This window comes from Parasteatoda tepidariorum, chromosome 2 (assembly GCF_982258835.1).
Source record: "Parasteatoda tepidariorum strain Cologne lab strain chromosome 2, Ptep-v5.0, whole genome shotgun sequence".
Taxonomy (NCBI): domain Eukaryota; kingdom Metazoa; phylum Arthropoda; class Arachnida; order Araneae; family Theridiidae; genus Parasteatoda; species Parasteatoda tepidariorum.
In genome coordinates, this window is record NC_141756.1 from 110212174 (window position 1) to 110356352 (window position 144179).

The window sequence follows — 144179 nt, forward strand, 5'->3', positions numbered from 1 at the left end:
GACACTATCCTATCCTGCCAATCAGGATTTCCAAGACACTATCCTATCCTGCCAATCAGGATTTCCAAGACACTATCCTATCCTGCCACCTGGGTTTACAAAACTCATACTACAAGAAATCATCCTGTCTTGTTTTCGTCTGCAAGAAACAAGATCAAATATTACAAACCAATATAAAGAATATATAAAGAATAATAAGACTAATAGCAATAAATGAAACAAGCATCTCCAATAAAAAAAACAACTGTACGACTTTGAATCGCTGAATCTAAGCTAAGTAGATAAAAAAAACCGGATTTTTTTTAGAAATTTTTACTTTTACTTTAAATCGGTTTTTTCTTTGCTTTATTTAAAGATAAAGGTTCCAAATTTGAAATAACTAAACCTTTAAGAAACAATTCAGAGAATCTTTTTATAACTATTAATATTTTCAATACACAAAAAACTTGCGTTATAAATACTGCATTATAAAAAATGAACATCAACTCATTTTTATAAATATATGCTTATACATTACAATGTTACTCAATACGCAAATTAAAATCTAATAATGCTGGTAAAAGTGCGACTCCTTGACCCTATGCTATTAGTTAAGATAAAAAAAGTCCAACTTCAGCTTAATTAACATTAATTAACATGATTAACATAACATCATTTTATGTATACATAAAATGAACATTTTTTAAATCCTATGACTCCATACACATTTTAATGTAAAAATGTATAAATTATTTTAAGTAATATACTGTACCGAGTACAGGATTTTTTTAATATTATAACCGTCATTGAACAGCCACCCCAATTTTAGGGTTTGACTACTTATGTTCAACTCCGTAGCCTTGTAATTATGAACCCAATCCAGAAGACAAGATAACTCCTAATCAAGTATCGGTTGCTATTTTGCCTTGTAAAGGGCTTTTTGATGGAACTAAGCCCGCATTTGCCTTACATGGAGAGGAAGACCGCGAGAACCTCCCACGGTTAGCCTGACGGCAAGGGGACTCTAACCCATGATCCGTCTAACACTGAGAATATTTCAGGTCAGCACTGTTGTCGGTGCCAGCCGGATGTGAAATTCGTATCGACCAGCCATGACTGGGACACGAACCCGGTTCACCTCATTGGGAGGCAAACGCTAGATCCCTGAGCCATCGTGGCTCGAGTACAGGAGCTTGTTTGGATTGGAGAATAAAAAGACCTTAGAGGAGTAATTGGGGTAGAGAGCGAACAACCCTATTCAACCCGCACCAAAGTAAAATCACGTGACTTACGGCAAGCGAGTTTTCTTCGCGGTCGCATTCTAATGTTATTTAAATGGACGTCTAGTTCTTGCATCAGCTATCTCGTTGAATGATTTGAATTAAAGATGGTTTTATCTTGTTGTGCTTATGGATGTAATGAGAGGCAAGTCACCGGAGGTCCTATAACATTTCGCAGGTAAGATTTCGCATTATTATTCATTATTTTTACAATGATGTTTAAATAACTGTCCATCGTACACGTGTTGTTCACTTATTTTACTTAGAAATGTTAATTTTTTAAGCATTTAAGCACTATTTAAAAATCTAGAATGCATTATTATAATATGCTAATACTATCTGGCTCAATTTTTTTGTCCTTTTAACTATTTTTATTCCCTTTAGGGCATTTCAATTATAAGTTCTTCTTTTTTCACTTGGCGAATTTTTTTTCTCGCCAAATGACATGTAAACAAACTTTTTAAATAGAATGCGTACACTTATTTTGTTCATAATTATGTACAGAGATAATTAATTCTTTATTATTTTATGGTGGTATAAATTTATTTATTCTTTGTTTTAAATTTTGATAAGTTTATGATTTTATTTTTGAAAGGAAATTTCAAGCTGTTTTGTTTTGCATGTTAGTGAAATGAATAAATTACGTTATTAATGGAATTCGTTTTATACAAATTGATTGAATTTTCGCTGTATTATATACGATGAACTGATATTTTCACATTGATAATTAATTTACATCTCATTTAGTCCCATTATGTATTACAAACACTGATAATTCTTGCTTGGTACTTTTCTAATTTTTAACTGGAATAGTATTTATTCTATTGCAAAGATTTTTAATTATTAGGCATACATTTTTAAAATCTATGATATTATGCCATTAAAAGCTAATTTCTGTGTCCAAAATAACATCATTGAATTATTATAAAATAATTTAAAAATCTTTTTTAATGTCTATACGTGAAATATAAAACTATGTCATGCATCAAACAATTTTATGTTCATTTTTAAATAATGATAAAATTAATGTTAAATTAATTTTTTTCTGCGTATGTAAATCTACAAGTTAATTATTACAGTTACATATTATCTTACATTTTAGCAAATACATTTATAGTACAAAAATGTCATAGTGAATTGTTATTTTCATAGTTACTTTTTCTAATGTAAACTATTTCAAGATGAACTCTCTTTATGCTATGTAATTTTTTATTCAAATTTTCTTTTATATTTTATTATTTTATTATTCTTTTCTTTGCTCATATTTTTATATAGTTAGTTTTATTTTATTTTTTTACTTATTTTTTTGATAAAAAAATATTTATCCACTGAAACTGAATTGTTTGGTTTCCAGTTTTCCAACGGATGCTGAAAGAAAAAAACTGTGGTTGACTAAAATTCGAAGAGATGACTGTACTCCTTCTAAATGCTCAAAAGTTTACTCAAAACATTTTACTGAGGATTGTTTCGACCGTCAAAAATTTGGAGGCACTTGGTTGACAAAAGATGCAGTTCCTACATTATAAAAAAGTAATTTGTATTGAAAAATTGGCTTTGATAGTTATCTTTTAACTATTTTATGTTGCATTAAAAAAACATGTTTCATTACAGTTCTAAGTGGTGTGAAATTATTGCTCCAAACATACCCAAAATGGCTAAATTGATACTCCAAATCCAATGAAATTTGCTACTCCATACTAATAACCTCACTTGTGCACTAGAATTAACCAACTCTAGTGTTTGATACTCAAAATTATTGGTATATATTTCTGAAAGATGCACATTTATATTAACATAATTATCAAAGTTTCTTTTCGTAAACCAATATAATCTTTTCAAACTTTGGAATACATTTTAAAAATGAATAAATCTCAATGACCCAAATGACTGCAAACTTTAATTATATAGTTTTTTTTCTTCTTTTAAATATTGCATTAAAAACGACTTAAGTAGATATATAATTGATATTTTAAGAAAATTTGGATAGAAAATTAGAATCACTCAATTATGGATAGCATAAAAGTATTCTTTCTTCTGATAGCATAAAGTATCTCTTCATTTGAGGAAGATCTCTTTTGTAAAAATGTGCATATTTACTACAATTCACATTCTATTCAGTAAAACTAGTTGAAAAAAATTTTTCATGTGACGTCTAAAATATTGATTAAAAAAATTTTTTATGCATTATTTTTATGATAATCGATTTTTAAAAAATATAATTTATTGAATTCATTTACATTGGGCAACTTCATTAAGTTGAACTTTTTTAAACATTACGATGATAAGATAATAAAAATATTCGGTTGACAATTGATATTTTGAGGAAATTTACAATTACTTTTTAAGATTAAATTGAATTCTTTCTTCTTAGAGCCTAAAGAATTGTTAAAGTGTGTATGTGTATCAATGCATTATTTCATTATAAATTTTTAAAAAGTACAATTTTTCTATAATAAATATTTTGAGCAACTTTATGAATTAACAATCATACGGCAAATAAACTCAGACAATCAATCGCCGGTTAAGCTCTCCCGAAAATTTCATCATCTTCAGATTCCAAAGGAACAAATCCAAATTGGAAACCACCTGAGGTGATCGATTATCTTGCGCCAAAGTAGCGATTGCTTTCCACTTATGAAAACTCGTTTGGCGAGATTGGGTAAAGTCAGCTGATTTACTTTGGAGCGGCTTTGCAAGTGGCAGTTGAATGGGCTTGCGCTCTCTACCCCTATTCCTACTCTAAGAAAAAGACTATCTTAAAACTTCAAAATTTTTAATTCTTAAAGCCTTCAGAAACTCTAGCCATATACAGCACTTAACAGTAAAACACAGGCTTTCTAGCCCCCGACGGTTCAATTATGAACTACTTTACTGGAGTCCCGCAGATCAGAACACTATTGCAGTCACAAACAGTTCATAGTAGTTTGGCCTGCCTACCTTAAGTCATTGTGAACCTATTCATCACGTAATTAAGGTACTTGTGGTGTTGAGTCCTTAGGAAATTAATAAGTGGGCATAATACCCAATAAAAATAATCAAGGATTATTTTGTTTATTTTAATTTTATAACCGTCGTTAAACAGTCTCCCCAATTTTTGGGTTTACGACTGCTAATGGTCAAATCCGTAGCCTTGTCATTTTGACCTAATTCCGAAGACAAGGAAACTCCTGTATCATTACCCCCAGAGGTATGATTTGTTATGGGAGCATGGAGAACTTTGTGACTCGACAGATTTAACGAGCATCAGTCACCATTTACTACACGGGGAGTCTTCAGCTGAAGGGGATCGAACCCACTAAGTCTTGGCAATGGGCCCAGTGCCCTACTAACCAGGCTATCCCGTACTCAACAACGTAACCTTGTAATTTTGAACCCAATACAAAAGACAAGAGAATCCCTGGATCAAGTATAGGGAGAAATTTGCAATCGTATATTTTGATGGCATTCCCCGCATTTGCGTTACGTGGAGAGGAAAACCACGAGTACCTCCTCCGGACGTATAATGGGTTAAAGTCCCCTTGCCGTCAAGCCTGGTTCTAGTGGTCTTCCTCTCCGAGTTAATGCTGGCTTGTTCCCTCATAAGTCCTCCACGAAAGCAAATTTCTCCTAATACTTGATCCAGGAGTTCCCTTGTCTTCTGGATTGGGTTCAAAATACAAGGCTACGCAGTTGAACATTATAAGTCGTAAGGCTGTTGTTCATCGGCGGATATAAAATAAAATCTATGACTTAACTCGCGTTTCTAGAACAAAAGTTTTTGACGTCAAAATGGTCGCTAAAAATACTTCCGAGACGTCGATATTGAGGACAAACTGAGACATAAGGTTTTATTTTCTCTCAAAATTACGTTAGAATCAGACGACATTCTCGCAAATTTCCTAATTAAACTATTTATTTAGGATCCGTCTGAAACATTTAGCCTCATAACAAAAAAATATTTACAAAATGATATAATAGATTTACAAATTTGTAACAATATTTTTTCGTTTAAGAATTATTTCAAAATATAATGATGAAAATTATTAAAAATGACAGGTAAGCTGCAATAATTATACAGTCCTGAAGTAGGTATGCTTAAGTACTAATTATTTAGTAATAAAATCAAGGGAGAATAAAAATTAATAAAATGCTTTTATGCCAATTATTTCAAGATGATAGTGCTTTGAATATAACATGTTTTTTTTAACAGAATGTAGCATTAAATAAAATATTATACATTGAAAAATATCCTTAAAAAATTTTTAAGAAAAAAGCACGTTAGAATTTCAAAAAAAATGTTTTTTTAAACCCGGTCAACGCCTTTTACAAAACTAGTTTTTTTTAAACCTCACAACACTGATTATAAGCAGCATTAATGTCTTACATTTGAATTGAGAATATAGTTTAATGATAGTAGAGGTCAGACAAGAATATGCTACAACCAAACGAAAGGTTAAATAAAAATCCAACAATGTTAACAATGTTTTCGCAAGTCTTTAAAAAGTATGGATCCTTCCTAGGATTTCAAAATACCCTTTCTCACCGAAAAAAGCAGGTCTATAATAAAATCAATATATCCATACTTTTAGGACATACTGTTTTATAGATAGAAAAGAAATTGTTATTAGAAATCGATTTAATAATACCCAAGAATTATTTCTAAACCAAATAATTATTGCGCTTTTTTTTTATTTTTTATTGGTAACTAAAATTATTATGACATCAGTTGTCCTTATAAACTCAAAATCAGATAATCTTTTAAAAGCTAAGAGAATCTTTTTCATTTTTGTCCATTCATAATGTTCATTAGATAATTTTTAAAAAAAATTGCTACAAATAGTTTAAAGCAAGTATCAATAACTGAATAGTGTGGTTACTATTTATTTGAAAAAGAATTGAATATAAAAAAATGAATAACACTAAGCACAGGGATGAGATTGACTAAAAGGCCAAAAAGCTGAATTTCCACGCGAGTAAATCTTACGAGGGGGAATCGTTTAATAATGAATTCCGGACAATTTAAGATAATAAATAACTATGTGTTGATATAAAATTGTGTACTAATTTATTAATATAAGAATGATTACATTGATACTTAACATTTAGAAAAAAGTAAAATTACCAATTGCAGGGATGAAATTAGCCAAAACGCAAAAAAGCTGAACTTCCACGCGAGTAAATTTTACGCAAGAGCAACCCTTTAATAACAAATTCCAGACAGTTTAAGGTAATAAATAATGTGTTGACATACAATTGTGTACTAATCTATTATTATAAAAACGATTACATTGATACTTAACATTTAGTGAAAAAAAATTACCAATTGAAAAAATAAAGCTGGAAATTATATTTTTCCTCAGTTCACATAAGAGACAATTATTACTTGAAAAACTACCTGGTTTAGTAAATTAAAACTACTGAGAATATACATTAATATTTCATTTCTTTTAATAAATACTGTTATGTGATTTATAGCAAATTTATCAGTAATATTACTTTTCAAATTATATTGGAAAGAAAAACTTTAACAATGGACCGAATCATTATGTTCATATTATAGTCTAATCTAACTACAGCCCTCTGAAACATATCAATAACAGTGAAGTAGAAATATATAGTAACTCCTTAACATACAAAAATTGCTATTTTAGTTTGAAAAATTATATGACAATCAGAAACTGTTTAGATAATTGTTTTTTATTTGATAAGAATTTTGCATTTTATAGCATAAATAACAGCAATTATAAATAAAATTTTGATGATGAGTTAATTAACTCTTTTTCCCCCCAAATTTTTTTTTAATAAAATCCCTTTTTAAGTGATTGCTTTTGTTTGCTGTATCTTTTATGTTTGTTATATTTAGTTGTTAGTCCATCTTCAAACATCTTGTGACAAATCCTTTTTTTTTCTTCTTTGCAAGCACAGAATGTAAGTTTTGAATATATTCCCTTCCAGTTTCTTTGATGTTGTAACACTTACAATTACGAATAATCGTCGTTACGAATAATCGTCGTCGTCATCTTTATAGTAACTAATTAAAAAAAAAATTTACTTCTTACAAGAATCGCGATAGTTGATCTTAAAATTGCGTGAATATAAATAACAATTATGGATTTTGAAATCACATGAATATGAAACTAGATATACGATTTTGAAAATGAGAAAATACAAACTGGGATATAGAATTTTTAAAACGCGTAAATACAAATCACGATTCATAATTTTTAGATCGCGTAAATACGAATCATGATGCGTAATTTTTAGATTGCATAAATAAGAATTATGATACATAACTTTTAGAATGCGTGAATGCGAATCCCAATGCCTTATTTTAAAATCACGTATAAATACGAAAATCAATGTTTGATATTATAAACCGCATGATCAAATCAACTCATTGAATTTTAAACTTGCGTGAATACGAATCGCTACATAGGTTTTTAAAAAGACGTAAATACGAATCACAATATCGGATTTTTAAATCTCGTAAATAAGAATCGCAACACGCAAATATGAAAAGCTATGTTTGATATTAAAATCGTGTGAATAAGAATCGAGATATTAGCAGATTCCAGGCTTGGGACCTCTAAAAGGCTTGTCAGAAGCAGCGTCGTTTGAACTACGAAAATCGGATCTATCTGGAGGGTGGGGAAAAAATTCGGAAAATCTTATCTGCTGCGTGTAAAGGGGAGAAAATAGGTAAAATAAATAAAAATGAGAAAGGATTGGTAGCTATGTAGTTTGAATTTTCTGTTCCTCTTTGAAAATCGGTGAATTTTCTGAAAAAGCGGAATACTTATTTAATAAAATCTGAATTTTTGATAAAAAAGCTGAAATTTAAGAGATAAAAGTGAAAAAAAGCTGAAATCCGCTAAAAAGCGGAAAAATCTCATCCCTGTAAGCAGCTTTAGCATTATTAAAAATTAAAGAACAATAAACATGAAATGATCGCGTCTTAATATAAAAAAATGGGGTTGAATTAAAATAAATTAATACAAAAGTTTTAATTTTATCAAAATAGGTAAAAATCATTAATAAATGAAAATGTGGGAACATTTAAGTTCTGGGAACATTAAGCCTTAATTATGATTTATTTTAAATGAAAATACTGTTATATTCGAAACAAATCTAATTTTTAAGTATGATGAAGGCTATGGCAGATTGTTTTCATCATTTTTCTAATGAATTTACCAAATAACATTGCTAAATTTGATGACATTTTAAAATGATACTTTTACTAAATAATTGAAAAATAAAAATAAATAATCATTACTGATATTAACACGTTGAATGCCATGGGGGTCACTGGTGACCGGCACTGAATTTGTTCGTAGCGCCACGGAAGTCACCGGTGATCGGTGAAGCCAAGATTATTAGAAACACATAATTCGAGTCAATTTTTAATGCTTTTAATTTTTTCATATTATTAAAGTTACTAAAATGGTTTGAAGTAATTAATGCAATACATACTGAGAAAATCATTTTGGCCAAACGGGCAAGCCATGTAAAATCAACGCGTTAATAGCGATACAATAAAAACTGCAATTTTTTTACATTTTGCATATAAATGAAAAAAGTATATTACTGTGCAACAGAAAAATCAACAAATTTGAGACAATAATTCGAAATTGAAATTTTTAAGTATTCGACATTTTTGTATATTAAGCCTCATAATTGCCAAAAACTTTAATTTCAAAAATCAATTTTCTTTATTATTTTCCATATATTTTATTTGAACAATATAGTAAGTGCAGGGGTCTGCGCAGACATTTTGTGAAAGGTCCTGTTTTTGCAAAATAGCGAAAAAACTATTCATAATTTTTGAATATAAAATAAGCGTTATGTCACATTCTTTCTACCAGGGTCCTGCTTTTATGAATTTGTGCAAATGGTGTCCTGTTATTGCAAAAATTGCTGAAAACCTTTTCAAGTTTTTAAATTGTAAATAGATACAAGATTCTGCTCAATAATTGCTTCTACTAAATTAGAGATGCAACATACAAATATTTGGTATTTAGCCTATACAGCTTAGCAAAGAATATTAATTTAGGACGAATAATTGGAAACAAAATTGCTCACATTTTTTATAATTTCAATTGACATATTTTAAATAACACAACTTAGTAATGTATAATTTTTAATGTGTTACGCATTAAGTAAACTTAAACAATTCCTAACTTTATAATATTTTATTTAAAACAAGTGCCAGAAATTAATTTTTATTTACATAATATTCTATTAATTAATTTCATGAATAAATATAAATTGATCAATTATTTATTTACAAAAAAAATATGATTTAATATTAATAAGAATACGCACACGATGTTTATAAAAGTAGAAATATTTTCTTAGAATACTACATTTGGGATACTAAAATTTAAACTTAGGGAAACTTAGTTAGTCTGGAACCGACTTTCACCCCCCCCCTCCTTCCGGGAAGAGTTTGCTCCATTAAAAGATAAATTATTTTGTGAAGGGTCCGTTAACAGACCCTAATTTCTTCTAAACAGACCCCTGAAGTAGTATAATAAGTATAGTAGAATAGTGAAGACAAGGTAAAGAAAATAGTTGTCAAGGCACTCATCGATATCTATCGTTTATCAATTGCATGATTGCACATTATAAATTGCTCTCAATTGTTCAATTATGTATATTAAATAGATACTTATATTTTAAACTTCTTTCAATTGCATGATATAAATGACCATCCTTTACTCAAACGTGCAACACCAATGCATAAAAATATAATTAAAATCATTTTGTTTATCATTTGCTACAAGACATTGGCAAAAGAATAAAAAGTTTAAAAATTTAAGTACGAAAAAATAATTCTGAATTATTTCAGAAAGAGGCCTTTCTTTAAAATAAAATTTTCCGCGGTTTTCGAATATCTAAGCTCTGTTGTAAGTTATGAATAAAATAATTAGCCCTATTCTAACCAAATGAATACCAAACTCCCTCCTCGAACAAATATCATCGCCAACTCTTGAAACGAAGTTGCATGGTCTTCTTTTTGTTTGCTTTTTTTAAATCGTGTGAAATTAAGGAAAAAGAGCTTCGCGAATAATCAATTAACAAGTAATAAGAATTAATAAAAATGGTATCTAAAAATCGTAACAAGTCTACGCCATTCTGATCGCATTTAAAGAAACTCATAAAAAAATAACAAATATTGTTTATTGCAGACGAAATTCTTTAACAGCGAAACAAAAGTAAAAATTCTTTATCTCGCATTTCATTTGTTAAGGGTAATTTGATTTGTCAGCATAAGATGCGCCATTTTTAGTGGTCCAATCAAATTCAATGCTCTTGAAACGTCATATGGTTGTTTCTTTTCCAAGTAAGAATGTTCCCCTTATTTATAAAAATATGTTACCAAGTCTAGGATTCCAGTAAGACAATCAAATGGTAACCTTTTTTAATAATTCTGGGATATATATCGTAAAAGATAGCAAGAATTACATTTCTGTCGGACGTGTTTAACTTTTAAAAGCTTTTATTTTGTTTTGAAAGCATAACTTGTATAATTTGATAGCTAACAAAAAAAAACTATACACAGTCGCGGATGATTACTTAAATCCTATACAGCAATGGTCTTTCCTTAACTAGCAATGGAGTATAAACATCTTTAATACAGACAAAAATTGAAGTGCGATAGGCAAATAAATAAAGCAGAAATATGGAGTTAAGTGTTGCAACAAAAAATGTCCGCAACAAATACATGCTAATAAGCAAGCTGTTTTTCTTTCTTATTTCCGATAGCGCACAACACCAGCTTCTTATTTCCACGAATTTTTTTTTTAAATAATATAAATTTAAGGAATTTTACGAGTTCTTCTTGACTAAATTTTTCATAATTACTACCATTCTAATCAAAAGAAACTTATCTCGGCATTTGACATGCTATTATGCGAACTAAATGGAACATTACACATCGTACAGACGTAAAATATCCTCAGTGGTAGATGGATCATGGGAATAGAATAACCACCCATGCTGTCGGGCTAACCTTAGGAGGTTTTCATTGCTTTTTCTCTCCATGTAACCCAAATGCACTTCATGTAACTTCTGCATGTGCATTCTGCACTTCTGCATGCTCTCCGTGTAACGCAAAAGCATGATTTCAATCAAAAAGTCCTAAACGAAGGCTAGTTTGCTCTAATGCTTGATTCAGGAGATTCCTTATTTTCTGTGTTGTGATCAAAATTGCAAGTGAAAATTGATAGTCGCAAACTTACAATTGGGTCGGGTGTTCAAAGTTATAATATAAAATCTTGTTTTACAAGTTCAATCGGGGGGGGGGAGATTTTTACTTTGATTAATTTTATTTAGCTGACTTTACAATCTTCTGTATCACTATGAACGAACCAATGTGTTATTAATGTTTAAAAAATGACTATCTTTTCTGTTCCTCGCCTTTTTCTTTCGCTTATATATTTTTTCCATTCTAAAAAAAGTAGTATAAACCTCTGTTTTGATCCACCATGAGAAAAGAAAACTCCAAAAACAAAATGAAACAGAAACTAAAATTCAACTTAAAGTTTGTTTAAAATTAAACTCAGGTCTAAATTATTTATGAATTGGAAAATTCCTTTAAGTAAAAGAATAAATTAAGAAATGAAAAGTGTTCTTTATCTCAATTTTCAGCTCTTCAAAATGAACATTTAAAAAAAACTTTTGAAAAATCAAATACATACTAGTCAAGTTAAAACAGGGTGCTTAGCCAGATTTTTCAACAAAAATTGAGCACATTTTAAGTACTTTTTAAGCACTCAAAAAATATTCTTAAGCACTTTCCAAAAACAAATCATAATTAGGATCTGTGCAGAAATAACAATTATTTTTTCCATAGTTTAAAGTTCTTAATTTGTAAACATAAAATCAATAAATTTCAATAATATTTTCAAAACCTTTACATATTCATGATAAAATAACTAGTTTCTGATAAATATTGCAAAGAAAATTGTGAAAATCATGCATTTTTTAATAATTTAGAACGACATTCGAGAAGGCGAAGAAAAATTCTCGATTTTCAAGATAGAAAATTAAGCACTTTTTACAAACACCGAATAAAAATGAACATTTAAGGGCTTTTAAATAATCTTAAATTAAAAATAAGCACCTTTAAGCACTTTTTAAAAACGCTACGCACCCTGTAAAACAATTTTGGAACACTAAAACAGTTATAAATAGAAATTATAAAATTCTATTTAAAATAAATTTCCACTTTAAACCATGCTTTAAAAATTTAATTCTCCAGGAAGAAAAAGGCGAAATAAAAATACGTGATATTGAACAGACCATTAGTTCCCAATTTCTTTCTACTATGAAAACCCGATTTTATACCCAAATTTTATACTTTCTGATGCAACTAACCCGCAATCGCATTATATGGAGAGGAAACCTCCCATGGTTAGTCCAACGGTAAGGCGATTCTATCCCATGATCCATCTGTCTAAAACTAATGACATTTTACGTCAGTACTGTAGTCGGTGCGACAGAATTTATATCAATCAGCCACCTTAGGATTCGAACCATATGGTACCTCCATTGGGAGGAAAACAGTCCATACCCTCAGCAACTCAAACTCTGCTGTAATCACTCGCGACTTAATTTTGAGTTTCCGACTATCGATGTTCAACTGTTTTTAATTTCGAACTTAATCCAGAAGATCGGGAAACACCTGGATCAAGTATTGAGAGAATTTTGCCTTTTTAGAGGACTTTTTTGATAGAACTAACGGCAATTGCATAACATGGGGAGAAAAATCACGATAACCTCCCACGGTCAGCCTGAGAGCAAAGGCAAACGGAGCAAATGATCCGTTTACCACTGAGGATATTTTACGTCAGCACTGTGGTCGGTGCGAGCTGGGAGCAGAATTCGTATCAAACAAACTCGTATTCTGTTGCACAATTGTAGTGCTAATCGTGCTCCATTTTTTTCAGCAATAAAACACTTAGCATGCCAGGAGATGTAATTTTCTATAGCAATTTTTATAGATTTTTAATTTTTTTTCGATCTGTCTATTGTGTGTGATAAAAGAGCATAAGTGAAATCGCGGGTTAGTTATCAAACCTGATCTTTTTTTCAAAACAACCAATAAGTAAAAAAGAAAAAGTAATTAGATTACATAGAACAAAAAATAAATAAATGAAGGAAAAACCTCAGTAAAAAATAGAATTTATATCAGTATATGTTTAACAAGATTAATAATGATAAATTACGAATTTTGAAATCTGTGTAAACGAATTTAATAAGTTCTAAAGTTTTTCTGCTTGCGTAAGTTTTATAGAGATATGGCGAAAAATGACAAAAATATCATTAAAGATGGCAAATTTTTAAATTCTTCGTTGAATTTTATTAAATGTTAAGCTTTAAATAAACATAAAAGCTTGAAGTAGCGATACTGCGCGGAATCCAAACGATACTGTGTACTTCAGACAGTAAAACCGCACTTGCTGACCTTGACATAAACTAATTCTGGTGAAAAAAAAATTAAAAACGAGGAAATAAGTTAATAAAAATATTACCAGAACAACAATTAACTGTGGAAATTTTTTTTTATCCAGAAAATACACAGTCGTTATCTAAAACTTTCAAAAATCTAACAACTATAAATCAAAGCATTTAATGATGTAGTGATCACGAAAAACTCAAAACGTATTTCTTTATAAAGAAAAAAAAAATAAGCTCAAAGCTTTAAAAACTTTAAAAACAGGCTTAAGTTATTACAAATATAAAAACGGAACATTAATAAAATTATCGTAAAAACAGCATTTATTAAATATTAGTTAAAATAATATTAGTTATAAATAAGTTAATAAAGAAAATAAAAGATTACTTACATTGACATGAAAGATTAGAAAAGCAATCTACGCTTTAATTACTCGAAGCCAACTAAAAACAACTGAAATAGAAAAAGGTTTTCAGAATACTGAACATCGAAAAAGAAATCAGAAAATAACATAAAAAAAGTGACGCAACATAGCAATCGCCTAAAACAATTAAATCACAATTCTAAACATAATTATTAAATAAACGAAAATAAAAACAAATAGAAATGCAAATGTAGAAACGAAAATTGAAACTTGCCAGATAAATCCAAAACATTACCTTTAATCTTCTCTTAATTTTCAAAAAACTAATATTTGACGCTCTTTCAGATAATACAAGCACAAATAATAAAATTTCAAAACTAGAATTTGAATTAACCATACTTCACTACAAGAGAGACAATACTACTTTGGTTTTCTAGGGTTGTTATAATCTTGAACTGTTTCCCCCTTATTTGCGATTTGGAATGCTCCGAACTAAAGTCGCCAATTTAATATTCGATGATTAAAAAAAGTTAAAAGTAAATGAATGTTACATCGAATTTTAAAATCCAGACTTCTTTTTAAGTATATTTAAATAGTTGCGAAGTGATATACAGTTTCAAAAATACTGACAAAAATCAGAACTAGATACGAGAAATAAATAATTTATTAGGCATTTAAATCGTTTAGTCAAAAACAGAATGATGTATTTTATTAAAACAGATGATTTTATATTGGTTATGATTTTCAAAATAGTTTCATTAATTTGATTATTAATTGATTATTTAATTATTAATTATTTGATTATTTAATTATTAATTTGATTAAAACATTAAATATCCAAATTTCTTACGAAGTTTTTTTTTAAACCATCATTTTGTCACTACGTTTTAGTTTACTTGCTTTCGTGCCTATGAAGACGTGTCTTACAAAGTTCGTCTCATTTCCGGCTGACTAGACAGATCAAATCTCATTTGTAGCCCCAAACCTTATACTAGTTTAAATCGTTCTGCTATTTGAACACATAAAATTTCTCGTCTGTAAGAATGTCAACCTGTTTCCGATCAACTAATGTACTCAAATGTTATCTTGAGCTCTATAACTAATGACAATGCATGCTCCAATTATTTCAAAATATAGTTTGATCCTAAAAGCAGGAGAAGGGTCGAAAGTTATATTCCTTCATATTAATTTTACATATTTCTCGGCATCTCGAGATTTTTTAAGCAAATTGAAAAGTGTTGGAATACAAATAGTAAATTGTTTTAATCTAAGATAATTAGGATTAAAAAATATGCGAAAAAATTATTCTTTTTCAACTTTTTTTATTTTATTTAATAATAGTCACAAAAAAAGGGACACAAATTTTTATGAATGTAATTTTTGATGTAAAAATACAAAAGGTGAATAAAATCGGTCGTGCAGTTTTTGAGTAATGGAATAATCAGATTACTTTAATATATTCTCAGGATATGGCAAAATAATTAATATTAACGTAAAGATATTCAAATTTTTGACCGCTCTCTGGTTCAAACTATTGAGACATTCTTTTTTTCAGATTGCTTCTATCCCCATACTTTTAGGATCAAAATTCTCAGAATGCATCCACAAAAAAAAGGTTCGTTTATACAAGAAAAGAGCTAACTTAACTTAAAATATCGTCTGCACTCATTAATTTGCAAATTTATGGTTAAACTTGCATATAAGGCTACGTTGCCTATAGTATAGGACGCATATATTGAACCGAATATTGCATAGAGCCACATTTAATAATTGCCTGCACAGTGGGGGGAATTGTTATTAACTATAAAGGGTCACATATTATATGGGCCATAATATAGGGCAACATATTATATATTATATAGATACATATTATATACTACATATTATATAGAGTTCCATATTATAATAGTTAATAATGTCGCAACAACTACGATGCTGTGGTATAATAACTTCAAAGGTATACAGTTTAAGGTTAAAATCACTTTGGCATCGGGCTAACCGTAAGAGGTTTTCATAGTTTGAGCTTCAATATCATGCAATAAACAGCAGTGTCTCATTGTTCACGATGTTGACGTAAAGTATCATCAGAGGTAAATGACACTTTTCGTGGTTTTCTTCCGGTTGTAAAGCAATTCCTGGTTAGTTCCATCAAAATGGCCTCTTAGAAGGTTACTTTGTTCCAATGCGTAATCCGAAAATTCCCTTATATTCAGGGTTGTGTTTTTCTTTCACAGCTGCGGGGAGTTGAACATTAATAGTTGTAAACCCGTAAATGGATCTAGATTTTAATTTATTATGTTTTTAACTATTTTAAAATATATTGACTAATATTGAAATGAGCTGTTTTAAAAACTATGAAATTTTGAGACAATAACTTAAAATTGGGAAGTTAGAATTAAAGCTATTAAAATCTCAATAAATATTACATTTTGAGTTCATATAATAATAGTGATAGCTGCATATACACTATTTGCACTTATGTAACTAATTGATGGTAATTATGTATTTATCACTAATTCATAAAATTTTTAAAGAACATAATTCCTTGTTCTGTAATTACCTCGTTCTGAAATTACGAGTAATTTTTTTAAGTCATACAAATTTAAACATTTTAATAAATTATCCTTCCTAAAATAGCCTAATAAAGATTGAATAACTTTACATCAGTTAATACGTGATAATTATTCAATAATAAATATTCAATAACCAATAAGCGATAACCATTAAACTTCTTTCAAATTTTGTTGTGGATTAAAAAAAATCATTGTTAAAAAAAACACCAATAAGAAAAAAAAACAATTATAAATTAATGCAAACTTATAAAATAAATGAAAAGAAAAAAACAAATAAGAAACAAAAAATGCAATATTACATACAGTAAAGAAAATTTAAACTTACTTGTTAAATCCTAACCATTACTTTTAATTTTATAAAAATATCAAGCTCTTGCAAACAGCTTAAAAAAACTAAAAGTAATAAACGCAGATTTAACATTTTCATACTAGCATTTATCGAAGTGAATGAGATTTACCCATACTCCACTGGGAGAGAAAATACTTCTCATCTATTTATTTTCTAAAAAAAAAATATTTCAATTCCGTTTTAGTTTTCCAGGGTTGCTATAATCTTATTAATGTAATTTCACATTTGCAATGTTCTCATCTAAAGTCGCCAATTTAAAATCCCCGGTTAATAAAACTTGAATTTGATGATGCTTACAATTTTTACATTTTGATTTTCTTAAAGAGTATTAAAATGTGTCGAAAATGCTTCGTTATTTTAAAAAATGCTGACAAAGAACAGATCTAGAAACGAAACATTTTATTTCCAATTTTAATTATATAGTCGAAAACATAATAATATATTTTATTAAAACAATTGATTTTGTATAGGTTTACGATTTTCGAAAGAGTTATTTTTTATCTCGAATTTTTAAACTGGTGTTTCTAGCAAAATAATATCAAAATTTCTTTTCAAATCTACTATCTCTGTCCAAATTATTCGAAGCACCATAAGTTTCGATGTAAAATCTTAATTATCAGGTGATACTGTACAGCTTTATTAGTTTTACGCGAATGAAACCGGTTTACACTTGTTTAAGTTAGTGTATCAATGGGTTAAATTAGACTATTTATAATAATATATTCGATGATTGAATAAGTTAGACGATAAAATATATAAATATAGAGTATTTATATCTGGTATTATATCAGTATATTATAATAATCAGACCCAATTATTAGGCCCACTGTAGTGTTTGATTAATTGCATGTTTTGCACGAGTTTATAGGCAATACTTTTATATTTACCTATACATAAAATGGGTTTTAATTCAGGAGATTTTTTATATACTTCCTATTTGTATTTATTTTTTTGCATTACAAAGTTACCAATTAATACATGAACGTAAACAAATGCAAACCGGTTTTAGTCACGTAAAAACAATAAAGCTGTATAGTATCATATGATAATTAAGATTTTACATAGAATTTTTAAGTGCGTCTGATAATTTGGACAGGGACTGTAGGTAAATTTCTTTTTGATCTAAAATTCTAAATTTCTTTGAAGTTTTCTTTCATAATCACTTTTTTACTACTTTTTAGTTAAATAAGATAACCTTACAGGCACGAAAACAAGTTAACTTGTTTCCGTGCCTGTAAGGTTAGAATATTAAGATCAAAAGTTCGTATACTTTCCGATTGACTAGAGAGCTTAAATGTCATTCAGAGCACCTTACTTCATCCTAATTTGATTCGTTTCCTGTCTATATTTCATGACTAAAATGAGTTTATTGTCAATAAAATTTCCTCCATTTTCCGACTAACTAAGATGCTCGGATGTTCTCTAAAACTTTATGCAGAATGAGGGAGAATACAAGACGTTTCACAAAATAATCTGGTTTTCAAAATATAGTTTGGTCTGGAGAACGGGCGAGAAAGTTTAAACTCTTTAATGTTAATTTAACTTTTTGAGTATTTTGTCATATCTCACGAACTATTTAAACGAACGGTCATTTTTTTCACACAATACTAAAATTCTTTTAACCAATTACAGTTAAAAACTACACATAATTATTCACCAGTATTTCGCATTAATTATTATTTTATTTAATAATAGTAAAAAAAAACTTCACATTGTAAAGTTAAAAACTTTTACATAATTTCTGAAATATGTCATTTTAAATGGCAAAATTCAAAAATATTGAACAAAATCGGTCGAAAACATTTTGAGCTGAGCTACTGAAATTACACAGAAGTTCCGTGAGTTGGGACATTTTTTTAACCTTTAATGGTTTTTGAAACCTTTTATAGATTTGTATCCAACCAATAATACCTTATTTGTTTAATATTAATGTTTTTTATGGAATTTGTCAAAAATTGTAATAAAAAAGAAATAACAAATTAAAAAATATATATTTTTCTAATAACAATACATTTAACAAATTTCTAAGAAAATTATAAAATTACAAATGTTTGCATCAGTATTTCTCGTTGAAGTTTGAGATTCAGTTGTTGTAATAAATAATATCGGATTTTAAAAGCTATGCGCGCAAATCAATAGTAATAACTGCATAAAAAATAGAACAAAAATTTCTTCAGAAAATAAAACCAAATTTTTTACATTATTATTCTTTATTTTTCATTACTCGCAAATGAGGAAAAAAACCACAAGCTTCTTTTTACCACTACGATGTGCGAGAAAGGCATTTTCTGAATCTGGAGAAAAGATAAAATCTTTCAAAAATTTCTGCAGAAAATAAAACCAAATTTTTTACATTATTATTCTTTATTTTTCATTACTCGCAAATGAGAAAAGAAAAAAAAACAAGCTTTTTTTTACCACTACGATGAGCGAGAAAGGCATTTTCTGAATCTTGAGAAAAGATAAAATCTTTCAAAAATTTCTGCAGAAAAGAAAACCAATTTTCTTTATTTATCAAAGGAAAAATCCATCTATAAGAACTTTGTAACGTTCTGCGACAATGTCGTCCTGTCGCTACGGGGGCAAGAATTATTATAAAACACAAAATGAGAAAGTATTTTTTCATGTTTTAACTCAAAAGCTGACATCAAATGAATTATCAAATGTGCTGGAAGAATTTCTGTGAAAGAAAAGCATTGTTTTTCGTTTAGACTGTTTACGAATTTTTATGAGTCATTGAAATAGATACCGTCTCGTAACTTAAAACAGAAAAAAGAGGGGGGTGTACAAAGAAAAGAAAATACTGAATTTAATAATACTTAAAAAAATTTCCAATTTCATAATGAATGTATTTTTTAACACATTATTCACAATATTTGTGTATTAATCATAACTCCTTAATTTTAAATATTTATTTTTATTATTATATGCTCAAAGATTATCTTTTTAGTAGTCAGCATTTAAAGATTTTGTTACTTAGTGATAATGAAGTATAAAAAAGTGTAATTTAAGTAATGTAATTTAAATGATAGCTCAATTAATAAACTATTGCTATTAAACAATATGTAACTATGAAAGTGCCTTTATATGCTTTGTTTTATTTGACAGCAAAAGTTAAAAGTTGAAATTAAAAAACGATAGTGAAACGATGACCACTATTGAGAAATGTTTTCGAACTTTAAAATGCTATTTTTTAATACTGTAAGAAAATGTATGAATACTATATTTTTGAACAGAAATAATTTGTTAGCAGAGTAAAGTTTGATAGCTATTATCAGTCGAACATTCGGCTTATTTTTTACAGAAAATATAAACAACAAAGTTTTCATATCCTTTAGTTGTGATTTTCGAGAACTAATTGCGGCGTGACGTCATGAGGTGGGGAATCTTAGCTTCAGCTTTGAGTAAAGAATGGACCTTATTTTCTCTTTAGCCCTACTAAAATCCTGTCTTGCAGTTTATTACAGTTCTTTTTTAAAACCATAATTGAGCTTATTTTATTCAATCTCATCTTATACGACGAAAACTACTAAACCTAACATACACAGCAAAAACGCAATCGCTGCAAATTCAACTACTTGCATAAATCTTAATTTTAAAGACTTATTGATGAAACAATGAAAAAATTTTATTCACGTGAAATATTTCTGAATTAATTTATAATTTTTGTAGCATATTTACACATGTTTATGAACGTTTTTTATAAGTCGTGGTTCCGCCAAAAGAAATTAGAAACCACTGCTGTATATTTCGTTTTTTCTTTGTGGCATGTTTTAATAGTTTTTGTTACTTTTCAATTGGACAAGGTCCTTTTAAGTCGCCGTATTGTTGTATAATAATACAAAGTATTATTGTCCTTACGCCAAACGCTCGGAAGCTATTTGGTATAAGAAGTTCGATTCCCCCCTTGAAGGTGGCCTGTAATACAACTCTATAATTTATGCTGTTTGATTTATTTGGTTGTTAATCTCGAACTAAAGCTGCACTAATAACTTTTTATTACCGACGTTGAACAGCCGACCCAATTTTAGGTTTACGACTACTTATGCTCACCTCCGCAGCCTAGTAAATTTGAATCAATTCAAAAGACAAGGAAACTCTTGGATCAGTACTCCCAGACGTATGATTTGTTACGGGAACATGGAGGACTTTAGGACTCGACAGATTTAACGTGCACCTGTCACCATTTACTACACGGAGAGTCTTCGGCATGCGGGGCAACCATGCTATCCAGGCTCTACACTAATGACTTAATGATCTGGTGCAAATGCTTGAACACACTATACTATCACTCTATTTAGATGGGACAACAGATGGTGATAGAAATTATCCCCGATCACTTCACAATGCTCCCAGACCGTGGGTGAATTTTTTCTGACTTTGAAATTGCTGCGATTTTCATAAACATTACATAAGATTCCGTTATATACCCGTTACATTAGACTCGATTTCAAACAATTAAACCAGACAGCTGTTCTGTACTATGTATCGAACCGCGCTCCTGGGTGTTGTGAATGAAGCCTCTACTCTCCACATCAACAGGGAAGTATCTATTCCTTAATTTGACCAAGAATTATAAGTCAATCGAATAATAAGTCAATCGAATAATAAGTCAATCAAAGAATGAGGAAAATTATGTAAAAGATTATTAAAGTATGGGTGTACTGAGTCCTAAAATTTTGATATGTAAGAGTACTGTATACCATTTCATAGTACTAGTACTTTCATTCATTTCGTACTAGAGCTGCACGATGAGCTATAAGCGATGGACTGGGAAACATCCCTGAGGGTGATCCGAAGACAACATGCATACGTCACATCCCGTTTTACAGGACGAACATATTTACACAATATCTATAGATCGTAATTTTGACCTGAACAACAGCACGATCGAACTCTGTTCTAGTTACCACACAGGTATTTATTTGTTATGGCAACTTGGACGACTTTGTGACCCAAATAGATTTAGAGAGCACCAGTCACTCTTTTGTACGCGGAGAGTCTTCAGCAGGTGGAGATCGGACTCACCACTTCTCGGACATGGGCCTAACGCCTCACCAACCAGGCTATCCTGGCCCCGTTGAAAATTACATCTTTTTCCAGGTCGGTTCCTGGTACCCGGCAAAAAATTTATTTTTTGTTAAAACTCGGATTTATGACCCGATAGGGTATTAAAATAATATAAAATCTTATAATTTTCTATAGAAAAAATATTTTGCAAGGTATAGTTCGAAAGAAATTTACAACTCACCTACATAAATATGAACGTCTATTTAGTTTTAGTTTTATTTTAAAACTAAATTTTAAAAAATGAATCTAAGAAAAATTATGATGAATGTTTGGATTTATAATGATTGACGCGAAACTTAGTTGAAGTTGTGACATCTGCTAATTGGGAACTTTATACTTAATTCATTTTTCATGTTACTTAACTTTTCCATAGCATTCAATAACGTAGCGTCTGTTAAATGAAGGATATTTTTAAAAGAGTTCAATAAAAAGACAGTATATTGAATGAAAAGTATTTTAAATATCAGGATTTAACTTTTAATCACCCGATGACTATAAATGTAATTATCGTGTCATGAGATATACTTTAGTACAATCAAGGGCGGATTCAGAAATTTTTCCTAGGGGGGGGGGGGTCAAAGACTCAGATTCCCCCCCCACACACACAATTAATTTGTTTCATAAAAAGGAGAAAAAAATTATATTTTTTTTGAAAAAAAAAAGCTGGGTGTATTAATGCTAGTCTTCTCATTTATTTTTTTAATAATGAACAATAGAACAATACATAAATAATTCAACTATTCAAAATCTTTTAATAATAAGTGTAATGCGTTTTTTAGAAGCTTTGGCACATCTGTCAATGATTTTTTTTTAACATCCAAATCAATTTCTCGATGAATGTTTAATATTGCGAGTCCATTTATAATTAATATTTTTTGTAATTTTTAAAATATTTTATTTCTTTTGTAAAATATTAAAAAAAATTATTATTTTTATTTTATTTTTCTCCAATTTTTTTTTAGGGGGAGGGGGTCATGACCACTATGACCCCCCCCCCCCGCTGGATTCGCCACTGAGTACAATTTCTTAAATTTTTATGTACTTTGTGAGCTTATCATATTACCGATGCTGAACAGAAGATTCATATATCGGTTTTGTTCTCCCTAATGTTATGATTCTGCCTCAGAATCCAATTAATTTTGAAAATTCAAAAGATATTTTATGTGCTAGTTCACGCAACGAGGTGCAAATTTTCTTTCTTGAAATGACATTAACGTGTATTTGTGATATACGGAGACGAAAACTATGAAACATTCTCATGGTTAGCCCTGCAATTGGAGAACTTTAACCAGATTTGTTGGAAATTTAATTTATTGAGCTAATGGTTAAAAGAGATATGTTTTAATAAAAATACAGATTTAACTTACTGATGACTAATTATAAAACACAACATGCTATTCAGAATACTTAGTGCAAAGTAGTAGTCAGTCACCATTTTTGTTATTCAGTAACATTAAAATTTTTAATTACAGTAAGATAAGATGCACATAAGAGTCTCTAAAGTTATATTTACAATACAATATAAGGTTTAAATCATTAATTTAAAATACATTTATACACTAATTCTTAAAAAAAATTTTAATGTAAATCGAACATCCGCGTAGCATAGAACACTGAGAGAATTTTAGTTACTAAACTAGGCTTAACAGAAAGAAGTTTACATTATGAAATCAGTTAATACAGAACTCAGATATTTTAAAATTAAAGATAATTATCCTTATTATGCAATTAAAAACATACATACATATTTAGAATCGACTTTCTGCTTCAATTGCAGCGTTGTAAATTAAATTGATTTCTTGAAATCTTATTCCAAACTATAAATAAACTGCTAGCGCTATTCTACTTGGCGTTTCTTGATATTTAAAGCTCGCCAAGCGCCGATTTAGGTGTTTTCGAAAGAGAAATTCGTTCTCGTACGTAGTGAAAGTTTGCTCTAAGATTTTTAAATTTAAATTGCATATTTTATATCGTACATGAATGCTTGATTTGATGTTAACCCGGAATAAAGTGTTCCTTTGCACATTTTTTTGGGTTGTGCAACATTTTATTTGGAGAGATATTACACCGCAGTTTTCACAAAGTACTCTGTCAAAAAGTTGGTGTTTATTTGTCCCCAGTTTTAGTGCTGAGGTATTCTAAAAATTGTAACATTTAGTCACATTTTTTATTCCCTTTTTCATTGATACATTTTTATTTATTTATTTATTCAATATGTGAGTGTTTCTTTACAGACAATACATATCTTCTTTTCATGTGAAATTAGAATAAATTTATGGTTTCATTGAAAAAACATTTGGTTTAAAAACAAGAAAGTTTTTGGTAATATATTCGCTCTAAATTCTTTCAAACCATTTTTATTTCGTCAAAGTTATGTAATAGTTTGCACGATAACTACAATTTTCTTACTTAAAAATATATTTAATTTACCTCAGCACAAAAAATAGTGGCAACTGAAAATCACAATATTTTACAATGTACAAGCACAAATAATAATAACATATTGTATTTATTCGTATGGTGAAAGCAAATTACTGGGAGACTAACACAAATATATCGGGTTTTTTTCAGTTAGCTTTAAATTTTATTCATAATAATTATATTAACTTCAAACAAGCATTTATAATTTTGTATTTATTTAATTATCATATTAATAAAGTTCAAATCGTTTTCAGCATTAAATTTGTGAATTTAAATATCCTTCTCATAAGCAGATTCCTTTCTTAAGCTTGTATCTCTGTCTCAACAAGCATCTCTGATCGAGCGGTATCACTCACCAAATGATCGGTAGCATAGAAGTAGCAGGTTCGAATCCCACCGTAACCCTGGCTGTATCTTCTTGCTGATCTTTCCTGAATTGTACCATCTGTTTTTCTACTTGACAAAGGTTTATAAACTGTTTTTATACACTTGAGAACACAAGCTTGTATGTATGTGTGTCAATAAATAAATAAAATAAATCTCTGTCCCAAAGGTTTCCACGTTATCATGGTTTACCTGATTTAAATTTCTGCTCAAGAGTAAAGTATGTCCTGCATAAAGCAGTTACTTCAGCTAGATTATTAAGAAACTGATGGAATACTTGACTTTTCAAAACTACAGTTCATTTTATCAATCGTTTTAAGGTAATAGTAATTCGGAATATGGTTGTGTCAAATAAATACGAGCGTTACAAGGCACTGCATATCCGATAAAATTGGCTGTGTTCGGGTACACAGTCTTGACACTTCCTGGGTCTTCAGACTAAAAAGCAAGGTCCGGGTACCTGGTACCGGGTAAAAAATTCCCTTTGCTAGGTTCGGGTAATAAATAATGGATACTAAAAATCTGGCTGATTACCGAGTAGGTAGGTAGGTACTTTATTTACGTCGCGCTACATCTGCACAATGGGCTATTTGCGACGGTCTGGAAAACATCCCTGAGGATGTTTCGAAGTCATGCCATCGCACTTATGTACCGAGTAATTAACATTATAAGATATATACGGAATTTTGCCTAAAATCTGATTGGAAAAAATTATTTCGTCAACGCAAGCGTGCTTCCTAAAATTAAAGGGACAAAATTCATTTTTTAATTTTTGCATGGAAAATACTAAAGCATTTTTACCAATGCGTGAATAGTAAATTGATTTTAAAAAATTTAATGTATAATATAAGTGAGAAATGAATTGTAAATATCATTTTCCCAAGTATTAATATTTAATTTCTGAATCATGTTAATATGGATACAGAGCCGGATTATACCTTTCGTAGACCCTAGGCACAGAGCCGGATTATACCTTTAGTGGGCCCTAGGCATAGCCATTTTAGGGCCCTCCCCTCCTTCCCCCACTCCTCTCCTCTTTTCAAAATATATGCTAAAATTTTCCTGCATATTTTTTTTTACATTTTTATTAATATGGATTTTAATTTACAAATTTGCTTATCGAACTTTATCTGCAATACCGACATACTACCGATATTGCAGTTGATATCGATAATACCATTATGATTAGTTCGATCGATAACAATGTTGAAGATAAACTTGTGAATACTTTTCCTAACGTTCACATTGCATTAAGTATATATTTGTCGATTCTCGGATCAAATGCAGAAGGAGAAAGATCTTTCTCCAGATTAAAATTGATAAAAAATTATTTGCGTTCAACAATGATCGTTTGGCATCGCTCGCACTTATGTCTATTAAATACGACATTTTGCGTAGTTTTGGAATTCGACAGCTAATACGAGATTTCGTTGAATCCCAAAATCGCGAAAAAGTAATATATTAGATCATAAGATTCTGCAAAATAATTTATTACCGAAAAATATTATATTTTTATATGTATCTTCATAATTTTGTGCGAAATACACTTGTTGTTTTTAAAGCTAAATTATTTTTGTCAAAAAATTTTTTTCTCCCAAGTTTTTCGTAGGCCCCTGAATTTCGTAGGCCCTAGGCACGTGCCTAGTGTGCCTATAGGTTAATCCGGCCCTGTATGGATACTTTGCTACTAAATTGAAGAAAGAAAAACAGATGATAGAATATTTTAATTGCACTCAGTGTTTACACTTAATATCTCAGTGTTTCAAGAAAACTTATTACCTTAGTTAGTTTTTATTCCGCTTCTATTTAAAAGCATTCTCCCAAAACAAAACGAAAATACTCTTTCCTATGCTTTGAGTATTTTAATCGCAATGTAATATGATCAAATGTAATATGAGGTAGTTTGTTAAAGTCTGAGTTGACCTACATTTAAAGGGTTCTACTCTATATTTCCCTATCACGCATTTCCTTGTTTAGTTAACAGTAATAATATTAATAGCTGCATTTAAGGATTGGACAAACAACCTATTAATTTTTTTTAAATTTTTGGTATGAGATAGACCTTAGATTTTAATTTCAAGTTAAAGAATGAACTTCAAAAATTCCAAAAACTCCAAAATAAGCAACAAATTATTTATAGAACACTTGGAAAAAAAATTGTCCTAAGTCACTCGAGATGGTAGGTGGCGCTAAAATCACCAATAATGCAAATATTATATGAGGCAGTTTTTTAAGTCTGCGTAGTCCTATACTTACAGGGATTTACTCTCAATTTTACTATCACGCATTTCCTTGTTTAGTTAACAATTTTAATTATAGTAATAATATTAATTGGCTTAGTAAACTTTTTGAACAAGTAAAAAAAATTAATACTAATAAATTTCGAGTTTTAACTGAATGAAACTTGTTTGTCGATAAAACCCATGTAAAATCTACGAGGAATTTTCATTTAATCTCTTTCCTATAAATTTTTTATCTTAGCGGATCACAGACTGCTAACCACATGTCTTAACCCTCCAAACACAGCGGTCAGTCACGGGTATTATTATTCAAGTATTAATCCGTTATTTAGCTTTATAACAGAATAATGTGGGGAAGGGGGAGAAAAATAGAGTTGCATATCTACTTACACATTTTAGTATCTAGTTTACAGAAAAAATAATAATGTGTATCCAAAATCGCTGTATTTGAGTATTTACACGCTTTCATACAAGAGACAGACGGAATATTTCTGAATGTGGACGATTTTTATGGTGGATTAGTAACTAATTAATTATGTTACCGGCAACTGAAACGACAGCGAGCAATGCAGATTATCTGTAGATTTTTTTTCTCCCAAATAATAATACTAAACTAATAGCAAGGCAGAGTTGATTTTTTTAAAGCATATAACATTGCCGAATGAAATAGAAGTCAAGTAAAAAATAATTTTCTTTTAATCTCATTTATAAACAATAAAGAATCATCTCTCTAGTTTTTGAAATCTGACCCCCAGAACAATTTCTCAGACAGTTTCAGTCTGCTTGCACTGCCACGATAACGAAGTTGCAAAAACTGAAGTATGAGGGGGAAAAAATTTAAGAACTCTGATACAATTTTATTCTATAAAATATATACATGAGAGCTGAAATACATTTCAAAAAATGGGAGAAAAAATATTTTTTTTAAATATTTAAATTTTTTTGAAAATTTTAAAATGCTATTCCTCTTTCAGTTTTGAATCTCAGATAATCTGGTTTGATAATTTTATTAGATTATATATTTAAAATAAGCTGATTTGAAATTTAATTGCCCTAACTAAGGACTTCTTTATATTTTTTTTTTTTTTGTATTGCTAAGTAAGTTTCAAATAGATTTGAAATAAGCATAAATTACGTAGATTTTCTTTTATCTACACTATATTTTCTAGGGCAACTTTCGTTATATGTGTGTTTGGAAGAGACAACAGAGACATCTTTGAAACATTTATTGAATAAATCTTTAACATTTTATATCAATTTCTTTTCCATTTAGTTATTTAGATGTTTTAAATATGGTTAAATTTTGTCTTTCTTTTACGCATTATGTAGGTTTCCTTTATATTAAAGAACCCCGTATATAAAAGAGAATTTTTTTTTTCGGGAAATTTCAAATAATGCTTAAAAACTGGAAAAATTTCGGAAAATTAGTTTATTTATATTATATTATTTTTTTCAACTCCTTTTACAATATTTTCACGATAGTTTAACAGGCGAAATAAGTTGTTCTAAGTATAAAATCAAGGGTGTCTCTTTGTGAACGAAAGCATAATGGAATAAAAAATAAAATAAAATAAAATGGCGGGAAATAGGATCAAATTTCAAGCCCACCTACTTCCCTTTAATATTAAGCTATAATTCGGACCGAAATTAGTCCTCTATGAGCCGAACCCCTCAACCAAAGCAACTTTTTATAGACCAGTAAGGGGGGCCGCTATGACCCCTTAAGTCTTTTGTTTTGCAAACCGGGAGAGGGTACTTAACGCTATGTTGTAGCGCGATCGTCGTATAAGCGTGGTACAACGGCTGAGACCATGTGCTAGTGACTTACGCATGGAAGGAGGGGGCGTGGGTTCGAACCCCAGCTGTGGTCAATTTTTAAATTTTTTTATTTTTTTCTTCTTTTGTTTATTTTACATTATATTACTTAATTATTGTGTTTTTCGATATATTAAAGAATCCCATATATAAAAGAGAATTTTTTTTATTCGGGAAATTTCGAATAATGCTTAAAAACTGGAAAAGTTCCGGAAAACTGGTTTCTTTATTTTATATTATTTTTTTAAACTCCTCTTACAATATTTTCACGATAGTTTAAGAGGCGAAATATGTTGTTCTAAGTATAAAATCAAGGGTGTCTCTTTGTGAAAGAAAGCATAATGGAATAAAAAATAAAATAAAATAAAAAAGCGGTAAAAAGGATCAAATTTCAGGCCCGCCTATTTCCCATCAATATTAAGCTATAATTTTAAAACTAGGACTGAAATTAGTCCTCTATCAGCCAACCCCTCTACCAAAGCAACTTTTTATAGACCAGTAAGGGGGGCCGCTATGACCCCTTAAGTCTTTTGTTGAGAAAGCCGTGAGAGATTTCTTGAAGCTATATTGTAGTGCTATCCTCATATAAGCTTGGTCCAACGTCAGAGACCATGTGCTAGTGACTTACGCATAGAGAGAGGGGGCGTGGGTTCAAACTCCAGCAGTGGTCAATTTTTATTTATTTTTTTTTTTTTCTTCTTTTGTTTCTTTTACATTATATTATTTACTTAATGTGTTTTTCGATATATTAAAGAATCCCATATATAAAGGAGAATTTTTTCATTCGGAAAATTTCAAATAATGCTTAAAAACTGGAAAAATTCCGGAAAACTAGTTTATTTATATTATATCATTTCTTTAAATTCCTCTTGCAATATTTTCACGATAGTTTAAGAGGCGAAATATGTTGTTCTAAGTATAAAATCAAAGGTGTCTCTTTGAGAAAGAAAGCAATAATGGAATAAAAAATAAAATAAAATAAAATGGCGATGAAAAAGGATCAAATTTCAAGCCGGCCAACTTCCCTTTAATATTAAGCTATAATTTTCAAACTCAGAACGAAATTAGTCCTCCATGAGCCCAGCCTCTCAGCCAAAGCAAATTTTTATGGACCACCTAGGAGAGCCGCAATGACCCGTTAAGTCTTTTGTTTAGAAAGGGAAATTTCAAATAATGCTTAAAAACTGGAAAATTCCGGAAAATGTGTTTATTTATATTATATTATTTTTTTAAACTCCTTTTACAATATTTTCACGACAGTTTAAACAAAACCTATAGAAAACAATGAATGCATTGAAATACGTTTTTAAAAAATGCTAGTTTCATTCGAAGCAATTTATTTTTAAAGCGAGATGCTGCGCGCCGTGACGTCACTGATTGAAATCAGAAGCTCGGAGCGGCACGAGTCTCTTCAAAGGAGTGACCTAGCCTTTCTATTGTCTCTTTAGCCCTGCTTGCACTAGGCAAATCTGCCATCACATGGTTTTTACTTTTAGAAACTACCTTAAGACATTTAGAAAAAAAAAATTTATTATTCTGATCGTCCGTTACAACAACTGATCGTCCGTTAATTACACAAAAACTGACTCGAATATTGTCTAAAGCAGCCTCAAATACCTGTATGCAAATAAAGAACATGATAAAGATTAACAGTTGATTCCGAAATTTGATGATTGTTTGGAATTAGGATAATATTTTTGTTCTGAAGTTAAGTTCGAGTGTTTAAGTCTGCCACCAACACGAAGTATATGCATTTCATCTATAAACGGAGATTAATTTAACAAATTGTAAGAAGATGGTAAATCGCTGTCCTTTTTCAAAACACTTAATTTCTTTCGTAAAATACAGTGACAGAACATTATTCACTAAATAAATTCAAGTGCAGTGAAATTGTCATTTTTATGATATGGGGTTCTTGCCTTTCCCTTGAAAAGCAAACACCATGCAATGATTCTTTGCAATTGCGAAAACGAACACTTATCAATGATAGGGAGTATCTTAGTATTTTGTACTACAAAAAACGCAACATCATTTTGGTGATCTTTCAGCTCTTTTTTTTTGTATAATTCACTGTTCGACATGATGTTGAATTCACTAGGTATATATGTTCTCGCTAATACAACTATTAGTGTTTACAACTTTTAGTGTTCAACGTAGTAACCTCGTAATTTTGAGCTACACTCAGAAGACGAGGAAACTCCTGGATTAAACATTGGGAACGACTAACCATCGCGGTAGACTTTTTGATAGAATTTACCAGCCTTTGCGTAAATAAAGAATAAAAGCACGAAAACCTCTCAAATCAATTTAATCTGATTTCTTTCACTTCTTTTCATCACTTTTTAATACTCTTTACTGATATAGTAACAAAATCTTTTGTATGTATTTTACTTGAGCCATTTTACCGTAGTTAACAAGATGCACACATTTAGTCTATTCACTTTACTGATTATAAAATATGAAGTAAATAACATTATGTATGAAATGAGTCCAGCTACATGTTTTTATAGTAAATGTACACATTTAGTCTATTCACTTTACAAAGAAGTTCGGATTATAAAATATGAAATAAATAACATTATGTATGAAATGCATAAATGTCGACTCCGGAGGTACGCACACGACTCACTCCGTAACTCCCTTTAATATTAACTTAAAAATTTCAAACTCTGCAAGAAAATAGAGTTTTATATACCGAACAATTGAATCCAAGGGAATTTTTATACACTAATTAGGGGACACATAAAGGGCAAAAATAGATTTTGTTAATTAACCTGAAGGAAGTTCTTTAAGCTGTATATTCGTGCAAGCAACGTGTGAGTCGTGGTTTGGTTGTTAACGCTAAGGGTAAAGAAATTTGTTGACTCGGAGGTCAGGGGTTCGGACCTGGTCACGGATTAATGTTTAATTTTTTTTTCTATTTACTTTATTTTATATTTTAAAATTTATTTTTCGATATTTCAACGTGATTCAAGTGTTATATATATATAAAAATAATTATTTTTCTTTGGGAAAGAGGGAATAATAGCTGAAAAACAGATAAATTTCAATTCCGGAGCTAGGCACACGACTCACTCCGTAACTCCCTGTAATATTAACTTATAATTTTCAAACTCTGCCAGAAATTAGAGTTTTATACGGAAAACAATCGTACAAAAGGGAATTTTTATAAACTAGTTAGGGGGCACATAAAGGGCCAAAATAGATTTTGTTAATTTACCGGAAGGAAGTTCTTTAAGCTATATATTCGTCCAAGCAACATGTGAGTCGTGGTGTGGTTGTTAACGCTAAGGGTAAAGAAGTTTGTTGACTCGGTGGTCAGGGGTTCGGTCCTGGTCACGGTTTAATTTTTAAATTTTTTTTCTATTCACTTTATTTTATTTTTTAAAATTTATTTCTTTGATATTTCAACGTGATTAAAGTGCTATATTTAAAAAATAATTATTTTTCTTTAGGAAAGAGGGAATAATAGCTGAAAAACAGATAAATTTCAACCCCGGAGCTAGGCACACGACTCACTCCGTAACTCCCTTCAATATTAACTTATAATTTTCAAACTCTGACAGAAATTAGAGTTTTGTACCCCAAACAATCGTACTAAAGGGAATTTTTATACCATAATTAGGGGGCACATAAAGGGCCAAAATAGATTTTGTTAATTTACCGGAAGGAAGTTCTTTAAGCTATATATTCGTCCAAGCAACGTGTGAGTCGTGTAGTGGTTGTTAAAGCTAAGGGAAAAGAAGTTTGTTGACTCGGTGGTCAGGGGTTCGGTCCTGGTCACGGTTTAATTTTTAAATTTTTTTTCTATTCACTTTATTTTATTTTTTAAAATTTATTTCTTTGATATTTCAACGTGATTAAAGTGTTATATTTAAAAAATAATTATTTTTCTTTAGGAAAGAGGGAATAATAGCCGAAAAACAGATAAATTTCAACTCCGGAGCTAGGCACACAACTCACTCCGTAACTCCCTTTAATATTAACTTATAATTTTCAAACTCTGCCAGAAATTAGAGTTTTGTACCCCAAACAATCGTACTAGAGGGAATTTTTATAAACTAATTAGGGGGCACATAAAGGGCCAAAATAGATTTTGTTAATTTACCGGAAGAAAGTTCTTTAAGCTATATATTCGGTCAAGCAACATGTGAGTCGTGGTGTGGTTGTTAACGCTAAGGGTAAAGAAGTTTGTTGACTCGGTGGTCAGGGGTTCGGTCCTGGTCACGGTTTAATTTTTAAATTTTTTTTCTATTAACTTTATTTTATTTTTTAAAATTTATTTCTTTGATATTTCAACGTGATTAAAGTGTTATATTTAAAAAATAATTATTTTTTTGGGAAAGAGGGAATAATAGCTGAAAAACAGATAAATTTCAACTCCGGAGCGAGGCACACGACTCACTCCGTAACTTCCTTTAATATTAACTTATAATTTTCAAACTCTGCCAGAAATTAGAGTTTTATACCCAAAACAATCGTACAAAAGGGAATTTTTATAAACTAATTAGCGGGCACATAAAGGGCCAAACTAGATTTTGTTAATTAACCGGAAGAAAGTTCTTTAAGCTATATATTCGGCCAAGCAACGTGTGAGTCGTGGTGTGGTTGTTAACGGTAAGGGTAAAGAAGTTTGTTGACTCGGTGGTCAGGGGTTCGGTCCTGGTCACGGTTTAATTTTTAAATTTTTTTTCTATTCACTTTATTTTATTTTTTAAAATTTATTTCTTTGATATTTCAACGTGATTAAAGTGTTATATTTAAAAAATAATTATTTTTCTTTAGGAAAGAGGGAATAATAGCTGAAAAACAGATAAATTTCAACTCCGGAGCGAGGCACACGACTCACTCCATAACTTCCTTTAATATTAACTTATAATTTTCAAACTCTGCCAGAAATTAGAGTTTTATACGCAAAACAATCGTACAAAAGGGAATTTTTATAAACTAGTTAGGGGGCACATAAAGGGCCAAAATAGATTTTGTTAATTTACCGGAAGGAAGTTCTTTTAGCTATATATTCGTCCAAGCAACATGTGAGTCGTGGTGTGGTTGTTAACGCTAAGGGTAAAGAAGTTTGTTGACTCGGTGGTCAGGGGTTCGGTCCTGGTCACGGATTAAATTTAAAAAATTTTTTCTATTTACTTTAACTTATTTTTGAAAATTTATTTTTTTGATATTTCAGCGTGCTTAAAGTGTTATACTTATAAAAATAATTATTTTTCATTGGGAAAGAGGGAATAATAGCTGAAAAACAGATAAATTTCAACTCCGGCACTAGGCACACGACTCACTCCGTAACTCCCTTTAATATTAACTTATAATTTTCAAACTCTGCCAGAAATTAGAGTTTTGTACCCCAAACAATCGTACTAAAGGGAATTTTTATAAACTAATTAGGGGGCACATAAAGGGCCAAAATAGATTTTGTTAATTTACCGGAAGGAAGTTCTTTTAGCTATATATTCGTCCAAGCAACATGTGAGTCGTGGTGTGGTTGTTAACGCTAAGGGTAAAGAAGTTTGTTGACTCGGTGGTCAGGGGTTCGGTCCTGGTCACGGTTTAATTTTTAAATTTTTTTTCTATTAACTTTATTTTATTTTTTAAAATTTATTTCTTTGATATTTCAACGTGATTAAAGTGTTATATTTAAAAAATAATTATTTTTCTTTAGGAAAGAGGGAATAATAGCCGAAAAACAGATAAATTTCAACTCCGGAGCTAGGCACACAACTCACTCCGTAACTCCCTTTAATATTAACTTATAATTTTCAAACTCTGCCAGAAATTAGAGTTTTGTACCCCAAACAATCGTACTAAAGGGAATTTTTATAAACTAATTAGGGGGCACATAAAGGGCCAAAATAGATTTTGTTAATTTACCGGAAGGAAGTTCTTTTAGCTATATATTCGTCCAAGCAACATGTGAGTCGTGGTGTGGTTGTTAACGCTAAGGGTAAAGAAGTTTGTTGACTCGGTGGTCAGGGGTTCGGTCCTGGTCACGGATTAAATTTAAAAAATTTTTTCTATTACCTTTATTTTATTTTTTAAAATTTATTTCTTTGATATTTCAACGTGATTAAAGTGTTATATTTAAAAAATAATTATTTTTCTTTAGGAAAGAGGGAATAATAGCCGAAAAACAGATAAATTTCAACTCCGGAGCTAGGCACACAACTCACTCCGTAACTCCCTTTAATATTAACTTATAATTTTCAAACTCTGCCAGAAATTAGAGTTTTGTACCCCAAACAATCGTACTAAAGGGAATTTTTATAAACTAATTAGGGGGCACATAAAGGGCCAAAATAGATTTTGTTAATTTACCGGAAGGAAGTTCTTTTAGCTATATATTCGTCCAAGCAACATGTGAGTCGTGGTGTGGTTGTTAACGCTAAGGGTAAAGAAGTTTGTTGACTCGGTGGTCAGGGGTTCGGTCCTGGTCACGGATTAAATTTAAAAAATTTTTTCTATTTACTTTAACTTATTTTTGAAAATTTATTTTTTTGATATTTCAGCGTGCTTAAAGTGTTATACTTATAAAAATAATTATTTTTCATTGGGAAAGAGGGATTAATAGCTGAAAAACAGATAAATTTCAACTCCGGCACTAGGCACACGACTCACTCCGTAACTCCCTTTAATATTAACTTATAATTTTCAAACTCTGCCAGAAATTAGAGTTTTGTACCCCAAACAATCGTACTAAAGGGAATTTTTATAAACTAATTAGGGGGCACATAAAGGGCCAAAATAGATTTTGTTAATTTACCGGAAGGAAGTTCTTTTAGCTATATATTCGTCCAAGCAACATGTGAGTCGTGGTGTGGTTGTTAACGCTAAGGGTAAAGAAGTTTGTTGACTCGGTGGTCAGGGGTTCGGTCCTGGTCACGGTTTAATTTTTAAATTTTTTTTCTATTAACTTTATTTTATTTTTTAAAATTTATTTCTTTGATATTTCAACGTGATTAAAGTGTTATATTTAAAAAATAATTATTTTTCTTTAGGAAAGAGGGAATAATAGCCGAAAAACAGATAAATTTCAACTCCGGAGCTAGGCACACAACTCACTCCGTAACTCCCTTTAATATTAACTTATAATTTTCAAACTCTGCCAGAAATTAGAGTTTTGTACCCCAAACAATCGTACTAAAGGGAATTTTTATAAACTAATTAGGGGGCACATAAAGGGCCAAAATAGATTTTGTTAATTTACCGGAAGGAAGTTCTTTTAGCTATATATTCGTCCAAGCAACATGTGAGTCGTGGTGTGGTTGTTAACGCTAAGGGTAAAGAAGTTTGTTGACTCGGTGGTCAGGGGTTCGGTCCTGGTCACGGTTTAATTTTTAAATTTTTTTTCTATTAACTTTATTTTATTTTTTAAAATTTATTTCTTTGATATTTCAACGTGATTAAAGTGTTATATTTAAAAAATAATTATTTTTCTTTAGGAAAGAGGGAATAATAGCCGAAAAACAGATAAATTTCAACTCCGGAGCTAGGCACACAACTCACTCCGTAACTCCCTTTAATATTAACTTATAATTTTCAAACTCTGCCAGAAATTAGAGTTTTGTACCCCAAACAATCGTACTAAAGGGAATTTTTATAAACTAATTAGGGGGCACATAAAGGGCCAAAATAGATTTTGTTAATTTACCGGAAGGAAGTTCTTTTAGCTATATATTCGTCCAAGCAACATGTGAGTCGTGGTGTGGTTGTTAACGCTAAGGGTAAAGAAGTTTGTTGACTCGGTGGTCAGGGGTTCGGCCCTGGTCACGGTTTAATTTTTAAATTTTTTTTCTATTAACTTTATTTTATTTTTTAAAATTTATTTCTTTGATATTTCAACGTGATTAAAGTGTTATATTTAAAAAATAATTATTTTTCTTTAGGAAAGAGGGAATAATAGCCGAAAAACAGATAAATTTCAACTCCGGAGCTAGGCACACAACTCACTCCGTAACTCCCTTTAATATTAACTTATAATTTTCAAACTCTGCCAGAAATTAGAGTTTTGTACCCCAAACAATCGTACTAAAGGGAATTTTTATAAACTAATTAGGGGGCACATAAAGGGCCAAAATAGATTTTGTTAATTTACCGGAAGGAAGTTCTTTTAGCTATATATTCGTCCAAGCAACATGTGAGTCGTGGTGTGGTTGTTAACGCTAAGGGTAAAGAAGTTTGTTTACTCGGTGGTCAGGGGTTCGGTCCTGGTCACGGTTTAATTTTTAAATTTTTTTTCTATTAACTTTATTTTATTTTTTAAAATTTATTTCTTTGATATTTCAACGTGATTAAAGTGTTATATTTAAAAAATAATTATTTTTTTGGGAAAGAGGGAATAATAGCTGAAAAACAGATAAATTTCAACTCCGGAGCGAGGCACACGACTCACTCCGTAACTCCCTTTAATATTAACTTATAATTTTCAAACTCTGCCAGAAATTAGAGTTTTGTACCCCAAACAATCGTACTAAAGGGAATTTTTATAAACTAATTAGCGGGCACATAAAGGGCCAAACTAGATTTTGTTAATTAACCGGAAGAAAGTTCTTTAAGCTATATATTCGGCCAAGCAACGTGTGAGTCGTGGTGTGGTTGTTAACGGTAAGGGTAAAGAAGTTTGTTGACTCGGTGGTCAGGGGTTCGGTCCTGGTCACGGTTTAATTTTTAAATTTTTTTTCTATTCACTTTATTTTATTTTTTAAAATTTATTTCTTTGATATTTCAACGTGATTAAAGTGTTATATTTTAAAAATAATTATTTTTCTTTAGGAAAGAGGGAATAATAGCTGAAAAACAGATAAATTTCAACTCCGGAGCGAGGCGCACGACTCACTCCATAACTTCCTTTAATATTAACTTATAATTTTCAAACTCTGCCAGAAATTAGAGTTTTATACCCAAAACAATCGTACAAAAGGGAATTTTTATAAACTAATTAGGGGGCACATAAAGGGCCAAAATAGATTTTGTTAATTTACCGGAAGGAAGTTCTTTAAGCTATATATTCGTCCATGCAACATGTGAGTCGTGGTGTGGGTGTTAACGCTAAGGGTAAAGAAGTTTGTTGTCTCGGTGGTCAGGGGTTCGGTTGTGGTCACGGTTTAATTTTAAAAAATTTTTTCTATTTACTTTAATTTATTTGCTAAAATTTATTTTTTTGATATTTCAACGTGATTAAAGTGTTATATTTTTAAAAATAATTATTTTTCATCGGGAAAGAGGGTATAATAGCTGAAAAACAGATAAATTTCAACTCCGGAGCGAGGCAAACTACTCACTCCGTAACTCCCTTTAATATTAACTTAAAATTTTCAAACTCTGCCAGAAATTAGAGTTTTATACCCAAAACAATCGTACAAAAGGGAATTTTTATAAACTAATTAGGGGGCACATAAAGGGCCAAACTAGATTTGTTAATTAACCGAAAGAAAGTTCTTTAAGCTATATATTCGGCCAAGCGACGTGTGAGTCGTGGAGTGGTTGTTAACGGTAAGGGTAAAGACATTTGTTGACTCGGTGGTCAGGGGTTCGGTCCGGGTCACGGTTTAATTTTTAAATTTTTTTTCTATTCACTTTATTTTATTTTTTAAAATTTATTTCTTTGATATTTCAACGTGACTAAAGTGTTATATTTAAAAAATAATTATTTTTCTTTGGGAAAGAGGGAATAATAGCTGAAAAACAGATAAATTTCAACTCCGGAGCGAGGCACACGACTCACTCCATAACTTCCTTTAATATTAACTTATAATTTTCAAACTCTGCCAGAAATTAGAGTTTTTTACCCAAAACAATCGTACAAAAGGGAATTTTTATAAACTAATTAGGGGGCACATAAAGGGCCAAACTAGATTTGTTAATTTACCGGAAGGAAGTTCTTTAAGCTATATACTCGGCCAAGTAACATGTGAGTCGTGGTGTGGTTGTTAATGCTAAGGGTAAAGAAGTTTGTTGACTCGGTGGTCAGGGGTTCGGTTGTGGTCACGGTTTAATTTTAAAATTTTTTTTCTATTTACTTTAATTTATTTGCTAAAATTTATTTTTTTGATATTTCAACGTGATTAAAGTGTTATATTTTTAAAAATAATTATTTTTCTTCGGGAAAGAGGGTATAATAGCTGAAAAACAGATAAATTTCAACTCCGGAGCTAGGCACACGACTCACTCCGTAACTCCCTTTAATATTAACTTATAATTTTCAAACTCTGCCAGAAATTAGAGTTTTATACCCCAAACAATCGTACGAAAGGGAATTTTTATACACTAAATAGGGGGCACATAAAGGGCCAAACTAGATTTTGTTAATTAACCGGAAGGAAGTTCTTTAAGCTATATATTCGTCCAAGCAACGTGTGAATCGTGGTGTGGTTGTTAACGCTAAGGGTAAAGAAGTTTGTTGACTCGGTGGTCAAGGGTTCGGTCCTGGTCACGGTTTAATTTTTAAATTTTTTTTCTATTCACTTTATTTTATTTTTTAAAATTTATTTCTTTGATATTTCAACGTAATTAAAGTGTTATATTTAAAAAATAATTATTTTTCTTTAGGAAAGAGGGAATAATAGCTGAAAAACAGATAAATTTCAACTCCGGAGCGAGGCACACGACTCACTCCATAACTTCCTTTAATATTAACTTATAATTTTCAAACTCTGCCAGAAATTAGAGTTTTATACCCAAAACAATCGTACAAAAGGGAATTTTTATAAACTAATTAGGGGGCACATAAAGGGCCAAAATAGATTTTGTTAATTTACCGGAAGGAAGTTCTTTAAGCTATATATTCGTCCATGCAACATGTGAGTCGTGGTGTGGGTGTTAACGCTAAGGGTAAAGAAGTTTGTTGTCTCGGTGGTCAGGGGTTCGGTTGTGGTCACGGTTTAATTTTAAAAAAAAATTTCTATTTACTTTTATTTGCTAAAATTTATTTTTTTGATATTTCAACGTGATTAAAGTGTTATATTTTTAAAAATAATTATTTTTCTTCGGGAAAGAGGGTATAATAGCTGAAAAACAGATAAATTTCAACTCCGGAGCGAGGCACACTACTCACTCCGTAACTCCCTTTAATATTAACTTAAAATTTTCAAACTCTGCCAGAAATTAGAGTTTTATACCCAAAACAATCGTACAAAAGGGAATTTTTATAAACTAATTAGGGGGCACATAAAGGGCCAAAATAGATTTTGTTAATTTACCGGAAGGAAGTTCTTTAAGCTATATACTCGGCCAAGTAACATGTGAGTCGTGGTGTGGTTGTTAATGCTAAGGGTAAAGAAGTTTGTTGACTCGGTGGTCAGGGGTTCGGTTGTGGTCACGGTTTAATTTTAAAAATTTTTTTCTATTTACTTTAATTTATTTGCTAAAATTTATTTTTTTGATATTTCAACGTGATTAAAGTGTTATATTTTTAAAAATAATTATTTTTCTTCGGGAAAGAGGGTATAATAGCTGAAAAACAGGTAAATTTCAACTCCGGAGCGAGGCACACTACTCACTCCGTAACTCCCTTTAATATCAACTTAAAATTTTCAAACTCTGCAAGAAATTAGAGTTTTATATACCGAACAATCGTATCCAAGGGAATTTTTATACATGAATTAGGGGTCACATAAAGGGCCAAACTGGATTTTGTTAATTAACCGGAAGAAAGTTCTTTAAGCTATATATTCGGTCAAGCAACGTGTGAGTCGTGGTGTGGTTGATAACGCTAAGGGTAAAGAAGTTTGTTGACTCGGTGGTCAGGGGTTCGGTCCTGGTCACGGTTTAATTTTTAAATTTTTTTTCTATTCACTTTATTTTATTTTTTAAAATTTATTTCTTTGATATTTCAACGTGATTAAAGTGTTATATTTAAAAAATAATTATTTTTCTTTGGGAAAGAGGGAATAATAGCAGAAAAACAGATAAATTTCAACTCCGGTGCTAGGCACACGACTCACTCCGTAACTCCCTTTAATATTAACTTATAATTTTCAAACTCTGCCAGAAATTAGAGTTTTATACCCAAAACAATCGTACTAAAGGGAATTTTTATACCATAATTAGGGGGCACATAAAGGGCCAAACTAGATTTTGTTAATTAACCGGAAGGAAGTTCTTTAAGCTATATATTCGTCCAAGCAACGTGTGAGTCGTGGTGTTGCTGTTAAAGCTGAGGGTAAAGAAGTTTGTAGACTCGGTGGCCAGGGGTTCGGTCCTGGTCACGGATTAATTTTTAATTTTTTTTTCTATTTACTTTATTTTATTTTCTAAAATTCATTTTTTTGATATTTCAACGTGATTAAAGTGTTATATTTATAAAAATAATTATTTTTCTTTGGGAAAGAGGGAATAATAGCTGAAAAACAGATAAATTTCAACTCCGGAGCTAGGAACACGACTCACTCCATAACTCCCTTTAATATTAACTTATAATTTTCAAACTCTGCCAGAAATTAGAGTTTTATACCCCAAATAATCATACTAAAGGGAATTTTTATACACTAATTAGGGGGCACATAGAGGGCCAAACTAGATTTTGTTAATTAACCGGAAGGAAGTTCTTTAAGCTATATATTCGTCCAAGCAACATGTGAGTCGTGGTGTGGTTGTTAACGCTAAGGGTAAAGAAGTTTGTTGACTCGGTGGTCAGCGGTTCGGTCCTGGTCACGGATTAATTTTCTTTCAATTTACTTTATTTTATTTGTTAAAATTTATTTTTTTGATATTTCAACGTGATTAAAGTGTTATATTTTTAAACATAATTATTTTTCTTCGGGAAAGAGAGTATAATAGCTGAAAAACAGATAAATTTCAACTCCGGAGCTAGGCACACGACTCACTCCGTAACTCCCTTTAATATTAACTTATAATTTTCAAACTCTGCCAGAAATTAGAGTTTTATACCCCAAACAATCGTACGAAAGGGAATTTTTATACACTAAATAGGGGGCACATAAAGGGCCAAACTAGATTTTGTTAATTAACCGGAAGGAAGTTCTTTAAGCTATATATTCGTCCAAGCAACGTGTGAATCGTGGTGTGGTTGTTAACGCTAAGGGTAAAGAAGTTTGTTGACTCGGTGGTCAGGGATTCGGTCCTGGTCACGGTTTAATTTTTAAATTTTTTTTCTATTCACTTTATTTTATTTTTTAAAATTTATTTCTTTGATATTTCAACGTGATTAAAGTGTTATATTTAAAAAATAATTATTTTTCTTTAGGAAAGAGGGAATAATAGCTGAAAAACAGATAAATTTCATCTCCGAAGCGAGGCACACGACTCACTCCATAACTTCCTTTAATATTAACTTATAATTTTCAAACTCTGCCAGAAATTAGAGTTTTATACCCAAAACAATCGTACAAAAGGGAATTTTTATAAACTAATTAGGGGGCACATAAAGGGCCAAAATAGATTTTGTTAATTTACCGGAAGGAAGTTCTTTAAGCTATATATTCGTCCATGCAACATGTGAGTCGTGGTGTGGGTGTTAACGCTGAGGGTAAAGAAGTTTGTTGTCTCGGTGGTCAGGGGTTCGGTTGTGGTCACGGTTTAATTTTAAAAAATTTTTTCTATTTACTTTAATTTATTTGCTAAAATTTATTTTTTTGATATTTCAACGTGATTAAAGTGTTATATTTTTAAAAATAATTATTTTTCTTCGGGAAAGAGGGTATAATAGCTGAAAAACAGATAAATTTCAACTCCGGAGCGAGGCACACTACTCACTCCGTAACTTCCTTTAATATCAACTTATAATTTTCAAACTCTGCCAGAAATTAGAGTTTTATACCCCAAACAATCGTACGAAAGGGAATTTTTATAAACTAATTAGGGGGCACTTAAGGGGCCAAACTAGATTTCGTTATTTTACCGGGAGGAAGTTCTTTAAGCTATATATTCGTCCAAGCGACGTGTGAGTCGTGGTGTGGTTGTTAACGCTAAGGGTAAAGAAGTTTGTGGACTCGGTGGTCAGGGGTTCGGTCCTGGTCACGGATTAATTTTAAAATTTTTTTTCTATTTACTTTAATTTATTTTTGAAAATTTATTTTTTTGATATTTCAACGTGCTTAAAGTGTTATATTTATAAAAATAATTATTTTTCTTTGGGAAAGAGGGAATAATAGCTGAAAAGCAGATAAATTTCTATTCCGGAGCTAGGCACACGACTCACTCCGTAACTCCCTTTAATATTAACTTATAATTTTCAAACTCTGCCAGAAATTAGAGTTTTAAACCCCAAACAATCGTACTAAAGGGAATTTTTATACACTAATTAGGGGGCACATAAAAGGCCAAAATAGATTTTATTAATTAATCGGAAGCAAGTTCCTTAAGCATATTTGTAGAAGCAACGTGTGAGTCGTTGTGTGGTTGTTAGCGCTATGGGAAATGAAGTTTGTAGACTCGGTGGTCAGGGGTTCGGTCCAGGTCACGGATTTATTTTTAAATTTTTTTTCTATTTCCTTTATTTTTCAAAATTTATTTTTTTGATATTTCAACGTGATTAAAGTGTTATATTTATAAAAATAATTATTTTTCTTTGGGAAAGAGGGAATAATAGCTGAAAAACAGATAAATTTTAACTCCGGAACTAGGCACACGACTCACTCCGTAACTCCCTTTAATATTAACTTATAATTTTTAAAATCTGCCAGAAATTAGAGTTTTATACCCCAAACAATCGTACTAAAGGGAATTTTTATAAACTAATTAGGGGTCACATAAAGGGCCAAACTAGATTTTGTTAATTAACCGGAAGAAAGTTCTTTAAGCTATATATTCGGCCAAGCAACGTGTGAGTCGTGGAGTGGTTGTTAACGGTAAGGGTAAAGACGTTTGTTGACTCGGTGGTCAGGGGTTCGGTCCTGGTCACGTTTTAATTTTTAAATTTTTTTTCTATTCTCTTTATTTTATTTTTTAAAATTTATTTCTTTGATATTTCAACGTGATTAAAGTGTTATATTTAAAAAATAATTATTTTTCTTTGGGAAAGAGGGAATAATAGCTGAAAAACAGATAAATTTCAACTCCGGAAAGAGGCACACGACTCACTCCATAACTTCCTTTAATATCAACTTATAATTTTCAAACTCTGCCAGAAATTAGAGTTTTATACCCCAAACAATCGTACGAAAGGGAATTTTTATAAACTAATTAGGGGGCACTTAAGGGGCCAAACTAGATTTCGTTATTTTACCGGGAGGAAGTTCTTTAAGCTATATATTCGTCCAAGCGACGTGTGAGTCGTGGTGTGGTTGTTAACGCTAAGGGTAAAGAAGTTTGTGGACTCGGTGGTCAGGGGTTCGGTCCTGGTCACGGTTTAATTTTAAAATTTTTTTTCTATTTACTTTAATTTATTTTTGAAAATTTATTTTTTTGATATTTCAGCGTGCTTAAAGTGTTATATTTATAAAAATAATTATTTTTCTTTGGGAAAGAGGGAATAATAGCTGAAAAACAGATAAATTTCTATTCCGGAGCTAGGCACACGACTCACTCCGTAACTCCCTTTAATATTAACTTATAATTTTCAAACTCTGCCAGAAATTAGAGTTTTAAACCCCAAACAATCGTACTAAAGGGAATTTTTATACACTAATTAGGGGGCACATAAAAGGCCAAAATAGATTTTATTAATTAATCGGAAGCAAGTTCCTTAAGCATATTTGTAGAAGCAACGTGTGAGTCGTTGTGTGGTTGTTAGCGCTATGGGAAATGAAGTTTGTAGACTCGGTGGTCAGGGGTTCGGTCCAGGTCACGGATTTATTTTTAAATTTTTTTTCTATTTCCTTTATTTTTCAAAATTTATTTTTTTGATATTTCAACGTGATTAAAGTGTTATATTTATAAAAATAATTATTTTTCTTTGGGAAAGAGGGAATAATAGCTGAAAAACAGATAAATTTTAACTCCGGAACTAGGCACACGACTCACTCCGTAACTCCCTTTAATATTAACTTATAATTTTTAAAATCTGCCAGAAATTAGAGTTTTATACCCCAAACAATCGTACTAAAGGGAATTTTTATTTTTAAAGACTTAAAGTGATGACAAAAAGATGTGTTGCAAACCTCTTCAAATATATATATATATATATATATATATATATATATATATATATATATATATATATATATATATATATATATATATATATATATATATATATATATATATATATATATATATTTGTTGTTGTTAATTTACGTCGCACTAGAGCTGCACAATGGGCTAATGGCGACGGTCTGGGAAACATCCCGGAGGATGATCCGAAGACATGCCATCACAATTTTGATCCTCTGCGGAAGGGATGGCACCCCCGCTTCGGTAGCCCGGCGACCTGCACGCGAAGTCGAGCACTTTACGGTGGAGCAGTTTAACGAGGACTAATACCGCACACCCTCGGTCCCTGCGCAGACTGATCCAAGTGGGTCACCTACTCGCCCACTGACCGCAGCCAGTGATGCTTGACTTCGGTGATCTGCTGGGAATCGTGTGATGCCATGTCTTCTGATCATCCTGAGGGATGCTTCCCATACCGTCGTCAATAGCCCATTGTGTAGTTCTAGTGCGACGTAAATGAACTACAACAGCAACAACAAGCTCATACACGTAATTTTCCAGCATCCAATTAACGATTAACTCACCTAATTTTGCTCTACAGAAGCTATAAGCCAAATCGTAAGTTTGATACAAAAGCAAATACATATTTGTTATTAGCAAGTGGGTGTTGATATTTTTGGGCCTGTAAACGTTGAGTTATGAATTTTCTTTTCGAAATATCTTTTAACTTTAATTGTATAATATGTATTAGTTCATTACTTGATATCATTAGTTGTTAAAACCATCGATTGTTGTTTTTGCTTACTGCGTTTGGTAATTATTACAATATTGATATTTACTACTATCTGGAATTCATTTAAAAAAAAAAGAGATTTCTCTGACTATCATCACAATACATTTAATAACTAGTTTGAAAATTGTTTATGAGAGAAAATATGTATGAAAATAAATGTAAATTTTTTTGGATGAAGGATTCTCCCTATTTTTTTTAAAGGATTATCACATTTGTGCAAATTTTTTTGTGCTATCCATTTTTTTTTTCCTTTGTATAATTTTTCTATGTTGATACCTGTCCTCATCATGCCTAATTTATATGAATCGTAGAAGCCCTTTTGTATTTTCTTAGGCATGCTTTGCTTTATGTTCCTTTTTTAAGCACTGCCTTTAAGTCTATTAAAAATAGCTTTGCAAAGCAAATTTATATCCATTACAATCTCTCTTCCTTATTTTGGAATATATATGTATATATATATATATACTTCACGCAAATTATAATGGCTTTGTGTTTTTTTTCCTTAATGACTAGGTTATTTAAAAAGTTATTTGTCACTTTTATGAATATAAATGTGTGTTATATATTAATTACAATTTTGTGATGAATTCTTATATTAAATCATGGTGCGTAGCGTTTTTAAGAAGTGCTTAAAGGTGCTTATTTTTGATTTTCGTTTTTCAAAAGCCTTCAAAGGTGCTTTTTTCCTGGGGTGATTTTAATAAGTGCTTCATTTTCCCTTTTCGAAAATTATATTTTTTTTCTTTACCATGTTGATTTTTGCTGTGTATTATGCAAAAGCGTGTTTTTCACATTGTTTTATTCAACGTTTCCACAGTTCATTAAACCGAAATTCGTTCGGCGTACCGTTGGTCCGTAACATATGATAGCTTCAATCATTTTACATATTTGATGAAATACTTGGGAGTCCACATGTGCGTCTACTGAGCTGGATTCGGTGAGCTTCTTGCACTCTCATGTGCAACTCTACTGCATTTTGCAAGATATTCTCAAATTCAGGCCCTCTGAAATCGAACCGAAAAATCTCTCTATCTGTTGGCTAATATGATCAAGAATATTGAATTATTGATCAAGAATTGGTGGCTAATATGATCAAGAAAAGAGTTCTTTGTCAGAAACTCATTATTTTATCATGATCATGTAAAGTCTTTTAAAATTATTTTGCATTTTGTTAATGTATATAGTGCTTAAAAATATTTTTTTAGAGCTTCAAAAGTACTTTAAAGGTGCTTATTTTTTGTTGAGGGATTTGGCTACACACCTGTGAACCAAAAAAAAAAAAAAGACACTTTAATACAAAATGCTTTTAATTTAAGCATAATTTGCAATGTATTTTATATTATAAAGTTGTGAAAATGCTTTACTTAGAATTGTTAATTCTGTATGGGCGATGTGATCAGTAAGCAATCTGTTATAAGCTTTTTTTAAAGTCATTTCTGAAACATTTTAATTTTAAGCATGCTGCATTTTAAGTAGCAGTTTAGATGAAAAATAACTTTTTTCTCTCTAATTTTATGAGGGAAATTTTACATTTTGTAATTGAATAAAGGAACTTGCCCCAAAATAGTTTTAACAAAAGTTTTCTAGCTAGGCAAACATGTGAATTAAGAAAAAAAAGTCCTTTTTTTGTTCATGCTACTTTAATGAGAGGGAAAAAACTAAACTTTGTGCATATCAAAATTTCAGATTTTCTTTACATTTTGTTTTTTCTTTTTCTTTAAACTGAATGAACAAGATTTTTTCAACCTATCCCAGAGGCTCTTATATAATAACTTATTTATATATTTTAATGGCTTATATTATATCAATAAGTTATTATATAAGAGCATCTTAGAATAACTTATTTATATGTTTTAAAACATTTTCTTGATTTTTTAAAATTATTTTTTCCCTGCTTATTTATCTAATTATTTTCCCTCTTGGTTTTCTAACATGAAATATTCTTTTTCACCTTACTAAAAGCTTTATTGCAATTTCGGTTATTATTAAATTTGACGTATTGAAGTTTTGTTGCAACTTATTGAATTTTTTGATATCTTTCTCTTGTTTCTTGATAACCTTTCTCAAAATAATTTTAACATTCGTTTTGTATGTTAAAATTGTATTGTATGTATTAAAATTGTTTTGTATGCATGTTTTAATTTTAATCATTTTAATTAATAAGTGCAATAATTTTTGTCTTACTCGCAGAAAGCTGCCAGGCATTGAGAGTTTTTCAGAAATTTTTTATTTTCTAATTCTGTTTGTGACACTCTTTGGCAGGGTTGGGTTTTTGACGTCAAAAAGTGGTTTTTGACATGACAAGGGTATAATACTGGTTTAAACCGTCAAAAACCCGTCAAAAATGTCAAAAACTGAAGTTTGCCAAGAAAATATATAAACTTCAAAACTACCAACTGTTGCCATGCATTAGATTGAAATTTAATTATACTATAGGTAATCAGCAGGTTTTAAAATATTGTTTAATTAAAATTAAGGTAAAATAACAGATTTAAAATCTCAGAAATTTATATTCAAATGCATGTGCAGAAAAATTTTTGCACAAAAATTGTTTAAATATTTATATTTAAATTTTTTTTCTTCTTTTTGATACTTACGAAAATTAAAAGTTTATTACTATGCATTTTTGACATATAAGGAACATATAACTAATATTTATAAGGAACTTACAAGTTATGTTGTATAAATACAAACTTGATATAAGATACAAGTGCATAAAATTTTTTTTTAATGTTATACCGAATATCTTTATTATCCAGTATGTTAATTTGAATTTAAAAGTAGTTATATTTATGAATAATGATAAATATAATTCATATTGTTTATTATATTTATTTATAATTATTACACTTATCATTTTAAAACAATTTTTATCTCTTAATTTTCTTTTTCTCCACTTGTATTAAGAATACAAATAATGCATATCTTGAAAGCAAGAAGTAATTATTCAACAGCTGAATATTTAGATATTCAACAAAGCTATATCATATTCAGCAAAATGAAATTCACAAGTATTTGGATAAACTAAATTTTCAGCATAGTAAATGAATAGGCTGAATATACTGTAAATCGAAACTAACTACTCTGTGTATTTAACAGAAAGCACTTAAATTTTCTATTGTCTTATGTTAAAAAGATTATTAAGAAGATTTAAAAGAATATTAAAAAGACTTTTCTTTAAAAGAAGATGTCTAATGTACAAAACTGCTATTGTTTATCTTTAAAAATGTCTAATTTTTAGTATAATCTATACTATACACTAAATTTGGTTATAAATAAATTTCTTAATAATATCACTGCAGATTTTCAATAACACATGAAAATGAATACATAATATTACAAAAGATGTGAGTTTTCAAAAGTACAAGATTTTGGTTACTATTCAAAATATAAGTGTTTCTTCAAAATTTTAAATTTATTTTTTCTAGAACATATTTAGAAACACTATCCTTTAAAAAATATATAAATTTTATGTATTAATTAATTAAACCATGAATTTGACGGTTTAAACCATGGTTTAAACTGTCAAAAACTGTCACATGTCAAAAACCTGCCAACCCTGCTCTTTGGTTTTATGTTATTTTTTTTCTAGAATTTTTCCAAATAATGAATATGCTGCTTAAATATTCTATTATAAAATTTTCAAATCACAGAAAAACTTGTTAAATAAAATTTTATATATATTAATTGATAGAGATTGAAATCAGATGTTAGCCATTTGGATTTTAAAAATAAATTGCGAATCATTCACTAACTAGTTCATTGTCATATTCACTAATTAATTGAATTGAATTGTCAAATTCACTAATTAATCATTCACTAATCAGTTGAAATTTTTATGATTTCTTAATAAAGTAAATACTTTATTTTTTTCTTTTCCAGATATATTGCATAGTAGTTTACAATTATGACATCAAAATTGAGCAAGTCATCTGATCTCTATGAACCATCTCATCGTAGGAGTAAAAAATTTATGAATATTACCGTTTTTTTCTTAGATGATTCAAGTCATGTCTTTCAACTGCAGGTAATTATTATTATTATTTTTTTTGTAATTCTCAAATCCTGATATAATTTTTTTGAAAGTCAATAAAATGTTTTATTTTTCTTAAATTACTTTATATTATTTTTTAGCCATTTTCTGAAAGAAAAAAAAAAAAACTAGATTATTTTCTACCATTAAACTATATGCTTATTTCTACTATTTTTAAAAATTGAAGTTTGTCAAGCCTTAATTTCAAAATAATTATCCTAGCTCATTGAACAAGCTCCCACATTCAATTAAGCCTTACGAGTTTTTGAGTTAGTTGGTAGACTTTTAATGACATTATATCACCAGACTATTTAAAATAGTAGTTTTTAACTGCCATATTAATTTTGAGCATTCAAAATCTCGTATATCATCATCTTAATCTAAATTTCATTAAGTTCCAAAATAGTGCATACTTGAGAGAAAAACTATGGAAGCCTTTTGCAGTGGGATTTTATTTTAATTTATAACCATTGATAATCAGCCGACCCAATTTCTTGGGTTTACGATTACCAAGGTACTTGTACTTGTAATTTTAAACCCAATCCAGAAGACAAGGGAACTCATGGATCAATTATTGGGGGAAATTAGCCTTTGTGGAGGACTTTTTGATGGAACTAACCTGCTTTTGCGTTACATGGAAAGGAAGACCACGAGAACCTCTCACAATTAGTCTGACTGCGAAGGGACTCTAACACATGATACGCCTACCTCTGATGATATTTCACGCCAGCACTGTGGTTCACCTTATTGTAAGGCAAACGCTCTATTCCCTGGGCCATTTTGGCTCGCGGTAGGGGGATTCTAATCTATGCTCTATGTTTATCTCTGAGGATATTTATGTCAGCAATGTGGTTCGTATGAAGCAGTTTTCCTATCAACCAGCCATTGCTGGAATTCAAGGCTAAAAGATCTTGCTGGAGAGTGAGTGCTCTATCCCCTTAATCATTGCAACTGGCTCTACTATTTCATCTTGGGATATCTTTGGATATTTATTAAATATTAAAGTGAGTTTCTTGGTCATCTCTGTGACTCTGAACAAGATACTGAGCAGTATCTCATTGTTTTAGATGAAACTATTTTTTGTTTTTAAATGCAACAACGAATATTACTAAATTCAAGTGCATGTTTTTCATTCAGTTTATTTTCTAAATTCATGTGTTTATACTGAACTAAATTCAGTGGTGCGACACCCCATAGAGGGCCAAGGCCTACTGTGCCCATCTCAGTTTTCTTGACCTTGGGGCTTCTGGGGTGCAGGAGCAAATGTTCCGGTTAGGTGGTCAGCCGAACGCAAAACCCCCAGTGTTTAGTTCCCAAGCATGCTTGGTACTCATTTATCGACCCACTGAAGGCATGAAAGTCTGAGTCAACTTTGCCCGGCCCGAGGATCAAACCTAGGACCATTATACAGTGTAAGAAAAAAGATGAATAATTATTTATCACAATCAATCATGAAATTTAAGAGGCTGAGACATTATTTAAAAATTTAAAATAGGTTTAATTTTTCTTTAGTTATTATTTGTTAGCCTTTCCTGGGGATTTTGCATCATTAGACTAAACAAAACATATTTTTAGAAGTTCAAATCATCAAAAAAAAAAAAAAAAAAATGAAGACAAAAAAGGATTAACTTTACATAATATTATTTCCTAAGAAAATAATGTTATTGATCATGGCCTATACGTTATAGTCAAGATTTACTGCTTCAACTTTATATAACTTATTATTTTTTATTTTATTTCAATTACTGTTGATTTTAAAATTTTAAAAACATAACTTTTAAGGAAACAAACATGTGTTTTCAGACGGTTTTCAAAATACTTATATAGTGTAGGTTATTCCCTGTATGCTATCCATTGATATAGATTTTACTGTGTTTACCTGACATAAAATCAAGAATAAATAAGTATTAATCAATTTCCTATGAGCTTCTAGCAGGGCCGGATTAACCTATAGGCACACTAGGCACGTGCCTAGGGCCTACGAAATTCAGGGGCCTACAAAAAACTTGGGAGAAAAAAATTTGTTGACAAAAATAATTTAGTTTTAAAAACAACAAGTGTATTTTGTACAAAATTATGAAGATACAAATAAAAATATAATATTTTTCGATAATAAATTATTTTGCAGAATCTTATGATCTAATATATTACTTTTTTGCGATTTTTGGATTCAACGAAATCTTGTATTATGCTGTCGAATTCCAAACTACGCAAAATGTCGTATTCAATAGACATAAGTGCGAGCGATGCCAAACTATCTTGATTCATTGTTGAACGCAAATAATTTTTTATCAGTTTTAACCTGGAGAAAGATCTTTCTCCTTCTGCATTTGATCTAAGAATCGACAAATATATTCTTAATGCAATATGAACGTTAGGAAAAGTATTCACTAGTTTATCTTTAACATAGTTATCGATCGAACTAATCATAATGGTATTATCGATATCGACTGCAATATTGGCAGTATGTCGGTATTGCAGATAAAGTTCGATAAACAAATTTGTAAATTAAAATCCATATTAATAAAAATGTAAAAAAAAAAATATGCAAGAAAATTTCATCATATATTTTGAAAAGAGGGGAGGAGTGTGGGAAGGAGGGGATTTCCCAAAAACGGCTATGCCTAGGGCCCACGAAAGGTATAATCTGGCTCTGTGCCTAGGGCCTATGAAAGGTATAATCCGGCTCTGGTTTCTAGTAAAGCCCGTTTTTGATTAAATAGATTTGTAATCTTACGAACATGACTAATATTATCTCTTAAATAATTCAAAAGAAAAGGTGTTTGTAGTTTAAATTACATTAATATGTTGGTAATGAATTGTATGAGAAAATTTTGTTTTTCACTTGTCCAGCCCGAATGGACATATTAAAAAATTTCAAATGAGATTTAAGTTTTGGAGCTAAATTTTACTTCTACACTTGCTGTTGAAGCTTCATAATCATAGCACAAGCATTTGAAATTATAGGACGGACCTTCAAAATATGTGTCTAAATATTGCATAATTTAAAAGATGCATTATTAAAATGTAATATAACTCAAAGACAATGCTTAACTAGTGAGAGTAGATAAATGGTTATACTGAGTTTTGACCTATGAAGCAGAAACCTGCCAGCTCTGTAACTGACACAGCAGATTATCACAGCATCTGCAGATTAATCTCGCAATTTAAAAAGACAATCCTCATAACACTAAATCTCAAATTTAGTTTAAAAACGTGTTTGTAAACAATTTTTAATTTTGTAAACTTTGTTACATAAATACTTGGAATTATGCTGAACATTTTCAATTACAATCTCCATCTGACTTTGTTGGGGATCACTGACTTTGAAGTTGTTATATAGCGGTATAGTTTGACTCTGTAAATTCTGCACCATGATCTTGATGTGTCAAAGATTTAAACTCTCCGAAGTTTAATTTTTGGACATGTCAAGACTGATCTCTAATCACAAAAGATCCCAAATTTAGTTTAGAAACATGTTTGTACACAATTTTTAAATATTTTAAATTTGTAAACTTTGTTACATAAATACTTTGAATTATACTGAATGTTTTCGCTGTTAATGTCGCAGACTTTAAATTCGTTTAGATAGCAGTGCAGTTTGACTCAGTAAATTCTGCACCATGATCTTAATGTGTCAAAAATTTAAACTTTTTGAAGTTTAATTTTTTTACATGTTCAGACCAATCACTATAATCGCAAGAAAACACATTATTTAAAAAAAAAAAAAAACTGTTTGTACACAATTTTTAAATTTGTAAACTTTGTTACATAAATGCTTTAAATTATGCTGAATGTTCTTAATAACAATCTCTGTCTGTCTTTGTTGGTGATTGCAATCTTTAAATTCGTTAAGATAGCCATGCAGTTTGACTCTATAAATTCTGCTCCATGATCTTGACATGCCAAAAATTTAAACCTTCTGAAGTTTAGTTTTTTGATATATCAAGACCAATCACTAATCACAAAAAATCCCAAATTTAGTTTAAACAACGTACTTGTCTACAAATTTTAAGTATTTTAAATTTGTAAACTTTGTTTTATAAATACTATGAATTATACTCAATGTTATCGATAACAATGACTTTGTTGTGGGTCGCAGACTCTAAATTCGTTAAAATGGCGGTGCAGTATGACTCAGTAAATTCTGCATCATAATCTTAGCATGTCAAAAACTTAAACTTTTTGAAGTTTAATTTTTTTACATGTCAAGACCCTTTTGCGGAGTTGATTTAGTCTTCCTGTGTTCATAAATGCAAATGAAAAAGCTGAGTGTATTTTATTTTATTGTGATATTTGTTTCAATTACTAAATGAGATTACTTAATTACTAAATGATATTATTTCAATTACTTAATTACTAAATGAGAATGTGTGTTATATATAATTATATTTTCTCTCTACAGGCCAAAACACTTGGTCAGTTGCTCTTTGAAAAGGTTTGTAAGCGCATTAACTTACTGGAAGTAGATTACTTTGGTTTGGAATGTGAGGATGAAAAAGGGAAAAAGGTATTAAATTAACAATTTTTAATTTGATTTTTCTAAATTGTTTATTGTTAAATATTTTAAGGCTTGTTTGTACAGGTTTGAAATGCTTGATATTAGTGAGAACTAAGTGCTAATATCTAATTGACGTTGCTCGTGCTGTGGTCAATATACAGACACTAAGCTTTGGCTTCATTTGCCGTTCAAATCTATTTAGCTTTGTTTTCCATGTGCAGTTTAACTTGATGTTAAGATCAGAGTATCTGCACACCTGAAAAGTCATGGATTTCGGTATTAAACAAAATTTGTTATGAAATGTCGTGAGTTTAACTTTTTTTTAAGAAAAAATCTTGGAAAGTCATGGGTTTAGGTCGCTGAAAAATCTAATTTTAAAAACGGAATTTAACTCCTCTCCCAATTTCACAGTGTTCCAATGTTCCAAATATATCTAAATTTATAGCGAAATACCCACTCATAGTCATATTCTATTAAAATATAAAATGTTTTTATGTTCTTTCAATAAAATGCAAGTAAGAACATCATTTCTAGAGTGAATTATCTTTAAAACTTCTGTGATTTCAGAAATTTTTTATTTATTTATTATTTGTTTTTTTATTTTATCAATTTAAAATTCTAGTTTTCACTTTTTATATTACACTTACTTTTAAGAATAAATGAAACAGATTTAAATTACTACATATATCTAACTTTATTTAGTTATTTGCTTTTGTATTTTTTTTCCAGCAATTTTATTGCTTTAACTCTTTCTTTACTCTGTTTTTTAAGTTTAAAATCAATAAATTTGAAGATGCAGAGTATAATAGTTTTGTTATACCTATCATTTCTATTAGGTAATGTCATTATAATGCTTTTTGAAATTTATTGTTGTGTTTTTGTGGAGAAAATAGTAACTTTGGTAAGTCATGAAAAATTCGTAGAATTAGTCATGAAAAGTCATGGATTTGAAACTCTAAAATGTGGCAGATACTCTGTAAGATAAACAATTCTCAAACGTGCTGTAGTGTTAAATTTAATAAGAGAAAAAGTTGATTTTTAGTTAAAATCAACTTGTAAATTTGTTCATTGAAACCTGTGTGTCCTCTTTAAATTAAATATGCAAATATTTAGCATTTAATTTCAGTGATAGAATTTGTAATTCATCATTGAACACCTTCAACAGATAGATGCCCTTTCAATGATATGTCTGCTGTGATTTTGCAAATAAAGACTGAATTAATTCCTCTTCCTCATTTTATTTGTATTTTCTTAAAACTATATCTAAAACTATAAAAAAAAATTTGATTTAACAATGTATTGTATATTTATTTGATGTTTATATTGCTAAAACTTTCAATGCCCTGAAATTAGAATAACATGTGAAAATAAATACTAAATTCATTGTAAATAAGTAATATTATACAATATTTTGCACAATATTATTTACACAATATTATCTTGCAATTATAATACTCTTTTTCCCAGTCTAGACCGAATCAAAATTCGTAATAAAATTAAACAAATTTTCTCTTAATATCAAATACAAAAGTTAGCATAATTAAATATATATTTATTTATTATTTACTTTCTGGAAATGACAGATATAACAAATGTCATAAATAAATATCTATGAATTGTAGTTTTTCTTTATAAAAATTAGTGCATCAGCTTTTAATTCATATTTTATGTATAAAAAATAAAAAAGTTTTTTTTTTAAATTGATGATTATTAATTTTTATTTTGTTCTCCATTCTGTTCTAGCACATCATTCTCAGTTTTTTCTTTCATAACATACATTGCATTGTAGGTATACATTGAGAGTGTTTGAGTGTAAAAATGTGCTCATCCTGATGTTCCTCAGTTGCAGCTGGTTTACTTCGTGCCTTTTCCCCCCCTTTTTTTGTCAAAATTTTGGTAAAATAAATCAGGCAGTAAGAGGTTAAATTATCCATTCTACTAGCAAAATTTTTCTCTGAAAACTGTTTGTTTTATATTGCTCTTTGCAAGATATATTTAAATTGAAAAATTCCAAGATTTAGTAATAAAATATATAATTTAAATAAATATTCAAAATTAAATGCTATAAATTTAATTTAAATAGAAAGTGGGACAGTAATGAATTGAACTTATAGGTAATAATTTTTAAGCAAAACTACTTCTTGTTTAGTCGATACATTAATCCTCTTGCAGCCCTCTGTATTTTAAACTACCTCTTGTTTTATCAATGCATTATAAAAAGTAAGTTTATATTTTTAACTTGCCTTTTAAAAGCTTTAGCCCAGATAAACTTTAGCAGATGCAAAGAGTTCATAGACCCTTCATTTTGAATTATTTTGCGATAGAAATTATTGCTGAAGAATTTAGTCTCATTTGTGTCTTTGTAGACCTTAAACCGAAGACCTTTTTTATAGCTTTTAATTTGCTCAAAGAAAATTTACCATTTGTTACAGATAGTAGTATTGTTAACGAAATTCTTAAACTTATCTACAAGTTAAGAAAAAAAAAATCTTTTAAGTTGTTCTTATAAATGAACATTAGGATATCAATTGGAAATATTTTTTCTTATTATTAGTTCCTTATAATTGCACGTGTTTAAATAGTATTTTAAAGGTCATTTCCATTTAATTTTTGTTAGAAATTGTTATAACAAATTAAAATTTGTTGTTGGCTGCTGTAACACTATTTATGTGTGTATAAACATTTTCATGTCCTTTAAACTCATTTTCTGATTCGAGCATTTACTAAAATGACTTTCAATGACTAAGTGAATTTTTTAATGACAGGAAACATTTAATAACAAGAAAATTTGATGTCAATTTTTACAACTTCTGAATTGAATCTGAACTAGTTAATACAACTCTGTGTAAAGTGTTTTAATTAGTTCAGATTATGAGAAATATTATCAACAGCCCTGGATCAACTTATTGCTACTAATTTCGAATCCTGCTTATTAAGATAAGTATAAAATTATCGTCTGGAATGGAACTCAAAAAATTAAATATTTTTTTTAAATTGTTTTTTTATTTCTTTGCAATTCTTGAACATTAAATCTAAGCACTATGTAGGACACATTATAGTTAGATAATCGTCTAGTGTCATTTACAATATTTCATTTGATTCACAGGCACTGATCTATTTTTCAGTTGCTTAAATAATGAGGAATTATAGTAGTTAAAACCTTCAATAACGATTTTTGCTGTTAAAGTTCTTGTAAAATGTTTTACTGTTTGTTTCCTACTTTCGATTTTTCAATTAATCTTTTTTATTCATTTATTGAATTTCAGTACTGGTTGGATGTCCTCAAACCATTATGCTCACAGCTGCATTCTTTTTTTCCAAGTATGTATTTTTGTGTTAAGTTTTGCACTCCAGACCCTGTACAACTAGAGGATGAATTCACAAGGTAATTCATAAGAATTATTTCTCTCTGTTCTGTATATGTATGTATATAGCAATAGTGTAAACACCAGGGGTGGTTATATTATAGATCTATCCCTGAAATCCGTATTTCTCGTATAATCCCTCCTGTTCTAGAAACTAGTGGTGGGGCATGGGATTTTTTTTTGTGGAATTCCGCCTACCTCAAAACTGACATCTGAGATTGTCGCAGAATATCATTGTATCTGTTTGTCAACGCAACAAATAAAAAACGAAGTTTCTATAGCAATAAAATTATTTTCAGAACTTATTAAACTGGTAGACATACTCTCACTAACAGAGTGATAAATGAGTAAGGAAAAGAAAGAATCCAACATAATCCGCTTCAACAGAAGCTTAAATACTCCTTAAACAGATGACGTCATGAGACCGACCAACAACAAAAAAAAAGGAAAAAAAACTGGCCAATTCCGCAGACCATGACGTTACCAACGTAAGTTGAATGCATGAGATCGTCATCTTCAACGACTGACGAAGATCGAACCTATACCCTTTTATTTTATGTTATTTAATCAATCAAAATAGAAAAAACCCTTTTAGCATTTATTTATCTAACAAAGACCATTGTTTTGCGGACTTCCATGAATCAAAATTTATAATCCGATGAAATTTTCCTTGTAATTTAATGTAAGAATTAAGTTCTAAAATTTACATTTTGAAACCTTTGCTAAATCATGTTAACGAGAAGTTTTCATACACAATTGTCTCTTCTACAATGTTTTTTTATTTGTCGGATTTTGATAGTTTTTAATGTTTGAAACTACGCCGAAATCCTCTAATATAGGGATTCATTTTCACGTGATTTTAATATCTGACTTTGATTTTCATATTTACCTGATTTAAAAATTATTCATTGTGAATCGTATTTATAGGATTTAAGAATCGTACATTGCGATTCATATTCACGTGAGTTTAAAATCCAATGTCGCTATTCGTATTCACAAATCTAAAAATCATGCATCGTGATTACAGAGTATACTGCAGATAAAGAGTATGTACGCGATTCAAAAATCTGATATTGCTATTTGTATTTTCGCATTCTTAAGTCCAATATCATGATTCATATTCACGTGGTTTTAAAACCCAATATCGTGGTTTGTATTTTCGCTTTCTTAAAACCCAATACAAATTCATGCGATTTTAACATCCAATATTGTGATTCTTGTATGAACTTAATTAAGTTTTCTCTTAAATTAGTTACTATAAAAGTGTGATATTCTTTATTTGTAGGTAATTAAATTATAAATCTTAGTTCAAAAAATTACATGAAATATAAATATGTAGTATATAAATTGATATCTTGTTATCAAGTTTTTGCGCATAATATTTTCAGGGTTTTTCATTTTGAGTCACAATCACCCCTGAAACACTTCATTTATTAAAAAAAAAAATTCCATTATTAAAAGGTCTAAATTTTAGATGACCACCAAAGAGAAAAAAAAATCAGGTAAATAATCTACAATTCCTAAAAAGTCATGGAAAATTAGTAAACTTATGCATCAGGTATCTAAAATGCTGATATTTTTCCAAAAACATTAGAATCTTGTAACGATTTTTTCTTTTTTTTTAAAAAAAAAAAATGAAAGTTTACTTTTGTCCCTAATGGAGTATGTAAATGTTTTGTAATGTGTTTGATACATGAAAATAAGATAACTTAAAAAATATATACACTCCATGTGTTAAAAAATTGAGATAATTTGATGAAACCAAATTGGAAAAATCAGGGAAATTTTTTTTTTGTTGTTGTCACCTTGGTTGGTAATAACTGTTAAAAAGGGTTTGATTCACATTTTTACATTATAACATTTATTTTATGTATATAACTTTTACATTATAACCAGGGTTTGTTGATTTAAATCAGCTTGATTTAAATCATGATTTAAATCAAATGATTTTTTAAAAAAAATCATTGATTTAAATCAACTAATTTTTTTTAAATATATATATTGATTTTAAATGTTAAAAAACAGTGTTTTAAATTATTGATACTTCTATTATTTTGTTTTCTTAGTTTTAAAATTTATTTTAAATAAATTGCTGCATTAATTAATTTTAGTTATCGAAATTACTTTCGTTCTTGGTGTTTGTTAAATTCCAATACATTTTAAATTACACTTTTAAAAATGTTTTGATTCTTGAGATTGAAAGTACAGATTAAAGTAAACATTTAATGCTGTCTTAATATAGACTTGCATAGCTGTGGAAAGTAATTAATAAACATGATTTTTTAAAAAATAATGCAAATAATGTTAATTAAAATTCCACCTTTTGAATGAAAAAGCGTGGAATTAAAATCTACATTATATTTTATTGGTAGAAAATGTATATTTCTGAAGCTTGAGGTTATATTAAAAAGAAATTACCCTAATATGCCAAAAATAGAAAAAGAAAAAAAAAAGGCTGATGAATTCAGATATTTTTCTTCTGATATAGTGTCATTCTTCTCTTCAAAGTCTATTTGAAGCTGTAGGGTTGTGTTAGCGGGTTATGTTAGCAGTAGGGTTATAATATGTTTACAGTATCTTTGACATTATCTGATTTTCTATACAGAAATTTTATGAAAAAAAATTCCAATGAGTACATAGAATTAAAAAAAAAGTTTTTTTTTTAGCTTAACTTATCTATTTTGATATAGAATTAAAAATAATTATTTTAGTATAAAAATATATAGATTAAATATTTATTTTTTGATGAATGTCTACATTTATTATCACAATCTGTTACATTTATTTTGTCATTTTGAAAATCAAGAAAAAAAGAGAAGAAATCACAATTTTAAATTAAAATAATGGTTTACTAATTTAAACTTTGTTTTAATAGTCATAGTACAGGGGTCTATCCAAGTCAAATTTACTACTTTTTAGCGATACCTTCACAAATTCAACTTTCGGAAAATCGGTGGAATAATTTGATAAAATACTTTTTCTTAAAATTTTATTTTTGTGTCTCATGTCACGACGTTACCTCGTGACAATTCTCGTGGTCAAACTTGTTAATTAAACAGTTGATTAAGATCCCGTGCTCTCATCTCGCAATCGAATGGTCAGTCGAACTTTTAACTTTCTAGAAATTTGTCACAAGATGATTGATTTGTCGACCTTCGGATGCATGATAAGAACACGAGACCACGTTTAACCCCTTAAAATAATATATATAAATAAACTCCAAAAAAAGAGGAGTAAGTCAGAAAGAGAATTTGCCTCTCAATAGTCTCCTCAGTCCGATTGCCTCTCAATACGAGCAGCTATGGGTAAGTGTGGTCCTCCTTCTCCTTATTGATATGTATAATGATTAGTAATAAATAAAATGTAACTTTAACTTTCAATTTGGATATTCTTTAAATATATACCCGTCACATTATGGTGCCTTTAACAAAAATGTTTTCAATGCTAATGGATAGGGAGTTTACTATTTCAATATTTTTGAGTGATTTCTTTTGTTTTGTTTTCAAATCCTTGTGTTATGATAGTGTTATGTAATTCTTTTATGTTCTCTGTTTTTTATGTAAAATGGTATTTACTGTTAAGATTCTTTCTTTATTTAAATAAATAATATACATATACAAGAATTTTTTTAAAATGTCCGATCCCCCAAGCCCAAATAAGATCGCTGGATATCAGAATTTAGTAAACATATTCGATGGAGAATTATTTTCAAATGTTAAATATTTCCTTAAAAATCTTGAAGAGGTTGGTGAAATCGCGGAATGGAACGATGCGGAACATATTGCCGTAATGAAGAGTAAGTTAAAAGGTCCCGCGTTACAGTTTTTCATAGAAGACCCTGAACTAATTCATGAAAAAAAAATTTGACAGCATAAAAATAAAATTCACTAAATTTTTTGAAAGCAAAACAACACTTTCCCATCGTCAGCAGCAATTTTCAAACTGTAAACAAAATCCGGGTGAATCCGTTCGCAGTTTCTCGACAAGAGTCTCAAACTTGACTATAAATTATTTCGGGATAGAAAATTCATCGAAGGAAGATGCGGGTCCTATAGTCGACCAAACAAAATTGGCAAAATTTTTGGAGGGTTTGCAAACACCTCTTAAGCGTTTAGCCCTAAGCAGAAACCCAAATACGTTCGATGAAGCTGTAGTAAGTGCGCTATTGGATGAAATGAATTTGAAATTCACTTGTGATCCAGAAAGCTGTAATAATGTTGCGACGGAATCAGAAACGGGACTCGAAAGAAAAATGACCGAGTTTCTTAATAAGCAGACTGAAATTTCAAGTGCGATGATAAGCAATCTCGCAAAACAAATCGAGAAAATAAATATAAGAGGACAAAATCTAGGTTTTCACCAACAAATGCCACAAAGAAATCAAAAGTGTATCCACTGTGGTCGTCAAAATCATGCATCTGATCAATGTTGGTTTCAACGTAATCAAAACATTCGAGGCGTTAGGCGCAGATTTTCAGATAATCAACGCACCTCTTTTCATAGGGATAATAATAATTACAGGCGACAGGAATACAATAATGCTCCTAACACCACTCGTGCCTTTCAATCGAGGTCAATGGCCCATCCCACACCTTCTGCAGATAACAGACAGACTTTTCCAAAGCAACGTTATTTAAACTTTCAGAGGGAACGATAAAACCCCCACAGTTCTCTCAAAATGTAAGGGGTTACAATGATACAAACTTATCTTATCAAGTAGGAAAACATTGTGCATTACCAGTAATCCAATTAAATGTAGGAAATATAAAATTTTATGCTCTTTTGGACTCCGGAGCAAGTGTATCTCTTATAAGCAATAAAGCATTTCGAAAAATACCTTCCGAATTAATCACATTTAATAGTTTTAATCCTAATATCAAAATTACTACTTTAACTGGAAATGAAATAAAGTCTAATGGTAATGTTACCTTATCATTCTTAATTACAGACAAAGTTTTGCAGCATAATTTTACAGTCACTAAGTCAGATCTTGCCCAGGACTACGATGTAATTTTAGGTTTCGATTTTCTTTCCTCATTTCAGTGTAAAATAAACTTTGAAGATAAAATGGTAACTTTTAGTGATTCATCCTCCCAAATACATAAATTTGGAGTGCATAAAATTAACGTATTATTAATGAAAACTACTGGTAAACTTGTGAAAAAGGTTAAACTTAAGCCAAACGAATCAGCCGTAATTAAAATTAAATCTAATCATAATATTCAACCAGGAAGTTCTGTGTTATTGACACCTATTAATCTAAATTACAACGTTGAAGTGCATAAATCGCTGTGCATGGTTGATGAAAATGGACAAATCCCGTTAGTAATAAATAACCTCTCAAAAACAAATTTACATTTAAATAAGAATATGAAAATCGCTTACATAAATTCTGAAATTAAAGCTAACAAGAATGAATCTATTGCTGATATTAGGAGAAAAGAATTAAAGTTAGAAGATTTTGATATGACTGGAATTCCAAATGAAGCAAAACAGGAATTATCAAATTTGATTTTCGAATATGCTGACATATTTAGCACTTCCTTAAAAACAATAGGAAAATGCACATTAGAAGCTCCTCCAATAGAAATAACTGACTTTTCCCCAATTCAATGTAGACCTTTCCCGGTGCCAGTATCCTTGCGTGACACACTTAAAAGTAAAATTTCAGACTTAGAAAATTCGGGCATAATTGAGAAAACAAATAGCAGATATAGTTTTCCTTTAATTTTAGTTCGAAAGAAAGAAGAGAACCAGTGGCGTTTAGTAATAGATTATCGTAAACTGAATCAAATTACAATTTCTTCAACTTATAAGTTACCTTTAATCTCCGACATTTTAAACTCCTTGCGAGGCGCAAATTATTTTAGTACCTTAGATGCCAATTCTAGTTTCCATCAAATTAAACTACGCGAAGAAGACAAACATTTAACTGCTTTTCCAAGCCCATATGGCAACTTTCAATATAAATATTTAAGTTTTGGAATGAAAAATTCAGCTCAAATTTTTCAGGAAACAGCGGACAAAATCCTTAATGGTCTACAGTCCGAAAACATATCAGCATACATAGATGACGTAATTGTACCCTCATATTCAATCTGAGACTCCATCCGTAAACTACGGCTTGTTTTTGAGCGTTTTCGTCAGTATGGCTTGACTTTAAATCCAAAAAAGTGTAAATTCCTTCAAACAAGTATCCGATATCTAGGACATATAGTAGATAAGGAAGGTTTAAAGCCCCTTCCTGATAACCTTCATAACATAAAAATTTTTCCAATCCCCAATACGTTACGCAAACTGAGGCGTTTTCTTGGATTAGCCAATTATTATCGAGATTTTATTCCAAATTTTTCTGAAATTGTAGCACCTTTAACGGAGTTAACTAAAAATAGACATAAGTTTCAATGGAACTCTTTCGCACAAAAAGCATTTGATCTAATTAAAACAAAATTGTTGTCAGACGTCATGCTTAAACATCCTAACTTCGATGATATGTTTTACCTAAATACGGATGCATCATCCATTGCAGTAGGTGCAGCCATTCTACAAAAAGATAAAAATGGAATTCTACGTCCAATAAGTTATTTTTCCTATAAATTAAAACCGCATGAGAGAAAATGGCCATCTATGCATCTTGAAGCTTATGCTATTTTGCTGGCTATTAGACATTTTAAGATGTTTCTCTATGGTAGAAAATTTAGAATATTATCTGATTGCAAATCTTTAAACTATTTATTAAAATTAGATTCACCAGCTAGTAAACTTTCGCGTTGGTTATTAGAACTTTCCAATTATGACTTTGATTTCGAGCACATAAAAGGTTCGCAAAATTTTTTATCAGATCTCTTATCAAGAGATATAGAAGAAACAATAAATGCTGTAAAAGTTGATGTACCTGATATAGACAAAATCAAATATGAACAAAGAGCAGACCCAATTTTAAGTCCTATCATTGACTATTTGGAAGGTAAAAGTGCTAATTGTAAATCGCAATGCGATAATTATTTTTTGAACAATGGATTACTTAAAAGAATTGCCAATAGGAACAAACGTGCACCACGAAATGAATATTTTGAACAAATTGTGATACCAAAAAGCTTAATACCTCATGTATTAGAAGGTTCCGAAACAGTGCATTTCGCATTTTCAAAAAATTACCGTACTATAAAAGAAAAATATTACTGGGCAGGTATGTACAATGATATTAAAAATTTTTCCAACTCATGTAAATTATGCATTGAACGAAAAGGTTTTCCAATAACTAAATCACCTCTTCAAAATTTTGTGACACCCTCTCAGCCTATGGAACTCGTGAGCCTAGATATTTTAGGACCGTTGCCAATGTCCATGTCAGGAAATAAATTTGTATTGACAATTATCGACCACTTTACTAAATATAGCATTCTTTACGCTTTAAAAGATATTACAGCTCAAACAATTGCTAATAAACTTATGAAATTTATCATAATTTTTGGCATTCCTAATGCAATACTAACAGATCTAGGGACAAATTTTCAAAGTAATCTTTTTAATGAACTTTCACGCCAACTACAAATTAATAAATTAAAAACTACACCTTATAGACCTCAAACTAACTCTCAATCGGAAAGATTGAATTTAAGTATTAAATCAAGTTTAACTTGCCTGTCGGAAAAGACAACTGATTGGGACACATATTTAGATTATTATAACTTCATTTACAATAATTCTTATCATGATACTACTCATGAAAAACCTTCATTTCTTATGTTTAACCGTGATCTTAACTTACCTTTTCATATATTAGAAGAAAACTCCCACATTCACTATTTTCCATGCGAAAATTACATAGAGGATAAATTATCTAAAATGCAGTTTGTTTATCGTAATGTTTATAAGAATCTCGAAATGTCTGCTGAAAAACAGACTCGACTTCGTGAAAATATTGCGCAAGAAAAATCATTTCATTTAGGACAAAAGGTGTACCTTTTTACACCACGTACTAATCAATCTACTGGAAAGGCATTTGCAAAGAAGTTTTCAGGCCCTTATCGGATAGTAGAAAAACATTCAGATTTAAATTACTCAATAGTCGATACAAAAAAAACCCGTGCAAAACCTTTAAGATGTCATGTTGATAGATTATTTCCCTTTGTTGAAAGACGAGCTGATTTGATTTTACCTTCTCTTAATCATCAAGATCAGCCTACATCAAATATAGAGAATTTAAATAGTCAAACAGCTACTAATTCGTATTTGTTTTACGAGGAGAGTGAAACTGATGATTACATTCCCCCTTATCACCATCCACAAAAACGTCCTGCAAACAATTCCTCCTCCACTGAGGTACAAAGGACTTTACCAACGGAGATAACAAACAATAAAACGCCTAACTGCGCAGCCGCAGACATCAGAAACAACACCGCTCCTGCAAATAATCCAACTCATAGCCGATATGATTTACGGCCTCGAGCAATTAAGACTGATGAAACCAAGTCAGCTAGTCAAAAAACTTCGATTACGGATAGATTTCTGAATTGGGCAATCACCGGAGATAAGGATCAAGCGGACAAGAATATTGTTGACAAAATGTCGGATGCACTCGCCGTAAAACTAATGGACCTACAAACGAAACATGATACTACTATTAATACGCTATTTCACAAACCTCAGAAAACGCGAATATATTATCGTTCATATTGATTTTATGAAAAAAAAAAAAAAAAAACTTTTTTTTCCCCTCTCGAAATATTTCTCAAAGAAGAAAAAAAAAAAGGATAATATTTAAATAAAATTCACAAATAAAATTTAAAGTTCTAGTGGATAACAAAAAAAAAAAAAAAAAAAAAAAAAAAAAAAGAAAGAAAAAAAATCTTTTCTACGTAATTTGAAAGAATTTTTATCTGTGTAAATACCTTTATCGAAATTGGGTACGTAACGGCCGAACTTACCCTTGATCAAAAAAGAAAATTATGATAGTTCACTGTTCAAGGAGATGTGTTACGCTGGCGTAAAACAACTTCTTGAGCATTTCAAAACATTATCATAAGTATTTATACATATTATTAATAATTAATATTTTTTTTTCTCAAAAAAAAAGAAAGAAAAGAAAAGAAAAGATAATCAATTGAGCAGATATTTTTTTAATAATTTTATGTCTTTTTTTTTTTTTTTAATTTTAAATTTTTATTTCCTTCCTGGTTTTTCTTGATTAATCTCTATTATTAGTACTAAATTTTTATTTTCATAAATTTTATAGTTTCCTTGTTATGTTACATATATAAAATCACTCAAACTATTGAGATAGTAGTCTCTCCTTATCCAGCTTTCCGGCGGTAACAACTTAAAAGAATTCCTAACTTTTTTACTACATATCAATACTCTTTATTCTAAAATAAAATATAATTTCAAAAAAAAAAAAAAAAATGTTTTTTTTTAACACAACGCAATTTCTTCCATTATAGAATCATGACTTTATTAAATAAGTAAATACAAAAAAAAAAAAAAAAAAAATACATAAGATAACATAATTTAATTAAATAAGGAGACCACACTTTCTATCCCTTATTATAGGAATAATCATTCTTTTCCTACTTTGGAGTTCCTACTTTGGAGCACAGATCTCAGCTGTTAAAATATGCCAGAGAGATACCCCAGCTGGATATTCATGCTCAGAGGCATCTCAAAATCTTACAGACCAAATGGATTTCCCAGAAAACGCATGCCACCTTGTAAATTGCAATGGATGTGTTTTAGGTCTAAAAACGTTTATCTGGTCAGAGGATCAACTTTTCGTCCCGACAATATTCCACGAAAAGCCATCTTCGCGTGCTGGGAATGTTTCATACTTCCAATGCCATGACAGTTCCAACAAGCGCTCCGACACATCAATACCATGTGATTGTGCCCAAAACTGCACGGGAACCCAGGAATTTTGCCAGTTGAAAACATGTGATTTAAATTCAACTTGTGAATGCAACGTTCAGCACTTACAATATGATTTGCAACATTCCTCGGATTCACTTTTCCTTACAAACCCAACCCTGATATCCGTTCCTATATGTCTACATAGAATACCAGCGCGCCATCACCGACGTCAGTTATTAGAGTATGAAGCCGCGTCATTCACGCAAAATAACATTACTTTACTTTTCAATGACCCCATAGTGACAGTTCCAGAAGATGGTAAATTAATTGCAAGAGCTGCAGGCAATGAAATTGTTTTAAATATCTACAATGATCACAATGTTATACTACCAGTGGAGTTGGTAGCCTTTAAGACAAAACTCACGCTAATTTTCATTACTACATCTGGTAAAGCAATCCATGGTGAGGTATTGCTAGAGGGCAAAGAAATATGCCGAGCATCACAGTGTTTTTTTTGTTGGACCTTTTTCCAACAAATCCAATGTTGGCCATCATATATAGCGTATGGCATATATTCTATTCTTGTTTTATTTACCCTAGTGCTTTTAATTTTTCTAAAATTAGCATGTAAAGGACTCATTTCAGTGATAAAGGTGATTATTTTTCTACTGCGTAATTTGACCAGAACTGCAAAGGCATTCCTACGCTTTTTCATGCTGGGTGGAGCAGTCATTGGAACAGGGATAAGAAGACAATTTAATGACTTCCATAATTACCTCGAACTTCAAAATATACCATTGCCTCCAACACAGGCATCGTTACTTGCGTTACTATGCATTTTTCCAATGATATTAGCTGACTGTTCGACACATTCACTCATCACATCTGATATACAAAACTGTCACACACGTGAAGGCGTGAGAAAATGCGATATGTTCACTACCGCCGAAATCACCCTCAAAGGATTGGATTACGAGGCCTGCCTTTGGTTCCAGGACTCTAGAAAGAGTAATTTACTACAGCTTAAATTACGCTTAGTTTCATCACAGTGCAGCTTTTCTACCAAGCGTAAATACTTCACGTTTCCTGTCCAAGAACGTACCATCTCACAGTTAGCATGTCCTCAAAATTATCAATGTGCATGGGGAGAGCATTGCGTTGCCGGAAAAGAATTTGAAGGACTCACCGACGAAAGCCTCACCTACCCAGGTTTTAATGCTTGTCATCCGTCAAGTGTAGGGAGTGGATGCATAATTGTATCCAGAATGGGTTGCCTGTTTTATAGATTGTTCTTTGTTCCGGATCTGTTGAATTCTTATGAGGTCCGCAAAATCATTGGACACTGTTGCACCTATACTATAGCGGTGGAACGAGCCAGGAATATGTCCACGGAACTCCTCACACTACAGTCAACCGCCGTCACTTCTGATGGCATATTCCTAGAAATCTTAGGTTCTTACAATCAGCCTCCACTCCATCTATCAGATTCCTTAGTGCTTCGAGTAGGTGATCCTTCCGAAGCATATCTTATACAGTCCAGTCCTCAAAACCATCCAACCGCAGGTATGGTTGGGCAAGTACAAGCTAACACGAGCTACACAAAAGATTTTATTTTTGACAAGGACATGGTTACCTGTAATTTTTTTGAAACCACGCTACGTTGTGAAAAACGTCCAGATGGGTTGCAAACCATGATTTCAACAAAAGAGAATTCTCTTCCTCTTACACGAGATATGCACCTGCTAGCGGTTGAAAAAGGTGTACTGAAGTCGAACTTACTTTCTTCGGCACCAGTAAGAGTGCAACTTCATTTTAAAAACTATAAAATATCACTAGAACACAATGAAATATGCCCGAAAATAACCTCTAAAGATATTAAATCAAAAGGTTGTTACAGCTGCCAAATTCTAAGTGAAATGTACATAACAGCTCTTTCCAATTGCCAAGCAGGTACAGTATCTGTAGAATTTCAAGTTCTACAGTTACATACACAAAGCCTGTTTTTAGAAACTGAACCTAGGGAATTTAATATTCAATTCTTAGCGGAGAAAAAGTGCTATGATGAAAAGATATGTTTGGTTTCAAGTAATATGAAACATTGTCAACTAATATCTTTCTGTTTAAATGAGCCAAGCCTTAATTTAATTCAATTAAATACTTCTTATACAAAATCTTACGTACAAAGCGATTCCTCTGGTACAGACTTTTTTCAGTTTCTTACAATGCCTACATTTACTGGTATTTTTTATTCCTTAAAATTTATAGGGGCTGTCCTTCTAATTATATGCCTATTTATATCAGTATGTTCATCATGTATTACTTGTTTTCGAAAATGATTTATATGTATCGCATAACTAACTATGTTTTAAATATAAATTAAATCTTTGTAAATACCATGTTAAGTTAATATGGTGTTATGCAAGAACTATATTATGTTTTTTTTTTTTTAGAATATGTATACCTAAGAGATTTTTATTATTTTTTTTATTTTTATTTTTATTTCTTTCATGTTTCACCATTATTGTAAACCTAATTCGTAGAATTTTGTTCTTATGTTCTTGAATTTTCCCATTCTATTAAAGAAGCACAAATGTAGAGTTAAAATGCTTCATGTAAAATATGTATTTCTTTGAAAGGAATTGTACGAGGAGCTCGCTAACCCCACCTGCACCCTATGAGTGAGAATTCTTTTTTTTTCTTCTCTTTTTTTTTAATAGGTTGAGGTGGATATTGTCACGACGTTACCTCGTGACAATTCTCGTGGTCAAACTTGTTAATTAAACAGTTGATTAAGATCCCATGCTCTCATCTCGCAATCGAATGGTCAGTTGAACTTTTAACTTTCTAGAAATTTGTCACAAGATGATTGATTTGTCGACCTTCGAATGCATGATAAGAACACGAGACCACGTTTAACCCCTTAAAATAATATATATAAATAAACTCCAAAAAAAGAGGAGTAAGTCAGAAAGAGAATTTGCCTCTCAATAGTCTCCTCAGTCCGATTGCCTCTCAATACGAGCAGCTATGGGTAAGTGTGGTCCTCCTTCTCCTTATTGATATGTATAATGATTAGTAATAAATAAAATGTAACTTTAACTTTCAATTTGGATATTCTTTAAATATATACCCGTCACACTCATAAGAAATGATAAATCCATATTTTTACCATATTTGTGTTAATTTTTTAATATGATTTTTAATTTTCACAAATTATGTCTAAATTTTCACAAAATAGGTGCCTCTCAGAAAAACCTAGACAGACCCCTGAAGTATTCTTTAAATTTTCTATTTCATCTAATCTTTAAATTTCAATTATGCATTTATTTGAGAATGGTTGCTATGCATTCAAAGCTATGTATTATAATGAAAAATTATTTTAGTAAGTTAGAGCTTCTAAAATATTGTTATAATATAGTTTTAATATTAATTTAATTTTGATTAAACATTTACAAAGTTTTTTTAATCATGAATGAAAGTTCTTACAGTGTATTTGAATTAAAAAAAATCTGATTTAAATAAAAAAAATCCAATTTAAATAAAATAAATCTGACTTTTTTGATTTTTTTTTTAAAAATCAAAAAAATCACTAATTAAACTCTATACTTTTTATTTTAAAATGAGAGGATATGGAATAGTTTTTTTTAAATCAAACTTTGTATATTTATGTTGAATTAATATTGAACCTTTATATATATTTTTTAAAATATTCTCTTATTTTCTTTAGATATCTGTTTGGTTTGCAAATCAAAAAGGATTTCATAAGTGGTGCTCTACAATGCAATGATAGCACTGCTGCAGTTTTGCTCTCTTACATTGTTCAAGGTAAGCTAACTTTTACTTAAATTAAGTAACTTTTACTTTTTATTAAATTTTCTAATGTGATGCTTTAATGATATCTGTTCAATTGATTGTATGGCTGTCAGCTCTTGTGGATTATACGTTATACAGATTTTTTTTTGTTGCATTTATGAACCATTTTCTGCACGGAGACTTAACTCTTTGAAATTCACAATTTTGCAACTTCTTTGAAATACTTATGTACTCACAGATGTGTGTGAATATAAGTCTTGTCAGGCAATGATGTCTTGAATTTGCTCTGTGCTTCAACTTGGTCAGTGTTGCAAAATATACGATGTAAATTATACAGTGAGATATGAGATGTACATAATATGGTGAGGTATGAGATTTATCTGTGCATCTGATAACTTAAAAAAAAAAAAAAAGATTTAGATTATTTGATTTTAGATTTCAGCTGATTGTGTTAAAACACTTACTTTCAATGGTGCGTACTATATTCCAATAACTGTGCTATTAATACTTTGAATAAGAATTAAAAATTGAAGAGATGTAAAATCTTCTGCATTTTAATATGTAGAAGATGTTGACAGCAGGGTTGGGGTTTTGGACGTCCTAAACTGGTTTTGGACAGGACACGTGGGTTTTACTGTCTTAAACTGTCGTAAACTGGATAAAACTGTCTTAAAGTGTCCAAAACCTTGAACTTTGATAAAAGGTAAAAATTATATAGGTGTAATCATTGTGCACATAATAATTACATGTAACAATAAATATTTGATATTTTTTATACAATTTACTTTAACTTATTAAAGGAAAATAATATAATATAATAGGAAAAGGTTTATAATTTTCCAAGCTCCACAGCTCATTGAACACCAAAAGTGAATACCTAATCCTTTAAATATAAATATGCTGATAATGTTTTTGCATAAGGATAAATTATGCAATATTAAAAAGTAGTAATAATAATTTTTTTTAAAAAAATACTAAATTTGTTTAATTAACCTTTTATTTTTCAAGGTATTTTTTTTTAAAAAATGTTATAATTTCTACATAAAAAAGACATCTATTTATAAAAAATTGCTTTTAAATATAAATATATTAGTTTAAATTGGAAATACAAAATAACTGAAAAATGTATTAACAGTTTTGAAAGGCATAACATCAGTTTCAGTTCTATCCTCATACAATAACTGAATAACTATATTTGTAACGGAAGTCAATTTGAACTCTTTTTTTTATCAGACTATTCCCTAAACTGCAGAACCAGTAATTGATGCTAAAAAATGATTTTATGGTTCAGTTTTTTGATTTTCAGCCTCATGTTTTGCTTAAATTCAGTTTTTTATGTTTCTTTTTTTTACCAAAAAATCTAATAAGGAAAAGTAAATGGGCTAGTGAAAATGTGTATGAACTAGTAATATCTTTTAATCACTTGTCTGATGTCCACTGATTTAATTTCCTAATTTCTACTCCTATGTGTAGTTTTTTTCATACAGGGTATCCACGCACCTGGAAAGTCATGGAAATTCATAAATTTTGGTATTGAACAAAATTTGCCATGAAATGTCATGATTTTAACTACTTTTTTTAAAAAAAATTATGGGAAGTCATGGATTTAGGTCACTGAAAAATCTAATTTTTAAAATGGATTTTACCCCCCCCCCCCCCAATTTCATGGTGTTCCAAATATCTGAATTTGTAACAAAATCTCCACTCATAGTCATGTTTTATAAAAATATAAACTTTTTATCATGTTCTTTAAAAATTATGGTGTTCTTTAAAAAAATGAAAGTAAAAACATTGTTTCTAGAGTGAGTTATCTTTTTAACTTCTGTGATTTCAGAATTTTTATTATTTTTTATTTTTATTTTATCAATTTAAAATTCTATCTGAAGCAAGCCAGTCATTTTTTTAATTCTGAAATGAGAACTGAAGAATCAGGAGTATTTCTTTCCTTTCCGATGATTTGTTTTTATATTTTTTCCAGCTATTTTATTGCTTTAACTCTTTCTTTACTCTGTTTTTTAAATTTAAAATCTATAAATATGAAGATGCATAGTATAACAGTTTTGGTTATACCTTTCATTTCAATTAATGCTGTTATAATGTTTTTTTAAAATTTGGTTTGTGTTGTTTTTGTATAACTTTGTTAAGTCGTGAAAAGTTCTTGGAATTAGACAAAGTCATGAAAAGCCATGGATTTGAAAATCTAAAACGTAGCAGATACCCTGTACATAATTTCATTTGATATTTGTTAAATTTTTAAAATTAAAATGTTCTATTGAATCCAGCAATTCTTAAGCTATCAACTGCTTAAATACTATCAGATGATTAGATAATATCATGTTTTATTGAATTTTTAAATTCAGTACAATTTATTTGATATAATTTTATAAAAACCTGAACATTTTTAAAGGATATCAAAAAAAGAAAAAAAATTAAGCTGGAAGAAATTTTTTTCTGAGCTCATAGTTTAAATTACACTTCGTTTGAAATATTTTAGCCTCATCCATTTTTTTTTTGTTTAAAACTTATTTTCTGTTTAAAAACATTTATAATACATTGACATTCACCATTGTGTTGTTAAATTAATAGAAACATATTTTATCTTTTAAAATTTTTATATGTGAATTTTCGAATTGCTCAAGGCTATCATTTAATTACAAATCTATCATTTTGTTTTAAGTATCTTATGCTTTTTATAGTTTCCTCTGAAAAGTTATTTTACTTAAACTGTATTTGATTTTTAAACTATTATTAGGTGCCACTGAGCTCACGCCAGTGCAAGCTGAAGCTGTTCCTTTTCCTTCGGTTGAAAAACAGCGAGGTATATACGGTCGTTTTTGTCACTGGATGACTTCTCAATTTTCTGAATTAGTTGAAGACTTTTCTGAGCCTGTTGTTGTTGTTGTTGTTGATGATGATGATAGCGCAGAAGATGATTCTGAAGGAGATCCTTTGACAGTTCGCAAGTGAGCGCTATTTCTTTATTGCCTTCTTATTATAACAGTTGTATATTCATTTTAGTTATTCAAGAAATTTTATCGGCTTAGAGAAAAATATTTTAAGCATAAGAAACTTATAATTTTTAAAATGCACCATTAAGATAATAATTTTGATATTGATACGGTTAGGGTGTTCCTTTTTTTCTCTTAGGATTCATTAGTATTTTTCTCAGGGGAACCTGGGGAACATTTTCTTGGTGCACAAAGTTTTGTATTCATCAGCCAAGGTTAATACTTAAAGGGAAAAAAATGTACTTCATCATTTATTTTATTTCTTCTGCAGTTTACAACTCTATTAAAATTTCCTTATATTAAAATTTCCTAAGTATATACCTAAGTATATACCTAAGTTTCCTAAGTATACTTAAACACAATGCTAACTAGTTATGTAAAAGTGCAAAATCTTTTTTTAATAAAAAATTGCTACATTGCAAAATAAAATTTTCAGTCATTTGTAGGGAATTTCTGTTTTTTGCTCAGATGCAATTGAGTACAACACGACAAAGTAAGATTTTCAGTTATTTGTAGGGAATTTCTTTTTTCTTCTCAGATGCAATTGCAATTATTTTTTAATTGCGATATCTTCCATTTTTAGCATGTCTTAAATAATAACTATGAATTAGTTTTATTAAAAAAGGCATATAATTACTTATTACCTAAAATCAGTGAACATAAAATTTATTAAAGGACTAATTATTAATTTCCAAAGCTAGTTCATCTCTTAAAAATTTAAAGTATATTTAAGAAGGAAAAGTGCAATGTTCTTGTTTCTTCCTTGCATCCTCTTTGATGTGTTTCATTTTGCTGTAAGGGATTGAGAAGCACATTCTCAATCACAGGCAATCCTCAAACAGAAAATTAATTTGTCAGCATGACCAATAATATCTGTAGGATTGTATGGTTTCTCTCTGTTGTGCTTTTATAATTGTCTCTTAAAGGGTGTAACTACCGGGAAACTTTAAATTAGCTCTAAAGTATCTAATACCTGTTCCCTATAATATCTAAAAAGACTAAATCACAATCATTTCATAATATCTATTAGTTATGATGTGCTGAAACTGGTTGGTAAAAAATTATATGTGTTTAGTAAAACTATTATTCAATATAAACTTTGTCAATTTTCATGAAAGGACACATTTGGTATTAACTTTTATGAATTACAAGTCTTCGATTTCAATTTTTTTCTATATTAAAAGATTTTATTTTCATGCATATTTTAACTTAATTCTTCTTCTTCTTAAAACTTTTACAATGTTCTATTAATAAACTTAGTTTTATCAGTATTATTAAGTCTTTTTTTTTAATTTTTTTTATATTTTTTAGGCTTAAGGACAACTTAGTGTGATTTAGTAAGTATAATTTATTAATGAATAAATAATTGAAATGCTTGAGGCAAAATAGTGCTAAAACACATTTTTTGTATCTTGCCACTCTAAAGCCTGGTTGGCAGGGCAGTGGGCCCATGTCCAAGAGGGCGTGAGTTCGAGCAGAAGACTCCCCATGTACTAAATGGTGACTGGTGCACATTAAATCTGTCTAGTCACAAAGTCATCCATGTTCCCATAGCAAATCATACCTCTGGGGGTACTGATCCAGGAGTTTCCTTGTCTTCTGGTTTGGTTCAAAATTACACGGCTACAGAGTGGAATATTAGTACTCGTAAACCCAAAATTTTGTCGGCTGTTCAACGACGGTTATATATTGACCTCTCAATAAGGTGACCTGGGTTTGAATCCCAGCGATGGCTTGTCGATACGAATTCTTCACTTGGCTTGCACTGACCACAGTGTTGACATAAAATATCCTCAATGGTAGATGGATCATGTGTTAGAGTTCCCTTGCTGCCAGGCTAACCATGCAGGGTTTCGTGTTTTTCCTTTCTCAAGTGCGGGTTAGTTCTATCAAAAAGTCCTCCTTGAAAGTAAATTTCTCCCAAAACTTGATTCAGGATTTTCCTTGCCTTCTGGAATGGGTTCAAAATAGCAAGGTTACGGAGTTGAACATTGGAAGTAATAAACTTAAAATTGGGGCGGCTGTTCAATGCCAATTTGCCCTTGCCAATTTTGCATCAATGTTGAGAATTGTTTGATTCAAGCATCAATAAAATATATCAAGTATTTTAAAGGAGAAAAATTAGTTTTCCTGTGGGGTTGAAGTGATAATTCTGCAGACATTGGTTTGTGATCCTGTGGTGCCAGGATTGCATTCCCCGACATATACCCTGCTTCATCTAAAATATATCTCGAGCAATATGCTCAGATGCATCAACTTGTTTGATGTGATATAACTAGATTCTCATGATTATTATTATATATTTGGAATTTTTTTAAAAATAAAATTTGCTAATTGCTGCAACTGAAAGTCGAAAGGTTTGGCTTATTTTGTCACTTTCTAAATAATTCTACTCTCGTGGTAACCTAAACTTTTATCTAGTGTCATGTTAAATATCCAAGCTTAGAGTCTCTGGGTAAAAATTATACTAAATTTTCTTTGTTCTTAAATAAGATGGGGAAAGCAGGGTTTTTTTTATACAAGAGAGCCTGCAGTTAAAATTTTTCAATAAGCTGAGACTAATTTCAGAAAGTTAATATTCAAATCAGAAATTTTTGGTTAGTTATGCAATTAAAATAATTTAATTTGCAATACATTTGAAAACTGATACCATTAAACTAGTTTAATATGATTTCTTACTATAATTTGCATATGGTTTAGAATAAATTTTCCGTTTATGTTGTTGTGTTACATAGAAATTCTTTTTCAGCCAATGCTACAAAACCTGTCTCTTCTCTTGCTGATAGCTTCGTATCGTTGCTACGGTGGAATTCACCAGGAACAACATTGTTAGCATTTTTTGTAAGTTTACCATTGCTTACTGAATTATTTAAGCTAAGTTTTGTATAGCTGTTTTCACATGTTACGTTGTCAAATGCATTTTGATTATTATTAATGACCCTTTAAAGTAATGACTTGAATGTTACTAAAACAATAAGAATTTTACTACATTAAGTTAAAAGCATTACTTAGATACAAACTAAAGTATGGGTGTTGTTTATTTTGATAATTGATGAACATTACCAATTATCTAGGAAAGAAACTTGTATTGTTTTAAATACTGCAATATACAAATCATGATTTTTATAAAAGGAATTAAATAGGCTTTCAAATAAAAATATTCAAATACTTTTTTTTTTTACATAAAACTTAAAGTATGTTTATTTTTCACTCTGAAATAATGCAGATTAATTTTTAAAAAAAAATGTGGAACTGAATGATACAATAAAAAATGCTTTATTGATGCTTTATCATAAAAGAAAAATATATTATTCATTATATCTTATTAAGTCTTATTTATTGAATCTTATTTGTCATTTATGTATCCTTGTATACATTAAAGTGAGAACAAATGATGTTCATTATCGTGTGCCCATCACCATTTCTGTATACTTTTTGGCTTGTTGAGTCAATTACTAGTGAAAGGTAAGACTGAGTGTCTAACCCAATGTTCAGTTATTCTTTATCAACAAACTTGATTAGTTTCTACCTAGTTACCCTGAAAAATAAAAGGCATATTTATTAGCCAGATAAACATATTGTTAGCCCAACAGGCTAACTACTATAACACCATTTTCATTTGAATTGCACAGCAGGGCCGGATTTAAGCTTGGCGGGGCCCTAAGCTACTGAAAATGATGGGGCCCTTTTAAGTTCAATTCTATTTCTATACACCTAAAGTAAACAGTTGTATTTTTTATTGCTGAATATTAACATTATATTATTAAAAATTTGATAATATTGCTTGATTGTTAAATATATTGGTTGTGATGGGACTGTAATGTAGAGCCTTTCTATTGCACATATTTTTTGCACGAGGAAAAAAACAGAAACTCATTTTAAGAACATTTTAAGCTCAGAGTAAAGATTTGGCATGTAAGAAGAACCATTATATGTTTAACAGAGTTTTTTTTCCCTTGAAATTCTGAATATATGTTATTTGGAATTTTAAATTATTATTATTATTTTTTTTTAACGTTACATTTCGCTTTGCTGCTCTATGACTTAGAAACATGAAATTATGAAGGTGTGTGAAAAATAAGCAAGGAGTTAGAAAGAACATAAGGAAATACAATTGGATTATTAGTTTTATTTTTTTTTATAACAGCCGTTGAACAACTGACTTAATTTTGAGTTTACCACTACAAATGTTTAACTCCGTATCATATTGAATAATAATCTTAAAATTTTGAACTCAATCCAGAAGACAAGAGAACTGGATCAGTACCCAGAGGTATTGATTTGCTGTGAGAACTTAGAGGACTTTGTGACGCAGATTTAACATGCACTAGTCACCATTTTATACATAGGTATTCTTCGGCTGGCTGGATTCAAAATCCCATTCTCACGAACACGAGTTCAACGCCCTACCAACCAGGCTTTCCCGGCCAAATTATTAGTTTATTTTATAATAGTCATTGAACAGCCAACCCAATTTCGAGTTTACGACTACTAGTGTTCTACTTATTAGACTTCTAATTTTAAACTCAATTCAGAACACAAGGACCTCCAGGATCAAGTATTGGAAGAAATTTTTGTCTTGGAGGGGGACGTTTTGATGGAACTGACCAGCATTTAAGTTACATGATGAGGAAAACCACAAAAGCTTTCCACTGTCAGTCTGACAACAAGGGGACCTATGATCCGTCTACCACTGAGGATATTTTACTTCGGCACAGTGGCTGGTGTAAGCCAGGTGTAGAATTCGTATCGACCAGTCAACACTGGGATTCGAACTCAGTACCCTTGAGTCCATCTTCACTGGGTAATAACTCTGCAGGAGGTACCAATTTTATTGATTTGCCAAATTTTAGTCATCTTCAAAATGTAAATAGAAATTCAATCGTAATTTTTGTAGAATAAAAAGATGGAAATAAACCGTTTTTCCTCTTAATCTGCAATGATTAGTCAGAAGCAACCATGAGGGTTAGTGTGCAAAATGAACAGGGGCTGTAGCTTTCTAGTTTTTTAAATACTTGTTAAATTATTAGTTTTTAACATGCATACTTTAAAAAAAAATAAGAAATTCATTTTTCAGTATTGAGAAATAATAATTAAAAACTGTCATCAGCTGGAATAGAACCCGCGATCTCGCAGTTTTGTGTTAGATTTCATAATCATCAGCCCCAAATATACACACCTGTCTTGCGGATATTTTTTTATTATTATTTTTTTTTTAAATTTAATAAATGAAGTCATTTGTATACTTGACATTTTTGAACTGGATACTTTAAATGCTTGACATTCGTTATTACAGAAGGAAAAGCTTTGAAAGATAAATATTAGTTAATGTTTAATATTTAATTAAAGAAAAAACATAACCCGTATTGAAATCTAACGAATTGTCCCGATAAATTTTGTGGCAGTAAAAAAAATGAAGCCTGTTACATGCCCGGATTTTTGAAACACTTTCTAGTTTTACTATTTAATCAAATTGGTTTCGATGTCTTTCATCCCGCCTGCCTCATTAGTAATTCAGCATATTTCGATATCATTTTTGATTCGTTCTTACTTAATATTAATTTGCTTGCGACAATTAATTTGTATAACTTTTTTACTACATTTTTGCGAGGAGTTTTAAAATATAATATCGAGGGCATTAACTGAAGTTAAATTGGCTTTTTTTGTATGCCTCTTTTGATTACATCATCCTCACACCCACACGTGACTGACTGCTTCTTAGAAACAGATATTAAATAGTCTCTTGATCAAATGATGGGACAAAATTGCCTTTTAAATAAATCAAAAAACTTTTCTACCTTTTAAAATTGTTTATTTTTCAAAATGTTTAAAAGATATGTTCCTTTTCATTGACAACTCAGGTTTAAATCTTATCAAGTCATTTATTTATGTTTTTTAAACTTATTTTTTATTTGTTTTTATTTTATTAAATTAAATGCACAGATTTAAAATAAAAACAAATCTGCCAAAATTTTATAAATAGTTTCAATTTTCAATTTTAAGAAGTTATTTCGACTTTGCTTTAAAAATTTGAAATCCTTATAAATTAAAAAATTTAGATGCCTTATTAACTTTAAACACATAATAACAACAAAAATCAGGGAGTTAAAAATAGAAACAAGTATGATCAATAAACAATAAAATCATAAGCTAACTAAATAAATGAATTTTGTGTACGAAATATCATATTTTACAAATTAAACATAATTCATATTTCGGGGATACATGGAAAATTTGGTCAGACAGGAGGTTTGAACAATATTTTTTACATATATATTTAAACATTTGTTTAGCTGATGATCACTTGATTTCAATGCTCTATCAAGCAATATCACATGTTCCTTCTGTCTATTAGCAGTAAGTAAAATTAAAGTAAAACCACATCTGTTATCTCAATTTTGTTCAAAATAGACCAAATCAAGGATTTTGGCAGATAGGCCTGTCAAAGAGAGAATTTAATAGTGGCCCACCATTTAAATAAATAAAGAAAGGAGTTCACAGATTCATGTACGATTAATTTGGAAAATAACAAATTAAAACCAATTACAATAATTGAGTAAATTAAACAATTAAGCTAGTTAAAACATTTAGGATAATTAAAAGGAAAAAAAGCTTTTATAATAAATTGGAAAAAATATATTTTTCGAAAAAGAAAAGTTAAAATTAAACGACAATGAGACACAACGGAAATCTCGAAACAGAGTGACCCTAAACAAGATTCTCCCACAGCCCTAGAAATTTTTTGCCCAGAAATCAGACAAAAGGGTGTTTCTGTGGACAAATGAGCCCACAGCAATTTAAAGAAACTGAAAACATTTCCCACAGTGTAAATTGAGGCGGCTATTTAACTACTCCATGGAGTATCGCTTTTTAGGATCCATGGACTACTCCCATCACTGGTAACTACGAAAAGCTACAGGATATTTTCATCAGTCAAAAGGCCTTTTTATTGCTCTTTTGGTTAAAAAAGTGAAGAGTAACAATTATTTTATATTTGTAAACACTTCTATTAGATTTTATAAACCATTCGCCAATGTAAAAAAGAAAAAAAAAGTATTTTAGGCTTCAGAGGGCTACAGCTCGGAATAAATTTTTTAAAAAAGAAGGAAAAAGTTGGATCTGGGGGCCCTTGCCATCTCGGGGCCCCAAGCTACAGCTTCTTTAGCTTATACGTAAATCCGGCCCTGTTGCACAGATACAAAAACTACACATTTTTGTTTCAATATCCAGCATATTAATATTTTTAACAGTCAACAAACTTAAAATTGTGGCTGGTCATCTCACTTCCTCATGCTTTATGAAGAAAAATTGTTGTCTTTAGCTGTCAGAGTAGAACACATGAGCTACTCATTTCTATTATTCTTTTCATAAAAAACTTGTTAATAATGTATATTAAGTGTCAAGATAAAAAAAAGTAAATTAATAAATCATTCTAAATGTCAGAAAAGTCAGAGGTATAAATCATTCTGAATGATAGAAAAATCATAAGTACTATTAATCATTTTAAATTGTCTGAATATCACAAGGCTATGTTTGATGGGAAAATGTTCTGTTTATTGTTGTTACTATAGGGAAAGGGACTGGAACTCTTATTTCAATTATTGATACTATACAATGCCTTTATTATAGCCTTCCGGATAGTGTTCCTCTCCCAATGAGGAGACCCTGGTTCAAATCCTGGCAGTGGCTGGTTGATACGAATTCTGCTCTCTTCTCGCACTGACCACAGTGCTGACATAAAATATCCTCAGTGGTAGGCAGATTATGGGATAGAATCCCCTTGCCATTGGGCTAACCATGGAAGGTTTTTGTGGTTTTCTTCACCATGTAATGCAAATGCGAGCTAGTTCCCTCAAAAAGTCCTGCCAGAAGGCTAATTTGCTCAAATGCTTGATCCAAGAGTTTCCTTGTCTTCTGGGAACTCCGTCTTCAGAATTACAAGGCTGTAGAATTGAACATTGACTGTCATAAACTCAGAATTGGGTCAATGAAAAAAAGTGACCATCATGGTGAACCAAAAAAAGTGACCATCATTCAAGTGACCATCATGGGTTGAACCTTAGTTTTTTATAATGACAACTCAACCTCTAAACAAGCCATTGCGGCTTAGGTTATATAAGGTTATATACAATCTTAATTTCAACATACATTATTATTATATTACATTACATTTATATCTTTCATTTCAATAAACCTAACTTGTTGTTCACTTAATTAGTTTTATAAATGAATAAGCCATTTAAAATATAGTATTTTTTTAAAGACATCTCTTGTTCAATTTTAAAAATTTATCTAAAGTAAGTCTAAGAATTCTAAAAATTTAGAAGTCTTAATAATTTATCTAAAGTATCTGATTCCAAGAAAAGGTTGTATCAGTTTGATCATTGATGGAACTATCACACTTATTATAGAAATGAAGCAACTATGTTTCTGTCTACTTCTAAAGATTAATTAGATAAATAATGCTGTGTTTTAATATGAAACTTTTAAGAGCATTGTTAGAAATCACTTGAAAAGAAACTTCAAGTTTTTTAATTGCCTAATTTAAAAAAAAAATTCTTGGGAGTTTTCTTATTATATTAAAATGTTTATTATGTTACTAAAGTATATTTTATTATTATATTTTTTTTATTAGGTGCTCCTTCTTTGTTAAAATTTGAATATGGGCTTCCCTTAACGCATGCTGTGACTCTTATTTTAAAAGAAATTACAAATTAAATCAAACTGCTGCTAAGAGATACATTTCCTCGTATTTAAATTCAAAATACAGATAGTTTAAATTCTGTTGAATTTCTATATTTTTGTCTTGAAGAGGTGAAATTATATTATGAGAAATATGTTCTAATACTTTTTTTCAGTCAATAAATATTATCATTATGCTTAAAATTATGTATACTAAACTACTTAATAATTTACAAAAATATTTTAGTTTCCTATTTCTAATAATTTTTTTTCATTATATAATTTTTTTCCATGTTTAACGCAAATATTTGAAGTGAGCTTTATTTTGATACCATGAATTTTTTTATCATTTTCATTTATAAGATTTGTTTAATATCTATAAGATTTGTTAAAATTTGAATACGAGCTTCTCTTAAGACATGTTGTGATTCTTATTTTAAAGGAAATTACAAATTAAAACAAACTGCTGCTAAGAGATACATTTCCTCGTATTTACATTCAAAATACAGATGGTTTAAATTCTGTTGAATTTCTATATTTTTGTCTTAAAGAGGTGAAATTATATTATGAGAAATATGTTCTAATACTTTTTTTCAGTCAATAAATATTATCATTATACTTAAAATTATGTATACTAAACTACTTAATAATTTACAAAAATATTTTAGTTTCCTATTTCTAATAATTTTTTTTCATTATATAATTTTTTTCCATGTTTAATGCAAATGTTTGAAGTGAGCTTTATTTTGATACCATGTATTTTTTTATCATTATCATTTATAACATTTGTTAATATCTAATATCTGTAGTTGATATATTTAAAGTTTATTAATAATTAAAAAAAGTTTTAATTTTTTTGAAAAAAAAAGTTTGACTCATTAAAATTAGGATATTTAGTGTTTTTATCTGCTAAACATTTAAATTTTTATATGCACAATAATTATCTTAAATTCTCAGACTTAAACATTTTATAATTAAATGTGTGAAGTTACTAATATTTTTCTTATAAAGGAAGACCTGAAATTTTCAAATCTAGAATAACTGTTAATTACTCTATTATGATTATGAGTTGCCCTTGAAACAGTTGAAATGATGTATGGCAGTCACTAAGGAAACAGATTATTCTACTAAGTTGTAAATTTAATTGCAACTGTTAATCAATCCCAGACCCTGTAATATTCATTATTCTGAATGTTTTTGTTTTGTTTTTCATCTCATTTTTTTAGGAAGCATTGGTGATTAATGGTAATGAATATATATAGAAACATTAAGTGGGCGCAAAATACTATAGAATATAGATTTAATGCTTTTTCTTCTTTTTTTTTATTCTGTAAATTGTTTGAGAATTCTGTGTCTGTTCTGTTTTATTCTATGTTTATTCTGTCCTTTTTTTATTCTGTTCTCAATATTCTGTAAATCTGTTCTTTTTTCTGTATTCTGTGTGTTTTTCCTCCTAATTTTTTATTATGTGCTTTTTATTCTGAAAATTTTATTTAAACATTTTCTTCAGGCTCATATTTTTGCTAAATCATTTATTTTTTCTTATGAAAAAAAGTGTAATGCATTTTTAGGATTTCTTTATTGCTCTTAATAGAAAACTTATCCTTTTTCATATTTAAACTTACATTTAGAACATTGCTGCTTATATTTAAATATCTTTAAACTTGCTTTAATTCAAAATTATTGAGCTTGATTCACAGAATGTTTCAACCAAAAAAGTTCTAAAAAAAACAAAACAAATCTAGATACAAATTAAAATAAAACAAGGATATCATGCAAAATTTGAAATTTTATGTGAGCTTCAATTTTATTTATTGAAAATGTACGTTAGAAAAGGAAGGGGAGAATGAAAAGTAGAAATGATTTGCTATCGGTGAGAAAAATAATTTGTGTGTTGGCATGGGCAAAGATTTAAATTTTCAACTAACTAATCTGGAACAAAAAAAAATAGTCTACTGATGAAAAATTAGTAATTTTCAGAAATTCCATTTTTTAATGAAATTTACTGAAAGTTCTCTGCTGGCTGGATTCTAGATGTCACCATTTAAATAATAATAATTGTGTCTTACTGCTAGAATGTAAAAAAAAATCTTGTACAAAGCTATTATAAAACCCAAAATGATATAAATAATTGTGCGCATATATATACAGTGTATATCAACTTTTATTTTCATCACAGACTATCACTTCATATGTGTGTGAGGAAATTGAACCTGGAGTAAAAAGATGTTTTATTGTTATTGGAAGAAATGAAAAGCAGTGGAAAGCTTACATGGGGCACACTGATTTTTCTAAATTAGAAGAAACTGGAAATGATAGTAAGACTTTCTAATGAAAATTAAATTATTATCCATTTTATCTTACATTTAAACATTTTTAACCTTAGTCTCACGAATGTTCTAATATGTCTAAGAAAAGCGTTTTTCTTTCAGTTCTTTTGTTTTCCTTTTCCTTAAATCAATATTTAAAAAAAAAATAATGAAATTTTTTTTTTTACTCTTTGCTTTCATAACCTGAATTCTTCTATGTTCATTTGTTGCTTATAATATGCTTTTTTATTGGCATCCAGTTTCCATGTCCTTGCAAAAATTTAAATTTTTTGTCATACCATGGCTTTCCTTATTTTAACCTTGTTATTCTTCTATTCTTTGTGTTTCTGCTCTTTAACGAAAATTTAAAGAATTTGTCATGGACAATTTTACAGTATTGATATTATGAGCAAAACTATATTGTTTTAAAAGCTTCTCACATCTTGTTAATAAATTTAAAATCTGAACTAATGTCATTCAATCATTAAAACTTTCTAATAATCTATTGGATTTTATTCAAACAACACAAAAATAGCATAAAATAATAGATTTTTGATTAGGAAATCATCTATTCATCAAAAAATTCTAGCAACATAGTTCTTTTATGAAGAGATAAATTATCTAACATTATAAACATTCTATTACTTAACATAAAAGGATCATATGTTACTTACATTTTTACATAAAGTGATTTATAAAATAAATTTGTTACCAATAATTTTTATTTATTTTAAATGTTTTCAGGTGTTAAAGTACATCAGAAGTATGAAACTCAAGGAGTAGCATTAATCTCAACATATAATCTGTCCCTAGCTCTCCTACTTTTGCCAATAAGTCTGCCTAATCAGGATTATCGGTCTGTCCCCTGCCAACATCTCCTGTGGCTACTGCAGCTGACAATACTGTCCGTCCAGTTACCGCTTTTGTACCTCGTCAAAGGTTTTTTCTGATGATGGTTAAAGATAAAAATGTAAGTTGTATTTATATCATACAAACTTACTCTTAATGGCTTATCAAAATTTAAATAATCTCAAACTAAACTTAATGCATTTAGAGCTATGGATATTGAATTAACCCTTTTACAATATTGAATTTAGAAAGTTCTATTTTCTTCTTCATTGTTACATTACTGTGATGTTCTTTCCTTTGTTTTAGGTTAGAAAACAGTGTAGCAATGAAAATTATTTTTTTATTCAATTTGTTTTTAATTTATTTTTTATATAATTTATTTGTGATACTTCATTTTACTTATTCATTTTGTTGAAAATAGAATTTTGCGAAAAATTATCTGTATATTATAATTAATATGAATTATTATTATAATATACGTATAATAATATGAACATTGTAAAAAAATTTTATTACTAGTTAGAAAATTTCTGGTCCAGTTACCGCTTTTGTACCTCGTCAAAGGTTTTTTCTGATGATGGTCAAAGATAAAAATGTAAGTTGTATTTATATCATACACACTTACTCTTAATGGCTTATCAAAATTTAAATAATCTCAAACTAAACCTAATGCATTTAGAGCTATGGATATTGAATTAACCCTTTTACAATATTGAATTTAGGAAGTTCTATTTTCTTCTTCATTGTTACATTACTGTGATGTTCTTTCCTTTGTTTTAGGTTAGAAAACAGTGTAGCAATGAAAATTATTTTTTTTTTAAATTTATTTTTTATATAATTTATTTGTGATACTTCATTTTACTTATTCATTTTGTTGAAAATAGAATTTTACGAAAAATTATATGTATATTATAATTAATATGAATTATTATTATAATATACGTATAATAATATGAACATTGTAAAAAAATTTTATTACTAGTTAGAAAATTTCTGGTATGTCGGATATATATATATCAGCCCATGAAAGGCCAAGACTTACTGTGCCCTTTCCAGTTTTCTTCGACTTTTGGTGTAGGACCAGATGTTCTGATTGGGTGGTCAGCCAAGTGTTGAACCACCAGTGTTTCATCCCTAAGTATGATTGGTACTTATTTTATTGACCCACTTACGAGATGAAAGGCTGAGTCAATCTTTCTCTAACCAAAATAGAACCCCTGACTTGTGGCTGCTCAAAGTGCTACCATTTAGCCACCAGGCCTCGTGATACATTTTTAAAATTTTTAAAAGCGAAAGTTTTGAAATCTTAGGATGATGTGCAAATGATTTTTTGTGGAACTTAGCAGATGAAGATGCAGTAGAATGTATTGAAGCAACATTGCTAACGTTATTGATTCCAACAAAGATTATGTTTTGGAATCTTTAAATTGTACTTTTATAGCATATTTTAAAAGTTTTCACTGCATTATATGTTTGAAATACTCTTAAATGAATTGTTTTAATTTATTTCTGAACGTAAATTAAAATATTGTTTCTAAAATTACTTTTATATGCAAAGAAAGTAGAATGAGAGGAAATGCAAAATTAATTGTATACAACATATTAAGAATACTTTCTGTAAGGGGTAATTTGATACAGAGTTATTCATATATCTTATTGTTTGTAATGCATCTATATTTCACAATCTATGATTGCTCGACTTTACTAACGGTGTTTAAGTTGACCCCTTGATGTTCCTAAAATTTTTTGGGCTTGAAAAATTGACTTAAACATTAAGATATACAATCACTCTTTTAGCAGTGTGTCTTATTAGCTCTTTATAAATAACAAACATTATTTCAAGTGTATTTTAAAAAATTCTGCTTAGATAGCTGAGTAAAAATTATAATTGCAAATGATTATTAGCCAGTAATTACAAACTTGAATTGGGTGGAAGCAGTACTTTTCTGAATTTCCTTCTAAAAGGATATGTCAATTGCTCTTAATTATTTTGACATAAGACCTGTCTATGCTTCACTTATCAAACGTTGACAAAACTTCTGAACAGCCTATATTTTGCAACTGTTGTAGGTTTATTGGAATATACAATAGGGATATGCAAGCTCTATTTGTTTGGGTGCACTGTGCGTTGAAGCTCTAATTTGTTTTGTTGTGTCCTTTACTTCCAGACTTTTCAATTAGTTAAGCTTTTTGGCAACAACCTTATTGTTAATATTGTTGTTATTTATCAATTTTATTGAAATAAAGTATGATAATTATGACTGCAATTAATATTTAATTAATATTTTGCTTCTTTTAATCTTAATAGTTCATGTTGCTGTATTTTCCTAATCCTTGATTGTTTTCCTAATTTTACTTCAAACTTGATGAATAAATTAAATAATATTTATTATGAAATACATAATTTTAAATGGTAACATTTTTTATTAGGTTTCCTCTGTAATCAATAGGCCTATGTTTATATTAAACCCTGATTTTGCATCCTTTTTCTAAGGAGGAGAATATTATCACCAAAAAAAGAAAGAAAGAAGTAGTTTTTCTATATAATTAATTAGTCAGTTAATAACGAAATTTATTTTCGAAATAAGCATGTCTCTCATTTAATAACAGAAGACCTTCCCCTACAATACTTAATGTTAGTATCAATAACTTCTGAAACTTTCACTTGATTTCTTTGAAAAAATTTAAAGCAGTGTTCATGTACTTTGAACCTTTCTTCGATTTTTTTAAAAATGAAATATCATATTTAAGAAAAAAATGCCTTCAAAGTACTAAATACCTTATTGAAAAAAAAAATGTATGTGTGATGGAATGACATTAGAGCAAATGTTCAATGACAGCAAACATTCAAACGTTAGAAAAAATTTAAAATGCTTGATTGAACATGAAAATTTAATTTAATGAAATATTTCAAATGAGAAACTTACTGCACACGAAGGAATCTTGACCAATAAGCTCTCATTCTTAAGTACTTGGTCACAAGTGGACAGTAATTGGATGCAGCTGTTAATTTCAGATACTATCTTTCTTATTTGTCACGAAACTCTTCAAAATGCATCCACTCCCTACAAACATAATATGTAATAACTTCAATTTTCAGAAAAACGTTTTTTTTCCTTTCTAGTATTTAATTTATTTTTAAGTTTTATAAAAAATTTGCATAAATATGTTCTTAAATCTGTACTAAAAATTCTGTGCCAATCTGTAAATTATTTTTACTAATTTCTGTCCAATTGCTGTTTTTGTGTAGTAACATATTAACTTAATGAATGCAATAAATGTTACATTTAACCAATTTATAAGTTACATTATTATTTGCATTAATTGTTTCTCAAAACTTAAAATTCAGTCAGTTGGAGCATTTTTGCAAAATGTTTAAACGGGCCCTTGAAGAAGTTTTTATTCATAATGTTATAATAATTTTGCTTAATTACAATATTTCATTATATTATTATGAATAATTCACATTAGTTATTATTATTATTATAATATCACATTAGTCATTAGAGTGCTCCACAAAAACTGCAAATGGAGTGCGCAGAACAAAGTGCTTTAACTTTGCATTTATTAATAAATCTTGTGACAAAATGGAAATATAATTTAGATATAGTTAGAATAATATGCATTTTTCACAATATTATTCCCCAATACTTCACCATAATGTTCTCCTTTTACAGATTTAGAAAAAAATAATTGAAATACCCTTTCAATATTCTTCAAAAATTCTGTTCATTCACAGTATATGTAGTGAATTCCAGGTTCAAAGAGAACAAGGAGATCAGAAGTAGAAACAGCCATGAGAGAAGAAAAATGTGCAATTAAAGAAAGGTATAGAATATTTACAGTGTTTTCTAATGACCAAAATTAAATGTACAGTTATTATTAGATGATTTAACAAAATATTACACTCTGACTTGCTTTCAAAAAATTTTATATTGTGAAATTAATTTCAGTTTTTATCACTGTTTATTCTTCTTACTGCATTAAGAAACCATCTTGATTTCTAAATATCATTATATATCTAAATAATTCAAAAGTATAAATATTATTGTGTCATATTGTTGCAATGATGCTTTATAGGAAAAAGTAAGAAAATGTTGTATTTTCACGATTGTTTAACAAGAATCAATCAATTAAAAATCATGAATAGTTCTACTGACTTTTTAGTGTAAAATTAAATGTCTATTTATTTCTTCTAATAGATTAACTATCTGAGAATTAAAAAAAAAGAATGAAAATAACTATGTGAAATCCAATTATCAAAATATATATTTGAATTCTTTGTCATCTTTAAGTTGAGCAATTTGTTTTGATACTGATAAAAGTGTGTTCAAGACTGAGACAAACTACTTGATTTTGTAAAAGGTTACTTTACTTGTCTCAAGATCTCAAACACAGTTCATCCGATTTCTATTCTGTGTTAATGAAATTATCTATAAGGGAATTTTCTGAATTGTGTCATCAGTTTTGAACTTTTAAGAGATAACCCTCAAAAATTATTATTATTTTTTGTTGTTGTTGTTGAAATGGGTGTGTTTACAAAAGCAAGATTAGCAGTTCATTTTCAAAGGGTTTTATGTACAAACTTTTGTTGCAAAAGGAAAAAAATGTAACATTTAATATACTAGTTAACTTGATAGTCTTCTCAAATCATAAAATTATCATCTCTTTAGGTCATATAAGGTTCATAATGTTTCAAACTGTACATTTAATGAATGTATTTAAACGAGTTGTAAAGCTAGTAAAATTTAATAAGAATACCTGTAGAATAATGTTTATGATGAAATTAAGAGAATCATCTCCATCATTCTTTAAAAAGATAGCTTCGATTGACAGTTCTTCAAAATAAAAGTCAACGTTTATTTGATTTTCGTACCTTGCTGTTGGGATTATAAAAATATTATAAATAAATCATTGTGTTATTTACAAATATTATTTTAGAAAAGTAGTACCCACTTCTTCCTTTTATGGTATTTGGTTAACTATGAAGTCTTCTCAATATATTTAAATGAAGAAACTTTTTAAATTTTTCAATAGCACTGAATTTCCAAGATTCATATTTCTTGTGTTAAAAGGCTTTCAAATGAAGGTTAGTTTTCTTGAATCTTTCATAAACCTGCAAATCATATTTAGCTATACTGAGCCATTTTTTTAAAAAATTATTTTGTACATAGTCAAAAATAAGACCTGTTATAAATGTAACCTGTTTACATGTTGCTACCAAGTCTATGTCTCACATTGACTAAACCATTAATTCAAAAAAGGCTGTTGAGTAGTTGGATTCAACCTAAAGATCAAAAAATTTGTAAACACCTACATGGTTTCAAATCAGTGGTGTGCACATAGGGGTTCAACCAACGATTTAGTATTACACCAAAACTTTGTAAATAGCTAGTAGTAGATCACTAGCATATATTTTTATTAGGAAATTGAATTTGAATACTTGGCTTACATTAAAAAACTTTTGAAGAATAAAATATAATTTTTAAGAAACTTTAATAATGAATTTGAAGATAATTAAATTTCAATATTTTACATTTAAGAATTATTTTATATGAAATAATACATTTGTTACAAAACAATAACTTCAATTTACATTTACATAAAATTGAATTCAATATATCGATTTGAATTTTTTGTTTTAGGCGGACCGGGAAGTAATGTTATTTCGGTGCATTAGATATTCGTTAGTCTCAAAAACCAATTCATTTTTTTAGATTTATTTTTGATTTGGCATTGAAAAGTTGTTGCTAACAAGAATGAATACATTACTGATTAAAAATAAAATCTTGATACCCAATATCAAATGCACCGAAACGACATTGCTTTCCGGTCCCCCTAATATATGTATGTTCCAATATGATACTTCCTTTTAAACTTTTTGTCCTCTCCAGAAAATACATTATTTCTTACCTCTTTCAGGAGTATTGTCGATGGAGAATTTTTGCCCCAAGCATTTACATTCCCTGGAACTCTGCTGTTTCAAATCAACTGAGAAGTCCTTAGCATCCTCTATATAGACCTGATATAGTTCCATGCAATAATCAATTGTTTGGTCACCTGAAGAAATGCTACCATGTTTTTTATACAGTGAAAAAAAGCCTTGCTTAGGAATCTGCAGAGGGATTTTAGAAAGGGTATTGAATAATTTAATGCAACGTACGCATATTTGCTTAGACTACTTAAGGCTTCTTTTGTAAATGACACTGTGTTACAATTTGCTGCTGATATCAATACAAAAACTAACATCTCATGTACTAATTCATTTCTATCTCACCCCGTTTTTTTGTTCTTTCAAAATTTTGCTTTATTTCTTATAAATCTTACTTTCCTTTTGAGCCTTAAAATAAAATTTTATGAACTTGATTTTCCAATGTTTGTTTTATGTTTATGACATTTAATCTGTGTTTCATTTCTCTTTTTTTTATTGAAAAATTAAACTATAACATGACAAATGTTTCAAAGTACTGTTACCTACCTCCAATTATTTGTGCGAAAATTTTTTTATTGTCCATTGGATGTGTGTGTTTCTTTGAGAGTAGATCTTGTATCCAAAGTGCAGCTGATGCAGCTTTAGAGATATCTCTAAAATGACATCTGGTTTCTCTCTTAAATAAAGAGCACTTTTTCACTATCTTAAAAATGACAAAAATCAATTTAACATTCTTTATAAAAAGACAGAACAATGTGTATCTTTCACAAAACACAATTTGCTCTCACCACCCATAATAACCATCTCCAAAAGAGCAATTCAAAAATATTTGCAAAGGAATGCTCTGCAGTGTTTAGGAAAAATATCATCAGAAAATTCTTCATTAAAAATAACCTTTTCCAATCATTACAATTTTGAAATTGAGAAGAGTAAGTAAATTAACACACTGTTCTATTTATATTTATAGATGAGTACCATAATAAGCTTGAATTTAAGGATCGTTCACTATTCAAGTTTTACATCTAGGTTTAGGATAGTCTACGATAGATCTTCATCACTTTGCAATTTTTATTTCACTTTTTTATCAAATAAAGATAAAATTTAATTAAAATTTTAAGTTGAGCCATCCACTAATTGCACAAAGTATTAAAAACTTTTAATCTTACTGAAATTGTGATTTTCTGAAGTTCCAATACTGTAGAGTTACTTTACAAAAATAATCAATCAAGATTTTAATAAAGTACAAGCTTAGAGCTTATCAAGCATGGACAGTAAAAAATAACATGATTTAAATTTGCTATTTTAGAAACTTTAATTACTTATTGTTTTTATCATTTTATTAAAAAACAATTGCTGTTTAGATTTCACTGATCACATAATCTTCATCAAACAGCTTTTATCATAGCTTTTTAATGTTTAATTAATAACATGATCATATAGCTCTTTAATATTTAATTCAAAAGTTATGCTGAAACCTAACTACTGTTTTAATGTAATATTTATTTCCCCTCAAAAGTACACAAGAATTTTCTAAACTAAAAAATTAATGATTAATCAAGTTAATTTTTTTTTTGTTGCATTAATAGATTTTATGAACAATATAGGTCCTAAAATTAGAAAATTGGGGTTTCAAGATTTTTCAATTTTACTTTATCTATCCATTTGAATCTTAAGAACTTGTAAAAATAGGTTACTGATACTGGTTTGTTGAAAAATATACAAACTCTTAAAAAAATAATCAGAAAAATTTCTTTCCAACTACAATTTTAAGAATATTACCATGTTTTCTTTATTAAAAAAATTAACTGTAATGTAAAACAGTTATCTAAAAAAAAAAAAAAAAAAAAAAAAACGAAGAAGGGGATAGATGTCTAATAAGGGAAATAAGATGCTGTTTAAATAAAAAGCAAATAAATGAAGTTATGGCTTACATCAAACTCAAGGTTAAAATAAAGCTTTCGATAGTTAGTTCTCACGATAATAAAATTAAAAAATATAAACACTGTCTAACAAAGCCTATCAAGAAGGTTTCGGCAAACAAAAACTCCTACCTTAGACTATGGCTGCCTTTACTACTTTCTGTAGAAGACGTCCACCCCATGTTGTTCCCATGTTTCGAGCTAAACAAAAAAGATGGAAAATAATGCACAGGAAAATTGCTTTTCAGTCACAATACCTATAATTTAGCTAAAATAAATTGCTTAAGAAACACACACACAAATAATAATAAACAAAATAAAACAGAATGAGATTGTGTTTGGCCCCACATCTGACGTATTAAGGAATGGTCACATATACACACCAGTGGTTTTCTTCTGTCTCGGTGATCAGGTACCCTGTTTTGGAAAGACATGTTCCATAGAACCCAATCATTCTAAAAGACAAAAACAAATTTAAATGCTAAATTTTAAACCTCAAACAAAACTTAAAGTACAGTTGTTTGATAGGGCATAGTATTTGATGACTTACCCTTTTTAAATCAATAACATCTTGCAACATTAACCTGACCCTAGAGCTAGTTAAACGTTTGTCTACTATCTTTTGCATTTGTAAGAAATAATTTTCCATCTGAGAAAGAGAGATTCCCAAAATATGGGTTTAAAATAAGAGAAAATATGCTAAAATATGTTTAATTACAATATATATTACATCAATAACAGATTATGTAAATCAAATACACCAGTTTATATAAATTCCTTTTGGTAAAAATTGAAGAAAACAATTTCAACTCATTGTTGGTAATTTAAATTAATAGGTTATATTTTTGAATTCTAATGAGTAAAATTTTTTGCATCATATTAAATATAGTAATATATGGTAGCAAAATCCAAAATATAAATAATTACTATTTTAAGAAGATCATCAGAAAGATATTTATTAATTGTAAAGTTATTCAAACCCATATTAAGTTGAATTAGGTAAGAAAAAATTCAAACTGAAATATTTTAAAATTAAGCTGTAATTTTCACCTTTTAACAACCAAAAAAAATTTTTAAGTACTTAAAAAAAATCTGAATTGGAAATAATTTTTTCTTTTGTTGAAAATTCTTAGGTATGCATAAATGAAAAAATAATTTCCAAGAGTTAACATTATCTAGGTATATTAACTAGTTCTTGGCAAAGGACTAAGGGGAAAAATTCATAATGTTTAGTTGGCTCGCATGATAAACAAAAATTTCAACGGTTTCTGATTCCATTTGAGAGCGTGGAAGAAGCCTGCAATCAAAAGTCTCCTACAAATTTTAGGTTTTATGTGAAAAAGTACTTCCTAATCCAGCATCGAGTATGCGGCGTGGACCTGTGAGTAATTCAGTCAACATGTAAAATGAGTAGAGCTTTCTTGCAATGCAGATAACAATATGGTGAAATGATTTGAGAAAATTCTGCGAAGAACATTGAAAAAACCACACTTTTTGCGAAATTTATAACAGAAATCGACACTGCACCTTGCAAACACCTTATGAAAAAATGCACCTTATGAAGCCTTTTAAAAAACAAAAAATAAGTACCTCTTAACAATGCAACACTCAGATATCTCTAGTGACATCACCTTTCATTTTCTCAGTTTTTAAATACGATACTTTGATTCAAGGCAACAATATTATGAAGCAAAATTTTTCCTTATCAATAAAAAGTAACTGAAAATTACCACAAAATTTATAAAACATACAATATGAAATTCGGTACTATTAGAAAGGTATGTCACGATAGCATTGATTAAAAGCATGGCGATTATTCTTGAAAATCTAATTTAAGCAAACTTGAATGTGCATATTGTGTTGCAATTCATAGAGGTATTATTATAATAATTTTTCATATTTGCAACGATACAGAACTTATATTTATGAAATCCTCACAAATAATGAATAATAAAAAACGTTATACATATTGCAAATTAATACTTAAGTAAATGATAACGAAAATGCTAAAATCCAATAAATCCCTACTAATTATTGGAAACCCTCCAAATAGGATTAGGCAATCTCGGGTGGTTTTGATATATCTCATTCTGACTTACTAGTTACTTGCTAATATCTAAGTTTTTTTTATTTTTTCCACATTTAAATCGGATAACACCAATACATACACTTTTTCGACAAAGAATACAGAATCGACAAGGACTGATCTGTATAAAGGTCTATTGTTCTATAAATCAGAAAGTAATGTGTTTAATAAGCTTTTTCAACAAAAAAAAAACTTTTTTTAATTTGAAGATAAGTTGTCTTTTTAAACTTATATTATTTACAAGAATACTTTTCTCACATTTTATTACAAGTAAAAGCACAGATCAAAATGAAAACAAAGAACACTTACACTTTCACCTTCAATTTTTCGCTCATCGAATTCTTTACCTATTGCTTTCAGAAATTGACACAAACACTCAAGTGATACTTCATCTCCTTGGGAGATGAGCCTCTTTATACATTCATGCATGATAAGTTCAGTTAACATTCCAAGGCGAAAGAGTTCACCAATAAATCTAAAAAAAAAAAAAAAAAAAACGAAAATTGTAATGTACTTTAAATTTGTTTTTATATGCATAAAATTTATATAGAATTGAGAATACTAACAGCCAATATTTAAAACTAGAACTTTTGATCTTACTCGTCTTTTATTGAAAATCGATATACTGATAAACAAACAAAACTGATAAGAATGCCAGAAATGATTAACTATCATAAGAAAAATAAAAACAGACCGATAAATTTTTTGTTTGTCCCTACATACCTTTTTATTAAAATAAATTATCATTATATTTTCTAGTAAGCCATAGCCACCAATACATGCAAATAATAATCAGTAAGGTGATTCACTAAACAATTGCGGGTGAGGGCTTTTTAATATGCAAAAATCTGAAGGCTTATAAAAAAACATAAATTATATTTAGCATATGTTTAATTCTTATGTGAAATGTGTGTTTGCTTAATATAATTTACATACACCAATATACATAACTAAAAATCAGATAGGTTTCAGATAAAAAAATCAAAAGATTAAAAAAGAACTACATAAGTTTTTTTCAACATTTAACATCTGAATGTTTTTTTATATCCATTTTTATGTGAAGTATTCCTCTTTCAGAAATTTTTTATGACAAATTGCTTTAAGAAATAAAATTTTGTTAAAGTAGGAAATAGAGTTTCCTTTTAGTCACAAAACTATGAATAATAATAAATTATAATGTTTTAATCAACTGTCATAAAATTTTGAAATTTGTCAATTTTTCAGGTGTTCAAAAAGCATAAAAAATATGATTTTCTTTAAAAAACAATAAGAGTTTACAATTACAGAAGAGTCTCGATTGTTCGAGTTTCAGATAAATCTGAGCTAAATAAGTCTTGCTTCCAAACAAAGACCAACGCACGCACAACACTTAACTACGACTGAATCTTGAAAAACAAATTTGTGTATTAAACACTGAAACATATGAACAATGTTTTTACACAAAACATCAGACAATTATTTTAAAATACAATGAACCTGATGCAGTAATATAATGAATATTGTAACTTGGTGTAATGCAGTAAAAGTACCCTGATCATTTAATGTAAATAAATTTTCTTTAAATATATCTTTCACTTGAATACTGAATTTCAAAAAATTGCTTTATTTCCATTTATTTAAATATTTCTTAAATTTTAAACTTTCGAAAGTGCGAGGCTGGCTCGGTGCCGCTCACCTCCGAGATTCTACAGCACAGATCTACATTTTACTTAATATCAGATATTATCAATTTTAGTAGCTATTTAAAATATATAGCTGAAAACTACATAACATTTTAAATTATTTTGATATTTTGTTATGTGATCATCAAATTTACAATAAGGCAAAAAATACTACCTTAATGAAACAGCTTGTTACTCTCTTAACACTATGAATCAATTTGAATTTAACGTTTCAGTCATGGTAATTCAAATATTAAAAAAAAAAAGAATATAATTTTTTAAAAAAAATAACACAAATATTTGTTCCTAATTTTAGCAATTAGTAAGATATAAAATAAAGTTATATATAATTTTAGTTATTAGAGATTTATGTGTTATTTCTTAAGGATATTTCAATATACACTAAATATATAAGTTAAAACTTTTTTAGTGTATGAAATAATCACCTTGTATTGCCAAGCTGCCTATATCTCATTGTCTTATCTTCATCATACATTTCCTGCTCTAACTCTTTATTTTCTTCCTACAACAGAACAAATTTTAAATGAGTATAGATATTAATTGTAAACTATTTAAAAATATCCGCCACTTCTTGGGAAAAACAATTTTTCTAGCTTATTACAATAATTTAACTCACTGGAGCAGCTTCTTCCAGAGCCTTAACCCTTTCGTGTTTCAATTCATCACCTCTACCCTCTTCAAATTCTTTCTGGCACTTTGTTAAGAGAATTTCACGGAAATTCACGTAGTCTTTATTCTTAGTGGGCACTTTAATGTATTTAAAAAACGGATAAATTAATATACACCTGAACACTTTTCACAATAATTTTATTCAAAATTAGTTGGCCTACCAATGCCAAATGATTGCACAGGGGACACTGGAGTTTGGCTCGGCCACAGCTTCCTCAAATATTAAATCAATGACTGTGCACAATTTTTCCTCAGTGTCGATGTTAAGATTTTTGATTTGAGTCAATAGAGTTTCAAACTTGTGTGGCGTGAGTTTATTAAGGATTCCTTGGACACTTCTTTCAAGTTCCTCTTTTTCCAATTAATAATAAAAATGGGCATCATTATTTGTATTACAAACTTGTATATTTTAACTTAGTAAAATTTTGCATCGACCCTTCCTATCAGTGCCGTAACTTCACCTCTCGGGGCCCTGGGGCAAAAATTTTTGGCGAAGGCCCTTTCAAAAACTTTCAGTACTCCATCTCTAATCGTCATTTTCGCTATTTATGTATTATGTTAGCGAATATGTTTATGAAAACAAGTTATTTGTTCGCATATAAATTGGATAACAAAACATTGTAAGTTTTCCACATGGCAAAATACAAAATTTCAGCGAAATCGATTAATCCTGAGAAATTAAATTTTAAAAAAGTCGTACTTATAAAACTCAATTTCTCAAGAACTAATCAACCAATTTCGCTCAAATTTTGTATTTTCCATGTGGAATTAGATACTTTAAAATGATACAAAAAAAATGCCTTACGATTCAAAAGTTTTCAGACTATTATTGTCTCGTAGTGGACTGATCGTTAAGACTCGGCTCCCAGCAGATCACCGAAGTCAAGCTTCACTGGCTGCTGTCAGTTTGCGGGTGTGTGACCACTTGGATCAGTCTGCGTAGGGACCGAGGGTGTGCGGTATTGGTCCTCGTTAAACTGTTCTACCATAAAGTGCTCGACTTCGCGTGCAGGTCGCCGGGCTACCGAACCGGGGGTGCCATCCTCTCTGCAGAGGATCAAACCTCAAGGTATGTTTCCCAGACCGTCGCCAATAGCCTATTGTGTAGCACTAGTGCGACGTAAATGATCAACAACATCAGACTATTATTAAATAAAAAATAATAAATATTTACTAAAAGTTTTTTTTTTTGCATGGAATTATCTTTAGATAAAAGAATTTTATAATAGTGTGCAAAAATGTTTCAATTCCCTTAACATTTGGGGGTAGCCCAAATGTTATAGCCCACCCGGATAGCCCACCCGACCCAACTATTGGGACCATATTTCCCAGATTACAGCTACCTCCTATATTACGGGGGTTAGAAAATCGAATCTGTTGAACAAAAGTTATATTTATTCAGGGAAAGTATGTTTTTGTGTCTGATTGCGTAACTTAAAATAAAATATCGTGCACTAATTAATTTGCATATTTGAAGTCACACCCTCGAATTATTAAGATGGAGGCCTAGAACGTGAAGATCCGATCATTAAATCAAAAGTTATTCAGGGTGGTAAGTTTTTGGTTCACTGCACATAAATGTTACCAATTTACGGCATCTCACCGAGGAAATATGACTAGGGGGGGGGGGGAGTTATTCATGTTGTCTCCTCTTGTCTCGCATGTCCACAGTAGCTTCCTTTTCCTCTAAATATAATGCTAATCATAAAATACCAATTTTATAAACCTGTTGAATCCGGTTACTATACCGTTAGAAAGGTCTTTTCAAGACAAAACCATTATAATAATAAAAATTATTTTTTAGTTTCAAATCTAAAAGTTTTTGATCGCGTTATGGAAACTGAAGGAATTATAGACTTTTTTTTCTATCGGCATATGTATCCACATTTTAAAAAGTCCTAATTGAAAAAATATACAGAAATTCTTTCTCTATATACATCAATTAACAAAAAACAAAGTTGCTTTACTCCAATATGGACAGGTCCCTAGAAAATATAGCTATATTTTGAAAAGAATTCGTTCTTGAATATTTGGCCTATGTATTCATGACGCCTTGTAATCATATCGATGGTTCAAAACTAAAACAACGCTTCTGCACTCACTTCTCATTCAAATAACATGAGAAGATAGTGCAGAAGTGTCGTTTTAGTTTTGAACCAACGATATGTGACAAAATTGTGCCGAAGGGCAATGTATATATTTTTTTAATGAAAGAAAAATGAGAAAAAGTCAAAGCATATTTGCTAATTAAAAAAAAATTCTTTTTAATGGTTTCTCATGGCAATGAATTTTAATTGCTACGGATTTCTAAGCTGATGTTCATAGCTTTTTTATTAAATTAAATGCGTTTTTTTTATTAAATTAAATATGTTTTTTTTAGATAAAATAAAGATTGCATTTCATTTTTTAATGAAAACAAAGTTGTTGAAAACCCTAGAAATTCGAAGTTCCAATTTAAAAAATTTAAAGGTCTTAATAATTTAAAAAATATAAAATAAGAACAAAATTCATGCACACAATAAACAGTAAAATTATCAATTAAAGTACTATGCAAATTAAATTTTATATACGAACATAAAGAAAAGCAATTTTTATGTTACCATTCTTATAAAAGAATTCTAACAGTATATAAATATAAAATTTAAATGAGTTAATGCAAACATTTACTTACCTCCTTATAAATAAATTTACATTTGGTTTTCTTGTTTTCCAAAGAAATTTTTTATTAAGAATGGGAATTATTGATATCACGATTTATGTTTGAAAAAATGAAGTTGCAAATAATTTTAAAAACTCTTAATTAAAGTTAAATTTCAATTTCAAAAATTGAACAAAACAAAAGGTAACAGAATTTATATCTGAATTAAAAATGGTTAATTTAAATGACGCAATTAAATGAGTTAAAAACTGGAATTTAACTGCAACGTTTTACGTTTGTCTCAGAAAAAATCTCTTGACAAAATGACCTAAGTAAATGTTAACAAAAGTCATCCCCTTGGATCCCTTAAAAGCTTACATCCGTTTTCCTAGAACATCTGGATAATTGCTAGTTTCAGACAACTTAAGGGACATATAGATGGTACTGTAAATATATGACATTTTATAAAAGCACAAAAGAGCCCAGGGTCATAAAAATGATTTAGGCAATTTAAAGAAGGAAAAGGTCATTTTCCCATGGTGTAAAAGGAGATGGCTATTTTTTGAGGAGTCAGATAACTGTGGGTCAACTCTGTGGGGGATATGAAGGTTTTAACACCTTCATACCACCCACAGTCAAAAGATGCTTTCAAATATATCTATTAGTCTCAGTGTAGAATGCATTTTTCAGGATGCAAAACAGTGGTGCTTATTTTAGTTTTCTAAACACTTGTTATGTTTTTTTATGATGTGCTCTTCTTCTCTTTTCGTGTTTTTGTTTTAAATTTTTTTAATAAATTAAAAGTTGTAATATGTAGTAAAAAATTGAAACAAAACCGAAGCATTTTTCTTGGGGGGGGGGGGATTTCTATTTCAATTTGAAAAATAGCTATTAAATTGGGAAAAAAGTAGTTTCTTTTTCTGAAATTCTCAATTCTGTTTTACTTTATTGTAGCGAATTTCAAATTTTCAGAAGGGGAGGCTAAAGTTTTCGATTTGGAAAATAGCTTTAAAGTCGAAAATAAGAGTTAAATATAAATTTTACTCGACTTTATTCTTGCGAATGTCTGATATTCAGAAGGGGTGAAGTATATTCTTCACCCCCTCACTTTAAGAAGAAAATAAAATTTTCTTTTTTAAAAATAGCTTCAAAGTTTTTTTTTTTTTTTTTTTAAACAATTTTACTAGACTTTATTATTTCAAATGTCTAAATTTCTGAAGATACTAAAAACATTTTAGCCCCCCGTACTTTATATCAGAAGAAATTAAAGTTTTCTATCCCCTTACTATAATTTAAGAGGAAAATGAAGTTTTCTATTTGGAAAATATCGTCGAAGTTATGAAACAAAAAAAAATTTTTCCTCTAAAATTTTCAACTTTACTTGATTTTATTCTATTAATGTCTAAATTTCAGAAGATGAGAAGCAAATTTTTCACCCCCTCACTTTTATTTCAGAAGAAAATAAAGCTTTCTATTTGGAAAATAGATTCAAAGATGACATTTTTTTTTTAGTTACCAATTTTTATTATTTTTGAGCTCTTTGAAATTTCAGAAGGGGCGAAACACTATGTTCGCCCCCTCATTATTATTTCGGAAGTAAATAGAGTAAAAATTGGAAATAAAATACTTTTTCTACTTTTACTTTACTTTTCCAAAAGTCAAAAACCATATTAATCGCCCATAACAGAATAACTTGATGTATATCTTCAAAGCTGAAAAAGAATAGCTTTTTTTTCCCTCTAAATTTACCTACTTTACTAGACTTCGTCTTGGCGAATAACTAAATATCAAAAGAGGCAAGGCACATAAATGTTAGAGGAATATAAAGTTTTCTATTTCAAAAATAGCTTCAAAATTGAAATTTTTTAAATTACTGATTTTACTTGACTTTATTTTTGTGAGTGTCTAAATTTCAGGAGGGGCGAAACGCATCGTTTGCCCCGTCATCTAAATTTTAGAGGGGCCCTCTGCCTCCCCCTGGTAGGCACGCCACTGGGTCTGACGCAATCAACTACATGCAGCTGTGGCCTTTCCCCTTCTCTGCAAAGCGTGTTTGCTCTTTTAAGAAAGGGAAATATTTTGTGAAAAGGTGTTTTACCGTTTTTTACCCTTCCCTTTATGTTATAGTGGGTACGCAATTACAAAAAAGACAATTTTCATCAACTCTATCTTAACACAATTTCTTTCCGACATATATATAATTAGAGTGCTTTATTTTGAAAAAAAAAAGTCTCTTCATATGGGGCCCCCTTGACCGTCGGGGCCCCGGGGCGGTGCCCCGACAGCCCCGGCGTAGTTACGGCCCTGCTTCCTATAGAGTGAAAATAAAAAAAAATTTAAAATTCAGAAAAATGTAATTTCTACTTTATACAAAATAGCCGGCCAGGTGGCCGAGTGGTTAGCGTGCCTGACTACGAAGCCAATGACTGCCGGTTCGAATCCCGCTCTGGGCATGGGTGTTTCTCTCTCTGTGTTGTCTTCTGCTGCGTGAATGTGGCCCATCCTATGAACGGGTATTTGTGGCAGTGAGGCGTGGGTAATGTTGCTCGCCTCCGTGACTTTGGTTCACAGGAGCCCACTGCGTTACGATAAATGAGTAACACTTCCGGCATCTGCTACGGCGAAGAACGAAAGTTCAGTGCCTACCGCTATTAAAGAAAAAAAAAGCTTCATGCAAAAAAGAGAACAAATAAAAATGAATATTGAAAACGTTTACATTTTTTACCTAAAAAACAATTTCAAAGGCAAGTAAAACCTGCACCAGACAGATAAGCACAAAAAGCTATTATATATTCTTATAGGATGAAGGTATAACGAACTTATAAGTATGACTTAACTTGTGTATTAATTTTTAAAAATGTAATGAAACAAAGAATAGTTATAATCTCACAAGAATGATAAGGAAGGAGAGAAATTTTTAACATAATGTGTTTAATTGCACATTAGAGCATACAAACAGAAACAGTAACACATTTTTTCATTAGTGATGTGAATTTTTGATTCATCAAATGCAGTAGTCCTAATTGAATCACAGCATAACAAAATTATTAAACTTAATCAAAACTTTAATAGAATAAACTGATACCAACAAAAATATTTAATAAGTTAAAAAAAACCTAGATAGAAACCACAGTATTAATTTAGTAGAAAAGTAAGAGCATAATTACGAGTAGACTCAGGTAACTAAATATGCCTACTTAGATCCCAATCTTGTAATCAAACCACTTGATTTTTCCCAAAGCATTTCTGGAGTCAGTAAAACATTGTTGTATACAGGAAGAACTGACAATATTGCAAAATACAGTAGGATTTACAGCTGTTTTAAAATATTGTGATTTAGTTCTTGTAATTAAGCTAATCATGAAAATACAACCTTCATAAGTATGATCTCACCTTTATACGATTCATCAGGAATGCAATTAAATGATATTTCAGATGAATAAATTACATTGTTTAGTTATAATTATTGAGCTAAATGGATTGCATTCATTCTGAATATTTGATCTAACTTATGTGTAAAAAATAAAATATAAAGGAAAACAAGGCAAGATAGCCTGGTTGAAAGGACGTTTGGCTTTTGTCCGTAAGATCGAATCCCGTGGGATGAAGAATCCTGTGTATTAAATGGTGGGTGGTGCACCTTAAATCCTTCAGGATCACAAAGACCTCCAAGGTCCCATAACAAATCAGTATCTCTGTGGATGAATGAATGGAGTATGAATGGGCCCTCCCTGAAAAAAAAACGGCTGTGGCAGGTATGTGACTGAAAGTTTATTCTTGGCCATAAATTGCATCGCTGAAAAACAAGACATGGACCCTCAGCCTGAAATTCGTTTGGTTTTCCATTGTTGGTATTGGCAAGTGGCATAAATAACAACAACAGAAAACTTATGTCTGACCGAGGTATAGTAAACCACCAGAAAACCCAGCAAAATCTACAATAAACAGCATTTCACAATATAAAAAATCTTTGAAAAACATTTTTTTTTCAGTTTAATGCAGAGGTATAGTGGGAAATAGTATGATTGCAATAGTATATAGTTTGCTTCATAAATTATTAACTAACTAAATAAGTGGAGTCAATCTACAAAAAATAGTTTCCTTACGCAAAATTTTCTCATACAATGAAATTTTATTCAGAATGTTAATATTAAGCCATTTATTCAAAATATTTTTTATATAAGGAAATTGTTGTCTCCAGGGCTCGAAAAAACGCAGAAATTTTACCCGTCCCCTAGGACGGCTTGTCCAACAATGTACCCGTCCTCCTTTGAAACTAACCCGTCACTTCTAAATAAATAAAAATATAATTTTCTCTTATTTATTACAAACGTTTATATAAATTGCACAACGAATTAGTAGTTACTAGGATTACATTATACAGTAATAAAAGAAATACTAGTTTACTAATAGTAAAACCTAGTATTTCTATTGTGAAATAATTTATTTCTTTGATCAAATAATTTAAATAACAAAGGTTAAGTTATCTGTCAATTATCATGTCAATTTATCCGATGGTACCGCGTTTTTTAAATGAATCAAATATGATGTTCGCCAGTTCCACAATCAAGCCAATGATTTACAGAGGTTTCTGCACAGAAATCTGAAAGAGGTTTTTCATTTAGGTAAATGTTCATAAATGCGTTTAACGCTTCTTGTTTAAGACCAGTAAGTAATGTGTTTTTTTGTAAGTTCATTGCTGAAAAGCCCCTTTCAACCGCTGCAGTACTCCCAGACAGAGAAAACATCAATTCCACCTTGCGCAGTATGTTGCTGTATTTCGAGATTAGAGGGTCATTTTAAAAGTGAGGCGCTAGACTCTTGTGAGATAACAAAAATTGAAAATGTATCACGAACATTAACGGGAAAATGGCCGTCCGCGCGGACGCTGGATTCGAGAAATTTGTTGTCCGCGGGGAATTTTTGACTGCCGAGGACGGGCGGTTTTTCGAGCCCTGGTTGTCTCTGATGATGTATGGTAACTATAGAACTGTATAGTGGCTATAGAACAGGGGCTGTATAGTGACTAAATGTTCTATAACAGGGGCTGTATAGTGACTATAGAACATTTAGTCACTATACAGCCCCTGTGGCAGAACTTTTTCGAGCTATCTACAACAAAACTCTCTATCACTAATATCTTTCTGCAAGATACTTTCAATAATAGCAAACACTTATGTTACTAATTTAAAATAATAAAAGCGCTGTGTTCACAAAGAAAAAAAACTATGAAATTTCTTTAATTGAACATGTAACAATTTTTTATTCTAATATTATGGATGATATTCTCGCATTTTGTTGGGAGGGGGGGGGGGACACACAAATTATTTCTCTCTTCACATTTTGTAAAGAATCATCACAGTAATAAAAATAAATAAAAATCATGAAATCCACTCAGTGGTAATTGCCGAAAAAAAAGATTGACGACAAAATCACGCTAATCGGACTCCTCAAAAGCACGTTTTGTTTCGAGATTAGGTTGTTGTAATAAATAATATTGTATAAAAAATATCGGATTTAAAAACTAAGGTATAACTAACTAATAGCAATAGCTGCACAATATTTGGTAGAATCATTGCCTTAAAAAAGTATTAACTCAAATGCGCGATTCAAATTTTCCATATTGTTTGAAATATATCGGGATATTTAAAATCCACTTGCTGTTGTTGTTGTTCATTTACGTCGCACTAGAGCTGCACAATGGGCTATTGGCGACGGTCTGGGAAACATCCCTGTGGATGATCCGAAGACATGCCATCGCAATTTTGATCCTCTGCCGAGGGGATGGCACCCCCGCTTCGGCAGCCCGACGACCTGCACGCGAAGTCGAGCACTTTACGGTAGAACAGTTTAACGAGGACCGATACGGCGCATCCTCAGTCCCTACGCAGGCTGATCAAAGTGGTTATCCACTTTCACACTGACAGCAGCCAGTGATGCTTAACATCGGAGTTCTATCATAAGTAAATAATTTAAGTGTTTTTGCGTAAAAATAAATTCAGCGGAATCATTTTGAAATTTACATTAAATACTTAATTAAATATTTTTCTTATATTTTATTTAAAAAATTTTTTGACAAATTTTATCAGTGCTGCGGTAAATAGAGCGTTCACCTCTCAATGACATGCTCTAGTTTGGAAACCAAGAGGTGCTGGTAGATTCGAATTCCGGTTCCGACTCACACCAAACACAATGCACTCGTAGGATATCCTCAGTGGTAGATTGATCAAGGGTTAGTATACCTTAGCCTTCGGGTTAACAGTGAGATGTTTTCGTGGTTTTCCTCTCACTATAACGCAAATGCGAATTCGTTTCATCAAAAAGACCTCCGCAAAAGCCAGTTTGTCCCAATGCTCGATCTATGAGTTCTCTTGTCTTCAGGGGTGGGTTCAAAATTACAAGGCTACGTAGTTGAACATAGATAGTCGTAAATTCAGAATTGCGTCTACTACTCAATGCCGGCAATATAATAAAAATGTTATTAGGTAGCTCTGCAATCCATCGCCTGATTCTTTTTATTAGTACTCCTATGAGTGAAATATTTTTAAAAATCTAATCACATATACTTTATGAGTTAACAAAAAATGTGAGGTAAAGTATATTTGAGAACATCCCTTTAACTTATCACACAAAGAAAAAAAAAAATTATACAAATAAACTATCTTACCAATACATTCAAGAATTCTTTATAAAAAGTGTTAAAAACAAACAAATATTTGCATACTTTATAGTTTTCTAGTAACAAATTTCTAAATTTGAAAAAATAATATATTTAATTAAGATAAAGAATAGATCGATCTTCCAAATTTTCCGAAACTCCATAACATCTCTTAATCACCCACAATCTTATTAGGTCCAAGCAGAAGGGATTAACCGCCTACTGCGATAATCCCCCCCCCCTGTCGGGAAACTATGACATAGAAAAAAAGAGCGGAATTGAAAGGCCATTATAAAAAGAAACAATACAATTTTTTCAACAATCTGACTGGTTTGGATGTTTTTCATCTTACCTTCCAATATCCATTTAAAGAACTTCCTTCCGGTTAATTAACAAAATCTATTTTGGCCCATTATGAGCGCCCTAATTAGTGTATAAAAATTTCCTTTGGTACGATTGTTTGGTATATAAAACTCTAATTTCTGGCAGAGTTTGAAAATTATAAGTGAATATTAAAGGGAGTTAAGGAGTGAGTCGGGTGCGTAGCTCCGGAGTCGAAATTTATCCGTTTTTCAGCTATTAATCCCTCTTTCCCAAAGAAAAATAATTATTTTCATATATATAACACTTTATTCACGTTGAAACATCGAAAAATAAATTTAAAAAAATAATATAATGAAAATAGAAAAAAAATTAAACCGTGACCAGGACCGAACCCCTAACCACCGAGTCTACAAACTTCCTTACCCATAGCGCTAACAAACCCACCACGAATCGCACGTTGCTTCCCCGAAAATACAGCTTAAAGAACTTCCTTCCGGTCAATTAAAAAAATCTATTTTGGACCATTATGTGCCCCCTAATTAATGTATAAAAATTCCCTTTGGAACAAATGCTTGGTATATAAAACTTTAATTTCTGGCAGAGTTTGAAAATTATGAGTTAATATTAAAGGGAGTTAAGGAGTGAGTCGTGTGCGTAGCTCCAGAGTCGAAATTTATCCGTTTTTCAGCTATTAATCCCTCTTCCCCGAAGAAAAATAAATATTTTTATATATATAACACTTTATTCACGTTGAAATATCGAAAAAAAAATAATAAAGTAAATAGAAAAAAAAATTAAAAATTAATCCGTGACCAGGACCGAACCCCTTACCACCGAGTCTACAAACTTCTTTACCCATAGCGCTAATAACCACACCACTACTCACACGTTGCTTCCACGAATATACAGCTTAAAGAACTTCCTTAAGGTTAATTAACAAAATCTATTTTGTCCCCTTATGAGCGCCCTAATTAGTGTATAAAAATTTCCTTTGGTACGATTGTTTGGTATATAAAACTCTAATTTCTGGCAGAGTTTGAAAATTATAAGTTAATATTAAAGGGAGTTAAGGAGTGAGTCGGGTGCGTAGCTCCGGAGTCGAAATTTATCCGTTTTTCAGCTATTAATCCCTCTTTCCCAAAGAAAAATAATTATTTTCATATATATAACACTTTATTCACGTTGAAATATCGAAAAATAAATTTAAAAAATAATATAATGTAAATATAAAAAAAATTAAATATAAAACCGTTACCAGGACCGAACACCTAACCACCGAGTCTACAAACTTGTTTTCCCATGGTGCTAACAACCACACCACGACTCACACGTTGCTTACAAAAATATACAGCTTAAAGAACTTTCTTCCGGTTAATTAACAAAATCTATTTCTGCCCTTTATGTGCCCCCTAACTAGTGTATAAAAATTCCCTTTGGAACGATTGTTTGGTATATGAAACTCTAATTTCTGGCCGAGTTTGAAAATTATAAGTTAATATTAAAGGGAGTTAAGGAGTGAGTCGGGTGCGTAGCTCCGGAGTCGAAATTTATCCGTTTTACAGCTATTAATCCCTCTCTCCCAAAGAAAAATAATTATTTTTATATATATAACACTTTATTCACGTTGCAATATCGAAAAATAAATTTCCAAAAATAAAATAAAGAAAATGGAAAAGAAAATTAAAAATTAAACCGTGTCCAGGACCGAACCCCTAACCACCGAGTTTACAAACTTCTTTACCAATGGCGCTAACAACCACACCACAACTCACACGTTGCTTACAAAAATATACAGCTTAAAGAACTTTCTTCCGGTTAATAAACAAAATCTATTTTGGCCCTTTATGTGCCCCCTAACTAGTGTATAAAAATTCCCTTTTGGACGATTGTTTGGTATATGAAACTCGAATTTCAGGCCGAGTTTGAAAATTATAAGTTAATATTAAAGGGAGTTAAGGAGTGAGTCGCGTGCGTAGCTCCGGAGTCGAAATTTATCCGATTTTTAGCTATTAATCACTCTTCCCCAAAGAAAAGTAATTATTTTTATATATATAACACTTTATTCACGTTAAAATATCGAAAAATAAATTTTAAAAAAAAAAATGGAGAAAAAAAATTAAAAATTACACCGTGACCAGGACCGAACCCCTAACCACCGAGTCTACAAACTTCTTTACCCATAGCGCAAACAACCACAACACGACTCACACGTTGCTTCCACGAATATACAGCTTAAAGAACTTCCTTCCGGTTAATTAACAAAATCTTTTTTGGCCCTTTATGTGCCCCTTAATTAGTGTATAAAAATTCCTTTTGGTAAAAATGCTTGGTACATAAAAGTCTAATTTCTGGCAGAGTTTGAAAATTATAAGTTAATATTGAAGAGAGTTACGGAGTAAGTCGTGTGCGCAGCTCCGGAGTAGAAATTTATCCGTTTTTCAGCTATTAATCCCTCTTTCCCAAAGAAACATAATTATTTTTACATATATAACACTTTATTCACGTTGAAATATCGAAAAATAAATTTTGAAAAATAAAATAAAATATATAGAAAAAAAAATTATGAATTAATCCATGTCCAGGACCTAACCCCTAACCACCGAGTCTGCAAACTTCTTTACCCATAGCGCTAACAACCACACCACGACTCACACGTTGCTTCCACGAATATACAGCTTAAAGAACTTCCTTCCGGTTAATTAACAAAATCTATTTTGGCCCTTTATGTGCCCCCTAATTAGTGTATAAAAATTCTCTTTGGTACAAATGCTTGGTATATAAAACTCTAATTTCTGGCAGAGTTTGAAAATTATAAGTTGATATTAAAGGGAGTAAGGGAGTGAGTCGTGTGCGCAGCTCTAGAGTAGAAATTTATCCGTTTTTCAGCTATTAATCCCTCTCTCCCAAAGAAAAATAATTATTTTTATATATATAACACTTTATTCACGTTGAAATATCGAAATATAAATTTTGAAAAATGATATAAGGTAAATAGAAAAAAAAATTAAAAATTAAACCGTGACCAGGACCGAACCCCTAAACACCGAGTCTACAAACTTGTTTTCTCATGGCGCTAACAACCACACCACGACTCACACGTTGCTTACAAAAATATACAGCTTAAAGAACTTTCTTCCGGTTAATTAACAAAATCTATTTTGGCCCTTTATGTGCCCCCTAAATAGTGTATAAAAATTCCCTTTGCTTCGATTGTTTGGCATATAAAAGTGTAATTTCTAGCAGAGTTTGAAAATTATAAGTTAATTTTAAAGGGAGTTACGGAGTGAGTCATGTGCGTAGCCCCGGAGACGAAATTTATCCGTTTTTCAGCTATTAATCCCTCTTCCCCAATGAAAAATAATTAGTTTTATATATATAACACTTTATTTATGTTGAAATATCGAAAAATAAATTTGAAAAAAAAATATAAAGTAAATAGAAAAAAAAGTTAAAAATTAATCCGTGATTAGGACCGAACCCCTAACCACCGAGTCTACAAACTTCTTTACCCATAGCGTTAACAACCACACCACGACTCACACGTTGCTTAAAAAAATATACAGCTTATAGAACTTTCTTCCGGTTAATTTTTAAAATCTATTTTGGCCCTTTATGTGTCCCCGAACTAATGTATAAAAATTCCCTTTTGTACAAATGCTTGGTATAAAAAACTTTAATTTCAGGCAGAGTTTGAAAATTATAAGTTAATATTAAAGGGAGTTGCGGAGTGAGTCGTGAGCGTAGCTCCGGAGTCGAAATTTATCCGTTTTTCAGCTATTAACCCCTCTTCCCCGAAGAAAAATAAATATTTTTATATATATAACACTTTATTCACGTTGAAATATCGAAAAATAAATTTAAAAAAAAGTAAAGTAAATAGAAAAAAAAATTAAAAATTAATCCGTGACCAGGACCGAACCCTTTACCACCGAGTCTACAAACTTCTTTACCCATAGCACTAACAACCACACCACGACTCACACGTTGCTTTCACGAATATACAGCTCAAAGAACTTCCTTCCGTTTAATTAACAAAATCTATTTTGGTCCTTTATGTGCCCCCTAACTAGTGTATAAAAATACCCTTTGGTACAAATGCTTGGTATATAAAACTCTAATGTCTGGCAGAGTTTGAAAATTATAAGTTAATATTAAAGGGAGTTACGGAGTGAGTCGTGTGCGTAGCTCCGGAGTCGAAATTTATCCGTTTTTCAGCTATTAATCTCTTTTTCCAATAAAAAATAATTATTGTTATATATATAACACTTTATTCACGTTGAAATATCGAAAAATAAATTTTAAAAAATAAAATAAAGTAAATAGAAAAAAAAAATTAAAAATTAACCCGTGACCAAGACCGAACCCCTAACCACCGAGTCTACAAACTTTTTTACAAATAGCGCTAACAGCCACAACACGACTCACACGTTGCTTCCACGAATATACAGCTTAAAGAACTTCCTTCCGGTTAATTAACAAAATCTATTTTGGCCCTTTATGTGCCTCCTAATTAGTGTATAAAAATTCCCTTTGGTACAAATGCTTGGTATATAAAACTCTAATTTCTGGCAGAGTTTGAAAATTATAAGTTAATTTTAAAGGGAGTTATGGAGTGAGTCGTGTGCGTAGCTCCGGAGTCGATATTTATCCGTTTTTCAGCTATTAATCCCTCTTCCCCAAAGAAAAATAATTGTTTTTATATATATAACACTTTATTCACGTTGAGATATCGAAAAATAAATTTTAAAAAATAAAATAAAGTAAATAGAAAAAAAAATTAAAACTTAATCCTTGACCAGGACCGAACCCCTGACCACCGAGTCTACAAACTTCTTTACCCATAGCACTAACAACCACACCGTGACTCACACGTTGCTTTCACGAATATACAGCTCAAAGAACTTCCTTCCGTTTAATTAACAAAATCTATTTTGGTCCTTTATGTGCCCCCTAACTAGTGTATAAAAATACCCTTTGGTACAAATGCTTGGTATATAAAACTCTAATGTCTGGCAGAGTTTGAAAATTATAAGTTAATATTAAAAGGAGTTACGGAGTGAGTCGTGTGCGTAGCTCCGGAGTCGAAATTTATCCGTTTATCAGCTATTAATCTCTTTTTCCAATAAAAAATAATTATTGTTATATATATAACACTTTATTCACGTTGAAATATCGAAAAATAAATTTTAAGAAATAAAATAAAGTAAATAGAAAAAAAAAATTAAAAATTAACCCGTGACCAAGACCGAACCCCTAACCACCGATTCTACAAACTTTTTTACAAATAGCGCTAACAGCCACACCACGACTCACACGTTGCTTCCACGAATATACAGCTTAAAGAACTTCCTTCCGGTTAATTAACAACATCTATTTTGGCCCTTTATGTGCCCCCAAATTAGTGTATAAAAATTCCCTTTGGTACAAATGCTTGGTATATAAAACTCTAATTTCAGGCCGAGTTTGAAAATTATAAGTTAATATTAAAGGGAGTTACGGAGTGAGTCGTGTGCGTAGCTCCGGAGTCGAAATTTATTCGTTTTTCAGCTATTAATCTCTCTTCCCCAAAGAAAAAATAATTATTTTTATATATATAACCTTTTATTCACGTTGAAATGTCGAAAAATAAATTTAAAAAAGAAATAAAGTAAATTGAAAAAAAAGTTAAAAATTAATCCGTGAATAGGACCGAACCCCTTACCACCGAGTCTACAAACTTGTTTTCCCTTGGCGCTAACAACCACACCACGACTCGCACGTTGCTTACAAAAATATACAGCTTAAGGAACTTCCTTCCGTTTAATTAACAAAATCTATTTTGGTCCTTTATGTGCCCCCTAATTAGCGTATAAAAATTCCCTTTGGTACGATTGTTTGGTACATAAAACTCTAATTTCTGGCAGAGTTTGAAAATTATAAGTTAATATTAAAGGGAGTTATGGAGTGAGTCGTGTGCGTAGCTCCGGAGTAGAAATTTATCCGTTTTTCAGCTATTAATCCCTCTCTCCCAAAGAAAAATAATTATTTTTATATATATAACACTTTATTCACGTTGAAATATCGAAATATAAATTTTGAAAAATGAAATAAGGTAAATAGAAAAAAAAATTAAAAATTAAACCGTGACCAGGACCGAACCCCTAAACACCGAGTCTACAAACTTGTTTTCTCATGGCACTAACAACCACACCACGACTCACACGTTGCTTACAAAAATATACAGCTTAAAAAACTTTCTTCCGGTTAATTAACAAAATCTATTTTGGCCCTTTATGTGCCCCCTAAATAGTGTATAAAAATTCCCTTTGCTACGATTGTTTGTTATATAAAAGTCTAATTTCTAGCAGAGTTTGAAAATTATAAGTTAATTTTAAAGGGAGTTACGGAGTGAGTCATGTGCGTAGCCCCGGAGACGAAATTTACCCGTTATTAATCCCTCTTCCCCAAAGAAAAATAATTAGTTTTATATATATAACACTTTATTCACGTTGGAATATCGAAAAAAAAATTAAAAAAAAATAAAGTAAATAGAAAAAAACCGTTTATCCGTTTTTATCCGTTTTTCAGCTATTAACCCCTCTTCCCCGAAGAAAAATAAATATTTTAATATATATAACACTTTATTCACGTTGAAATATCGAAAAAAAAATAAATAAAGTAAATAGAAAGAAAAATTAAAAATTAATCCGTGACCAGGACCGAACCCCTTACCACCGAGTCTACAAACTTCTTTACCCATAGCACTAACAACCACACCACGACTCACACGTTGCTTTCACGAATATACAGCTTAAAGAACTTCCTTCCGTTTAATTAACAAAATCTATTTTGGTCCTTTATGTGCCCCCTAATTAGTGTATAAAAATTCCCTTTGGTACAAATGCTTGGTATATAAAACTCTAATGTCTGGCAGAGTTTGAAAATTATAAGCTAATATTAAAGGGAGTTACGGAGTGAGTCGTGTGCGTAGCTCCGGAGTCGAAATTTATCCGTTTTTCAGCTATTAATCTTTTTTTCCAATAAAAAATAATTATTGTTATATATATAACACTTTATTCACGTTGAAATATCGAAAAATAAATTTTAAAAAATGAAATAAAGTAAATAGAAGAAAAAAATTAAAAATTAACCCGTGACCAGGTCCGAACCCCTACCCACCGAGTCTACAAACTTTTTTACAAATAGCGCTAACAGCCACACCACGACTCACACGTTGCTTCCACGAATATACAGCTTAAAGAACTTCCTTCCGGTTAATTAACACAATCTATTTTGGCTCTTTATGTGCCCCCTACTTAGTTCATAAAAATTCCCTTTGGTACGATTGCTTGGTATATAAAACTTAACGACGGCTGGTCGATACGAATTCCACATCCGGCTTACACTGACCACAGTGCAGACTTAAATTATCCTCAGTGGTTGACGGATCATATGTTAGAGTCTTTTTGCCGTCCGACTAACCGTGGGAGGTTTTCCTCTCCGTGTAACTCATATGCGGGTTAGTTCCATTAAAAAGTCCTCCAAGAAGGCAAATCTTCCCAATACTTGTTCCAGGAGTTCTCTTGTCTTCTGGGTTGGATTTAAAACTACAAGGCTACAGAGGTGAACATTAGTAGTTGCAAACTCAAACAATTGGGTCGGCTGTTCAACAACGGTTGTATAAAATAAAGTATAAAATATCATCTCTTCTACGTTTCCTTCTGCTATCAAACAAGTTGTTTTGGTGATAGCTCCATATTGAAGACACGTTAGATTTTGATAGTGTTTTTTTATTTCCTTATTGATTAAGTATTTTTTACAAGGAAACTAAAAATTATGTAAAAGGCCATGATTTAGAATTACTTTACGAGTTTAACGAAACTGACACTCTATGGTATTTTGCGCTTACCATTGAAAATCAATCTCCATAAACATAAACTATTTTATTTCAACTAAGTTAAATATTGATATTCGTATAAAACCTATGCCATTGAATACTTTTGTAAGCCATAATTTGTAATCATGGGTCATTCAAATATTTAGATTCAAATATATACTGATTTTTGGCAATTTTGAACCCCTTTCCCTATTGTGAGCAAAAATAAGCTAATCACTAATGCTTATCTGAGAAACTCTCAACCACTCAGAATTTTGCTTTAATTTTAAATTTTACAGAGCAGCGATGACTCAGTGGTTAAGGCACTGAACTGTCACTGTTTAACACGGGGGTTCGACTCCAAGCGGTGACTTGAAGCCGACAAAGCGATGGGTGCTATCTTGTGTGGGAAGTAAAGGAGGTCGATGCAAAATGTTGTCTGCATTGTCGTTATAGTGATTGGTTGTCCTTGTTGCAAGAATGCTGCTGTACTTCTTCTTAATTTTATTATTGTAAACTAATTTTGGAATTGAGTAAAAATAAAGAAATATTTTAGTATAAAACAAAACTTTCGTTTTTAAAGCAGTGTTTATGATTTTGAAAAGAAGATTCGATTTTTTCATTTTCAGAAAATTTTTAAAATTATCGAATTTTACTGTTTAACGTAAGAATTGCTTAAACCCTTTTGCCCTCTTGTTACCAAAAAATAAGCAAATCACAAACCCACCTCCTCCCTTTAGGCTCTTACGTATGATTCGGTCCCGCAGTGGACTGATCGTTAAGACACGGCTCCCAGTAAAATAAAGAGGTCAAGCATCACTGGCTGTGGTCAGTAAGCGGTGGGTCACCACTTTGATCAGCCTGCGTAGGGATCGAGGTTGCACGGTATCGGTCGTCATTAAACCGTTCTACCGTTAGAAGCTCGACTTCGCAAGAGGTCATCAGGCTACCGAAGAAGGGGAGCCATCCTCTCTGCTGAGGATCAAAATTTGCGTTGGCATGTCTTCAGATCATTCTCATGGGTGTTTCCCAGACAGTCGCCAATAGCCCATTGTGCAGCTCTGGGATCACCTACCTACGTATTATTCGAACGACCATTTATCCAAATTATCCCAGTTAGAACATAAGGGAACAACAATTACATTTACTCATGAACAAATATTTTTAATCACAAAATGTTAAAATTAGTGCTATACGCGTACATTATCACTATACAAATACTATCCAATAAAATTACTATTGCTATACTTATGTTTTACAGCCATTTGGCAATTACGATGAAGGATATAACGAAAACCAGCTAACGGGAGGTGCCTCTTTTTACAGCGAAAAAGGTTACGCAAACGGAACCGGTTCATATGGGTACACAACCAGAAATGGCCTCATAAGAATTGTGACATACATTGTCGATAAAGATGGTTACAGAGCTGAAGTCTTGACCAACGAACCTGGAGTAGGGACTCAACAATCTTCTAATGTGAGGATCACAAAAGAAACGGAACCAGATCCATCTGCACTGACTCCCGACTCATCTGGTTCGAATAATGAAGTTGCATATATGGTGGCAGCGAGTGATGTAGTAAGAAATTATGTGGTTGAATATATTTGAATAGAGCTGTTAAATATTTGAAAAAAATGACAATAATAAAGAACTTGAATAAAATCCTATTCATGCGAATATTCTCTCTTTTCTTTTTTTATGGGGGAGGAGGGACATTTTTTTCTACGAGTTCACATTCTGCCATGTAATGTAGAAAAAAAATTGTAAGTGAGAAAAATTTCGAGACTGAGATTTTTATAATATAGGTATTTTTGTATGATACGCTATATATTGGGGGGGAAAATCTTTTTTTCCAAAAAATAATTTTTTTATGATTTTGAATTCTCTGAAAATTCTATTTTGGCTTTTATAGTGATGCAAATGGAGAGAAAATGGCAGTCAAGTCACTTTTCCTCTCGGAGCACTTACATTGTTTTTTCACTTGCACTGGGACACTATGATTGTTTAATAAAAATAAGCAATATTCAATTTAAGATGCTTGATTAAATAATGGCTAAATGAAAAACAACTTGAATAAAACACAAATAAAGGTACAGAAATGGACATACTATAGGTTTTGTAACTTGAAAAAGAACTTTTCCCGATGTCTAAACACCAAATGAGAGTAGAAAAGTGACAGTCATTTGGTATTTGGACACTGAGGGAAGTTATTGACTATGTCTATAGAACCAAAACTACCTACCTTTATTAGTGCTTTATTCAAGTTGTTTACGCTTTATTCATACACTGCCCATACACCTTACCTTCTTTCTGAACAAATATAAGATGTTCTATGATTACCAACCTTTGTGTTTTATATATATATATATATATATATATATATATATATATAGAAGGTAATTTAATTTATTTTTCAAAAATTCTGAAGAAAAAAAAAAGGATCAGAAGCAACTAATTGAGAATTATTAGCAACTAATTACTAATCGAGAAAAGTAGGAGTCTAAATATTATTATATTAATTTTTTCGAATGTTAGTTTTATACCATCTGGTTCCTTTTTAAGGGGTACCTTGAAAGATTAGCAAAACATTTTTTCCATGTTGATGAGAATCACCATAGTATTCACATCAGGAGGTTCCAATTTAGTATTTAAGTAAGAAAAGAACTAAAAAAGCTATCGAATTAGTTTTCATAAGTAGTTATGAAATAGTTTTCATAATCATCGTCACTTCCTTTTTATTTCCTGCTATAATCAAAGGTTGGACATCAATAACATTTTTTTTTTCTTTCTTGCTTAAATATTTTTAATCAATCCCTAATGCGTACTTTATACGATAAAACCTCTCGGGAGCGACCACTCTCCGTTAAATGGTCGTTGATGGAGGTTCTTAGAAGTTACCTCCATTGACTTCAAAATTTTTATCGAAGGTACAGGATTTCCCCCCAAACAATTGTAATTTTAGTCAGTGTCATTTTCTTGGTGCGGAAATGCCTGTTTTGTTGGCGTCATGAAAAGACGGATCTACAAATAAAATTTAGCGTCTATAAAAATGATCCCAACTGTTATAGTTATGTGTAAAAACAATTGTAACAATAATGAATGATCAAGCTTTTTTAAATAAATAAACAATTATGTTTTTTGTTTAATTTGCATTTAATTTTACATCACAAAAATTAGCTTTAAAAGATGAGAAGAGGTTTTTGTTTTGTTTTGTTTGAGATCCTTGTTTTTTCTAAAAAGAACTTCTTTTTCTAATTTTACTTTCAACTCTAAAAGTAAATCATTGATAGCATCGTCTTTAGTGGACTGCAACATGAGGTTGTATAGTCAAAAAGAGCTCTCTAAATAAGAGCCTCACTCAAATATTTTGAATAAATTGTAATAGACTTATTTATTACGTTAAATATTTTTTCGTGCTTCCTTATTTGATATTTATTTGGTGCAGATGTTTCTCCTGTCGCCGAGAGTGGTTTTAATAGTCTTCAACGCAAAGGTTTTCTTCAACGCAAAGGGAAAAAATTCCTTGCCTCCCAAAAGTGGTCGCTATTTAGAGGTGGTCTTTTTTGGAGGATTCAGTTTTCTTTCCTTTGTTTCAAAGATTTTAAAAATACATTCTAAAGATGGTCATAACAGAAACTAAATTTTTGCATTATTTCACATGTCTCATATTTTTACACTGAATTTCCCGCAATCCCCACCGTTGATACGCATGTTTAGAACCCTTGCCAAAATAGAAATTAAAAAATTAAAGATTACGGACAGATAAAATTTTGATTTTAATAATCAAAAAAATCAAAAATAACATAAAAGCGACCAAAAAAAAGAATAATTAAATCAAAGCGTGATGAATAATTAAAAAGAAAGATACGATGAAAAAACATTAAACACACGTAGTTGAGAATAGGTGAAAGCCGATAATCAAAATCAATTGCAATTTTTATCAGGCCCTTGGTAAACACTTAGTCATGGAGCTCTAATTTCGCCAAAAAAATCAAATATTGGGTGAAAATTAGACTAATTTTTTGCAAAGTGGTGGACATTTTTCACATCTTCTTAGCGTTAAGTGTTAATAATATTTTTTGCTAGAGTCATTCGGTAAAAACGTCGTAATTTTGTTTGAAATGCCAAAAAAATATCACTAGCTGGACTTCATTGGTTATTGTCCTTTCAACAAGCGCATCGAAAAGTACCGGGTTCGATTTCCATCTCCACCATATTTGTGCCATACTGTCATTTTTCCATCGAAACTTTGATTCTCAACAGAGGGGATGGCTCCCCTGATTCGGTAGCATGATGACTTGAGCACGAAGTCGAACACTTTACGGTTGAAGAGTTTAACGAGAAGCGGCACCATGCAAACCCACTCGATCCCTACGCAGGCAGATCAAAGTGGTCACCCACCCACTTATTGACCGCAACCAGTTCGGTGTTCTACTGAGAATCACGTCTATACGATCAGTCCACTGCGGGATTTGCGGGGCAGAGCGGATTTCAGAGTTAGTCTTTGATATGAAAGTCTTGCAGAATTTGTGGCTGAATGTTATTCGTTTTTGCAGCTCTTCGGAAGAATCGAACCGTATAATCTTCTATGCATCAATCACACACGTTTATAAACGTACGGTAAAAATAAACTTTACAAATCATAATTAAAAATTTGACATTTTTTTAAATTCTTACACACATACATAAGCCGGCTTGTACGTTCATTAGAAGGAACGATTGTTTGATATAAAAACTTTGAATGTTGATCCCTTTGTTGTCGAAGTGTTTCAGTGATTTCGGGGAACGAATCTGTGTCTATATCACTGTGCTGGCTCTATGTTTCTTTGCTACTCTGCTTGATTACCTAGTAAAACTTCATCAAGCTGAACGGTACTAGAATATCGAATTGATTTGATTAATTTATTCACATGTAGATTTTTATACTCAATAAAATGAAGGGTAATAAATCCTTGTCAAATCGAAGATATAATAGCGTTAGGAAATGGTTCCCAGAAGATCACCGAAGTCACGCATCACTGGCTGCAGTCAGTGTGCGGGTGGGTGACCACTTGGATCATTCTGCGTAGAGACTAAGGGTGTGCAGTATCGGTCCTATTTAAACTGTTCTACCGTAAAGTGCTCGACTTCGCGTGCAGATCCTCGGACTACCAAAGTGAGGGTGCCATCCCCTCTGCAGATGATCAAAATTGTGAGATCATGTCTTCGGATCATCCTCGGGAATGTTTTCCAGGCCCTTGTCAGTAGCCCATTGTGCAGCTCTAGTGCGAAGTAAATGAATTAAATCAACAAAAACCAAGCTTAAAAAAGCTTATCCCAAAAAAACCGAGTACTACACACGCTCTTCATCAACAACTCAACTCAAATCAACTTTGCTGGAAAATAATCGTTATCGATATTAAGGGATATATAATACGAAGCACGGCCTTCGCTGCATGTGTGTTTTATGTAAGAGATAGACATACTGTAGTTAGTCTCATTTTAAATATCGAGATGGATACCGTGCATAATTCTTGGTCTGGTGTTATACTTTGCTCCACAGAAGTATTGTTCTAAAGGTCTTCTAGTAATAAATGTACTTCCTGTGATTACGAGATTTCTGAAGTTTGTTTATGGATTACTTTTTCTTGGAAGAACTATGAAGTAAGTTTTTATATTTTTTTAACTTTTACATGTCTTTAAAAATTTTCTAGTTTGGTGGTATGCTAGTAATTGTCAATGATTTGGTGCTGCTTTTAACAATAACTAATATACCTAGTATGATAACGTACGTTCTTGGATTGTTTATACATATTCTTTATTTTCTGATAAGATATTAGCTTTACTTAAGGTATTAGTTTTCAAATTGATTATTAGTTTAGATTAAAATTACTTGTTAAGCGATTAATCAAAACCCGTTTTATATTTTGTGTAAACCTGGATTATCATGTAGCTTAATTTCCTTTATGGAAAACAAACTATAGTTTACGAAGCAATAAATGAAAAGTTTTATGTGTTTTCTCTTTTTTTAAGCCTATAACCTAAGTATTTGCAACACTGTATTAATACCAGAAATTGTACATAGTTTTGAAACTTCGTCCTTTTTTTTTTCCTCGCCAATATCAAATTAACTTACTGTTTAAAACTTAAAACGTAATTCCCGCTCAATATTAAGAGGTATATTCATAAATTTGTATACGTTTGTATTTTATGCAATGATATTAATACGCTGTGTTAAACTGAGTTACACAATCTTTCCTTTTATCTTCAAAATAGTTTTAATCTCAATACTTTGAAATGAAGTTTAATAACTATTAGAGTATGGCAGATTTTTTTCACTAACTTACGAAGGGAAAACATGTTTAGTTAAACAAAAGCATTCTATATTGAAGGCTTCTTGTGATCAAACTATTTTTATCAGTCACACGAATTCATTTTCATTCGGTTTCGCAACCCTATGCATTTCGAGGATCGTTCCTCTCCTTCACTGTTCTTTCGTTAAAATATTTGTACAAAATTTAATTTTGTTGCGTAGTGATATAGTTAGTTTGTAGTTGCGCAAGTGCTATATCTTCTAACCGGTGAGATAAATTCAAATAAATTTTACAACTTTTTCTTTCAATAAGTCATTAAATAATAAAATATTATAGAATTTCTATATTTAATTGTGATTACTCTGCAAACTTTGCTCCCAATTCAATCTATTATTCCTGAGATAAATAATGGAGACTAACAAATTAGTCAATAGAAATTCTAACTGTAGCAATTTCCTTCAAAAAGTTAAAATTAGACTAGAAAAATAATGTAAGGATGGAAAATATTAAAATGCTGTATAATTTTCAGATTATAAATTTTCTACGGTTTTTCTGATATATCTACTAGGACATGAAATCATTAAATCTTCTGCTAATTTTAACAGATTATATTTAATTTAGTACTAAAACACTATCAGATTGTTATATATAAATTGCTGGTTGTATACATTAAATATTTTGCATTACATTGTTGGTTTATTTTAATTTTATGTCTGATATATTCATGATTTTAAAACTGTGTAAAGAAATGCGTTGTAACTTTCTAAATAGATTGTGGAGGTTACTGAGTACTTTAGAATTTCCTTCGTAAGTCAACCATGGCTAGCTGCGACATTTATCTAATTGTGTTGGGTCGTTCGGTAATTTTCTGTATTGGTCATTTTTCATGACTTCTTAAACACAGATTTTAAAAATTCGAAAATAGTGGAAATGTCATACAAACTGGAAAAGAGATTTGTCAGAAAACTGTAAAACTAGAATATTAAGTCTTTAATTTCTCCAATTCTTTTCGAAATTAGAAATGTTAATTTTACCGTATAAATAACACCAAACTCTACCATTGTCGTAGAATTAGTCTAATATTATCGATATATATAAATCATAAGTATATAACGTTCATCAGCCAACTTAACCCTTTCTAAGGTCAACAAGGGGGTATACTTACCACAAATTTTAAAGACTATAGTGAACATTTTTGCCACTTTTAATTCAGGTTTCCATTTGTTAATAACTTCAGGCTTCTTGAAGTGCGTTTGAATAAAGTTGGTAAACATTTGTTAGTTTAAAAAAAACTTATTAAAATATTAAACGCATAAATCCTTTTGAAGATTGTAGTATTGATAAAATTTATTTTATATATAAAGAAAAGTCAATAAGTTCCTAATAGATCTCGTGCTAAATATACTTTACCACCAAAAAATAGCAATTCTATAAACTAAATGAGTATTTTTTATATCAATTGCTGTTCTTAACAATTTCAATTTCAGAAATACTTTTACTTACTTTTACTAGAAATAAATTTCCCATTAAAGGGTTAAAGTGCATTACTTAAAAATATAACGCCACTGTGTACGCAGCCTAATTTCTTTTTCTTATTTGTTACAGGATCCAAGAAGTTTCCCTATAATCAATGTTTGAGACTCTACTACATAAAGTTTGAATATGCTAGATTGAAAAATCTATTCCTTGCAGAAGAATGCTGCTTATCATTATCAGATATAGACAGGTAAGCAAGTTAAGATTTATTTCGATCTACCCAAGAAATTTGTTTAATATAAACTTTTATGTATTTACTCTAGTGTAGCATTTTCATCATAAATTTGAATTATAAAACATTTTAAACATCGAATTATCTTATAAAATCAACATATTGAACGTATCACACAAGGTGAAAATGGTAATTTCGACGAAAATTGTTTATTATTCACATTAACTTTAATTTATTAGCTTTCCAAAATCTTTTAAATTTTTGATCTCCGGTATTTAGAAATGAGATAGCAATTTTTTCATGCTGATAGATTAACCGCTAACCCTTACCAATTTTTTGAGAGAAAAGTCAACATATTTTTGTCTCATTAATAAATACAAGGAAACGAAACATAATACATAACTTCTAAGTTTAAATTTTAATTTTTTATGTGTAAGAAATATTTAATTCACCATCAGTTTACTATCCCAAATCATCTCGGGCAAATGAAAAAAGTTAATATTAGTCTTCGTATATGTTCACATCTTCATGATCTGGAAACTCTTCTACATTACTTTTACTTTAGCTCACAGATCTCATTTTTAACTCTTTTCTTTTAAATAGTAATAAATGTATTACCCGTTATTGCAAGATTTCTGAAGTTTGTTTATTGGTGACTTCTTCTTTCGCGAACTCAAAAGTGAGTCTTTTTAATTCTAGCTTGTACACGTTTTTAAACTTTCAAGATTGATAGTACGCTAGTATTTTTGAATGATTTGGGATTACTCTTAAGAATAATTAGTATACCTAGTTTATTAACGTACTCGCTTGGATATTTTTAAATATTTTTCTTTGAATTTTCTGACAAGATCTTAGCCTGCTTAAAGTGTTAGTTTTCGAATTGATTATTAGTTTACAGTGTTACGCTTAATTAAAACCAGTTTTATATTGTTGTGCAAAACTGACTTATCGAATTGCTTATTCTCTTTTATGGAAAACAAACTAAAGTTTGCGAAACGGCTATTTTAAAATTTAAATTATTGCTATATTTTTAACAGCCTGTAACTTGAGTATTAGTAGCAGTTTATGAATGATTCCAGACATTGTACGTACTTAAAACATTGTACTTATTTTTTAAACTTTATCCTTTTTTCCCCTCCTAGTATTTAATTAACTTACTGTTTGAAACTTTAAATGTAATTTTCACTCATTGTTAAAAAATATTTATACCTTTTATACGTTTGTATATTTTGCGCAAGGGTACGCACTAAGTTAAACTGAGTTGCATACTCTTTCCTTTTATATTCCAAATAGATTTAATCCCAATACTTTGAAATATTAAATATTAATATTTTAGTAACGATTAGCGTATACCAAATTTTTAATTTAAGTAGCGAAAACTTGTTTGCGTAAACAAAAGCAAAATGTCTTCTATATTGAAGGCTTCTATGCATTTAATTTTGTTGTGCAGTGATATAGTTCGTAAGCATTTGCGCAAATGTATTCTAGCTGGTGTGATTAAATTCAAAGAAATTTTATCCTTTTAATTCAATAAATCGAAAAATAAAAGTTTGCAGACAAAATAATTACAATTTAAATTGAGAAATTTTACAAACTTTGGAGCAAAGTTCATCTGTGTAACTCCTGACATCAATAATGGCTACTAACGCAATGGTTAATAGAGATTGCTAACTGAAGCAATTTTCTTCGAAATTGAAAATTAAAATAGAAAGATGATAGATATCAGTGCTATATAATTTTCCGATTATAAATCTCTATTGGGAGATTCAACTGTATCCCGATAAATCTAAAAGGGCATGAAAATCGGTAAATAGCATAATTTTAGCTAAATATATTAAATAATTTCGTACTAAAACACTATCAGATTGTTATATATAAATTGCTAGTTGTATACATTAAAGATCTTGCGTACATTGTTGGCTTATTTTAATTTTATGAGCAATCTATTCATGATTTTGAAACTGTGTAAAGAAATCCGTTGTAACTTTCTAAGAATAGGTTGTGTATGACTGCGTATTTCCTTCGTAGGTCAACCATGGCTAGCTACTAACATATATCTAAAATTATGTTGGTTCGTTTGGTACTTTTCTGTAGTCATTTTTTCACGACTTGGTACTGTACACGACTGTCACGACTTGGTACTTGGTTTGGTACTGTAAACAGATTTTAAAAATTCGGGAACGGTTAAAATGTCATTCAGACTAGAAAATAAATTTGTCATTAAACTGTAAAATGAGTGAAAAAAGTCTTCTTTTTTTTAATTTCTCCAATTCTTCTCGGAATTAGAGATTTTAACGTAACCACATAAATATATAACACCGAACTCTATTGTCGTTGAATTAGTCTAATATTATCGATATATTAGTCATAAGTATACAACGTTCATCAGCCAGCGTAACCCTTTCTAAAGCCAAGGTGGTGTACTTACCACCCATTTTTAAAGACGAGGGTGAACTTTTTACCATTTTTAATTAAGGTTTCAATTTGTGAATAACTTCAGCTTTCTTGAAGTGCGTTTGAATAAAATTGGCAACCATTTGTTAGTTTAAAAAAACTTATAAAAATATATAATGCATTATTTTTGGAAGATTGTAGCACTGATGAAAATTATTTTATAAATAAAGAGAAATAAGTTCCGAATAGGTCGTGCTTAATATGCTTACCGCAAAGAAATGGTATTTTTATTAACTAAATGAGTTTTTTTTCTTAACAATTTCAATTCCAAAAATACTTTAATTTTCCTAGAAACAAGCCCATTAAAGGGTTAAATTACATTATGTAAAATATAAATAAAAGATACTCCACTGTGTACGTCAGCATAATTTATTTTTATTTGTTACAGGATTCAAGAAGCTACCTTAAAATTGTTAATTGAGACTCTACTACAGAAAGTTTGCTTATGCTGGATTGAAAAATATATTCCTTGCAGAAGAATGCTAGTTATCATTATCAGATATTCAATGGGTAAGTAAGTTAAGATTTATTTTGATCTCCTCAAGAAGTTTGTTTAATATAAATTTTAATGTATTTACTCCTGTAGCATTTTTACCACGGATTGTATTATAAAACATTTGACACATCTAATTATTTAATAAAATAAACATTTCGAAAGTATCAGACTAGGTGAAAATGGGTAATTTCAGCAAAATTTTATTATTCACACTTTATAAAAGGTTACATTTTTAATATATTGAGTATTATATATTTATATAAAGACAACATTCTCTAATTCATTTTTGTTCTTAGAATTTTCGTGCTATTTAACGGAATTTTACAAAACGCTGATTTTTATTCTTTACTCGACACGTTTTTAAAGTAAACTTTTGAATTTTGCTTTTAGATTTTGTGTAATTTTAGCGCTGAACTAAAAGCTAGGATGTAAGTGTACATTTGTTTTTATCGAGCATTAAGTATATTAAATTTTCTTTATAAATTCAATGTTGATATATTTATTTCTATTTGTCGTTTTGAAATTTAAGATTCAAATTTCTAACATTAATATAGAGATTTTGAAATTGATGCGTTACAATTTACTGTAGAACTGTTAGCATGGCATGACAAAGTAGTTTTTGATCTAGTTTCTTTTAAAAAAAATATTTCGTGCATTCTAACTTTAAATTTAATTTTAAAACACTGTTTACTAAATTTAGCCTTATAAAATTGTGCAAATCCCACCTCGGTTAGCAAGGAGCTTTTAGCTATGATCCCTCTACCGCTGCGTCATATTGAGCCCTACGTTATATTTTTCTTATCTCAAATTAATTTTCACCTTCAGTTTCTTGGTGAGGGGTATTTTTAACTTCTACTGAAAATCCGCTTAGAATGATCAGGAGACGGATGAAATTTAGTTATTCGTCACAAAGCTCTAAAATTAAAACCGTCACAAAAGTAATATTGGATTTCAGTAATCCCCGCTCACTCAAAAGTAAAAATATCGCTTAATTTCATGGTTATTTAAAGTTTTTGGAAATTGAAATTTTGACTGCAGCATTGTTACTCTCGGGGGGGGGGGGTTTCATTCGCATTTGGTTTGCATTTGCTTAAATAGATTTCTGTTTTACTCCAGCGATTTGAAAAGTACGCACATAGTTCAGTGATCCTGCGAGTACGAATTACATGTTCGGACTAATATGACCACCGTAATAAGATTTAAGAACATTTTCAGTGAAATAATGCAGACTGCGGTTTGCGTTTCAAGTGCCTACCTACAAATGGGGTTAACGGAGATCTGTGCATAATGTTAATGGTCATACTTTCCCTCGAGGCTCGGATATCAGACACTCTCTCTTTGATTAAAAGACCTATGTTAATTTTACCATAAAAGTAAGTACAGTTTATATTTTAACACTAGGCTTTGTATTGAGTACTTCACCGTCATATCGTGTCCCTGGGGACATCTTCCGAGATCTCCATTTCTGACTAGATGTCCATGTTTGCCAAAATCTTCATTACTGACTTAGTTGATATGAGGACCGAAGTCTGCCAAGATCTCCACTGCTGACCTAGTTGCCACGAGGACCGTAGTCTGCCAAGATCTCCACTGCTGACCTAGTTGCCACGAGGACCGCAGTCTGCCAAGATCTCCATCGCTGACCTAGTTGACACGAGGGCCGCAGTCTGCCAAGATCTCCATTGCTGACCTAGTTGACACGAGGGCCGTAGTCTGCCAAGATCTCCATTGCTGACCTAGTTGACACGAGGGCCGCAGTCTGCCAAGATCTCCATTACTGACCTAGTTGCCACGAGGGCCGCAGTCTGCCAAGATCTCCATTACTGACCTAGTTGCCACGAGGGCCGCAGTCTGCCAAGATCTCCATTACTGACCTAGTTGCCACGAGGGCCGCAGTCTGCCAAGATCTCCATTACTGACCTAGTTGCCACGAGGACCGCAGTCTGCCAAGATCTCCATTACTGACCTAGTTGCCACGAGGGCCGCAGTCTGCCAAGATCTCCATTACTGACCTAGTTGCCACGAGGACCGCAGTCTGCCAAGATCTCCACTGCTGACCTAGTTGCCACGAGGGCCGTAGTCTGCCAAGATCTCCATTACTGACCTATTTGACAAGAGGGCCGCAGTCTGCCAAGATCTCCATTACTGACCTAGTTGACACGAGGGCCGCAGTCTGCCAAGATCTCCATTACTGACCTAGTTGACACGAGGGCCGCAGTCTGCCAAGATCTCCATTACTGACCTAGTTGCCACGAGGGCCGTAGTCTGCCAAGATCTCCATTACTGACCTAGTTGCCACGAGGATCGTTCCCTACCAAGATGGTCTACTTTAGTTGCCTAGTCGTCACGACATAACATAAGCGCTGACTGTACATTACTTCAACTAAACAAGAGGTTTATTTTATATTCTCCTTGAAATTCTACTGTTATTTTATGGATATTTAAATTTCTCCTCTTCTAAGAATGAGCTATATATTTTTAATTAAATCTAAATCCATACTCGTACGTTATATGCATTTTTAAGTACCTTTTTCTAAAATTTATTTCAAAGCTTTTTTAAGCATACAAAAAATGTAAATCTTAATATTCTTTTTATTTATCATACATAAGTTTTTATTCATTAATAATGAGTCATATTTACACATTAAATATCTAAATTAGTTGCAGTTAGTTTTAGTCTTTTCAAAAAGGTCGCACCTTCTCAAATATCTCGGCTGTGTATTATATATACGTACTGTTAATAGTCTTGAAATTTTTAAGGCAAGCTTATTGTTAGCTATTATTCGTTATCAGCTATGACTTAATATTTAAGAGAAATTAACTTTCAACGCTAAAGAACTAATTTCAATTTTTTGGTGTTTTTGCGTTAAACTGTAAAGAGCTGAAATCTAAAGTTTTAATATTGAAAGGAATTTTTTGAGTGCCAGTTAAAGTTGCGTTTCAAAGTATTAAATTCAGGGAATTAAAAATCAATGTACTTTCGCCAGATTCTCCGACTGAGCATGTTTATATAAATAGAACATTAGATCAAATTTTTTGGTATTACTAATTCTTAAATTATCCCTTCTCCACTAAATACGTTATTAGATACGTGTTTCAGATTAAAGAATCGGTTGAAGTAAATGTGCTAGTTTCAAAATCCACGTTTAAAATACACTTAATCAATTTGAAAATTTAAAGCATAACTTGAGTAAAAAATGATTTAATGAAACGTTTAATTGATAAAATTCACAACTCCAAATTTATGAAAATATACTAAAGTAACTCTCAAATTTGTTTTAATTTTAACAAATCAATGTGAGCAGGGGAAAATCGGTATAATTAAACTCTCATTTTAAATTTCAGAACTCTTATGCAGTAACGTGATGTTTGGATACCAAAAAACAATATGCATTATCGCACATTTTGTTACCTAAATAAAGCAAACTATCAAATTGATAGCATTGAATAAATCCTACCTCATTAGTAATGTATTATTAAGTACCAGTTTTAGTATTTAAGGTAACGTGTATACTGTTCCAAGTAACATTTTTATATGATAATTTCAGAATCTTCCTGTGTAATCATCGCTTATATTATTTAAAACCCTTAAGGCTTAAGACTCGCTGTCGCATCAAAACTCCACATTTTTCAAAATTTCCTTTCGCCCTAATTTTTTCCTCCAATGGCAGGCACTGAATTTGAGTCTTTGCCTATACTATGCCAGAATTGTTGCTCATTTCGCGTTGCCCAGTGGGCACCTGTGAACCAGTCATGGAGGCGAGCAACATTGCCCGCGCCACACTGCCACAAACCCGTTTATAGGGTGGGCCACATTCACACACAACAGAGGACAACACACAGAGAGAACCATCCATGCCCAGAGCGGGATTCGAACCCGCAGCCTATGGCTTCGCAGTCAGGCACGCTAACCGCCTGGCCGGCTCGCCCTAATCATAGTGTACCTCAATTGAAAACGCATAATGTTGAATGTTTGTCGTGTTAATACTAGTCTTGTTTTTTATCTGCGTATTTATAAGTGTGTTAGGATAAATTACACTAAACAAACGTATCTAAATTTATAATTTTTCAAGCATTTCTGTTGTATCTATAGGCAATAACAACTCTACGTATTCTATTAATTAAAAACATTAATGAGAACTATATCAAATTTAAGAACGAAATGATTAAGAAAAATTTAAACGTAACTGTTTAGTAATTAAGTTTTAAAATCTGTAGTTTAAAATAATTATACTCATTCTCTCCTACAATGAATTAGACAGGTAACAAATTTGATAGTAACAAATATTTCAACTTGTCAGGTGATTTCTTACGTTAAACGGAAATTATATTTCTGATAAAATATATTTTTAGAATTTCGCTTCCACAAAACTAGTCCTGTTTTTTAATCTTATTTCTCTGACGAGTCTATTTGCATAACGAAAATCTTTAAATGGATATGCCTCAATTTGCTTCATCTCAACTCTAAATACTTATAGCATTTTAATGATACATTTTGAGCTCCCAAAAGTATCTGTTCAACTAAAAACTTCAACACTGAACAATATTTATTACAGATGATTCAGTTTAATTGTGAAACGGGCTATGAGTATAGCAAGTGATAAAAGGATATATTAAAAAGTAAATATAAATTTAGAAAATTTTTGAATTTTCCCTTTTTTTAATGCAAATATGCCGGGATGAGCAAATTTAAAGCAGTTCATGCTTAAGGAATTTCGTTATGCATTCATATTTTTTTATACATTAATTCTGGCTAATTACTAACATACGACTAACTATAACATATATTTTAATCACAAACTAACATTGATTCATTGACTCGGCGGTTGAATAAGTTTAAACAATGGGGCACAATGACGCGATATAAGATATTAAAATTTTTATAAATTAAGAAGCACTAAAATTTTTTGTTATTAAGGTTATGAAATAAAGCAGTTTCGAATAATCTTCAGTTATAAAATATAAAATAGTAAAATTCACGCGTAGAGAACGTTTAGAAATATTTTGGAAACAAACTAATTTTATTAAAATTCAGCTTTGTTCGAATTTTTAAATTTCTAATCCTGATGAAATATTGCAAAACCGGTAAATTAAAGATGTAGACAGCGGAGTTTTAAAAACGTGGATCTGTTATAATAAGTATTAACAAAATCAAATTTAAATTTGTATTTTTAAACTAAAACAAATTTTTAACTCGGTTGACATTTAAAAAAAAACTAGCGACTTCTACTATGACTGGAAAGCTTATGGTACTTATACCAAAGGAAACTAAAATTAATAAAATAAAAAAACATAAAAATTGAACTTGACAGCTTTAATTTTGAAAATCATTTCTATTAGACACACCCTAAACAATAGCCTGAAACTATCTCGTTTCTTACCTCAAACTTCTGATTTATATTTTTTTTTCGCGGTATTTCTGGGAAATTGTAACTAAAGGGTAACGTTTAAAATTTATCGCAAATTTTAAAATATTCCATATATCAATCTTTTTTCATCCAATGTTACATTAGTCAATACATACGCAAGTGAATTGTTAAATGGTCACTTATGCGCAATTAAGGGAAGAAACTTTTTTTCGAATGGCAGGCACTGAACTTTATTCGTTTCGCCTTAGAAGATGCCAGAGTTGTTACTCATTTCGCGTTACCCAGTGGACACCTGTGAGCCAAAGTCACGGAGGGGAGTAACATTGCCCACGCCACACTGCCACAAACCCGTTCATAGGGTGGGCCACATTCACTCATCACACACAACAGAGGACAACACAAAAGAAACATCCATTCCCAGAGCGGGATTCAAACCCGCGGCCATTGGCTTCGAAGTCAGCGAAGTCAGGCGCGCTAACCGCTGCTCGGCCGGCTGAGGCTTGTAAATATACTTGTCAACTTGTCAACTAATCAAATAAACTTGTTAAAAGATACATAGCTGAAATTTTTCTCAGATTTAACTCTTATGCAGAATTTTATCACAAGTGATTAAATTCGGATGGGGGATGCACGGCTCCAAATGTTTAATTCCTCAACCTGATGGGCCTAGTTAAGTGATATTTTAGGTCGACGAAGTAACTTAAACCTTAATTACCAATTTAAATAGTTTGCAGAATAATTATCAATTTAAATAGTTTGCAATAGTTTGTATAAGTAGTCTCTCTTGTAATATTAAACTAGTTTCATAATAGATTGACTAAGTATGATTTATAAGTAAGCTAGGTCCTGCATCTGGAGCAGTCTATCCACAGTATGAATCTGTTCTAACCAGGTTTTCAACATCCTGGAAAGAAGTCGGCACATTTTAAAACTTTTATAGCCATTAAAGGATAATGAATTCTAACTGTTAGGCATAACGCAATGAGGAACTTCGTCTAATCTAAAACGAAAAAAGTGGGTACTCGACAAATTAGTTTTCGATGCACGCATGGTAGAGATTACTAAAAAAGGTTCCTTACAAAATTAATCATTTCAGAATGCAGAATATCCCACAGTCTGATAAAAGAATATACTTTAATTTCGAAAATAAATCATAACGTCCTTAAAGGTCCAAATTATAGAATTTACTTTATAAATAAATTTAAATTTAAGTTAGATGGCAAAATTGGAACGTGAATTAAATAAAGTCTATTCGAAAATTTAAAACCATTGGAGTTGTGAATGATTTAACTTAGTATTGCTACAAGATTTATCCAAATTCAGGATAACTTATAACTATTTAAAATATTTTTTAAGAAAATTTAAATCTTTCAGAGTATATATGTTTCTAATAAAAAAAAAATAGGTATTTAGTAAGTGTTTACATGTTTTAAAATAGATTCCACGTATTTACGTATAACCTAAATGTTGCCAATTTAAGATTCCAAAAATCTGAGTTTGGTGCTACGTAAAGCAAATATACATATAGAATATGATTCAAATGAGTATTTTAAAAGTTCTTGAACGCATATTTTTAAATCTAGCAAGCTCTGTAATTGTATCAGTATTTTTCTCAAATTCCCGTGCAAAAGTACTGCAAATATAGGTTCTTAGTCGGAGAAGTCTATTCAAGTTTTTATCAGAAATTTGCCAATTTGAAAAAACGCCGAAGCAATCCACGAGGTAATGTATAAACTTTCTGAATGTGTTCATTTTTAAGTCTTTAACAGTAAAATTTTGAACAATTTTTCTTATTCTCATAGTAAGTTGCGATTGCGCTTAATACTTCGATAAGAGTTAATGATAACAATAAGCTTGTAAGATTAAAACTTGACCGTATGAAATGCAGATTTGTAAATTCTAAAATATAGATTTTGTAATCCCTAAACTCATTTTCGTTCTACCCTAAGCTGAACATTGTTAACAGACGAGAAATAGTCTATGCAAATTTAAATGAAATGTTAGAGATAATACGAAATGTTAACTATCTTTTGGGATAGCTAACTGTTTTGTTTTCTATGAAGTAAAATTTCTACGAAATTCTAATTCTACGCTGTTAACATTCCTTCCACCCAGGTAAATTTGGAAATTCTAAATAGAAATTGCGGCTATAGCATTATATAGTTCTAGAGAGCAAAATTTAAACCTAGTTGCACGTATTTATCAATAAACTTCAATTAAAAGACAGCTCAATGAAAAACAGCCAGTATTAGCGCGATTATAGTCGATGATATAGCAGGTCTACGCAATTTGGGGACATCTATCTGCAGCATAAGTGTGCAAGGGTGAATCGGAAGTTTCGGTATGTTCTAGACTAGAGCCCCTGAATTAGACAGGCCGACTTATCATTCATTTTTTGAGCAAAGAGCTAACATAAGCACATAACATAACTAATACTAACATAACGTTAACTTGCTAACTTGTTTGCTCCAATATTGCTTGATAGGTCAGCTCTGATAGTATAGGAGCCTTATTCTAGACTAGTGTGGAATATGACGCGGAAGTGGAAGACGGCCGTTCTGCTTTCTCGTCATGTTTCACACTCGTCCAGCCGTTTCGGAACTTCTCGATTCACTCTTTTGTGGAGGATTAGTATCCTCGTACTGTGTAGAGACCTTAAATCTTTAACGGTAGTGTGTATTGGTTTAAGAACTCGAAACAAGCTATTTATGTATTCATTCAGCATAGACACTTAAACAGAATAGTTAAGAAGAGTTCCCTTTTTGATTTATTTCGCTATATTGATCGTGTGTTCAACAGAACTCTGTTTTTTAATTGTAGTAAAAATTAGATCAATAGCAGTAAGTCTTCAGAATTTATAAGCCAGCCGAAAGAGAAAAAATCCGGTTAAAAATTTTTAAAATTTCGGAAGAGATTACTTACTTTTTCTCTGCCTTTTAATTTTGATAAACTGTTACATTTAACTTAAAGTAAAAAGTAATACTAGTTTTCATCAAAATTGTAGTCTAAAGTTTAAATTTAAAAACTAAGCGCTAAATGTGCACAAATCTGCTTTTCATACATAAATTTTCAAAAACTAATGAATAGTTTCAATTTCAAAAGAAACTTTTTAATTCTGAAGTAAAAGCGTTTTGAAATGTTAAATTTGTTTTCTTTTTTGAGACGAAATTTTTAGAATGACAAAATTGTTTAATTTCAATTAAAAATTGTAATGTATTCAGGCTTAATAATTAAGGCTCATTCTTTATGTATTGATGCAGATTTTTACAAGGGGAATTTTCAATATAATCTTACATTATGCAATTCAATATCCATTTTACTGTTTGATACCTCAATGTATTCTTTAAGAAATCCATGTTAATGAATATTTCATTTGATGTAAAATGTTCAGTTTATGTAAAAGGCTGTGTAAATAAAGCGATAGCTTAATATGAAATGTTGCTTAAGCTCCATTGTTATTAGAGCTCCATGTAATTAAGGAAGGTGTTTAACACTAATATGTAAATGAGGGGAAACATGTAATGTCAAAATGTAGTTTTGAATATTTATGTATTACAAAATGTTCTTTTTAATAAATATTTGTTACACTAAGTGGTTAGTTTAATATTTCTTATACATAAGAGTTTCTATTTATTCCAGACTGAAATAAGTTAATGCCTCTGAAGTGGTAATTTAAAACTTAAGGGTTTGGTAAATTTATCTTCAGGTTTTACTTAAAATTTACAAGGAAATAATAGGATTGTAGTTGGATTTATCTATAATTACTTTACGGATAGTTATAGCTACGGATAGTTAATTCAGTTTTGATGAAATCTAGATTTGCTTTGACTAAGTTTAACGTTGGAACACTAGTTTTAGAAATATTTAGAGCCATTTTCATATCTGTCAACATTTACTTTACTCTTAAAACATTTAAAGAAGTGCTTTCCTAGTCTTGGTGAGAAATCAAATTTTATTAACTAGACATAAACTGCAAAAATTTCCTCATCAAGAATGAAATATTTTTTACCAATATAAAAACTATTTTGAAGATGTTTTTTTTTTCTTCATCCCTCTAAGAATTAAATCCGAAATTTAAATATATGGCTTGCCTGTTTTGGAGACTAGTGTAACCCCCAAAAGTGTTCTTTGCCTTTTGACGTTATTGTCATTGCCTTTTGAATTTTAATTAAACAAATGTTTTCAAAATTTTTTTCCGTATTAAGGTCAAAACTGTGAAAATTAATTTAGAATTTTAATTTATGATTATGAAATAGAATCCGGTGTCTTTTATTTTTCTACGGCGTTTTGCCTCCTTGTCGACTGCATATATTCTGAATATTTTTTTCTGTAAGTGTAATGTTTAGTAAAGTATAGTTTTTGTTGCAAAATTCCTTCGCTATTCTATTGGGAAAATTTGATTTTTCCGATTCTTGAAAAGATCAAAAGTAACTCTGAACTATTTAATGTCCTTAACCATTCAAAAATAAGGGGGGGGGGAATTTTTCATCCACACTCTGCACTCCACTCTTCAAAAAAATATTTTCAGAAGAAAATTTGTATTACAGCCGACATTTTAGTTTCTGAAAAATTAAAATTTTCACCCCACTAGCTTTTAACCTTTTCAAGAATATCATACCACTTAGGGTAGAATAACATTTCCCAAATATTCATAAGCCTTCGTCTTATACTGTTTAAAATACGCAGACTCTTAATGTGAGAGATATAGAAAGATGACCTAAATATATTCATAGATCGCTAAACGAATATTTATGAATTGCGTTATGAACTTATTAAATAGCGTGAAAATGAGGCAGTTCAAGCTATATCTCCACTTAATATTGATCCATAATGTTCAAACTAAGCCAGGTATTATATTACAGGGTTCTATAGTACCCTACCAAAGGAAATTGCGGACCCCCTAATTGGCCTATAATGTGTACCTCCTATAGGTATGTTTAAGATATAATAGTGTATCTCGTGCATGTTTCAGTGACGTTATTTTTTTCATGATGAATCCATTGCCATTAGTGCATAGCCTTGTATAGTATAGTTGTTAGTTTATGGCCCATTAATTATACCAGGAGTTGTAACTTGTCTCCGCCCCCATCACTTGGTATCCGACGATACTATTTTTGGGAGAAGGATGTGAACAATCCTGAAACAAGGTTGCTATTTGGCGATCGCATGACAAAAATAGTTATTTCGCAATCTTTATGTGCACTTTTTTAACATTAAATATTTCATAAATTTGATATTTCTCTCTTTTGAGTGAATAGTTTGTCCTTTTTGAGACATTTTGCTGCTATATATATTTAATTAGCTAGAGTAACGAAAGGTATAAGAGCAGATGTTAAAGCGAAGTAAGTAACTGAAAAAGAATTCACTGTTTACTTTTGGCACGCATTAAGGGTTCTCAATTTCAAGCTCGGAGACTTTTCTCCTCTTACTTCCTCGCCGAAATTAACTCTTCGTCCGAGGAAGTAGAATTAGGTGCCATCTCTTGGGGAACGAACTATAGTATATATTTAGACATAACAATCTAATTAAATTCAACAACTTTAATAATTTCTTCTACAAAAGCTCTTAATAATTATAAGAGTAGCCACCATACTGTCCAGACACCATCACTCTTGCACTTCCAGGCTGTTGAGGAGTGTTTGCAGCAACGGGGTAGGGTGCTGATGCAGAAGCTGCAAATTGTAATGGTTGGCTTCCGAAGGCAGGAGGTGCATATTGGGGTTGGACAGGAGGCACTCCCGGAATGTTGCCATTTGACTCTGGAACAGATGCTGCTTCTGGCCCGGGATACGTCATGAGGGTGGGAGTGTCTTCTTTGAAAACAATGACGGATGCTGGTTCTCTTTCGTCTACTCCTGGTTCCGTTGATTTGAGCTCAGCACGGAAGCCATTTTCGTCTACTACGTAGTTAACGATTCTGACCAGGCCCTCGTTGTTCGTGTAGCCGTATGTGCCGAATTTGCGACCGAATGCATCACCCCTCTCACGCCTGAAGGTCCCGCCCTCATTGTGTCCCTCGTTGTACCCATAGTCGTAGTTGCCCTGGTTCTGCAATGAAAATGAAATTTCAATAGAATACATTACAATCTAAAACAAGTAACGAAACAAATGTAAATAGAACAGCTTATCGCGATTAGAATACGCGATTTCCTTACTCATGCAGTTTCCTCTCCGTAACCATGATATTCAAAAAGTTTGCCTTTTCCTTCCGCCATTATAGTTTGTCTAAAGTAAGAACTCCCCTAGCCATTCGTCTTTACCCTTGGTGGTAACTATGGTAATAAGATATAACTATTTCCTGTAGGAGTGTGGTGTCATTGTTTAGGTCAGGTTTTGGTTTAGGTCGGCGAGCGAAAGGGTACCTTTTTCTTCGGTTCTATTGTGTTAACTTTAGAGTGACAGCAACCCTCCCTGAAATATGCTATTCTTGTTTCTATAGCAGAGGACTGTGTCAGACTTACAGTACCTGGCCAAATAATTAGACGCACTGTAAGATTTTATGTAAAATCTTAATTATCTGGTGATACAATACAGCTTTATTGTTTTTTTGTGATCTTGTTTACTTTCGTGTATCCAATTTGTTAAATGAGACGATATATAATATAAATTTGACGATAGGATACATTAGACGATATATTATATAAATATAGAATGCTTATTATATCAGGTATTAGCATATATTATAATAATTGGATCAAATTATTAGACGCATTGTGGTTTGTTAATAATTACATGTTTTGCACGATACAATACTTTTATATTTAAACATAAATGTAATGGGTTTTTATTCAGGAGATTTTTTATAAACTTCCTATTTGTATTTATTTCTAACGCATTGCAATGTTAACCCATTGATACAGGAGCGTAAACAAGTGCAAACCGGTTTCATCCGAGTAAAAACAATACAGCTGCATAGTATCACCTGACAATTAAGATTTTACATAGAATCTTATAGTACATCTAATGGTATGGACAAGGACTGTAGTATCAGGGGGGAGTTCTGACCGTAGACAAACTATACACTCCCAATTCTTACTAAAATATATGACCATGGGTACGAAGCAAAATTGTCTGCAGCCACGGTTACGGAGAGGAAAAAAGTGTGGAGAGTAGAGAAATCGTGAGACCTTGTAACGTCTATTTTCCAAGAGTAAAAGTAGATAAGCAAATATTTGTTATGCAGAATTGTAAATTTCTTTTCGTTTCACTCTTATTTAAAACTATTTAACGTAGATTTAGTTTAAGATTCTAAAATTAAAAAATTTTAAAATGATAGAAATTAGTTTCTTAGCATTTAAACCTGATAATCTTTCGTTTCATTAACCTGATCTTTTTAAGTTGTAACATTTTCGGTTGCTGAAAAAAACTTGCCCATGTCGACTGTATGCGTTTTTTGCAAAAAATTTAATTTGATAGTTAATACAACTTGTTGAAAAGTAAGTAAAACTTATTTACCGTGTAATAATTGTTAAACAATTGCGAAATTTCTTGGTCTTACAGTGTTACATAATAATTAATATAATGCATTTATTTTATAATCTTACTGGAGGAACAACACTTTTAGTTGTTTCTTAATAACAGTCTAAAGTATTCTCTAGTTTTGTAATAATTTCTCTATTTTGAATAATAATAACAATGTAAATAAGCATAACAGAGAACAATATTAAGAAGGTATTATAAATGAGGTTTACTATTATATACCGTAAATAAAAACTATGAATAATTTAGAGAATGTTTATGATAAATAATTTCGACTCTTATTCCGATTATATATTTAGAATTTGAGAACAGAAGTTATAGTGTTGCAACTGAACAGATTTCATCGTAATTTTATAGGATTTGATTAAACCGTTCTAAAATATTTGTAAATTTTTTATCATAAGTTTTTTTTAAATTTTGTAAATAAAAATTTACTTGAAACTTTATAAATAGTTTCTGATATTACTTAATCTTCACTTTGAAGATATTAGATAAATATTTAAATTCCAAAATCGAAATAGTCTAATAAAACATGAAATATTGTTTTAAATTTGTTTTATAAAAATTATAACCATAATATTAGCAAGTGACTGAGCCAGTTAGTATATTACGTCAAACACAACTGCAATTACAACAGATAAAAATAATATATCATCATGTCAGAGACTTAGCTATTTTAGAGCCTATTTTTATTTCAAAAGTTTGATATATTGGGAGTGCAAATTAGTTCGTTCCGCTTTTTTCGTGGTTAAAAATGCATTTATTTCAGAACAAAAAGAATGAACAGATTGATCAAAGTATTGTCCTTCACTGGCTACTACTTTTTTCAACCTATCAGGCAATTCCATATCGAAAAAATGTCTCTTCTTTTGAGGCGATCCAAGTTAGGAATCAATTTTCCATTTTTGCAAACGAAGTGAACCGGTGATCTACAAAATCATGCTGCATCCGTCGGAACAATCAGTAATCAGAAGGAACAATGTCCGGCGAATACTGCGGGTGCGGTAAAATATCCCTCTTGAGCGCTTCCAAATAATTTTTTATGACTTTTGCGACATGAGACCGTCATCATGCAGAAGATTAACTTTGTAATGACTCCGGCTGTTTTTCTCGTAATGCACGGCTTGAATGAATCAATTGTAGCCTATACCGATCTCCCGTAATCGCCAGGTTGTAGCAGCTCATAGTATGCAACTCCACTCACCATTCTTGAAACGTCGAAACCATTCCCTACATAATTTATCAGTTGGAGCGTTGTCACCATAAACTTCTACAAGCATTTGATGCCCTTCAGCTGCACTTTTCTTAAAATTAAAGCAGAAGTATAAAACCTCCTTCAAATACTGCTTAGTTAACACAAAATTTGACATATTCAACAAATTAAAAAACAGGGTTTTTGTATGAAACTCAAAGCGATATAAACTTAATATTATTTTGACAGGTGTCTAACCTCTCTGAAACCACCGAAACCAGCTGTCACTATGAAGCATTCATAACTACCAGAGCCATCTTTTAAAAACGGACCGAACTAATTTGTACTACCAATATTTACTGTTGACAGAACAGAGAAAATAATATGCGGAGGTAGAAGTTTCCGGACCTTCCTTTTTAATAAATTAACCCTATCATTTGATAATTTCTGCCCTATGATAGACTGTACGATACAGTAGAACGACAGTTACATGAAGTTATTTTGATATATTACTTACGTCGTTTCTATGGTATTGAGTAATCGATGAAGTTCCGTCAAGTCTCGTTGTTGCCATAGATGAATCGAACTGCGATTGGGCATAACTCAAAGACAGCACAATTGCAAGCACGGCTGCAAGAATCTGCAAAAGAGAGCCATTTTTAATAGCACCAAACAAATTACTTAGTGGTAGTTGCTTTCAAAATTTAGAAATAAGAAAACGTAATGTGCGGAATAATCTGGTTCAGTTTACAAACATTATTGGCTTCCATGAAACAGCTTATACATATTTATTAAAATAATACTCTGCTTTAACTCCACTAGATTAAAAATAATTAGAAATTTAGATTAATTTAGATAGACATTAAAAAATATTATTTGCTTTCATATTAGTTAAAGAGCTTTATAAACTGCTTGTTTAGCCCACAATCCCCCACAATTGTGTTTTTCAAAAATGGGTTCCGCACTTTTAGTGTTCGATTCGAATGATATAAAACTTAAAACCTAATAATTTTTGTTGGTTACCACTGCAACTTCAACAAGAAAACTGTTTTTAATTTTCTCATATGTTGGTTTCTATAAAAACTCGTTAAATATTTAGCGATTTAAAGCGAAAAGTTGATTCTTATTATTACTTACGAATTTTTAAGAAATCATTTCGCATTTGTTACTTTCGCCACGTGTAATTCTGTATTCAGATATACTTTTTCTAAGTATAATTATAAAAGGGTAACTGTATATCTTTATCCTAAAATGGTGTATAATAAATAGATGTTGTGCGATTACTTGCATTATATATACTTCGCTAAATTCTGAAAATTTTTGCTTTTAAAACTTTATTAAATATCTCTGTAATCAACATCAGAATAAAGATGGCATTGAGTAAGAGATAAATAAATAACTTATCTCCCTCTCTCTCTAGAGTAGTCCCCGAAACATATTTTCTAAGGGAGGGGAGGGGGAAATAAAATTAAATTACACAGTCACAAAGAATCTTTAAATTTCACATGTAGGGAAAAGAAACTTATTAAATCCTGAAAAATATAAATTACTTTTTTACCTTTCTTGTTTTTTTTAAATTTTTCGAAGAATTTAAACAGAGGATAATTCATGAAAAAAAATTTGTTTGAAATATTGAGGCTGACATTTAGATGAATGCAAATATTCTATTGTAATTACTAAATCAATAAATATATTAGGGGGACCGGAAAGCAATGTCGTTTCGGTGCGTTTGATTATTGTTATCAAGATTTTTTTTAAATCAATAATGTATCCACCCTCGTTAGCAACAACCTTTCAAAGCCGGATTGAAAATGAATGGAAATGGATCGAAAAAAATGACTTGGTTTTAAAAGCTAGCGAATATTTAATGGACCGAAACGACATTATTTTCCGATCCCCCTAATATTTAACATCTTAAAGTGAGATTTTACTGAGGAAGAAGACATTTTCATGGAATTAAAGGAAATATAAAGATTAATGATGAAAATATTAAGTTAAAAATAAGGCTACCGTACTCTCATTTTTTCTGTATGGTGCCGAATGCTGTAGTCCCCGGAAATCAGAAAAAGAAAAACTTAAAATTTTCAAAAAAAGTTACTTACAAATAATACTAAAAATCTTTTGGCCCAATAGTGTAACAAATGAAGACCTTTTGACAATAGCTAATATCCCATCTGTTAATGAAGAAATTTTGACTCGGTCATATACTAAAAGCAGATAGAAACAATCCTGCAAATGTTGCAAGCTCATGGGAACCTGACGGAGAGAGAAAAAGAGGGAGACCGAGACTAACATAGCAAAGACGCATGAAGGAAGATCTTAGTAGAGTAGGATTAACTGGAAGAGAAGAAGCGCGTTGCTTGTCCAAAGACAGAAGTGTGTGAAGAAAAAAACTCGAGATCTTATGTGCCAGTTCAGCACGAAAAGGATAAGTAAGTGAGAAAGCGAACGACATTCATAGAATTTCTTCTTCTTTGTTAATCAAGGACCATATCACGTGACTTTTCTAGCCAATAAGGTGCTGCTGGCATCAGAGAAAAAGGTTTTCGAACTTTATCATCTTATCTTACATAGAAATACACAAATTAATTAGTTGTTTGTTACATTTTACTTATTTGTTTATATAAGTTCCAAAACTAGTAATAAAAATAGATACGTTACACTATCGAACAAAAATGGGATTTTTCGTTCTTTGCAAAACGTGAATTTTACTCACCTTCATAGTTGGTCTGTAGAAGAATTGTTGGAATGAGAAATTTTGACGTTTTGTGTGGTGAATGTAAGGATTTCCTTACCTTATATACATAAGATGGTGCATAAGATTGGCAATAGACAGAATGATTCAAAACTTGTTTCGAATTTAGGACTTTAGTCAACACTCATCATTCTTTAATCGCCTCTTACATATCACTTATAATTAAAACTTGGAGATTAGAAGGCATTCTTAGAAGGAAATTTCTGCTGTCTGTCGTAATGCTCTTATGAGAACATTATTTCGAACTTAATATCTTCTTCATTAAAAAGTACATCGCTATTTTTTTCCACTTTCGATTGTGTGAAAAATATGTAAAGTTTAACATAAAGGTATTAAATATAGTTATTGTGATTTCGTAATAACAATGAAATATTTGCTTTCATTGTTGCTTACTTTTTATGTAATCTTTTCTTTTTAAAGATTTTTTTAATTAGTGAAAATTAAGCTGGTCTTAAGAGGGGAACTTTTTGGCAAATTCTGTTTCACGCACATAAGTC

The 144179-nt window shown here is 30.5% G+C and overlaps 4 protein-coding genes and 1 long non-coding RNA gene across 9 annotated transcripts; 3 read left to right on the forward strand and 2 right to left on the reverse strand.

Moving 5' to 3' along the window:
* Positions 1 to 1203: 1203 nt before the first annotated feature.
* On the forward strand, positions 1204 to 2876 carry LOC147816040 (THAP domain-containing protein 1-like). Its single transcript, XM_087156208.1, has 2 exons — positions 1204 to 1437; positions 2614 to 2876. The coding sequence occupies exons 1-2, from the start codon at positions 1367 to 1369 to the stop codon at positions 2783 to 2785; spliced, it is 243 nt and encodes an 80-aa protein (XP_087012334.1). The 5' UTR covers positions 1204 to 1366; the 3' UTR covers positions 2786 to 2876.
* A 42732-nt stretch (positions 2877 to 45608) lies between these two features.
* Positions 45609 to 92538, forward strand: LOC147816041 (FERM, ARHGEF and pleckstrin domain-containing protein 1-like). Of its 5 annotated transcripts, XM_087158033.1 has the most exons (12): positions 45609 to 45786; positions 49649 to 49793; positions 54205 to 54309; positions 57567 to 57685; positions 71239 to 71336; positions 74077 to 74287; positions 75644 to 75669; positions 77082 to 77173; positions 85194 to 85332; positions 86068 to 86293; positions 89850 to 90000; positions 92095 to 92538. In XM_087158033.1, exons 2-7 carry the CDS (start codon positions 49674 to 49676, stop codon positions 75663 to 75665), a joined length of 675 nt encoding a protein of 224 aa, XP_087014159.1. In that variant the 5' UTR covers positions 45609 to 45786; positions 49649 to 49673; the 3' UTR covers positions 75666 to 75669; positions 77082 to 77173; positions 85194 to 85332; positions 86068 to 86293; positions 89850 to 90000; positions 92095 to 92538. The 5 variants fall into 5 exon arrangements, with proteins under 5 accessions (XP_087014159.1, XP_087014155.1, XP_087014156.1 ...); XM_087158029.1 differs by lacking the exon at positions 75644 to 75669; XM_087158030.1 differs by lacking the exon at positions 75644 to 75669 and having other exon boundaries at positions 89921 to 90000.
* A 119-nt stretch (positions 92539 to 92657) lies between these two features.
* LOC107451926 (eukaryotic translation initiation factor 4 gamma 1-like) lies at positions 92658 to 101532 on the reverse strand. The gene is made up of 8 exons (XM_087156695.1): positions 101477 to 101532; positions 98408 to 98576; positions 98217 to 98293; positions 96419 to 96584; positions 94574 to 94672; positions 94407 to 94478; positions 94156 to 94224; positions 92658 to 92807 (listed from the first exon to the last, which is right to left on the reverse strand). Exons 1-7 carry the CDS (start codon positions 101530 to 101532, stop codon positions 94177 to 94179), a joined length of 687 nt encoding a protein of 228 aa, XP_087012821.1. The 3' UTR covers positions 92658 to 92807; positions 94156 to 94176.
* Positions 101533 to 121393: 19861 nt separating this feature from the next.
* On the forward strand, positions 121394 to 129397 carry LOC147816042 (uncharacterized). Its single transcript, XR_015431610.1, has 4 exons — positions 121394 to 121579; positions 123835 to 123955; positions 126780 to 126901; positions 128289 to 129397. It is a non-coding gene; the product is annotated as an uncharacterized LOC147816042 (long non-coding RNA).
* An 8384-nt stretch (positions 129398 to 137781) lies between these two features.
* LOC147816043 (uncharacterized) lies at positions 137782 to 143775 on the reverse strand. Its single transcript, XM_087156217.1, has 3 exons — positions 143644 to 143775; positions 141445 to 141567; positions 137782 to 138304 (listed from the first exon to the last, which is right to left on the reverse strand). The coding sequence occupies exons 1-3, from the start codon at positions 143647 to 143649 to the stop codon at positions 137822 to 137824; spliced, it is 612 nt and encodes a 203-aa protein (XP_087012343.1). The 5' UTR covers positions 143650 to 143775; the 3' UTR covers positions 137782 to 137821.
* Positions 143776 to 144179: the final 404 nt, after the last annotated feature.

Bases quoted from the DNA above. Each gene is read 5' to 3' on its own strand.
- LOC147816040 (XM_087156208.1), top strand. From the start codon at position 1,367: ATGGTTTTATCTTGTTGTGCTTATGGATGTAATGAGAGGCAAGTCACC. The intron at 1,438-2,613 runs GTAAGATTTCGC...TTTGGTTTCCAG, and splicing joins GGTCCTATAACATTTCGCAG to TTTTCCAACGGATGCTGAAA.
- LOC147816041 (XM_087158029.1), top strand. From the start codon at position 49,674: ATGACATCAAAATTGAGCAAGTCATCTGATCTCTATGAACCATCTCAT. The intron at 71,337-74,076 runs GTAAGCTAACTT...AACTATTATTAG, and splicing joins GCTCTCTTACATTGTTCAAG to GTGCCACTGAGCTCACGCCA. The intron at 74,288-77,081 runs GTGAGCGCTATT...ATTCTTTTTCAG, and splicing joins GATCCTTTGACAGTTCGCAA to CCAATGCTACAAAACCTGTC.
- LOC107451926 (XM_087156695.1), bottom strand. From the start codon at position 101,532: ATGTCCCTTAAGTTGTCTGAAACTAGCAATTATCCAGATGTTCTAGGA. The intron at 98,577-101,476 runs GTAAGCTTTTAA...AAAAGTGTTCAG, and splicing joins GATGTTCTAGGAAAACGGAT to GTGTATATTAATTTATCCGT. The intron at 94,673-96,418 runs GTAAGTGTTCTT...TCTCTTTCTCAG, and splicing joins GAAAAATTGAAGGTGAAAGT to ATGGAAAATTATTTCTTACA.
- LOC147816043 (XM_087156217.1), bottom strand. The intron at 138,305-141,444 runs GTAAGTAATATA...TTTTCATTGCAG, and splicing joins CTCAATACCATAGAAACGAC to AACCAGGGCAACTACGACTA.